This window comes from Haliotis cracherodii, unplaced genomic scaffold, assembly GCF_022045235.1.
Source record: "Haliotis cracherodii isolate W230 unplaced genomic scaffold, xgHalCrac1.p SCAF_4, whole genome shotgun sequence".
NCBI lineage: Eukaryota > Metazoa > Mollusca > Gastropoda > Lepetellida > Haliotidae > Haliotis > Haliotis cracherodii.
The window spans coordinates 15,769,808-15,913,986 of NW_027266297.1; the positions used below are offsets into that span (position 1 = coordinate 15,769,808).

A 144,179-nucleotide genomic window follows, 5' to 3' on the forward strand; every position below is an offset into this window, starting at 1 on the left:
GGACAGTGTATTTTTTTTCATACAATCCCCGACACCCAATTATTAAATGGTTGGTCCATTACCGACATGACAGCTACAACCACCATGAACATTCCAGTTGTAAGGCCAGTTCTTGTAGTACAAGAAGGAATGACATCACTCATCTTTTAACTGTCAAAACACTTTATTTGTAGATATTTTCATACTAATAAAATGTAAAAAAAATATGTTTTGCTTTCATTTTTCGGATTCTCATTTTATCAAATGGACATGAACAATATCTAAAACAAACCCTTTATGAGTGAGTGAGTGAGTGAGTAAGGCTTAAATTCTCGAAAACTATTTTAAACCATGTACTAAGAATGAAATTCTGCTACCAGATCCACAAACCTTATTTGCATATAAACACTACGATCCCCCCTCTATTTGCATATAAACACTAAGATCCTTATGTATTTGCATATAAACACTTAGATCCCCCCATCTATTTGCATAGTGTACAATCAGATTCCACAATCATATTATTATATTCTGTTGTCTATCTCTCTGGAATAACCATCTGAATGATGCAACACCAGACATTTAGAGGTATCACAGTTTATTCCAGGGAATGTACACATCATGAAAAATACTCCCACAAAAAGTACACAAAATGTATAAAACACACATGTGATCAGTGACAACTCATTTTAAACTCAAAACTAAATGATACAAAAATAACTGTCAGGATTTGCAGATAGTGTCACAAACCCTCAGACAATGGACAGGGTAAATGACCATTACCATGTTTGGCGAGATATTTACACATCACCTTAAACATTTACAGTATTGCATATATCAACACATCAAGTACAAATACTGACAATGAAGACTCAGTGATTGAGTGAGTTACACTCTTTTAGCATTAAGCCATCTATATAACATAACCTGGACATAGTGGGCTTAGCATATGAGGAGAATCAAACCCAGATCTCCCACATGATGAGCCACAACCTTAACCACTTACCCCCACCCAACTTTGCAACTTATGAGATGAGACCCTTGCCGAAGTGAGGTCATGAAAGGAAGCCAGCAGAGAGGACAATTTAAGTACAGGCATGATTAGCAAGATATTAACAATGTCTCTGTAGGCATTCAAGTTTAGTTTATCTCCACCAGTGCACCACAATACCCTGCTAGTCAATGATTGAGTAGTCTTTAAAACTTACAGGAAGTCGCCTTTTCTGAACCTCAAGATACATTTGTGATTGTGAGTATTCCTCAGGTAATAACAAGCTTCTTGACACTGAGCGACAGTTATATACACTCATATATACCAAGACGTATTCAGAGTAATGACCATTTCATAAAAAAACAAACAGGCCATTTCAAGAGTTACCCATTCAAGGAAATCACGTATCTCTTGGTGGTTCTGTGTAAGTTCAAGCTGCATGTCCCCTTTAACCATGTGACAAAAGTGGAGTACCTATGTTAAATAATCTATAAATCTTTGACATGAAAAATGGTGTTGTAAATACTGCATAACTGCAGTAAAAAACATCCTAAGTGAAGGAAATCTTACTCTAATTGTGATTTTACGAGAGCTTCACAAAAGTTGCTTCATTGTCGGCCAAACAAATACCCTCCACCAATCCAATGGTATTGCCGTACTGGAAGATGTCGGGGCAGATTCAAGGCTGATATATTCACCCCCCTCCTCCTCATTAAGCCAGAGCCCGCCCCCATTGCCTTGCCAGCTGTTTAGAGAAGGCAGAAGTTCTGTCAGACTTTCTGGGGAACTGGGAAAAGAACTTGGACTTGGTTTCTGGGCGGTACTTCTGGTGGAACTTGGCTGCTAGATCCACAGAACTTCCTGGAATGAATATCATGCAGATGTATGAGTGAGTGATTTGTGTTTGCCACGGAATGCATTATTACTGTTACATCATGGCAGCAATCTACTCTGGACCAGACAAACCCTTCTTCATCACCTGACTATGGGGGTTGGATGACAGACAAGGAATCAGGTGACACACTGCAAGTAGCTACTTGGTTGGCTTGTACAATCGCTGAGAGAATTTCGGAGACAAGCATGAGAGGACTGAGACCTATTCTGCCCGAGATGTACACGATCACGAGTGGATTATATTAGATCAGGTGTGATTGGACTTAGAAGATCACAAGTGCACTACAAGACAATGTAAATGGACAGCAAGATCACACAGGTAGACTGTACAAGATCGTGTGAGCTGCCTGTACCAAAACACATGAGTAGAACGTACAAAATAGAACGCATAAGATCACTTGAGAAGAACGTATCACATTAGTAGAATGTACAAGATCACGAGTTGCCTGTACGAAATCAGGTGAGCTGTCTGTACAACATGAGGTGAATGTGCTGTGTACACAACATGGGGTGAATGTGCTGCGTATACAACATGGGGTGAATGTGCTGTGTATACAACATGGGGTGAATGTGCTGTGTATACAACATGGAGTGAATGTGCTGTGTATACAACATGAGGTGAATGTGCTGCGTATACAACATGAGGTGAATGTGCTGCATATACAACATCAGGTGAATGGGCTGCAACTACCACATGGGGGTGAATGTGCTGCATATACAACATGGGGTGAATGTGCTGCATATACAACATGGGGTGAATGTGCTGCGTATACAATTTCAGGTGAATGTGCTGCATAAACAACATGGAGTGAATGTGCTGCATATACAACATGGGGTGAATGTGCTGCATATACAACATGGAGTGAATGTGCTGCATATACAACATGGAGTGAATGTGCTGCATATACAACATGGGGTGAATGTGCTGCGTATACAACATGGAGTGAATGTGCTGCATATACAACATGGAGTGAATGTGCTGCATATACAACATGGAGTGAATGTGCTGCGTATACAACATCAGGTGAATGTCCTGCATCTACAACATGGGGTGAATGTGCTGCGTATACAACATCAGGTGAATGTCCTGCATCTACAACATGGGGTGAATGTGCTGCGTATACAACATGGGGTGAATGTGCTGCATATACAACATGGGGTGAATGTGCTGCCTATTCAACATGGGGTGAATGTGCTGCATATACAACATGGGGTGAATGTGCTGCGTATACAACATGGGGTGAATGTGCTTCATATAAAATATGGGGTGAATGTGCTGCATATACAATATGGGGTGAATGTGCTGCGTATACAACATGGGGTGAATGTGCTGCGTATACAACATGGGGTGAATGTGCTGCGTATACAACATGGGGTGAATGTGCTGCATATACAAACCAGTAGTCGTGGTAGGGAAGGCTGTGTGGTCATTGGAGAATGGAAGCTCCACTGTGCTGAATGTGTCCTGGTCGTACTTCACATTGTTGAATGGTATGCCCTAAAACATTTGAGAAGACATAAGCCCCTGCATGATGCTAAGCGCTTCAGTAGCAACAGATGAGTCCATATCACTTTGCACAGCAGAGTAGCCAAATGACAGGGGCTGTAAGTTAACAGCGGCCTGTAAATAATCAAGTCTAGAGCAGACAGTCCAGTGATTGACATCATGAGCATCTATCTATGCAATTTACGATGACATGCATCGACCAAATCAGTGAGCCTGACCACCCGATCCCGTTAGTCACCTCTTACAGCTTACCCAGATCTTCACAAGTCACATATTTGTTGGAGGCAATCAGCATGCAGGACGAACACACGGTATCCTACTGTTTACTCACCGTTTTAGTGGAGTTGACCAAGCTATCAACAAACAACTGCCATCTTGGTTTGTAGTATCTGCAGGAAGAACATAAAATGGCTATGAACCAGTTCATCATAATCAGGACAAATGTTGCCTTCAAACCAATGATCATGGTATCCTTGTCCTACAAAGGGACACAACTGTGCACAGTATATTGCAGGATACAAAACATCCAGACCTCTCTTAAGTGCTCTAAGATGTTTTTTGTACATGGATATTAGAAAACAAAGCAGGTATGATTAACGTCTGTACCATTAAATTATCTTACATCTGTTCCAAACCAAGACCTTTACAATGAAGAAATGTCCTTGTTCTTGAATACAAATGGAACAAGTGGCATTTAGAAGTGATACACATGAGGAAGAGAATTAATGGATGTCAACTTCTTTATAATGTGGAACACAACGTTTCAGAGTATATACTTACTTCTTCATCCATACGTGATGAAAAAGTAAGTACAGTATACTATGTTTATAACGAACATGATTATAACGAACTGACGGATCTAACGAACTGTTCTTTTGGTCCCAGCCATTTTCCATATATTTTATCCAATAAAGTTGATGGATATAACGAAAATGCTCATAACGAAATAATGGATATGTGGTGCCACGTGTACTCTGTCAATGATAATGTTTACGTTTATAACGAACTGGTAATCCCTGTGCTGAGCTGCACACGTGTCACCAGTCTGCCAAGCGCTGCTGTTCAAAGTGTCAATAAACAACTGAGGCAACTGATTTACTCTTAAGTCGTGACACCTTGTCCTCAAATTACACCTTCAATTAACAATAGTAACAAAGTGATTGAAGTGGATATATTCTGTTCATATACAGTGCACAATTTTGGTTTTTATCAAGTAACCATGGTAACATGATGTCACATGACTTGATAAACGATATATCACGGTCGAAATTCACATAACGACGGATATAACAAACTGAGTTTGTTATAACCCTAGTTTACTGTATATTACTCCATAATATGTTGTGTTCCTCATAATAAAGAAGTTGACATGCATCAATTCTCTTCCTTATACATGGAACAGTTGTAAGTTAATGACATACCTGTTTATCAAGCCAGACCACTGTTTGGCTGCATAGTCCCTGATCTGAAACACGACACAACACAGTGATGACCAGAGCTCCAGATAAGCTTTTGGTGTTGTGGGTATTTTACCCATGCATTTTAAAATCATTGGGTATCAGTAATTCTGTCTGCGTATTCAAATTTCTGTTACCAACTAGTTTTTACACATGTGGGTATTTAAGTTAAATATTTAAAAACACTATTCATCTAGTCCCTGCAAACTGGTGTCGTGTGGGTTCGAGAGCTTTATAGGACTCAAAAATACCACGATACTTCCACAAGAAAGTGTGATGGCAAATGATCATGATGTAACTGTCATCGTGGAGTTTGGCAAGGTTGACGGAATGCCCGTTTTTTTTCAAAATAGGTTGCTGATTTGCTAATCGAATACGCAGGGTTACTTCACAATATTTTGATGATACGCACAAGTTTTATTTTTGTAGCGTATATGTAATGTTCGTTGCGTATTTGATACGCTTGGATTATATTTTACTGTGTATTTCTGCATTTCTGATGCGTATTTTACGCAGTTACGCAGCTTATCTGGAGCTCTGGATGACTTTACCTCTAGCAAAGTAGGTTGATTTGTTGTTTAACGCCGCACTCAGCAATATTCCAGCTATATGACGGCGGTCTGTAAATAATCGAGTCTGGACCAGACAATCCAGTGATTAATATCATGAGCATCGATCCATGCAATAGGGATCGATGACATGCATCAACCAAGTCAGCGAGCCTGATCACCCGATCTCGTTAGTCGCCTTTTACGACAAGCATAGTCACCTTTTACAGTAGACAGAATCATATAGGAATCAACTCCTGGACCTTTGCTAAACACAATGGTCACAATTTAAGTAGACTTGCACAAGTCTCTAAGGCAATATTTATTAGTTTAAATCATAATTTCTAGATTATACTGATAATAAGAACAAGTTGTCTCCATAAAAGACTGGCGTCATTGCACTGTCACATATCTAGACTTGCCTACTATGAGGATAGAGTTACTGCACATCAATTGACTTATCTTTCAGTAATGCCATGGAGCAAGGCTACAATTTAGGTGAAGATTGTAAAGAATGGCAGTGGAAAGTAGGTGGGAGGGAGTGGCTTGACCCCTGAGATTCCAGCACCAGAGTCTGCCTCAAGGGAATGTGTCTCTATGGGCAAGTAACGTGATCAAAATTTTATTCCGTTTACAAGGCTGTAGTTAACATTTTTTGATGGGGGGAGGGGAGCAAATATTGTACAAGTATCACTTGTCCCCAACTTGATTCCAATAAAACTGTTTTCTATAAATAATCGGGGGGGGGCAACTCTCTCCCCCCACCCACCCACCCCCGGCTGGCTACGGTACTGGTTTACCCAGCTATCAGTGGATACTCAGAAAAGTGAGAAATTCCCAGTGTCTAAGAGCCAGCATGAATTATATACTCCTCAGGGAGCTGAGAATACAGTTTGATGCAAACTGATCCCCTTTGACCCTCATGTGGAGTGTTGTACATTACAAGCAGCCTATGGTTATTATTGCTATCATAACAATATCTACATGAATCAATGGGGACGAATGAGTCTGTAGCAAATGGTGGAGGCTCCGCACATTAATAAAATTCAGCATGTGCCACTAATTAACTGTTTTTTTTCAGAAAGACAATGTGACAATAATTATTTGATAGGCATCACTGAGAAGTTGACGGATGACAAAGATGACACAATTTATGTATAACAGCTTCTTAAATTACTGTAAAGGTGACATTTTGGTATAGTTCCTTATTCCGTTGTCAAGCAGTCTTGCTTGACAACAGTTTAAGGATCTATACAGTATTGCTTGACAACGGTATAAGGATCTATACAGTCTTGCTTGACAACGGTATAAGGATCTATACAGTCTTGCTTGACAACGGTATAAGGATCTGTACAGTCTTGCTTGACAACGGTATAAGGATCTATACCGAAACGTCTCTTACAGTAATTAAATTGTGTCTACTTTGACAATAATTAACTGGGTTTTTTTTCAGAAAGACAATGTGGTGTTTCAAATTCTGAAGTAATGTTAATGTACATGCAATTTGTTCCCTGTCTGATCGATCAACAACTGACTTGAATGTTTTAAAAAACAACCAATCAGCAACCTCGTATCACAGAGTGATGGATATTTTAACTATACGTCTGTACCAAAGAGTCACAACTCCGCATCTCACCTGTCCAGTAGGGCCCCACAATGTCACCTGGTTCCGAGAGTTGAGATCATACAAGATTGTATCATTTACATCAAGTGAGAACTGTCGGGCTGCCTCAGTCCACGTGCCCAACAGGAAGTGAACATCGGAGGCAAGAAGTGTGTCAAGGTCACTCAGAAGGTCAACCATCTTCTGGCCTGCCGTTCTAAGAAAAGACAGCTGTCATGTTTTTATGATACACAATTGTTGTTCATACACATGTAACATGTGTTACGGCAATATTGTCCAAATACCTACAGTATATCATTGTGTATATGTTACAGTCAATGTGTAAAATGATTGAAATTTTTAACTTTGGCAATTTACAAAACGCCAAAATATTCCAGCCATTTTACGATTATTTTCCCTGTCAGATTGACTAAAAGTTTTTAACAAGCTTAAAAGAAATTTAAAAAAAACATCACAATAGACTAATAATGCTGGGATTAGTAGCAAAAGAACATTGATTTTTGTTTTCTTTTCACCCTATCATTTTCAGTCACTGGGTTATGAAATAGAGCTTAAAAATGATTGGAATTCGTTATCATATTAACCAATGGAAAAATAATTGTAAAATATTTCGTTGTTTTGTAAATTGCTAAAGAGAAAATTTCAGTCATTCTACACATTGACTAACATGTAGAACAACCCACATATATAGATACCCTGCTGTGAATGTTTCATTTGAACTGTATTTGGTAATGAATATCTTAAAATTCAAAAGATGAGTTTGGACTCTGGAGAATATCAAGTTGAGTTAATGGAGCATTCACTTACTGGAGCTGTGAGGTGTTGGTTGTAATGTAGGCGGCGATGATGTCACGGTAGTACATGGAGGAGAGGATCTGTAGGCTGTTGCGGGTCACGTCCACCAGGTCATACCTGCAGGAGGCAGTAACTCTTGTTACATACGTGTCATATAGTGAGTGAGTGAGTGAGTTGGGTTTAACGCCGCTTTTAACAGTATTCCAGTTATATCGCGGCGTGTCAGCTTAATTCGGGAGGAAAGCCCGAAGTGATGCAGGTCTCAGACGTTTACCACTTCGGTGAAACCGAGCACGGGTATGGTGCTGACAAATGTAGAAACATAATTGTGGCGAACCGGGATTCGAACCCACAATCATAGCTTTCTGGCGTGCCCAAGGAACGCAACTCTGCACAGCGAATTGCGGCACCTTAGACGACTGGGCCACCCGTGCCCCCTACTATAACAGGAGAGACAGTGAGATACAAAGATGACAAAGAAATGTAAAACTCATGATTACAGGTATGATGCTGGCAGACCAAGGATCACAATCAGTGCACATCTGGGATTTAGTCTGATGGCCAGCAGATCCTGCCATGGCCAAGGTGTGCAACTCTGCACAGCTATAAACCATTTAGCATGAAACAAGTGACACAGAGGTCACCATAACCACAACCAACTTTACAAAATTGTGCCAAATAACACTTACTTCAAACAGTGAACTGGAGCAAAATAATTAAGATTTAAATTTATTTTATTTCAATTAAATAAACTGAATGTTTTTCACATAATCATGACTAATTTTGAGTAGTCATCAATAGACAAATCATAACTTCACAATTATTATTGACATTTGATGTTTGTGGAAGACACAGTTGTTAGAAATCTCCTCTAGGAGACGCTAGGACCTACGTGAACAGTGTGTTGTTCCCCAGAGCTGGAGTCGCTGATGCCAGAACCATGTTGTCCCAGGCCTGGTAAAGCTGCTCCGGATCATACCATATCTAATAATCATCATAAGAATGGTAATAATACAGAATAGTACTCGATTAATTTTCAAATGTTTGTTTGACATCCTGCATGTTCTGTACAATAGTCATCATACTATTTTCAATCTATAATCATATAATGTAGAAAAATAATAATAATAATGAAATGAAATCTTTATTAGAATTATTGAAAGTTATATTAAATTTTCTTCATAAGCAGTTACGAAGATAAAAGTCATGTTGATGTTAATTTAAATATAATATATATGGATTAGGACATGCTGTTAAAACGAGAGAGAGAGAGAGAGAGAGAGAGAGAGAGAGAGAGAGAGAGAGAGAGAGAGAGAGAGAGAGAGAGAGAGAGAGAGAGAGAGAGAGAGAGAGAGAGAGAGAGAGACTATTTGGGGAAACAGACCAGGGATTGCAAGAATGAGAGAGAGAGAGAGAAACAGACCAGGGATTGCAAGAATGAGAGAGAGAGAGAGAGAGAGAGAGAGAGAGAGAGAGAGAGAGAGAGAGAGAGAGAGAGAGAGACTATTTGGGGAAACAGACCAGGGATTGCAAGAATGTGACACATGACACAGAGGAACAACAGATATTTTTCACAAGCAGGCAGCCAGGCAGGACAACTATGAGGCAGGCATCTAGACACTGACTGCGCTATGGAAGAGGATTATAAGCCTTTACTTGGGGCAGGCAGCTAGGACACATGGATATGTTGACTCAAAATTCCATGAATGTGGGACCAAAATATTCTTTAGAAAATTCTTTAAATAAATGTTGAAAAGGCTTATAGGGAAGGGGAGGTAAACCACTGACTCATAAAAAAAACCCTGCTTGTTTACATTACCAGAACAAATATTTGAAAATAAAAATATCACAAATTTTGATGTGAATTTTCATAAAATATTAATTCAATCACAGACCAATGGCAAAAACAGGCCTGAAATGTGTGTTTTGTATTGGAATGTATACACAATAAATGAGAACAAATACAAAACAAAAACAAAATTGTCAGATGTGAAGGTAATACACTCTGAATGCCAATCTTAATTCTAAATAGATTAAGTGAGATTAGTCAAATTTTGCAATTTAGTAACCATGGTAACATGAACAAAATGTTTTTTACAAGGATTACAGTTACCTGGTTTCAAGGATAAATATGTACAACAAATTGCACAGGTTAAACAAGTAGTCATAATAATGGTCGTCTGTCTACTCACATACTCCTTCATCAGCAGAGAAGGTCGTTTGGTGTACAGGACACCATTAAAGTCCGTGTGGCCACCGGTCGAGTTGTACACACTGGCCTGTGTGTTAATGCATGTGCAGTAATGGGTCAGTATATCAGGAAGATACAGGGGTTGATTAGGGCTCATTAAAGTCGGACCTTTCACTCTGATATCATACCTGTGTGTGTAGATCTCAGGACACCTCCATAGGATGTCAAGTCAGGTTTTGTTTGTCTATTGTTGTTGTTTAATGCCTGACTCAGCAATATTTCAGCTATATGATGGCGGTCTGTAAATAATTGAGTCTGGACCAGACAATCCAGTGATTGACATCATGAGCATCGATCCACACAATTGGGATACAATGACATGCATCAACCAAGTCAGCGAGCCGGACCACCCGATCCCGTTAGTCGCCTCTTACGGCAAGTATAGTCGCCTGTTCTGACAAGCATGGGTTGCTGAAGACCTATTCTTACCCGGATCTTCACAGGATGTTAAGTCAGGTGAACAATTACTTTATTTATTTACATTCAAAAAACTGTTTTTTTAGATCGTATTCAAGATACAGAAATCAAATATGGTGTAGTGAATGTTTTGCTCCCTGATACAGAGAGCCTCAATGCTGACTGGCTGATCAGAAAGTACACTTGACGTGACCTCCATGGAGGCGTCCTCAGATCTTAACACAGAGAGGTATAGTTGTGGTATTGGAGTAACAGATCTGATCTTAATGAGTCTGAGGTTGGTGACCGTGACCATCGGATGTGTAGCAATACAGAAGTGTGATACTTCATTTTAGACAAAGAGAGATAGATTATACAATACAAACCACGAAAAAATTTCAATATTTCAGAATCTGAAACCACATCTTAATTTGCCACATTTTTTTAAATATTTAGAAAACTTTGCGGAAATATATCCATGCATCATTTGCTTTAAGATAAATCCCTTGTAAATCAATGTATCATGGACAAGAGTTTACTCTGTATCGCTTTACCACCACAAACCTTGCAAGATTATACATCACCCCAACAGTCACAGATTATGAACGTTGCCATGACACTGACTGTTGGGCAAGATAGGGTGGAACCTCGATAAACCAGATGTCTGTGATCTAGTTGCCTAAAATGGTCTGGTTTAATTGCTGTGTTTTGAAACAAAGGAGGCTAGAATGTACAGAGTTTTAGTAAAGGGACCAGTGGACATGAGTACCTGGAGTACCCGCTGTAAGAGCCATACGCTTTGACTTCATACGTTTGTCATCAACTGAGTAACCAAATATTGAAATATTGAAAACAAAAGCCCCAAACGCTTTTGGAAACAATGACTCCTGCTCTTCTGCTATTCAATAACATGAAAGAAAACTTGATTATCATGAAGTAGTGAGTGATTTGTGTTTAACGCAGCTTTTAACAGTATTCCAGTCATATCACGGCGTGTCAGCTTAATGTGGGAGGAAAGCCCGAAGTGATGCAGGTCTGACCTTTACCACTTCCGTGAAACCCACGAGCAAGGGTATGGTGCTGACTAACCTAGAAACATAATGTATGTATGTATAGATCCAATTATTTAAGGTGAACAATGTGAACCATCCATCTCCTCCAGTGATCCGATAACCATCTTTAACCGACGTTGTACAAAGTGTAGAAGAGAAGTAGTGTCCTTGCATGGATCCTGTTAATTTCCCGAGATCTGACCTCTGGTCAACTGCTTGTCACCATGACACAAGGTCATCACGAATAAATGCTTCAAGGATACAAATAACTGTTGAGTAAAATACTATTTGAAATAAAAACTTTCTTTTAAGTCTTAATAAGTGGATATGGGTTTGGTAAAAAAGAAATCTATCTAAAAAAAGTCAAAATTGTTTTTTACGTAATTCTGAATATTGAAATGAGTTTGTGTGCAAACCTCTGAAGCATTGATCCATCATGGCTACTGCTGCCCATACATGCAGGGTTCTATACACGGAAAGCTTGGTAAGGTGAGGTGTGTACGGTTACAAAGGGAGATAATAATAGTAGCAAGAGCAGCACAAACAGAGCAAATATACATGGGGAGACAACCAATGTGACAACAACAAAGGGAGTCAACTGTGCGTCAGGACAAGGATAAGTAATCTTGATACATAGGATCACCACATGCTGTGTAAGGCATCAACAGGAAGCCATCCCACTTTTCCAACAAGGGGGGATAACTCTTCTCTCACAAGGGAAGATTACTCCTTGAATTGTTAGGGGTGGTCTTACTTACATCTGGTGCAAGTTCAGGTACAAGTCTCGGTCGTGTAGTGATTGGGACATTTGTACTATGTTCCCGATGGGTGTCAGAACAGTTGTACACACTCCACTGAGATTAGAAAATGTAAACATGTTGACAGATCAGATTGAAAAAGGTAGCCATTTTAATTTTGATGGCTTTACTGAGCCTTTCAGTCAATGTTCCTTCAGAGACACTCACAGACGCCATATTAGACTAAATGTAAGACTTAGTGGACAGAGGGACAGGAAGACACATCTCGGCTTGATAACACACACATAGGGGTGGCAGCAGCAGATACAGTTAGAAATAAAACTACAACAGAGCACATGCTAGTACCATCAGGGGGACATAACTCACTGGACAATGTGGTCATCTGCACAGTCGAACATTAAACAAGTTTGCAAGAGTTTCAATTATAATGGATGATGCCTAATGTGTGGTGTTAGTTCCCATGACTGGCAACATATATACCTTTTAAACTTTTCAAAATCCATACGTATTCTTGGTAATGGGCGCCAATAATCTTGCTACTGACATCTTTACACAGTGTAACACAACATATGCTGATAAAGTTGACGTCACAGAACATAGGGCTTCACTCACAAAGTGATCATACCAATAGAACTATGGCAACTCCTATACTTTAAATAAACGACAGTTGTACTTTTGAAATCTGTTGTAGAACATGTCTTAGCACAGTCCTATCATAGTCACAACCATTTCAATCAGAGGTGGATATTGGGATTGGAATCAGTGAGTGAGTGAGTATGGTTTTAAGCCGATTTTATCAATATTACAGCAATATCACAGCAGGGGACACCAGAAATAGGCTCCACACATTGTACCCATGCGGGAAATCAAACATGATGAGCAAACGCTTTAACCACTAGGCTACCCCATCGCCCCCTGACCAATCAGAATGAAAAGATATTTCAATGTAGAATTTTGTTTAACACTTGTGTAGTGTGGACCTGTTCTAAGAATCCTAAGAGCCACAATTAAAAACCTCTGTTTAGGGGAACCTGACTGACCCAGCAAATCAGCTTTGAAATCAGAATGTCTGTCTCTCTGTCCCTTAGAACTGAAAAAATTTCCCTAATCTCTTAATGGTCGTTGTAAAAAAAAAAATCCTGGTCTTCCTGCTAAATTTCATACTTCTGGGTCACGCAGATATTATTAATGATGGTCTTGGTCAGTGTTCAAAATAAGCAGCTCCGCAGGGCCGTGGCAAGAGGACCTCGCGTCAGTCCCGTAGTTTCCAAATTTTATGGGTCCTTATGGCCTGAAGTACATTTACATGTCTATTTATCTGTCACCATAAGCTTAAATGAGGGCCTGAAGAGTTTAGTCAGGCCTGCAGCTTATAAAGTCTGTGGGTCCTGATGGCAGTCTGGCAATTTTTTTATATCAAACACAGGGTGCCGTTGTACAAAACAACCTTAGTACTATGACTGTTGTAAGTCTATGTTAGATATGGGAGTTATGACCACCTCAGTGCTAAGATCACTTTGTACAACGGCTCCCTGGTCTTGGTGTAATCATGGTAATTTAAGGACATCTTTAATGTAGGAACTTGCACCTGGCATTTACAAGAGTCACAGTGAATCATTTCCCCCCTCCATGCCGACGCAAACAACTACTGAAACAGTCAATATAATCAAAGTCATACTCTAATGTTGAGTTTCAACCCAGGTCTTCTGACATAGCCATTCTTTCCATGGAACTTTTCAGTTGTATTATAAGCGTAAACACTTTTCTGGGGAAAGATCATAATTATTTCGAAAGCATATGAGGAGTTTTTCTAATACTTCAGGTTTGTCCATTTTTTTCTGTTTTTCTGTCAAATCTGTTATCAGAAATGATACAAAATCTCAAAACAAAACTATTGAATGTCCATTTACATTCTTGAACCTGAACAAATTATTGGGCATATTTTCATTGTACTGAAACATGAGAAGTTTCTTCACTAGAAGTGTTCATAATCAGTAGCATTGAAGAGTAAAATGACTACAAAAAAATAACAATTTTCTTCCCCAAATACCTGTTAATTTTTGGCCAATTGTTCTTTCCTCAATAACAAAGTCAAGTCAAAGTTTATCTATAGGCCTCCGGCCAGATACAAATGGTACCACACTATACATCCGAGCACACGATGCGCGGCTCAACATTTCAGATGACTGAGTGAGTATGGTTTTACGCCGCTTTTAGCAATATTCCAGCAATATCATGGCGGGGGACACCAGAAATGGGCTTCACACATTGTACCCATGTCGGGAATCGAACCCGGGTCTTCGATGTGACGAGGGAACGCTTTAACCACAAGGCTACCCGACCGCCCCACATTTCAGATGAAACAAGACTGGAGACTTGCTCCCCTACCAACAAAGCTGTGGACATAAAAGCTGCAGCAAGTCTACCAAGACATTAGGTGAGGCTTTCATACTTTTAACTAAAATTAAACTACCATTCACATTTCCAAAAATTAGGGTAAATTCCTCCACAACCTGAAGAAGTGAAATGTTCTGGCCTAAATAAAAAACACTTTATTTATTTTTCCTGTTTACAGATTCAACCTCCAGGAGCCCAAAACCACACACAGAAATAATATAATATATCTATAATAAATAGTTTTATTTATTTTATCTGCCTGACCATTTCGATGGATTTGAATAATAAAGAGGTATATCAAATTAAAGTGGGAACTTTGTAAACAGTTATTGATCAACATATTGTTTGTAGTCTCTGGTTACTACCAACCTCTTATACAGGGAACGAAGCACGTTCAAAAGTAAATAAATATACATGTTAATGTAAATAACACTAATCATCATGAATTTTTAACAGTATTAGCATTGTTTTCCCCACAAAACATCCATCTCAAATATGCCAAACAAAATAAATATACAAATAGCTATAAAAAACATGAATGATTTACAATCAACTTTACTGATCTTCATGTGTTAACTTTACTCATGACCAGAGCTCCACATAACTTTTTGAGCAATTGAATTTCTACTCGAAGGTTTCTATTTCAATTTGGTTATTACATTTTTTATTGGGTAACCAATATATTTTCACTCATCTATTCATCACTCATTTTGGTTTTTCCCAAAATGAGTAAGCATTTTGAGACTTAAAAAAAATATGAAACAATGTTTTAGATGTATATAACGGTTCTAAATAGAGGCATGACTCTGAAAGTAAATTAGCTTGTAATTGTGTCTCGGAAATTAGCTCCGGTGTATTCATTCTGAAAAAAATTCATTGGGTATTTACACAATTGAGTTTTTCATTCTTTACGCAAGTTACCGTATTCTACGTAATAAGCGCCCACGGCGACATTTGCTAATATTTTGGCTCGTGAACAATCCCAATTAGCTCCCTTTCTGATAGATCAAGGTACACAATACTTATTTATTCGCGTATAATACGCACTCGTGTGTTATATGCACCCTTAATTATGGGCAATTAAATTCTGGAAAAATATATCTCTCGTATATAAACATTTCAGGCTGTCAGCATAAACGACAAAATTTATCTTTCAACTCTTTTTTTTTGGACAAAATAATATTCCAATAAGAGCCCCCTATTTCTAATTTTTAGAGCGCCCTGGGCGCTTATTACGTCAAATACGGTAATTGAAAGTAATTGGGTTTTGAATAGTTTGGGGGGATATTTAACACAAATACACTGTTAATCTGTAGCTCTGCTCATGAGTAGGCATAGTTTGGTAATCTCGACCAAAACTGTGATTGTAAGAAACATAAGTTCTCAAATCCTACCTTCAGCAGAGCCCAGGCTACAGAGGTGAACTTGTTTCCTCCATTGTACCTCTGCTTCTGATAGCTGTCGATCCTGGGTCAACACACAAAACAAACCGGTTTTCTGGAGTGTCAAGACATTTCTTACAATTTGAATCATTCTTCTGATACTGCTGCATAAGGATATTTCCTCACTAGAACCGTTTCCAGTATGTTTAAGTGGCATTTAGAAGCTGAAGCAGGATTGACTCTGTGAGCACTCGCTTGATAAAGATACTAGCACCTGTTACAGAAATGTTGCATTCATGATTGATAGAATAGAGACTGAGTGAGTTTAGTTTTATGCCACTTTCAGCAATATTCAGCAATACTGCAGCACTACTGCAGCACTATTAAGGTGGGAACACAGGTTATACCCATGTGGGGAATCACACCCGGGCCTTCGGCATAACGAGCGAACGCTTTAACCACTGGCCGATAGAATAAAGAATGTGCCAGCAGAGTTTCAATTTACAACCAATCAAAAACAACCCACAAACAAAATAATTTTGGAGGGACACTTTGACTGAAGTGGCGCTAGTCGTCTTGGGTTGTCATGTTTTCCACAACAGGGATGACAGAGGTCTTCTTGGAGAGTTTTTGCAATGTATGGCAAGGGGTGAATGGTGACAAAGTCTTCCAACCCCCTCCGTGGTATAGTGATAGAGCGTCCACCCGAAGAGATGAAGGTCTGGGGTTCGATCCCCAGCCGCGTCATACCAAAAGACGTAAAAAGATGGCACTTGATGTTACCCTGTCTGGCGCTCGGCATTAAGGGGCTAAAAAAGCACTGGTCGGCTTGTCTGAGTGGGGTATTCATGTTAAACTGCGGCATGGGATCTCAGTGAGCTAGCACTATAAATCGGCATCAGTCCAGACTATTACAAGCAGCCACACACACACACACGTGCATGCACGTCGCTATATAAATGCAATACCTTTTGTACCGTGTGAATGGCATGACACTGGTGCTACGGTCTTGTATTGTATATATGTACAGGTAATATGAGTTTGTGTGAATACGTTTGATTAATTATGTATAATCTTCTGGATTAACTTCTGGAGGAAATAAAGAATCTCTCTCTCTCTCTCTGGGCACAATGACATATTATCAGCAAGGTCACACAATGTCACCTGTCAACAGTTCAGACTGTTCTTACAACAAGCAAAACCTACTGGAGATCCTCTTCTACACAGTTTGTTTGTTTGTTTGTTTGTTTGTTTAACGCCACATTCAGCAATATTCCAGCTATATGACTGCGGTCTGTAAATAATCAAGTCTGGACCAGACAATCCATTGATTGACATCATGAGCATCGACCCACGCAATTGGGATATGATGACATGAATCAACCAAGTCAGCGAGCCTGACCACCCGATCCCATTATTGGCCTCTTATGGCAAGCATGGGTTGCTGAAGACCTATTCTACCCCGGATCTTCACGGGTCTCTTTTGCACAGAATCACAGGTCAATGTATGTATGACACTAGAGGCAGAAATGAAATGTTGAAATTCCAGCAAGTTGGAACCCACCAATCAAGCAGGTCAACCGGTCCAGGTCTCCACGCCTGTTCATTCATGAACTCGTACATGACCTCGTTTTGGTTGATGCCCTCTGGGGTGAGACCTGTGCCCACCATGGTGGTGTTCGGGAAAGAGCGGCCCGCGGATGGACCCTGCAAATAAACGTATTTACTGTCATATGGCCCTGGTTGCTTTACGGACTGTAATGAACATTTTACTATTTAATACCTGCTATTATCATTGAAGCTTTAGACTAAAGCCTACGTTAAAAATAAGGACAATTTTTCGGCAATGCTGGGATTCAAAACCATGATGTGGAGATGCTAGCAACTAGGGGAAGTAACTCACAGGGGAAAGTGGCTTATACCACTGGCCAGCCTGTTTCCCCTTTGAGAATTATACATTCATGCATCTACTGCTAATTTGTCATGTTTTCAATAGGATCAAAACATATTTCACCCTGAAAAAAAAAAAAATGATTAAACTTATATAAACAAAATTAGCCCTAAAAAATAAAACAACTGGTTCTCAAGCAGGTAGTCACTTTTCACAAGAAGAATCATCTGAAGGACAAATTAAAGACCACCATTGGAGAAATATTTTTGATAAAGTAAGCATTGACTGAGAATTTGTAACACGCCCTAGACAATGTACTATAGGCCTTTGGCCTCATAAGTACGATGAATAAAGATTGATTGATTGATTGACTGAGATAGCATATGTCTCATTTCGTGCTTTATGTCAACCAAACACCGGTGGTGTCCAGTAGATGGCGCTGTACTGACCACGTTGACCTTGTCCAGGGCTCCATACAGCTCCATGGTGCCCCCGAAGTTGTGCAGCATGCACCAGATGAATGGCTGGCCGTAGTAGGACTCGGTGCGGGCGTAGATGGGGTATAACTCCGATATGAGATCAAGGATGATCATCTTGCCCTACAAAGAAACATGGCGAGTGTAAATTTGTTCTTGGTCTTTGAGAAGAAATCCTGCACTAACAACTGTGATGTGTATGAACCAATAGTCAGGAACTGCCACATCGGGATAGCTTAATCATGTTAAGTCAGTACATCGGGCTTGACAAGAGTTGGACAAATGACAGCAACATTTGATGCATTATGGCTTTCAAATAGAATCTATTTAGACAGTGCAGGACTAGCTCAAAGTCCAGTTCTTCAGTGAATTTTAGCTCACTGGTAAAAGAGCTCATGTTGGTATCGCAAGGCGATACTTTTTTAAATCGGGGCAACCGGTTTCGAAGACATATGTCAACATATTCAAGAAGACTTTTGAAAATGTATATGACTCTTGGCTGAGACAGATGAGTGGAGTGAGCAAGTTTCGTTAAATCCCACTAAAAGAAAGTCACTTATGTGTGTGAGCTAACATTGGAAGGAGGTTGGAGACATGTACTATGTAAGTGAAACCCAAACAGATCACTGATCATAATCAGGTGAGGTGGGTGAAATGGGGTTTATGGTCACATTCAAGTTTATTACACGCATGTAACAACATGCATGCATATGTCTGTGTGGCGGCTTGAACCAGTCAGGACTTCTCCCAGTTATTTAGTGCTAGCCGACTCACATGCCGTAGTTTAACATGAATACCCTTATCAGACACATACTGGCTTGATTTAGCCCCTTAATGCCGAGTGCCAGGCAGGGTAACAACAGGACAGGGGTTTGAACCATCAACATTCATCTTCCCATGATGCTGGCAAATCTAAATGAATGCATATGAGTTAGACTGCATGGCCGCCTGTGCCCCGAGGCTGATCTGAACATTTCTGAACATTCATCCATTAACAGCACAGAGCGATGACTCCAGTCTGGTCTGGGGTATATTGGTGAGGTGAGGTGAGGTGAAATTGGGTTTAACGTCGCGTCCAAGATTATTGCATTTATATAGCGACGTGCATGCACGTTTGTGTGTGTGGCTGCTTGTCCTAGTCTGGTTTATGATGCCGATTTATAGTGCTAGCCCAGTGAGATACCATGCCGCAGTTTAACATTAATACCCCACTCAGACAGTCCTTGTTTTGGCCCCTTAATGCCGAGCGCCAGACAGGGTAACAACAAGTTCCATCTTTTAACGTCTTTTGGTATGAAGCGCCCGGGGATTGAACCCCGGACCTTCCGCTCTCCGGGTGGATGCTCTACCACTAGACCACGGAAACGGTCCTCTATATATTGGAAGCCTGTAAATATCTGAGGCTTGAAAGGTGATCAATCTTGTTATGGTTTGTTGACGAAATTTTGACTAGTTCTTACAATGTCAGAGGTAAAAAAATAAATCCCGACTGTACACACATATCTCATATCAAAGGGCTGTAATCTACCTTCAATGCTTCAAACTTCAAACTTTGCAGTAAACACTTCCTATGTATTTCACATTCAAAAGAATCCTCTTTCTACCTGTGGTACTCCGGTGAGGAGGGCCTTGATCTGGGGAGGCTTCCAGAACCCCTGTTCCATGAACAGCCAGCCCTGCATCAGCCTGAAACACACAGTCCTGGCTGCAGGCTTCAAGTAAACAAACAGTGCTGGCTACAGGCTTCAAGTAAACAAACAGTCCTGGCTACATACTTTTAGTAAACACACAGTCCTGGCTACAGGCTTCAAGTAAACACACAGTGCTGGCTACAGGCTTCAAGTAAACAAACAGTGCTGGCTACAGGCTTCAAGTAAACACACAGTCCTGGCTACATGCTTCAAGTAAACACACAGTCCTGGCTACATGCTTCAAGTAAACACACAGTCCTGGCTACATGCTTCCAGTAAACACACAGTCCTGGCTACATGCTTCAAGTAAACACACAGTCCTGGCTACATGCTTCCAGTAAACACACAGTCCTGGCTACATGCTTCAGGTAAACACACTCAGTGCTGGCTACAGGCTTCAAGTAAACACACAGTCCTGGGTACATGCTTCAAGTTAACAAACAGTGCTGGCTACATGCTTCAAGTAAACACACAGTCCTGGCTACATGCTTCAGGTAAACACACACAGTCCTGGCTACATGCTTCAGGTAAACACACTCAGTGCTGGCTACATGCTTCAGGTAAACACAGTGCTGGCTACAGGCTTCAAGTAAACACACAGTCCTGGCTACATGCTTCAAGTAAACACTCAGTCCTGGCTACATGCTTCAAGTAAACAAACAGTGCTGGCTACAGGCTTCAAGTAAACACACAGTCCTGGCTACATGCTTCAAGTAAACACACAGTCCTGGCTACAGGCTTCAAGTAAAAACTCAGTCCTGGCTACAGGCTTCAAGTAAACAAACAGTGCTGGCTACAGGCTTCATGTAAACACTCAGTCCTGGCTATTGGCTTCAAGTAAACACACAGTGCTGGCTACAGGCTTCAAGTAAACACACAGTCCTAGCTAAAGGCTTCAAGTAAACACACAGTCCTGGCTACAGGTTTCAAGCAAACACACAGTCCTGGCTACAGGCTACAGGTAAACACACAGTCCTGGCTACATGCTTCAAGTAAACACACAGTCCTGGCTACATGCTTTAAGTAAGTAATTACAAGTCACTCACAATGAACAAGAACTGTCATGGGACAGACATAGTCCTACTGAAAAATCGGGGCTTATTATTGCCATGTCAGGATACTTCTTCCGTGAATGTAAATAATCATATTCTGCTGTTTCCATATAAGACACTGAAGTTGATATGAGACAAAAGAATACAATCTTAAAACTAATTGGGCCTAGTCACTGAACCAGCCAATCAAAACATATTTGGATATTATGTTGCGTCTTTCAGGCTCAGTGATATTTATTTTTGCGTCACAAAGGAATTTGTGTAAAAGTCACCATAGTCGGGTACTGAAATGAACTCTGTATTCTGGCATATATATACATATATCTGCATTTCTAATTTTTAATGATATATTATTTATCATAACTATACTGATGGCAAAAAGAAAAGCAATCTAGAAATACTGCACCAATGTGTCAAATGTCCTGTACAGTAAACACACCACACCAACAAAATAAAGAACAATGTTAGAATATGCTGTCGTCAAAACAACGTTGACTAAATTCTTGACATCTTCAACAGACATTGATGATTTAATCTCTTTCAGCTGGGCAAGAACTGAACATGTTTCAAAACAAAGACACAACATTTGGTTTGCCAACCCGAGAATTATTAGATGTCCAGTTATCACTACCAGTTATCGAATTTCCATTTTTATGTAAGCCTTCATGGCTGAGAGGGTTAGGTCTCTGACTGTGCTGGTGATTAGGTGTACCTAACTGAGAAAGTGTATTCCAAAACATAATATATGTTAAACTCAACACAACAATTTCTTTCAATGAGTGAGCGGGTGACCCCGCTTTGAACATTATTTCGGCTACATCATGGCGTGTCAGCTTGAACCTTGGTTAAACATTTGGGTTTGAGCCCACCATCATAGGTTCCTGGCACACCTAAGGGACACAACTCTGCACAGAGAATAGTGGCATCTTAGAGAACAGGACACCATTATATTTGGTGACTGTCTGAAGGTAATGCCAGTGTAGGAACAGCGATACCCTCTCACCAGATAGCCTGTGTGTCACCTGCCAACAGCCCATTGTAGACTCCTTTAGCGGCTGCAGCCAAGTATGCTGGATCACTGAGGAAAGAAGGTTACGTTTAGGAGATAAACTACATGTTTTTCAAATTTGTGAGTGGTATGAGCATATAATACCAGAAAAAATTCATCATAAAATACATAAACACTTGGGCATCGAATACAAAATAACACCAGCAAACCTGAAAACACATAATGTTTATCAACATTGTAAAATACAAAGTAAAACCCATGGCGTGGGTATGGTGCTGACAACACAAGAATTATAACCAGGGTAAATCTGGCCTCTGAAAACGCCACTTTTAACAGTATTCCAGTTATATCACCGCGTGTCAGCTTAATGTGGTAGGAAAGCCCAAAGTGATGCTGGTCTTAGACGTTTACCACTTTGGTAAAACCCAAAAGCACTGACAAACCTAGAAACATAACCGGCAAATGTTAACCTGGCAAACCGGGATTCGAACCCACAATCATAGGTTTCTGGCGTAACCAAGGGACACAACTCTGCACAGCGAATCGCGGCACCTTAGAAAACTGAGCCATCCGTGGCCCCGATGGCTGGAATACCTAAGACTAGGTTAGTGGGTGAAATAGGGGTAATGTCGCTTTCAAGATTAATGCACATATCAAGGGGGAGTGTATAACTGTACCATTTCCATTCCCTATCTTAGCCATCCCTTGGAAAGACAATAATGAAGGCCTTCTGGACATACTTACTTTGATCGTGGGGTCATTTCATTGAAGGTGTCAGCATTGTAGATGTGGTCAACACCAAATTCATATTCCATCTGAGAAAAAAGTAGGTTTATTCATCACGGTCATCTGCTCTAAACTTTATCATGATAAAATTTGTCCTAAATTTGGGAAAGGCCAACTGCAACTACCAGGATGCAATGAATACATCCAAGTAACTCTGACCATACAGTTTCAACTTTGTATTCATTTAATCATGTTAAAAAGGCTGAGAAGTGGAGCTTTTTGTTCCTTGGTCATATACCAAGTGGAAAAAGCAACTTATTAACCAATTGCATCAGATCTGATGGTCTGAGGACATCCCAGTATGGGTCACATCAGAACTACCTTTCCCGAACTTTGACCGACCAATGGAATGACTAACAAAAAGTCAACAATAGTCAATCAGAAGGCAGCTAAATCGAAACTGGCGACTACGTTTCGAAACATATTTTGACATTTACCCGATTAAAAAAAATTAAAAACTGAACAAAAGAACATCTGGAATGGCTAATAGATGGTCTTGATTGTATGAATACAGACATAAAGCCCATAACTGTCGTTCGGAATACCCTGTGTGTGTTTTTCGAGGTTGCACGATTAAAAATCACAATCTAACTGTCACTTTCATGATCTGATAAGTAATGCTCTGATTGGTCAGATGAAAGGTCGACCTAACATGACCCATAATGGGATGGTCTCACATCTTTGTTAAGCAGTAACAAGAACAAAGATCTGATTTTAATGAGATTGCTAATAAACACATTTTGGATCAGGGCTGATTCTTCCTAAGACCTCTCAAAATATAAGTTTGATTACACAAACTCGGACATTTTACTGCTTCTTATTCTATACAAGATAGGCTCTTTAAAAAAACCATAACATTTTGTGGTCTTGCCTAAACAAACATGTCTTGCTAAAGGTATATTAATCCATATGAATGTGAAATTTAAATATATTAAGTTAAATATGAAACTAAATATAATAAGAGTTGATAGAAACAGGTACATACTGCTTTGATGAAGCTGCCACCTATCTTTGAAAACAACGGGTCACTGAAATCCAGCAGATAGGTTCTGAAAATCATATAGAGAAATATGAATTTATTTGTTTGTTTGTTTGTTGTTTAACACCATACATAATATTACAGCTATAAGACGGTGGTCTGTAATTAATCTATTTTTGATCAGAAAATCCAGTGATTGACATCATGAGCATAGTCTTGCGTGTACGATTTGTGATATGATGACATGTTTCAACCAAGTTTGTGAGCCTGACCACCCGATCACCCCTTACAACAAGCATGGGTTGCTGAAGGCCAACTTTAACCTGGATAAATATGACATAAACATATCTAAGAAATATGAGAGTGAGTGAGTGAGTCTGGTTTAATGCTGGTTCAAAAGTATATCAGTTACTGGTTATATCATCTTTTGTTTGCTTGTTTGTTGTCTAAAGCTGCACTCAGCAATATTCAAGCTATATAATGGTTCTCTGTAAATAATCAAGTCTGGACCAGACAATCCAGTGATTGACATCATGAGCATCGATCCACGCAATTGGGATACGATGACATGCATCAACCAAGTCAGTGAGCCTGACCATTTGATCCCATTGGTCATCTCTTACAACGCATAGTTGCCATTTACGGCACGCATGGGTTGCTGAAGACCTATTCTACACCGGACCTTCACGGGTCCAAGGTATATCACAGCATGACAGCTTAATGTAGGAAGAAAGCCTGAAGGGATGCAGGTTTTAGTGAAACATTTATTACCATGATGAAACCAACATTTATGGGTATGATGTTGACAAACCTTGATACATAAGCAAAAAGCAGGGCAACTGAGGGATTCAAAACCTTGATCATAGGATTCTGGCATGCCTAAGGGACACAACTCTGCACAACCTATTTATCATATCAGGTTCTTCTTTCCATAAATATTCAAGCAATCAGGAGCTCTGATGCATCCTGCCCTGAAATCAAACCACTCTGCTACCCAGAGTTCCTTGTAGCCGGCCCAGTACCTTTGCTACAGATCATTCAACACATTACATATGTTTAACATCTGTTTTGTTTTTCAAGAGTCTACACATTTAGATGAACATAATTATGTTATGAAATAGTTAACTGTCATTGGGAAAATATCCTAAGACATGAAAAACTATTCCATTTGCATACTTATCTAGCTATGTTTACATTGGTTGTACGGGATTAAAGCTTTGTGGAGAACTAGTGATACAGTCACTTTCATGTATAAAGGTATATTGTTCTGCCCCTCACTGTCGCAGTTGTAACAGCATCTTTATATAATTATGTAAAACAATATCCAAAAGGCAAAATCTTCCATAAATGTTTGTTTATAAAACAAGTGAAAAGTCTGGTCATGTGATATGCAAATTAGTCTCTGGCAGTGGTGTAATGTTGCCGGAGTCTGGAATCAACCCAAAGTATTCAGCCAATCAGGAGCTCTAACCCATTACTGCCCTTGTGTCAACCCGAAGTATTCAGCCAATCAGGAGCTCTAACCCATTACTGCCCTTGTGTCAAGCCAAAGTATTCAGCCAATCAGGAGCTCTAACCCATTCTGCCCTGGAGTCACCCTAAGTATTCAGCCAATCGGGAGCTCTGGACCTGGAGTCATTGTGGGTATCACCATCAGTACAACTGCCACCAGCACATACCAACATTTTATTACTTACTCTGAATAGTTTTGATGGAAGTTGGACCATCCACCAAGTCTCGTGACATTAGCTTGGGGGAACACCCTGAAAATATGTCACACTGAACTGAAGACATCCTCACTTTTCAATAAATCAGAGTAAAGTAGAACAAAAAGAAAGTAAGTCATGACTAAAATACTGTAATATACTCAGCCACAAACTGAGCATGTTCTTGTAAATTCTATTGTGACATTTTGAGGCTCATTACTTTCTAATTCTTTGAAGAATTAAAAGTTTATTCGAAAAGATGTGGATGACCCTGCCTGAGGCAAGATGGGCTGACTTTGAAACAATTGTTGTTTTTAAAATGAAAATATCAACACACTCAATTTTTCAATTCCAAATTCTGACTTCTTTGATAGGCATTTAGGAGTTGGAGTACTAAGTAAGGATAAGAAATTTATGGATGAACAACTTCTTTATTACAATTAAGAGCGATGTTTTGGTGCAGGTTCTAACACCTTGCTTGATAACGGTGTTAGAACCTACACCGAAACGTCGCTTTAATTGTAATCAAGAAGTTGTTCATCCATAAATTCTTATCCTTACTTAAATGTCTGACTATTCCCTTCCCCCATCAGAGATGTACAGTAGTTTGGAGTACATATTCATAATTGTTATTAGTTTTCATTTAAATTTCAGCATCACAGTTGTGCTCTGCTGCGAGCAATAAAACATGGTACATCCCCCCAACTCCAAAATGCTCAAAAATATTCAAACAGATAAATAACAATTAATCAAAATATATATAAATACTTATTCTTTTACTGAAGCCAAATTTCAATGTAACAACTAAAACACCAATGTCAGTCACATTTTACAATGGTTGCAGGGAGAGCGACACTCCAGCTGCTTCATGACTATACTTACTTGAGGGGACCCACCCACCTCATTATCATGAAAATGGCTGCCATAATTATGTGAGAGTAACCATCTACCTCATAAAAGCTGCCACATTAAAACTACACAATGGCTGAATCAATTATCACCTGGTACTGAGTGAGGGCTTATACCGCTATCAGTATGTTAACTACATCGTGTCATGTCAGCTAAATACTGGAGGAAAGTCCAGTGTGAAGCAAGTCATACACATTATCACTTTGGTGAAACTCGTGACAGACCATGGATCAAGCTTATGGCAAATTTAACTATCGACACTCCTGCCAAGATCACTGTATCCTTGTATCAAAGCACCTTGATGGTAAACATGAAAAGATTTGAAAAATATTTATGTTGACGCAAAGTTGACGGTACACATGCCTAGTAAATCCTGCATTTGACCGAAATCTGCACGGCAGTTTACGAACCTGACGTCGATTCTACTGATCTTGATTGGACTAAGCAAAGACTTGTTAGTCCAGCCAAAATGTAACTCCAGAATTCCAGCCAAGTTCAGCAAAGGTCGAAACTGTGGACTTTTATTGTCAGTTAACTCCCTTGCCTCGGGAAGATGGATCTGAACATGACTGAACATTCATACATGACAAACCAAGGATTCTTTGAGCAAATCTACTATGCTGAGCAGAGTTGGGACACCAACGCCACCTACCTTGTAATGGCAGCAGGAACATGCCCTGCAAACCCAGGCAGGACTGGAGTGATACCAAGCGACCTCATCCTGGTCACTATCTGGTGTTGGAGTATCAGCTGAGCATCCATCCAGGTTTGGGGCAATGGGCCTCCCCAACCATGTATATTACCCATTCTAGCCCTAGGAAATATAGAGTTTAACCACTTTCATTGTGACTTGAAGGTAGACAATTCCTATAAGGCACAAAATTAGATTTAGGGTTTCTTTTTTCAACAATGTGGTGGATTTACCTTTCATTACATCAATTCTTAAAATATTGTGCAAGAAGAGCGCTGAAGTGGTATTTGTCTGCTAAATACATTTTTTTAGCATCTAGAGAAGAAGTATTTTGTCTACACATTATGTTCAAAAAGAATTTTCTGTGAGCAAAAACTATTTTTATCACAAAGTCATCCACAATCACTGGTGCACTCAAGCTTATAGAAAAAGTTGTGTATAGTTATGTAATACAACTCCGAACGAGGACAATGTTTTTACCCTATAGCGTCATTGATAATGAGAGGAATCATTCAGGCCAGTTCTTGACTATCTTAGCACTGCGACATCTTTTGATATACTGAAAGGAATCTATTCCTAGAATAATCTGATATGACAACATACAGCTGACGACCAGGTTAGGAGTGCCCTTTCTCTTAATGTTCATCATTTCACAGTGGAGATATTAAAAGTCTATTGGGGAATTATTTTTCCAACATTTAAACTGCAAAGTTACCTTTTAAACATTAGTTCCAGCTGGATAAAATGAGCATTCTGAAGACATCACTTCTAAGAAAACCATACACAGATTTATCATATTACTTACAGGTGTGCTTTTGATGAATAGCCACTTATTAAGTACAGTGTATGAACTATGATTAAAAACATGATGCTAAAGTTCTGACTAGTCTAATCTTGTCTTACCATGCTAGAAAGGCTGCTCCACCAAAGTGTGACTCAAGGTCTTTATCAGTGAAGCCCATAGCCATGTACACCTGAAACAACAAGAGATGCATTCACTGAAACAGTACAAGAACCATTCACTTAAACAAAATCAGAATGAGAAGCTAGTAGATGTCCTGCAAGGCCAACCAGTCTACCTACCCTCTGGAAGATGGCCTCCTGTCCTGTGAAGGCCAATGGCAGGTCGATGCCCTGCAAGGCCATCCAGTCTACTTACCCTCTGGGAGATGGCCTCCTGTCCTGTGAATGCCAAGGGCAGGTTGATGCCCTGCAAGGCCATCCAGTCTACTTACCCTCTAGAAGATGGCCTCCTGTCCTGTAAAGGTCATTGGTAAGTTGATGCCCTACAAGGCCATCCAGTCTACTTACCCTCTGGAAGATGGCCTCCTGTCCTGTGAAGGCCAAGGGCAGGTTGATGCCCTGCAAGGCCATCCAGTCTACTTACCCTCTAAAAGATGGCCTCCTGTCCTGTGAAGGCCAAGGGCAGGTTGATGCCCTGCAAGGCCATCCAGTCTACTTACCCTCTGGAAGATGGCCTCCTGTCCTGTGAAGGCCAAGGGCAGGTTGATGCCCTGCATGGCCATCCAGTCTATCTCTCTCTCCCATCTGGCCCAATCCCACCAGGCAAAGGAGTAGCTGACAGTGCAGACGTTTTGGTAGTACCGAAACCTGTATTTGAAGCAGGATGTCAGACATACAGATGTCTCCTCAATCCCTGGAGGATTGGATGTTTTTAACTCTCCATGAATACTCGGACCTTGCAACGGCCACAGAATAGCCCATCAAAAATGATCTATGAAACTACAAAATCAATGCAGCTCATGCTTGTTTGGTTCAAGGTCTCTGAGCGAAAGTCTCTTTCATCAGAACATGGAGAGAGTGATTGATTGAAGTTTAATCCAATATTACAGCTAAGGCAAAATGTAAGTTATTAACCCTGGATCAGACTAAATTTAGGGTTTAGAACAATGTTGAAAGCAGGATCAATAATGTCAGGATGTACAACTGAAGCAAAACAGCTTTCTGCATAACTCAGCTTATAATAGGGGCGTAGGGTAGCCTAGAGGTTAAAGTGTTTGCTCATCGTGCCGAAGACCTAGGTTCAATTCCCCACATGGGAACAATGTGTGAAGCCCATTTCAGGTCCCCCAATGTGATGTTGCTAAAATCGGCGTAATACCATACTCACACAGCTCATAACAGTCCATATATTAACATTACAAGCTGAGAAAACTGTTATAAACGAGTTCAGGCTAGCAGTGTAGAGAATCAAACCAGTGCCATATAAATGATCAGCGATACATGAACCACAAGTAACCCAAATTACCACTGTTACTAGGAAAATACACAGATGTGCTCATCCTTAAAATCAAGAATGTTCAACCAAATTAAACTTTAACGCTGATCCTGAATGAATAGTTTCATAAATACTATTGATAGCTTTCATGGCACTCGAAACCGTGTGTGGCTTTGTTGCTATTGAAATGACGTCAATTTTTTTTAAAATTAACTACTGGTCAGAACTAGATATATTAATTATTTCTTATCCAATGGACCCTTTGTTCTCACCTAAAGACACTGAACAATGACAACTGTTTTGAAGGGTATATTTTAATATTTTTTTAGCACAAACCACAAGTTTTGAGAGAAAACAAAAAAATGAAGGAAAAATAGGTGGTAATTAATGTTGAAAGTTCTATTCTTGCTACTCACTGATCATTTGATGTGACCACTTTTCCAGGAGATGCAATAACTGGCAGTACTGTTGGCAGGGCGACCTGTTGTCCTGCCCAGGTGAACTGCCCCCCACAGTAGTACTTGAGGTAGTAGTAGAAGCCCATGGCGGCCGCCACACCACTGGTCCCCGTGATGGACAGCTTGGCGCCACTCGACACCAACTGTAAGAATTCAAGCTTAACATACAAGGAACCATCTGATTATGACAGAGGCTAGTTTACTACAACAATTTATAACATGTATACTTAACAGAAAATGTTAGGGATCCTGAATATTTTTTGGGATATTTTTCTGTAGTAACGACTGACCACACAATTTAATAAGTGAGTGAGTGATTGATTCTCTACCCGGATCTTCACGGGTTCTGGGTATGACGACATGCAATCAACCAAGTCACCAGGCCTGATCACTCAATCCTTTTAGTCACCTCTATGAGGAGTCCAGGTTGGTTGAGTCTAGTTCTAGTGAGTGAGCGAGTTGGGTTTAACGCCGCTTTTAACAGTATTCCAGTTATATCATGGCTTGTCAGCTTAGTATGGGAGGAAAGCCTGAAGTGATGCAGGTTTCAGACGTTTACCACTTCGGTGAAACCCACGCGCACGGGTATGGTGCTGACAAACCTAGAGAGTTAATCAGGGCGAACCGGGATTCGAACGCACAATCATAGGTTTCTGGCGTGTCCAAGGGACGCAACTCTGCACAATGAATCGTGGCGCCTTAGACTACTAGGACACCCGTGCCACCCAAATTAACATGAATACCCCACTCAGACACAGACTCCAAGCTGACCATGCAGTCCTTTAATAAGAATATCTCCCAGAATATTCATGATCCTTACTTTTCTTGTTCAGTATATATCTGAGAATAATACACAAAAGACATACATCATTACCCACATTTGTCAACCTCCTTAAAGAAAACATTAAATTTTCAATTGTAATAAAAGCAAGTTATCTGGAATAACATCAGACAAATGAGGTCTTCTGGTATGCTGGAGTTACCTACCTTGAATGTGTCCCTGTTCTTGGGTCCAATACTGGGGTCCACCGAGACCAGGAAATCCGAGGCCCTGACCCCGATGACCCGCTTGATGAGGTCGGCTGCAGCCGTTGACTGGACATCAGATGGCGTCTTGCTCCGTATATGATTCAGGGTAGAGAACTCTGAAGAACATTGAACAACTTTGTTTCACAGGAAAAAATTGGTCTTGATAAATACCGATAAAGTGAGTGAAAGAGTGAGTGTGATTATAAGCCGCTGTTAACAATTTCACGGCGGGGGACACCAGAAATGGGCTTCACATATTGTACCCATGTGGGGGATCGAACCCTGCCTTCGGCATGATGAGCACATTCTTTAACCTCTAGGCTACCCCACTGCCCCATATACTGCTGTAAATCAATGCAGGTGACACAACTTGATATAACTGAATACTGATGAATGCAGGTATTGGAGGTTTAAAGTGTTTTATAATATTTTATGATGCACAAGGCCATATTGTGATACGTATCACAATATGTTGTATAATTCTAAATTTTGAATTCAGCCGCAATTTGAAACACTAGGATATGAATTGAAGTTCATAAATGGAACAAAACAAGATGCTGGTACAATATGATAATTACTCATTCAATAAATATGCATGGATGTACACTCCGGGATATTGGGCAAGTGAAAAAATTAAACGCATGATAAAAATTGCTATTTAAAATCATCCAGTTTACTGAGCATTAAAAATCATATTCTGATACATATCGTGGAAAGAATGAACCTCAGTTTACTGATTTACTGGTAATACTGCACACCCTTATTAAAAACCACTCCAAATTCACAATTTAGTATGGAGGCATATGGGAAAAAAATTCACTGTGTTAACAGTTTTCATATAATAATATTTAATAGTAATTAACCTTTTAAAATATTTTACCAATGTATCGAATGAAACGTTGTCTATATACATGGCATGAACACATGGAGACAATGCCCTGCCAAAATGATGACACAACACTAGCAAGTAGAATAAGATTGGTGATATTTACCTCTCCCACAAGAAAGCTGAACACAGATGACACCCAAAATCAGGACCTGCAACAAAGGAGCACAAATATTAACTGATGATATTTAAAGAACATTATTATCAACAACTGGTTTGCCTGGTCCAAACGCAAATATTTACCAGCTGCCATGATTGCATTTGAATAATCTGAGCTAAGTCATTCTTATCCAGATGTCTGTTCAGAGACACTGTTGACCCAGTGGTGAATAACTTGTTTGTTTGTTTGTTAACACTCCAATATTCTAACTGTATGACCACAGTCTATAAATAAGTCTTATCAGACCAGTAACTGATATTATGAGCAACGTCCCAAGACATCTGGGTATGATGTTTGTTTGTTAACGACGCACTTAGCAATATTCCAGCAATATGATGGAGGTCTGTAAATAATCGAGTCTGGAACAGACAATTCAGTGATTAACATCATGAGCATCGATCCACAAAACTGGGATATGATGACATGCAACAACCAAGACAGCGAGGTTGACCACCCGATTTCGTTAGTCACCTCATATGACAAGCTTAGTCGCCTTTTACGGCATGCATGGGTTGCTGAAGACCTATTCTACACCGGATCTTCAGGGTTCAGGGCATGACGACATGCAATCAACCAAGTCACCAGGCCTGATCACTCAATCCACTTAGTCACCTCTATGAGGAGTCCAGGTTGGTTGAGTCCAGTTCTAGTGAGTGAGTTGGGTTAAATGCCACTTTTAACAGTGTGTCACTGTCAGCTTAATGTGGGAGGAAAGCCCGAAGTAATGCAGGGCTCAGATGTTTACCACCTTGGTGAAACCCATGAGCACGGGTATGGTGCTGACAAACCCAGAAACATAATCAGGGCGAACCAGGATTCGACCCACAATCATAGGTTTCTGGCTCGCCCAAGGGAAGCAACTCTGCACAACGAATCGTGGCGCCTTAGACGACTGGGCCACCCGTAGCCCCCTGAGCCTAGTCCTAACCAGGCATGTCCACTGGATCTACAGCTTAAGGTTTCAATCGTAAGGTTGACCTTCAGAGGCAGTTATATTGCATTTCATCTGATGTGCAAATTTGGGTTTAGAGCTTAATCTAGATAAAAAAAATAATAATTATATTCAGGAATGGTAGGGTAATCTCTCATACAGAAGAATGTATGTGGGAAAACTATTAAGTCTGTCACTTATTATGAGGCCGGGGTAGAATAGGTCTTCAGCAACCCATGCTTGCCGTAAAAGGCGACCATGCTTGTCGCGACTAACAGAATCGGGTGTCAGACTCGCTGACTTGGTTGATGCATGTCATCGTATACCAATTGCGTGGATCGATGCTCAATGTTTTCAATCACTGGATTGTCTGGTCCAGACTCGATTATTTACTGGAATAACTGGAATACATGGAATATTGATGAGTTAAACAACAAATAAACAAACAAAACAAAACTTATTATGAATATCTTAAGGCAATGTTTTCTTCTGTGTTAAACATGTTAAAGTTGTCTAAGGCTTGACGAAAATTGCTCTACAAGCAGGAAAGGCTGTTATACCCATTTGTCATATGTTCAAATAATACAAACATTTATCATTTAGGACAGCGTGTTAACAGGATGAAACACAGGAAACAGGATAGCCTCGATCACGGTAGATTCATGGTTTGAGTCTTTTGATGTTACTTTGATGCTTTTACATTCCTCCTGCGTACCATCATCTCAAAGACCCCAATCTGTCATAATCCTTTTGTTTATACTACTGGCTTTGCCTGTTAAGATGTTTCCCTTATACCACCCCTTTTGTGTACATCTTCATGTACTCAGCTGTATTAACATACCTCATACCTGCAGATATGCATTTTAACCATTTTAACCATTGATAACAGGTAGTGTTTGAACCTAGACTGAAGTGTCACTCCTAATTGTAATAAAGAAGTTGTTATCCATATATTTTATCCTTACTTATCAGTACTTTACTATTATCGTTCACGATAACTCCTTATTACTAAGCTATTGAATTGAAATATGATAAAAAACAATTCAATTATTGTCTGTGCTTTTCTATTATCGTTCACGATAACTGCCACTTCACCTATTTAATATCAGATTACAACTGACATGGGAGTGAAGTTCCTGGCTTATCTACTCCTGATAATATATATATTAGATCTAATGCAAATCCTGTTTATAATCTTGAAGTTTAACAATCCAAACAAAGCGTATTAGTGGTGCTACGTACGTACGTATATATCGTGTTTAATGTGCATAAGGCAATCAGAACTGTCTGTTATGATCTTTATATGTATCGATCCTATCACGAGTTCTATAATCAGAAGGACAAAATCCTGAAATCAGCTGATCAGAGAGGTCGCTCTTCGCTTCGACTGGTAAATATGGCTACTGGTATTTGAGCAAATGGTTTGCATTTCAACATCCTTCAAAGTACCCTGTTGACATGCATCGAGCAAAACAAAACTGCAAACTCCTTTGTATCATCATTATTTAACTGACCTTCAAAGCTGTCATGTTTCTAGCTCTATGACATCGCCCGTTGGACTAAAATAAGGCACAATTCCACTGAGAGTGACAATGTTTTGGAGGTCGATCGCCGGTGCAAGATCACGTGAACGTAGTCATGTGATTTACAGTTCGGTCAAAGTTCAAACCGGATCGACTTCGGGTAATACCAGCTGTTGCCGCAAACATATATGATCATCTTGTGATTCAGTCGATTTGCAATTCTACCATGACTTAAGAAAATACTTGATTCTCATTGGTTAATTAAAGTCAATCAGAGGTATATAATCACACTATACAGGTCTCTGTTCGGTTTCAAATTAAATTTAGAGCTAGTATAATTCCATTCTACTACCTCTAATTTCAAAACACAGTAAGTTTATCACCTATCAAAGGGGAAGAGTCAAACTGGATGAAATACATCCATTTATCAGGCATTTTCATAAAAAAAACACTAAGGAAACAGGTTAAGGGCCATTAATACGGTATCTTGTAGTAAGTTTGAGTTTATTTCAATGTCCACATCTGTATGATAACCCGTCTTACATAACGATGGTTGGGTAGCCTAGTCTTTAAAGGGTTGCTTCCTCACGGCAATGGCCCCGGTCTGAATACTCACATGGTTGAAATGTGAAAATAAATTCTTAGAGTCATCCGCCCCGACGAGCTGGGATAGATATTAATCCTAAAAGCTGCGTAAAATCCAACACGCTCACTGAACAGAACTGTCTTTAGACACGTGGTTCGTGATACTCACCAGCAGTATATCGACATGGCGTAGTCCGTTACAACATCGCAATTTCAAAAGAAGACTGATTGGCTATAATTGTCTCCAGGAGGCAAAACGTTGTAGCTGCTGTATTACAAGTTGTGAAGTCTTCTGTTTTTCCTTATTAGGAGTCACAAGAAGAGAATGGATACTCAAAGTCCAAGAATACTCTACACAAGACACATACTGCACGGTACTGTACAATCCTGGTGTTTTTCGATCACATTTTTTTCTGGCGAGGCGCCATGTTTATTTTCTCACCGATCAACTCTTCATCAACAAGAGGCAGGTATTTTCAATAACAGTCGGCACTTTGAGTGTAGTATGATTTTGTTTGTTTGTTGTTTTACGCCACACTTGACAATTTTCCAGTTATATAAAGGCGGTCTGTAAATAATCGAGCCTGAACCTGACAATCCAGTGACTGACACCATGAGCATCGATCCATGCAACTGACATGCATCAACCCGGTCTGATCACCCAATCCCGTTAGTCGCCTCTCATACCACAAGCAAAGTTGCCTCTTACAACAATCAGAGCTCTAGATAAGCTTTTGGTGTTGTGTGTATTTTACCCATGCATTTTAAAATCATTGGGTATCAGTAATTCTATCTGGGTATTCAAATTTCTGTTACCCACTAGTTTTTACACATGTGGCTATTTAAGTTAAATATTTAAAAACACTATTCATCTAGTCCCTGCAAACTGGTGTGGTGTGGGTTCGAGAGCTTTATAGGACTAAAAAATACCACGATACTTCCACAAGAAAGTGTGATGGCAAATGATCGTGATGTAACTGTTGTCGCGGTGTTTGGCAAGGTTGGCGGAATGCCCGTTTATAATTTCAAAATAAGTTGCTGATTTGCTAATCATATACGCAGGGTTACTTCACAATATTTTGATGATACGCACAAGTTATATTTTTGTAGCTTATCTGTAATGTTCTTTGCGTATTTGATACGCTTGGATTTTAATATACTGCGTATTTCTGAATTTCAGATGGGTATTTTACGCAAATACGCAGCTTATCTGGAGCTCTGCAACAACCATTGCTTGCTGAAGACCTATTCAAACCCGGATCTTCACGGGTCGTTTAGCACGAAGGAAATGCCCAACGCCATATCAGTCCAGCTCTTCGCGACGAAAGACTGAGCTTATCATTTTGACGCGTTGAACAGTATTTCAAACATTTCAGTATCCTTATTGCGGGATGAAATTCCGTTTTAACACATGTAGATGTTTATTACTTTGGATGGACACACCATGGTCGTGGTGCTGACAAACCTGGAATCACAATCGGGTCCAATGTGGATTCGGCCGCGGATCCTGTCGGTATCTGGGATAAAATACACAAACTTGCTATTTGTTTAATAAAGAATGTTTATTCTCACGGTGGCATCGAAATATGACACATACTGATATCATATCGTCTTCCACTCCTCTAATAGAGAGCTCGACCGAAGCGTTTGGCATATTCGTAGGAGAATCCTTCCACGGCATCCGACGACTGGACGTTGGGGAACTGCGAGAAGAACTTGGACTTGGTTTCTGGTCGGTATTTGGAATGAAACTCGATCGCCGCTGCAATAGCATTACCTATAGAAAGACGAAAATGGTATATAGCTTTAGTGATCAAAATATTTTTATATTGTAAATATTTGAGACACTATCACATGCGAATTCAACCTCGGACCGATTTGCAAAGGCTGTATAGTAGACAGGTGCGCACCTTTCCCACTAATCATGTTGATGTATATATATATACATATAACCAAATCATTTGGCGACAGGTTTGCAACACAAATAACAGATAGTTGACATTTTTTTTGGCTAACAAACGAAAACCGCTTCCCGAATAATGTGCTAGCATATCTGCAGTTTGAGTCACCCATACATTGGGCTGATTGGTTAGATCGTATCGTTCTATTTTACACAATTCAATACGTACCAGGAAAAAAGGCTAAAATCTTTGATACTATGTATTTGTGTGGATATTGTGAAGCAGTGACGTATTGGTTCACAGGCTTGATCCAGTTGGTGTGTTACAACAATCCAGGATGTTTGCAATCAATACTTCAATACTGTAGTCTCCAATCAAATATATAATTAAGTGTTCGCACAGCCGAAGTGGGTGAGTGAGTGAGTATGGTTTTACGCCGCTTTTAGCAATATTCCAGCAATATCACGGCGGGGGACACCAGAAATGGGCTTCACACATTGTACCCATGTGCGGAATCGAACTCGGGTCTTCTGCGTGACGAGCGAACGCTTTAACCACTAGGCTACCCGACCGCCCCCACAGCCGAAGTGACACGCATGTGGGCCTGCATCCTTATATCTGCAGTCTCTCACGGTTAGTAAGGGAATGAATGTTGTTTTACAAAGCAGTTAGCAATCTTCCTGCTATATTACTGGGGCCTGTACTTAATCGAGTTTGGACCAGGCAAGCCAGAGGTTGAAGGCACGAGAAACGACCAATGCCATCGCTGCACTATGACATACGATCCTTGGGGTCACACTGTCAGCATCCGATCTTCATTAGGTTCTGGATTCCCTATGAGCCTCTTATAGTTTCGGTCATCACACATAACGCGTTCCATATCATGTACGGTGATAACTCATAATCCCAATTCAACAGTGTTCCCCAATAATTCATTATATTATGGATGACCAACCATGTCTCATCTAAACGCATAGGGGTGGTAGGGTAGCCTAGTAGTTAAAGCTTTCGCTCATCATGCCGACGACCGGGTGCGATTCCCCACATTGGTACACCGTGTGAAGCCCACTTGTGGTGTCAACCGACATGGTATTGCCGGAATATTGCTAAAGCGGCATAAAACCATACTCAATCACTCGACCTCCTCCAGCATGAGGTGCAGAGAGCGCATTCAATCGCGGCGCTCTAGTCACGGTTTCTCTGATGGACGATAATCCTACCTTCGGGTTCATTAGGGAAGTCAGTCTGGTCGTAGGAGAATGGTATTTCCACCGTGTTCAACACTTCCTGGCCATACACACCACTGTTGAACGCTGTTTTCTGAAAGATATTTTATTCACTATTTCCTGATTCAAAACGCAATTATGTATCATAGAAATATAGGAAATACCAGTAATGTCAATGATAAGGGAAGTTCAAGCGATACGATATGACATTTTCTATAACGATACGTAATGATGTATCGACACGATTGGTTGAACAGTTACACTTTAATCTAAACAGAGGGACGGATGGAACCAAAACAAAAACAAACCACAGGTGGACATAGATCGATGTGACGCGACGATACTGCCAACCATTTAGCCATGGCTTTTGCGACTTCTCGCGGCCGCCCTATCACAGCGGAGTTCAGCAGTCATTGGACGTCCGGTCCACATCGTTATCGCATCTTACCACACATACTGTGTACTGGGGTCTAACTCATGCCTGAATACCACACATATTGTGTGTGTACTGGGGTCTAACTCATGCCTGAATACCACACATACTGTGTACTGGGGTCTAACTCATGCCTGAATACCACACATACTGTGTACTGGGGTCTAACTCATGCCTGAATACCACACATACTGTGTACGTGGGTCTAACTCATGCCTGAATACCACACAGTTTAGGAGTATGTAGGATAAGATATAATGACTATAAGACATTGTTCTCCATTATCCAGGTATCAGGTCTCCATTCTATTAGGATATATTCCCAGGTCCAACTCGGCGCTCAAGCTTCGTTTTATGTTCTATTCGAATGGCACCACGCTAAATATCGACGTTCAATCAAATTACATCGTTCTTTCATGAATGGAGCAAACAGCATACTTCCAGTGAGTGAGTGAGTGAGTTGGGTTAAACGTCGCTTTGAACATTATTCCAGTTATATCACGGCGTGTCAGCTTAATGTGGGAGGAAAGACTGGGTCACCCATGCCCCCTTTTACCTAGGACACATACGATGGTGTCCGGTATGTGGTCAGTGATATGCTTTCACTCTGTTACGACATTGGTGCTACATATTCATTATTATAGTGAGTGAGTTGGGTTTAACGCCGCTTTTAACATTATTCCAGTTATATCACGACGTGTCAGCTTAATGTGGGAGGAAAGCCTGAAGTGATGCAGGTCTTAGACGTTTACCACTTCGGTGAAACGCACGAGCACGGGTATAGTGCTGACAAACCTAGGAACATAATCGGGGCAAACCGGGATTTGAACCCACGATCATAGGTTTCTGGCGTGCCCAAGGGACGCAACTCTGCACAGCGAATCGCGGCGCCTTAGACGACTGGGCCACCCGTGCCCCCTCATGCTTCCAGTACTCCACTCACATTTGTGTAGATCGGAGTGCGTGAGTGAGTTGGGTTTAACATGCTTTGAATAGTTTTCCAGTTACATCACAGGTAGTCTGCTTAATGTGGGAGGAAAGCCAGATGATGCAGGTCTCAGACGTTTATCACTTTGGTGTAACCCAATAGCAGGTGTCTGGGGCTGACAACGCTCGGAATGATAGTCGGGCGAATCAGGATTCGAAAATACGACCATAGGCTTCTGTAATTCCAAAGGGGCGCAACTCTGCACCGCGAATTGCAACGTCTTAGACGATTGGCCACCCTGCCGTCTCGAAACATTGCCCAGTAGAGGCATTTTGATTGGTTGTTGACCTCAAGATCATGAGCAAGAAAATTAAATGCGTGATGTTAATAACACAAGAGATGGTGTTGATGATGTTATCTATGGTGGTGAACGGATCCAGGGTACATATCATAACGGAATGGATATACAATACCCTGGATAAGCGAGGATGACAAAGTACTGTCACACTTACCGTTTGAGTACAGTTGATTAAAGTGTTTATAAACAGTTGCCACCTTGGTTTGTAGTATCTGAAACCACATTACCAAGCATTATCAAAGTCTTCACATTTCGCAAAAACTGTTAATATACCTGATATCCATTTCAAGTAAAACAACTGAACGGATAACATCGTGCATTATTTCTCACCTATTTATCAGCCCAGACCACATTTTACAGGCATAATCCATTATCTGAAAAAGATCAAAATATAATCGATTAGGATGCATGCATCATTAATTATTTGTCATGAAGATTATATTTTCTTGTAAAATTTAACATTTCATCCCTCAATATACACCCTTCTTTAGACACCAAGAGTGAGTGAGTATGGTTTTACGCCGCTTGTAGCAATATTCCATCCATATAACGGCCGGAGACACAGGAAAATGGGCTTCACACATTGTACCCCTGTGGGGATCGAACCCCGGTCTTCTGACGAACCAACGCTTTAACCACTAGGGTAGCCACCGCCCCTTTGACACCAAGAGATTGCATAGCAGTAACTGCCGTCGAAACAAGTAACAAGCGGATCCTGGCACGTGTTGGGAACGGAAGTATCCATCGGGTTGCGTTTCCTTAAACTATTGGGCCACCCTTCCACGAAGGATTGGGGAGAGAATTGCCTAGTGGAGCGTCTGCTTCAAAAAAGGAAGGTCGGTGGTTCTATCTCTAGGCTGCTTCAGGACTTTAAGACGTTAAAAATAGTACTTATTGTCACTCTGGCGCTCCGCATTAAGGGAATAAAACAATCGGAGTCAGTATACTGTGTCTAAGCGTAGTTGGGGGCACGGGTGGCCCTGTCGTCTAAGGCGCAGCGATTCGCTGTGCAGAGCTGCGTCCCTTGGGCACGTCAGAAACCTATGATTGTCCCGGTTCGCCCCGATTATGTTTCTAGGTTTGTCAGCACCATACCCATGCTCGTGGATTTCACCGAAGTGGTAAAGGTCTGAGACCTGCATCACTTCGGGCTTTCCTCCCACATTAAGCTGACACGCCGTGATGTAACTGGAATATTGCTAAAAGTGGCGTTAAACCCAATTCACTCACTCACTCTAAGCGTGCTATCCATGTCCAACTGTGGCGTGGTATCTCAGTTCAAAAAATAAATTTCTTAGTAGACAGAATACTTTATACAAACACAGACTATAAAACAGATACAAGCCTGGACTGTTCAATAATCTTGAACGCCGATAAACCCCATTTCACCTCACCTCACCTCTACGACATGGCGTTTTCATTTCAGAGTCATTCGGGGTACTAATACACGCACCTGCCCTGTTGGTCCCCACAGAGTCACCTGGTTCCGCGAGTTGAAGTCATACAACGCCTTCTCCCAGGCTGAAGAGAAGTGTCTGGCCGCGTCACCGGTCCACGCGCCCAACAGGAAGTGAACGTCAGTAGCAAGTAGTGTGTCAAGGTCACTCAGAAGGTCGATCATCTTGGCGCCAGCAGTTCTGGGAATATTCACACATACATGTTATATATTTATTCTGTGTCTATAACAACCGAAACTTATTTGAAATATAATTCTATATATCACAATTATTGCTCAACAACATATACATGTGCCTGAAGCACTCCTTAGTCAAGTGGGCTCTTGACAAGCTTCAAGACTTGGCATCTTATCCCTGGGGGGAATACTTAAATCTATGAGTGAGTGGACGCTGTCTCACGCACCAGTCACCTTGACCGAGTTAGGACCAGCTGGGATCCTGTATGGAAATTAGATATTTATCTGTAAAACCAGATTATCTTTGTCATTAAAACAATGAGCCTAAATATTCTTTTTCAGATCACGGAATCCAGAATACCAAATGGCCGGTCCCAAAGTAAAACAGGCATTAGTGTTGTTCAAATGAGTGACTTAGTCTAACGCCACGTTGTAGAGTAGTTCAGTTGTATAACGGCTACCAGCTTGATGTGGGAGACGCGCCCTATCTCTGTGATTGGTACAATAGTCTAGCAACGAACGGAAGCAACGAAAGGAAATTATGCTTCGCAACAAATCTTGCTATCAACTATCGATGAAGAAACATGCTTGAACATATCTATATAGATACTCCATACAGCCTTGTCCTACCTAAGACTGGCTGTGTCACTCTTGTTATAGGCTGCGATGACATCAGCGTAGTATTTGATAGCGAGCACCTGCAGGCTGTTCCTCGACACATCAATCAGGTCGTACCTGAAAAACGTCCTTGTCTTCATACATGGTTGCTATATATGGTAGAGAAATTTTTCAGCTGTATGACGGCGGCCTGTAAATCATCCAGCCTGGACCAGACAATCCAGTGACCATGAGCAACGTACCCCGGCGTCGGGGTACGCTGGCACCCTATCAACCAAGTCCCCAGCCTGACGTCCCGATCCTTTAAGTCGCCTTTTACGACCGGTATAGGTTGGTGGGTGCCCATAATAACCCAGAATTCCCATGGTGTTCCTATGAAAGTAAACCTGAGGTCATTTTAGTGATGAACGTATTCACTTCGGTTGTATAGTCAGAACCAGTATCAAGGATTAGAACTAGCAGATTTGCATCGGGAATATACGAGGCCGACAACCGCCTTTTGGTACGCGGATGCGGGGGTCTATTTGGAAGGTATTCGGGACTCAGCAGTGTGTTACACGGGACGCAAAGGAAATCGTATTTGGTACGCAGATTCAACATTCTTATAAAATAACGGTGTACGTAACAAATTCCTTTATATATTATATGTTTTCGATACTTTTTCAGTAATTTAACTTCAAATCGCACCCTTGTAATACTATGACCAAGGAACGTGTTTAATAGGGTTTCGTCTGTTTTCGGCATATTATTGACTCATTCGTGACCAACTCGTGCCATCCGGGGACAAGACGCTTGGGATACACTTTGACATCTTAACACGGGAGCGGCTTCAAACAAGAACGATAACTCTTATTCTACTCGCGTCTTACAGTAAAATGTAGGCCCTGTTGTAAAAGTATTGAACCTCTCTGATATAAATACAGATTGTATCATTCTATAAAAAAAATACATTTGGTCAGCAACTACACTCCTTCATTTTTCAGCTGTCATTGCTGAATCCGCCCTTTCATAGACAGCGTTAAACACTAGTATACACATTGTATGTGTTCATTACACTTCCTTCATGAAGGGATGTCACATTCATCATGTATAGAAATATATTCTAAATACATACAAACAACATAGTATGTCAATTTTAATGTTTAAATTGGGGTTCCCAAGTAGCCCTTGCTTGTCGTTATAGCTGGGCAAGTTCGATGAATTGGTTTCTTAACATGGGGGAAATGGACAAAGGTTTACAAATATGTTATCAAGTTATTTTCACATATTAAATATTGGAAATTGTGAAATAAGGGAATATTATAAATTCGCCGACAATGGTCCAGTATTTATACCTGTCAAGGGTAAAATTTATAACGCGCACTGTACATAATCCAGGACCAGTATATCTTATTGTGCTGGTTAAGCAAACACATCTAAGGCCTTGATACCTGTATCTGTATCTACAGCAGCTTATCATCCACCCTTATCAAATCACACTTATCACGTCTACAAACGGTGGCATACAAGCTGGTCACCTATTCTTCTCCTATTGAACCTCACTCATAGACACCGTTATCATCAATGTCCTCGTCAAACTAATATGTAATTTTGTCAAGATAGCCGCAACTTAAGTCCGAAATAACAACTTTATCACCATTTAATCAGAAAATAAGATTATTTATCGTAGCTAGAAAAAGGCACAGATACGGACGAGATAGTCACACATCACTGTGGCTGACTACTAAACTCACTGCTTATTCTCTCAGTCTATCAGTTATTTGTTTGCAGATCTAGAACCAGATAATCACCCAAATATTTAATAGCAAGTAAATCTTTTTTATATTTATTTTACAAAGCACTTATCCTAATTTTGACCCTTAGAACACATCCACACTAATCCACCCATTGCTTTCAGACTTCTGATCTGAAGAAAACCATTGTTGGCACTCTCCTATATGAGGAAATCACCAGATAACTGTCCGTAGCGTTATGCAGTGATAAGTCAACATCAAAATCCCATTTACCTATCAGTGATAATTTAAGTCTCCAGTTGTCCATCGCTTTCAATTATAAGCACTAATTTGCTGTTAAGTGTTGGGTTCCATGCGTTCATTGCTAATCACCTGTCAGCGCCAATTATCTGTTGGCTCCCTTTATAAGTTTCCACTTTTGTTTGTTATCTTATTACTTTTGTTGTTCTTACAAGCAGGTACATACATACACACACACACACACACACACACACACACACACACACACACACACACACACACACACACACATATATATATATATATATATATATGTTCTCTGCCTCATAGCATTCATTTACTCGATGAAGGAGTAAGATTATACTCCGAAACTTTGTGCTCCTCATAATAAAGAAGTTGACATCCATAAACTCTCATCCTAATGTGTATCACTTCTAAATGCTTTTCAAAGACTTAATATCAAAATCGTTTATAGGGAGCAGCGCAGGTATACCGCAGCTAGGACAGGAACACGTTGCAGTGAAACGTGTTACTCCGGAAATCTCGCCATTCGGACCATCGTCTCCGGAACAGGGGACATTATTCCGTACGCATGAATTGTTCAAAGATCAAACAGATAACTTACGTGGCGACGTTACCATGTTACCATATATGGTAATGAAAATTTAAATATAAACAATTAGGAATTGGCGTCAATATTGTTGTGTTTATGGATGTACACTGAGTAGGTGTGCGAAGTGTTGACATCGGGTTTTACAATAACTCGATAAATGCAAAAAAACCATATTAGAGTCATGGTTCCACGGATCTCATCCAGGCCATTCGTGACCATTTCGATTCGGTTACGGAAAGGGGCGATTGGTGACGAATGCCATGTGCTTCGCGAAGTCATCCTGGCTCTTATTGCGGCAGCAAGCCATGCTTGCTGTAAAAGGCGACTGTGCTTGTCGTTAGAGGCGATAACGGGATCGGATGGTCAGGCTCGCTGACTTAGTTGATGTATGTCATCGTATCCCAATTGTGTGGATCGATGTTCATGATGTCAGTCACCGGATTGTCTGGCCCAGACTCGATTATTTACAGACCGCCGTCATATAGCTGAAACATTGTTGAGTGCGGCGTTAAACAAAAACCGAACACATCTTACTGACACGAATAGACGGAGCCCAGTGTAAATGTGGTGCACACTCACACAAACAGTGGTTGTCCACGGAGAGCCGTCGTTGTAAATTGGGCGGCCACCATTTTGTCCCACGCCTGGTACAGCATCTCGGGGTCGTAGCCCACCTGCACGGCGTCAACAATGAAGACATCATACGACTCAACTTTTGATAGGGATAATCAGATATATTTAGATATACACTTGACATGAGAATCCTTTTTTTGTGTATCATGAAAGGATATAAATATCTCTGTGAAAAATGGAGTAGAATGTATACACCACATCGTGCAATATCACGGTTATAACCTGATGGAACAAAACGGTTTGAATCAGGAAAACGACTGTTTGATAGTGTGACCCCTTTGACCTACTGAATAAGGCTGGTCATATCACAGGTTAGATTAGAGGCTTGAGGATCGATATTAAAGACACCATGCTCCGTTACATACTGAAACGTGTTACTCATCTCTCTGACACAACTGGTGTTCGTGACACAGAGTGGACAGTGTTGGAGACACGTTCAGTTTTGGTGTGGACGCTGTGACTGTTTAGGTCTTTCTTTAGAGTCATTTATCGTACATGTTGCCGTCACATAATCACGTGATCAGCAATGACGATGGGTCAATTGACTAAACTGCGAGCAAAAGAATGTCTAAACGTTATCAAGACGTTATTTGGCTGAAACACTGCAAAATGAAGGTCCAAACACAGCTATGATACCCGTATCAAATACACCATCATCGAATAATGTGGGTACGTACCAGAACATCTTTTTTGACCCCTGGTTTAGAAAACCCAGTTATTGTTCAATAGATAACCTGTATATATACCTGATAAATCGATTGTGAGAACATAATAATGTGACTCATCCTTTTAAAGAAACACATTCTGCAACCCCTCCCCATCACCTCCTAAAAAGTCCACCCTTACAAGAACAAACATTTCAGATTAAATGGGTTCAAGGTTGCACTTCTAAAGTGTGCTCTCACCGACTCGTGGCTGCCTATCGACGGGCGATGGATGATGGTGACCCCCGTTGACCCCGATTTGTAGACGCTTTGCTGGAGATGAACAGAAAACTCTTGATAAGGAATAATTGTATAATTCCATGCTTCAGAGTAATAATTTGTTCATATATTTAGTGTCACCCTCGTTATTATGCTTGAATATTGCTGAAACCAGCTTAAAACCATGGTTACTTATTCGCATGTCCATAGTTTGCTGAAGGTGGCTTAGTAGCGAGAAGCTACTTTTACATGTATAGATGTAGTGATTTCCAAACTCATCAAAGTCAGATCTCAGTTCTCGCTTAGCGGTAGCGAGGAACTAAGGTCTGATGTTGATGAGATTGAGTGATTTCTGGGTACGTAGGTTAGGTGAGGAGAAATGGGGTTCAACGTGACGTCCAAGTGTGTGTGTGTGTGTGCGTGCGCGCGCGCGCGCGAGTGAGTTGTGCTTAACGCCGCTTTTAACAGTATTCCAGTTATATTCCACTTCGGTGAAACCCACCGGCACGGGTATGGTGCTGACAAATCTAAAAACATAATCGGGGCGAACCGGGATTCGAACCCACAATCATAGGTTTCTGGCATGCCCAAGGGACGCAACTCTGCTCAGCGCCTGAGACGACTGGGCCACCCGTGCCCCCCAGTTTAACATGAATCTGCACTCAGACAGTATACTGACTCCAAGCCGACCATGCAGTCCTTGTTTTAGCCCATTAATGCCGAGCGTCAGGAAGGGTAATAACACTGTGCGTGCCTAGCCAATCTATCCACCAGCTACCTCACCAGTTACGTCAGGTAAATAATGCCAGGGAACATATTTTGTACTGGATTCCTCTGGGGGTATTCTCACACGACACCTACCCTGAGATAATCCCAGGCGGCGGAAGTGCTGGGGTTGCCGCCCCCGTATCGCTGTGCTTGATACTGATCTATCCTGAAAAACATGTCAGAAACGAAAATAGCATTACGTTGTCGACCTCACAAGTTCGTTTGTTTGTTGTTCAACGCTGCACTCCGCAATATTCCAGCTATATGACGTCTGTAGGTAATCGAGTGTGGACCAGACAATCCTGTGGTTGACATGGGCATCGATCTAAGTAATTGAATTACGATGACATGCATCAACCAAGTCAGCGAGCCTGAACACCCGATCCCGTTCGTCGCCTCTTACGACATGAAAATGTTGCTGAAAACCAATTCCAACCCAAATTATCGCTGGATTCACTGTAGTTACGTGAGAAAGGAATTGTGCAAATGTCCATGGAGTTAGCCTGGTTCCATTGGTTGAGTGCGCTTGCGCTACAAGGGAACCAGGCGGCTATGGATTTGGCTTCAGACATGGCGAACAACGCATGACAAGGGCGGTTCCAGCATTTTTAAAAGGGGGGAGTCCGAAATATCAATATCCTCTCTCAGTGATGCTGGATTGTCTACTACATAGTATATTTGGTTCTCAAAAAAAAAGGGGGGGTGGGGGGTGGAAGGGGGTCGGCCTATGCATGACACTCATGACGCTACGAACACCTCACCACTCCGTTGTGTTAACAGGTCCGGGTCTCCACGCCTGTTCATTCATGAACTCGTACATGATCTCGTTCTGGTTGATGCCCTCCGGGGTGAGACCCGTACCCACCATGGAGCTGTTCGGGAAGTTACGTCCCTTGAACGGACCCTGCAACACAACAGAGCAGGCTGAGATGCTGGCGGTCTCGCAGGTGAGCAGATGACCCTTGATTTTTACTGATTGCTCGTGGTGAGGGGAGTTGATTACATTAACTGTGTAAAGTGTGGAACTATTAACTGCGTGCTTGTAAAACAGTGAATTTTCATGAATAATACAGTTACAAAATAAAGCTATTACACGCAGCAATATTCCAGCTATATGACGGCGGTCTGTAAATAATCGAGTCTGGACCAGATTATCCAGGGATTGACATCATGAGCATCGATCCAAGCAATTGGGATACGATGACATGCATCAACCAAGTCAGCAAGCCTGACGACCCGATCCCGTTAGTCGCCTCTTCGACAAGCATAGTCGCTTTGTACGGCAAGCATGGTCTGCATTTCAGATGGGTATTTTACGCAAATACGCAGCTTATCTGGAGCTCTGCAACAACCATTGCTTGCTGAAGACCTATTCTATCCCGGATCTTCACGGGAGCGCCTCTTACGACAAGCATGGGTTGCTGGAGACCTATTCTACCCCGGATCTTCACTGGTCCATTTTTCAAAGATTTATTTGTGCCGTTCACTTTTGGTACCTACCATGCAGGTCTAATCGTGTTATATTAAAACAGGCACCTTAGGCTTACCTCATTGACCTTGTCCAGTTCGCCGTACATTTCGTTAAGTCCGCCAAAGTTATGCAGCATGCACCAGATGAATGGTTGCCCGTAGTAGGACTCCGTTCGGGAGAAGATCGGAGACTGCTCGGAGTACAGGTCCAGTATGATCATCTTGCCCTGTTGATTGATTGGTTGATTGATTGGTTGATTGATTGGTTGATTGATTGGAAGGGTTGATGGTTGGTTGTTGCTTTTCTTTTTAAGTGAGTGGGGGAGACCGAAAACCCAAACCACACAGGACGGCCATTGTGACCACACAATTCAAATTCGTATCGCCTCATATTACAAACGTAATAATTATTGGAATACATGAGATCACTCTGCTCCGACAGTCCTATGTAATCATAAATAATTATGTATATCATCTTGTATTGTGTTGACGAAACATACATTTATTAAGTAACGATGGCGTAACAATGCCCCGACTCCACCGTAAGGTAAGACATGTAATATTATTAAATGTGAATTACCCGTGGTACTGCAGTAAGAAGGGCCTTGATTTGAGGGTCCTTCCAGAAATTTCCATTCACAAACAGCCAGCCCTGCATCAGCCTGTGGATAAGTGCAAGACCAGTTCCATCTATAAGGCACTCATTAAATTTTCGTTGTGTTCATTGTAATTCCTGCATTCTGATTAGCTGTATTGGCCACGTGTTATTCCATTCATTTTCCAATGAATGTAAAAAATTAAGTCACGCCCACCGAAGCGGACTACTTTTATTACTACGTACAGAATGTCGGGGAATCCCAATATTACATTCTGTTCGGGAGAGTATCGCCATGCACAGGACATTTAGCAAAATTCATGCATATTCATTATCCAATAACCCCTTGAAGCCGAAGGCCGAGAAGGAATGAAACAGCAAACGTGCAGGTTCGCTCTCCTGTTTTTTGTCCACTTTGTGGGGTTCCACAAATTTCAGGTTTCATTTCTAACCCGCATTTTTCCAACTGTGTCTTCCCGTTCTCAGGGAACTATTGTTTAACTCTGGCGGTAACTGATCATGATTTGAAACAGCCGCCATATTTGTTCGGGTTCGCTACAGTCTGACTGTTGCAGTTCTTCTCACCTCTTGCCTTGATTGACAGGTCCTATAAACCTTGTTTTGATCCTACTCTCCATTGATTGGCTACTGACTTTGTGGGCGTGTCAAGTTGGGTGCATTTAATTAACAATGACCTGATTCATGTCACGCCACAGTATGTATTCCTACACCTGGAATGTTTACCAATCTCGTCATTCGTGTATGCTTTGATATGTACAACTGTTTGGTTAAACTATTGTACATGTTTTCCTTGTCAAATTTACTTATAAGGGTTGACTGTGGAGTTTTTTCGGTTCAATGAGGTATGAATCGAAAAACGGATATGCAAAGTTTTGTGAAGTGTATTAAGACGGTCGTAGAGACCCAATCAAAGTGTTGATGGTGTACAAACACCTTCAGTACTGGCAGATCTTCAGTGCTTTATGTATCATGTTTCATCGAACATCAATATATTACGTGTGATGTAAATATACAGCAACACATAACACACGCCTCACTTTCCTCCCTTGATATCACGCTGGACATGAATAGGTCGTATTTGCACAAAACCATCTTAAGGCTACATACGACACATTGGCATCTGAAAATTTGGGTGTTGCATAGAATCACGGTCGCTTTGTGCAAATGCCTTGTGCGTAAGTCGAACAATATGACGTGACGTTACTTGATACGTCAAGCGTTCGATTCGACCGTGTGACGACCAATTTACATCGTTGCCGTCACTAAAGCGCGTCACCAGGCATGATGTGCAGAATTCTGAGATGAGAGGAAACTTTTTAATTGAAACATACAAACGAAACCATATAAAAATGCAGCCTTGTTCCTGGATATGCTGCGCTGGCGCTGCACTGACAGTGTAGCGCCCGCGCAGCAGGGCCAGGGAACCAGACTGAAAAAAACGCTTTTTCCATTTTTATGTATTATGCCAGTGTGAAAGTACTGGGTATATAGATACTATTGCCCTCACCAAATGGCCTGGGAGTCTCCAGCCATCATTGCATTATACACTCCTCGTGCTGCTGATGCCAAGTACGCAGGGTCGCTGAAAACAAATATATACATTATATTCCTATATATGCTACTCAAAGGTTAAGGACCGCCCGTTTCATGGCATGACAGACTAACTATAGTAATGTTATACAGCTAGTTTTAAGTGTAAAAGTTAACAAAATGTACATATAGATTTATATAAGTTGTAAGCATAAAGAAATATAAAGTTAACAGTAAAACCATCAAAACGAAACCTGATGGTCTACCACAGCCGGGACATTGAGGTGACACAAAAACGTATACACATAAAAGTAGCTGTGTGACAGTAGTATGGAAGAATCGGGTTGTCTTTAACTTCTATTGAATGGTATATACATGTACATGGTATTAACACAGCAGGCGCCTATAATCAAAACCTCGATGTCAAACAAGCCCGCGAGACAGCCATAAGCGTTGTCAATGTCTATTCGGCATGCTGGCATACTTACTGTTTTCAGATACATATTTACGAGTGAGTACGGTTTTACGCCTCTTTTAGCAACATGCCAGCAATACACCAGAAATTGGCTTCACACATTGCACCCATGTGGGGAATCGAACCCGGGTCTTCGGCGTGACGAGCGAGCGCTTTAACCACTAGGCTACCCCACTGCCCCAGATACAGATTATGTCTACTATTTGTTCCGTACTGTTTCTCTCAAAATCTGATTGTGTAGGGTTCGATCTCAACAGCAAAGGAAATATGTTCATGTTAACGGATGGCAATTGCATATGGAAATCTTTGACATGAGGTTATACGAGGGGCGTTCAATAAGTTTTGCAACTTCAATATAAGACCAAGTCGCAGAATATCTTTTGCACTTTTATTTTTCAATATAATCTTCATTCACCTCAATACACTTATTCCATTTGTCTTCAAGCTTTTAATACCACTTTTATAGAAATACGCGGATTGGCCCTCTAACCACGCCTCTGTGGCAGCCTTTATGTCCTCGTCATCCTGGAAGCGTCTTCCACGTAGGGCAGATTTCATTTGCCGGAACAGGAAATAGTCACTGGGGGCTAAGTGTGGGCTGTAGGGTGGGTGATTTAACTGTATGGTTCCTTTGTCTCAGATCATAATTTGATACACACTGAATATACAGCTCAGTAAGTTAGGTTAAAATGGACTATCTCAACCTCGTGTGTTTTGATATCAAATAAATTTATATCAACACGAGTCGATAAAACTCCGAGGCTTTACTTATCATTCAAACTTTTCAGTATGTAAACAGTAATAACTAGCGCCTTGACTGTAAAAGTTACTGTAAATCAGTTAACGTCTTTTTGTATAACGCGGCCGGGGATCGAACCACAGACGTTCACACTGCCCCACGAAGGCGGTCTGCAACTGAGCACTCTAATGCACACTTACCTGGACGCGGGAGTCATCTCATTGAAACTATCCGCGTTGTAGATGTGATCAATGCCGAACTCGTCCTCCATCTGTGGACAAACCGCGGGGGAAATAGACTGGTACCATGTATCTGGGTATGCTGCGCTTAACTGTTGGTGTCACTGTCAGGGTAAGCTAAGCCAATAAAGCGCAGCCTGGTTCCCTGAGTATGCTGCGCTTAACTTTCGTTGTCACTGTCAGGGTAGGGCCAGCGCAGCATACCCAGGGAACCAGGCTGCGCTTTATTGGCTTAGCTTACGATCACAGGTTTCTGGCGAGCTCAAGGGACATGCTCTGCGCGGCGAATTGCGGCGCCTTCAAAACTGGGTCACCCATGCCCCCTTTTACCTAGGACACATACGATGGTGTGCGGTATGTGGTCAGTGATATGCTTTTAATCTGTTACGACATTTGTGCTACATAGTCATTATTATAGATAGAAATACCAAGTAGAAATAGAAATGACTACCATGTGCACGGACTGTTCACATTTCGCAAACAACAAAATAGTCCGGTCATGAGATATGCAAAGTAGCCTGTGACAGTGATGAACTTGGATCATCTCTGTGAATGAGTTGCAAATACAGGTAGTCGCTATTATTTATTGCTTAGATCTGGCTTATGATATATTATTAAAAGTCTTTCCATATAAAGTCTTCGATTGGCATTTAGAAGTTGGTAGAACATGAATACAAGACACTTTTTTATGGATAGCAACTTCTTTGTCACGACGTTTCAGAGCTACTTCTTGCTCCTTGGCCAGGCGAATGTTGAGTAAGTGATGTATCTTTGTTGCACAACACAAGCTGTTATCTTTGTGCATTAATCATCAATCCTATGTCATTGGCCTTGTCTTTATATTGTTTTCTTTATATGTTTATACTCAGCCTTCACCTGACGAAGGCGCAGGAAGTAGCTCTGAAACGTCGTGACTAAAAGAAGTTGCTATCCATAAAAAGAGTCATGTATTAATCTTTCCATATATATTTAGCAATCTTAGAATGAGATTCAAGAAGGAAATTAACACAAAATTATGATAACCTCCAATAATATGGCTGAATGTGCATGTTTTCAAAATATCCGAACAGACGGCCCGACATAATAGCCTTTTCTAAACAAGATTGAAACCAATAAAATATGAGTGAAACATACAGCCTTGATGAACTTCGAACCAATTGTAGTAAAAAGGGGGTCATTGAAATCCAGCAGATAGGTTCTGAAAGAAAAGCGCCAAAAAACATTTCCATAATCATTAAAAAGCTCATAGTCCATTGTACAATTCCGAGTATTTTACAAGCATGTGTTTATGATTCTATATCTCATAGTGATGATACCAGGCGAAAATTTGCTAAACCGAAGAGATTGCAGCAGACATCATGTCATGGAAATGTCCTCCCCATGTCTACCATTAAACGTCTTGAAAGCTTTACTGAAACCTTGGATCTTGTCACCCAGGCTCCGGGATCTTATTTTGTCTTATTTGTCTTAAGATTTAGACCTAAGACCAAATTTTGTCTTAAAACGGGGTTCACGAAGCTCATTCTATGAGAATAGTCAGAGTTGGCTGCCGCTTGGGCCACTCCAACATCCTGAGGGTTTCACCGTGAAAAGTTAGTTTTACAGTTTGTTGTTTAACGCCGTAAAAGGCGATTATGCTTGTAAAAGGCGACTAACGGGATCGGGTTGTCACTGACTTGGTTGATGCATGTCATCGTATCCCAGTTGCGTAGATCGATGCTCACGATGTCAATCACTCGATTATTTACAGACCGCCGTCATATAGCTGGAATATTGCTGAGTGCGGCGTTAACGAAGAAACGAACCTCCCCTGCCTTTTTCAGCAAAATAGGGGTGGTACCTAACCATATAGCAATCACATAGCGGATGGGAGACCAAGCATATACGTCAGAAATCTTTCTCATTCTGAGAATTGTTTTTTTAAGTATCGTGTTCCTTATCGGCCCTATTGCCCGACCCGACTCCTCGATTTCAGAAAAATTGTGATTTTGGAAAGGAAATTATTTTGGTGTCACGCCTTGACGTCAATGTTATACAACATTGTGGAAAGGCGATTATTATTATGTTATATTTCTAAAATTGGTGACTTTATAAACAAAACTGCAAATATCTGGGGGAGAGAACCTGCATTCATGCAGACATTTGAAGAAACTTACTCTGAATAATTAGCATTGAAGTTAGCCCAGCTCCCGAGTCGAGTTACATTGGCCTTGGGGAACACCCTGAAAAAGGAACGAGTGTTGCCCTGCTGTAGATAACGTCTCCAAAGAGATGTGTTCGATGAACTTCGTTTTACACAATAACCACGACACTTTGACGTTAATTTTCAGCAAGCCGCGTAAGCGTTATTTAGGGTTAAAACACAAGTGTTTTAATGAGCACCTGGCAGCTAAACAATCACTGTGTGTTGTTCACATTAAAGAACACGTGTGTAAGTACCATGATCCCAACAAACGAACACAAACACACACACACACACACACACACACACACACACACACACACACACACACACACACACACACACACACACACACACACACACATCCAATCAAATTGAGAAGCACGACGTTATAGTCGAGGAGATGTCTTCGTTATGCATTTGAAGACGCCTTATTCAATTTCAGAATAAATTACATGTTATCGAACAGTTATTTTGTTCCGTTAGTATAGAAACAGAAGTAGTACGTAAGTGCTTTCATTAAAAGAATTCTCATTTAAGAACGTATAAATGTTTTGCCAAAAGCCGAGGTTTACCTTGTAATGGCGGCTGGCACATGTCCGGCAAACCCCGGAAGTACTGGAATAATGCCAAGTGACCTCATCCGGTCCAGTATTTTGTGCTGGAGAGCCAACTGTCTGTCCATCCAGTATTCGGGCAGAGGACCGCCCCAGCCACGTATGTTTCCCATTCTTGCCCTATTTTCAGAAAATGAAATGTGATAAACCGATTTGTGGTTGATTTGATAAGGATAATATACCTTGTGAGTGAATCTAGCATACAATTGCTTGAACCAACGTGACCACTTCTTAGGATGAATCAGATCTTCTCAACAAATTAGGGTGTAATCATTGGAAACAAAGATGTGATGTTTCAGCTTCATTGGTCCAGTGGTTACTGAGATGGTGATGGTGATAGTTATTGTGCATGGAAGTGCATTTTGAAAAAAGAAAATTAAGTGAATTGTCAAAAAACACGGGTCTAATCAGGATCATATCAGATATTACAAACAAACCGGAACGTATGTACTTACCCCCACTACTAACTACATATATACCAAATTTAATTTAATTTACATTTTGAACGGAACTGGCTCAGAAAATTAATATCAGAAGTTCAAATTTCCAGTCTGGGCGAAGGTCAAAGTCAAAGTGTAAGATATGGCAAAAAAACACCCAGAACATATATATTGAGCTCTACTTCTACACATGTACCAACTTTCATTCCCCAAATGGCTTAGTAATGACTATACATAAATTTTACAATACGGCTGCCGCGGCCACAATGAATCGGATTCGAACCTCTTCAACAAATTGGGCTTTCATAATTGGTTCCGTGGTTTTTGAGCGGAAGATGTGAACGAGGCACAACCAACAGACAGGCAGCAATATAAGCTCACTTTACGTTCTGCCGGGTAAGCTAAACATGTGGTCGTCGTATTCACAGTCATCGTTCTCGTCTACACCATTCTCGATACCGAGGATAGTCAGCATGTGTCATTATATCTTCTACCAAAGGGATATGAAGTAAATCATTAACCTTGATGAAAGATAAATTCCTACCAAGCTAAGAATGCTGGTCCGCCGAAATGAGCCTCCATATCTTGTATCGTGAAGCCCATTGACAGATAGACCTAAATATCAGAAGGTATTAAAATATATTAATCGTAGATAGAGACGCATTGTACTTCAAAGTCTCTACAACAAAGTAGTTTAAACAATCCAAGTTAATGGCTTACGAAACAACCTCTTGTTTTGTGAAGGCCAATGACAGGTTGATACAATCCAAGGCCATCCGTTTTACCTAACCCTGGGAGAAGGAGTCCTGTCCTGTAAAGGCCAAGGGCAGGTTGATGTCCTGCAAGGCCATCCAGTCTACTTACCCACTGGAAGATGGCCTCCTGTCCTGTAAAGGCCAAGGGCAGGTTGATACCCTGCAAGGCCATCCAGTCTACTTACCCTCTGGAAGATGGCCTCCTGTCCTGTAAAGGCCAAGGGCAGGTTGATGCCCTGCAAGGCCATCCAGTCTACTTACCCTCTGGAAGATGGCCTCCTGTCCCGTGAAGGCCAAGGGCAGGTTGATGCCCTGCAAGGCCATCTAGTCTACTTACCCTCTGGAAGATGGCCTCCTGTCCTGTAAAGGCCAAGGGCAGGTTGATGCCCTGCAAGGCCATCCAGTCTATGTGACGTTCCCACTGGTCCCAATCTGACCAGGCGAAGGAGTAGCTGACGGTGCAGACGTTTTGGTAGTACCGAAACCTGTACATTGATGATGTGAGGTGAGGTGAAATGGGGTTTAACTGAGTAACATGGGGTCGCGTTTAAGCTTACTGTGAGTGAGTGAGTTTGGTTTTACGCCGCTTTTAGCAATATTCCAGCAATATCACCAGAAATGGGCTTCACACATTGTACCCATGTCGGGAATCGAACCCGGGTCTTCGGCGTGACGAGCTAACGCTTTAACCACCGCCCCTAAGCTTACTTTGTGTGCATGTGTGCGTATTGCTTGGAAAGAATATTGGTCTTTTTTATATATATATTTGTATTTCATTTTCCATACCGCTTGAATATCCTTATCTGAAGTAACTGTAATGTACAGTAGATATGCGTCCAGCTCTGAGACATTTCAAGTGGAAAGTCCACCAGGCTTCTTTTTACCTGTCATTGGAGGTAACTGTCACCATGGAAACTTTAGGTAATACTGTTGGCAGGGCGACCTGTTGTCCCGCCCAGGTGAACTGCCCCCCACAGTAGTACTTGAGGTAGTAGTAGAAGCCCATGGCGACCGCCACACCACTGGTCCCTGTGATGGACAGCTTAGATCCCGACTGCACTAGCTGAAACCAGGGGTTCAGACTATTGGTTACTCTGAACACGACTGGCCATTTCTGCTGAAAATAAGCACCCTGAACACGATAGGCCATTTCTGCTGAAAATAGACACTCTGAACACGATCGTGCATTTCTGCTGAAAACACGATCGGCCATTCCGCGATTACGGAAAGGATCGAGATTTGCCGATCGAACCATTGGCGTCACCTTGAGCATTTGAGGTCCTAACGACGAATGCATAAAGTGCATGTGGGTGAATGAGTTTAATGGATGGGTATAATGCCGATTTGTATTACAGTTGTATTACAGCGTGTCAGCTTGATGTGAGAACAAAACCCGAAGTGATGGAGGTTTTTACCACTCTGGTGTAACCCACGAGCACAGGCTTGGTGACCACAGACCAAAGATCTTAATCAGAACCAATGACAGGATCTGCTGCTGTTATTTATTAGTCTTAGTGTTTTAGCTCAAAATCTGTTTTTCTGAGGTAAGAACATTGGGCAACGCAAGAACGTTGGTCGACAACGATTGAAGATCATTTTGGTCTTCATTAAACCAAACTGACAACTGAATTACTGTTGAACGCATCTTCCCGAGGCAAGGATGGTAACTGACTATAAAAGCCCAGTTGTCCAGTTAACGCCCTTGCCTGGGGAAAATGTGTTGAAAGCGTCGTCCAACCAAACTGACTGACTCCCGAGGATGACACCCACTACATGGCGTTGCTGTATAAGACGATGACGACAGTGACATGTAAACGCTACTCACAGTAAAGGTGTCCCTGTCTGCTGGGCCGCTGCTGGGGTCGACATTGATGTCAAAGTCCGAGCGTCTATCCCCCACGACCCTCATGATGAGTTCCGTGGCCGCCCGGGCCTGGACATCCGCCGGCGTGCGACTCCGTAGATGGTCGAGTGAGGAGAACTCTGTGGAACCCAAGGGTAAGGACGCCTCTGAATCACAGTTTAACGCGGGGAGGTGGTGTCAACGTTATGGGATGGTGTATTGACTCACAGCTGGACCACATACAAAATAGTTGGTATACATTTTAATAAGCATAATTTGTATTATTACCGATGTGAGCGTTTGGGATGTTTTTTCTTTGCATATACGCAGATCCAGATCGGGTGGGGTGCAGGGTGCCGTTGCACAAAGGGAACTTAGCGCTAAACTGATCGTAACTCCCATACCTAAACATAGGCGTACAAAGATACGAGGGGCGTTCAATAAGTTTTTCTACTCCAATATAAGACCAAGTCGCAGAATATCTTTTGCACTTATATTTTCAATATTTTCAATATAATCTCCATTATATGCAAAACTTATTGAACGCCCCTCGCTGTAACGCAAAATATAGCAATTTGTTGATTGACAAACGCAAACTGTTTACCGCATTATGTACAGGCCCCTTGGTCATTTAGTGCGCCACAACCCCATCCTTTTCCAGAAAGCTGGATCTGCTTAGGATTGGTTTGATATACCACGATTATATACAGCGTTAAGTTCGCTAAATTATGTTCTATTATTCTACGAGTTGGTAAAATGAAAACTTCCACAGCTCATTCACACATACCGATCGCACCGGTTAGCTGAACCATAGACAGTGCAAGGACCAAAGTCTGTGAAAAGAATGAATGTATAATTTGAATGAAATCGTGTCAGTAAATCACAACAAATACCATATTTCTTACCGAAATGAAATGAGCTTCAGAATATGATGTCAATAGATGAGTCTAATTATTACGACAGACCAGAGGTCTCTTCCTGTGTGACCTACTGAAAGAGATAGGGAGCACGGTTTCAAAGCTGTCTATGACAGGTAATTCGCTGTGCAGAGTTGCGTCCCTTCGGCATGCCGGAACATGTGAACGCGCGTTCGAATCTGAAACGCCCACTGATTCTATTCCAGAGTTTTCGGCACAATGGTTTGTTTGTATGTTGTTTAACGCCATACTCAACAATATTCCAGCAAAATGATTGCGGTCTGTAAATAATCGAGTCTTGACCAGACAACCCAGTGATTGACATCATGAACATCGATCCACGCAATGGGGATACGATAACATGCATCAACCAAGTTATCAAGCCTGACCACAGAGCAGAATATTACCGTACAAGATTCAGATTCAAATCAGTGTTTGTAAGTCAATGTCGAAGCTATCCAACGTACAAGGAATAGCAGTTATTGGGCAGACGTCTGCATGACAAGAATAACGGAGTGCATGAGACGCCACCACCATCAGGGCCGGGACACTAACAATGGACTTCACGCATTGTCCTTATCAGCATATGCAACATTAACTACATATAAATGCTATAAGTGTTCACGGTTTGTATAGATACGTCACACCATATGGTAGGAGCGTAAATGTCTGAATTATATCCAACTTACCTTCAGTGAAGCCATATCTCGAGCCATTTTAAAGCTCAGGAGATTTAAATAATGCTTTCTAAGCAAATCGTAATCCGGTTATGTCTACGTCACGTGACCAGACCTGGTGTTTATGTGTGTTATCAATCTGGGTTATACAGCAGTGAAATGACCCATGGTTCCGTGGATGATTGTCCAATATTCAGCCCTGCTTGGACTATATTTTCCGACTTCAAAATATCGTCAACTCAACGATACGTGAAAGATCCTAATTCGATTAGTTATTAACCTGTTTTGTTTGTTGTTTAATGTCTGGAACAGACAATCCAGTGATTGAGCATCGACCCACGCAATTGGGATACGATGGCATGCATCAACCAAGTGAGCGAGCTTCACCACCCGATCCTATTAGTCGCCTCTTACGACAAGCATTGTCGCCTTTTATGGCAAGCATCGGTTGCTGAAGACCTATTCTACCCCGGATCTTCACGTGTCTCATTAACCCGTATTGAAAACAATTAGAGTATTCCCGATACTGCTCTAGTAGTATTTATTAAAACGTCTGTCAGTGTCAGTGAATTCATTCCGAATTTCTATACATAGTTTGTTTGACATGTTTTACCTTAAGTTAATAACGTGACGAATCGAAGTACATGGTTGTCGAAGGCAGGTGATGATCCCCATTGACAATTATCATATTATACATGTATATAGCGCACTTATCCGGGTGACCCGTGAAGATCCGGGGTAGAATAGGTCTTCACCAACCCATGCTTGCCGTAAAAGGTGACTATGCTTGTCGTAAGAGGCGACTAACAGAATCGGGTGGTCAGACTCGCTGACTTGGTTGATACAAGTCATCGTATCCCATGATGCTCATGATGTCAATCACTGGATTGTCTGGTCCAGACTCGATTATTTACAGACCGCCGTCATATAGCTGGAATATTGCTGATGTGCTCCGTTAAACAACAAACAAACTTTTCCAGGTTTAAGTGCGGTTTATTTGTTACCCAACCAGCGGATCCGAATGTCTTCCAGTTATCATTTTGTCCTCCCTGGGGAGTATACAACCACTATTGCTGATGGGCGCTAGAGGGTTGTTACATCCGCCTCACATAACGGGCATCCACTCCCTGTTAAGTGAACGGAGGCACACTTGAACGGAATCACTTGGCCAGGGCTAACCACAGGTATTGACAAGTGCGTTCCGGGTGTATGAACGTATTCGTGTTTCTTTTGATTGCACAGGATAAACGTACTGTACATGAAGGGGCAGAGATAACACCATAAAGACCTGTCAACATTGTTGGTTCATTGGCTGAATAACAAACCGGTCAGTAGCGGGATTCGATCTCAGGACCTGGTCTTGGATGGGAAGACAAATTCTAATCTATGACCTACTTCATGTTCCAAAAAACGGCTTGCACAGTGCGAAATAAGATAAGACGATGTTCTATGTATAGCATAGGACTGATACGTTGTAACACTTTTGGATCCCTTTATGTACATTTACCATTTAACGGACCCGCCAAATTGTCATGATTTCTTTTTCCTGTCATTATGTTGACATCTTCTGTCACTGGTATCAGTTTTCAGTTCCTAATGTAATTTTGTTTGTTGTTTAACGCCGCACTCAGCAATATTTCAGCTAAATGGCGGCGGTATGTAAATAATCGAGTCTGACAAATGCTGTCATGGAAAATAGACATTTCATTTATGCCAATTTACATTATTTGAACGAAGAATATACCCCGCACTAGGTGACATACTATTCAGCTCAAATACCCCAATCAATTCTTCAAATCTCAACCATCTTATCACACGCAATCAGCGCACGCAAGAACGGTATCGATAACTATTCAACAATATTTTCACAGCTTTTTGTCAATAGCATACACACATTTACACCACAATCAAAGTTTGAAACCGTACAGGCTTCTATAACCCCAATACCACCAGTTTTGTAAATTGGGCCACATATCCAAGGGGGAGTAACTCTTTGTCTTCTCGCGACCAGACAGATCAGTCGGCAAACAATAGCCCTGTTACTAGGGCCCATAATGCATGGGTGCTTTGATATATCCGCTTACTGGGTTATGGAACCTAAAGCCTTCAGTCGAAATCCACCATAAACAGAGCAAAGCGTTAAAACCGATTTGCTGGTAGACAATAGCGAGTATATTTGAGAACAATAGGCAGATTTAGGTGTAGCCTGGTCGCCTGTTGGCCTAACTGCAATCATGATTATTGCGTGTCCGAGGGGTCACTTGAGTTCAGAAAGTGTTGACGTACCTTCATTGGTGTGACGCTGTTTGTGGTCAGGAGATTTAGAGTTTGGAAGAAGGGACACCAATCGTGAAAATAGAGTTCTGTCTATTGGAATCATACTTGAAATGGAACTGCTGTGTTAGTTGTGGTCGTTCGGGATATTTGTACAGTGAAGGTGAAAAATGATTCTTTAACTCACTTCATACTCAGGGTACACCGTCAATGTCTTCCACGGAATAGCGTAAACTGGTTTAAATTTTGATAGTATTTACAACAGAGATTTAATCAAGGATAACGAGCTGTTAACAGACCTCTTTTAGGACAGGTCTTGAAGCCACCATTGCGAAAACGCTTCGTGATCAGGAGAGACCCTAATACGTAAGTCATTAACGTTGTGTTGGCGGACAGGGAACGTGTGGAGACAGATTCAAAATGGCGCGCAGACAGTCTATCATGCAGAATGACCTGATGGGGTTACCTAGTCCCCACCCAGGGGATGACAGGAGGAAGAGCTTGTTCCCCATCCTCTCCAACCACAGACGCAGCAGCGTGGCGGGGGGCGTCGCTGGATTCCTGGCGGCTAAGAGGTTCAAGAAGACTGCGCTAAAGACAGAAGGTTCCCCTAACCAGATCCAGGTCAACTATGAGCCGACCTACAGAATGGACCCCAAGGTCAAGTTCACCGTCGTCACTGTTCACAAGATGTTGAAGGAGATACTGGATGAGAGGTTGGATGGGTTCAAATACAACCCCAAGTTCTGCGTGACTATGACTCAGGTAGGGATGCTAGAATGATATATGATTGTGTACATGCCGCCATAAGTCATCCCTTTCGAAATTGATAAGAGAGAGACCTGTATTCAATTCTGGTGCATTATGTTATCCAGTTCATATGCTGAATCATATTATATGATCGTGCATGTTTTTCGTGGTTGGATTTTTTTCAAAATGTGTTTATTTTTCTATTAACACCTTATTAGAAATTTACATTTCAATATTCACAGACCCGTGAAGATCCGGGGTAGGGTAGGCCTTCGGCGAACCATGCCTGCCGTAAAAGGCGACTATGCTTGTCGTAAAAGGCGACTAACGGGATCGGGTGGTCAGGTTCGCTGACTTTGTTGAATTGCGTGGATCGATGCTCATGATGTCAATCAATGGATTGCCTGTTCCACACTCGATTATTTTACAGACCACATGGTAGTAACAATGCATTCACATAGGGTGCCAAGGTGCAGCATATATTCAATATTTATATTCTGTTTCACAACACTCAGTATTTCTGCACTAGCGGGGTAATTTGTGGAAACCACTTACCCACAGTATATATTACCAATAGGCTTTTGTCTAGATGGTCGTGCATGTTATTTTGCCGCTCCATTAGCGTACTTTTTCGAATTGGAATATTGCTGAGTGCGGCGTTAAACAACAAACAAACTTATTCGAATATCTTAAGACGACAAATTACATAATCAAAATAGCAGGTATATTCGGTGACAAATATGTCTCACGTTGTACCTCAAAATTTGGCTGACAAATCACGTCACGTCAGATTCATATCATCTTCCCGAGGCAAGGGAGTTAACTGACTTTAAAAGTCCAGTTTCCACCCTTGCCGAACTAAGCTTGAATTCCTCGGCTCGATCGTAGCGCCACCAGTGGCTATTACCAGTTATGTCCCTTCTGAGCCTCTCCCATGGACCAATCAGATACCACCTCTCGTGTCACTTGCATTTACTTCAAGCAAAATGGCGGCGCCAAGTCAGGGCGATCTGATCGATAATCAAGATCTATACAGTATATATTGTGATAAAACAGGTCTTACATCGCGAAATGCATCGATTCACGTGAGCACCTTGATTAAACACAGGAAACGATTTGGAAAATATCTGTTGACAACGACTTAGCGGTGCACATGCTTTGCAAATCCTGCAATCGACCGAAATCTGCACGACAGTGCGCGAATTTGATAGGACTATGCATAGACTCGTTAGTCCAGGCAAAATGTAACTCCATAATACCAGCCTAGTTCGGCAAGGATGGAAACTGGACTTTTATAATTGTCAGTTAACTCTCTTGCCTCGGGAAGATGGATTCATATAGGAATGTGTGAGTGTGTGAATGTTTAAAGCGGTATTCAGCAATATTCCAGTCAGCAAATAATCAGCTAGGACTGAGCCAGGAAAAAACTGTTTATGATAACATAAGCAACGATCCACGCCTCAGGCAACATTTACACAAACCCATTAAGGTTTCACAGTGTAAGCACCCACTTCTCAATAGCTAGGTCTCCTAATCAGGATGCAGACAGATAGAACGTCCTAAACAGGGACAACATAGGATTCGAACCCTTGAACTACGTATCCTGTCACGGTGAGGTGAAATGGGGTATAGCGTCGCCTTCTCAATCGTTGGGTGTCATATACTAAGGATGCTGACAGATCAAGAATCCTAATAAGGGACAATTTAGGATTCGTATCCTGTCACGGTGAGGTGAAATGGGTTTAATGTCGCATTCAAGATTATTGCACTTATACACGTGTGTGTGTGTGTGTGTGGCTTCTTGTACTAGTCTCAACTAATGCCGATTGTATAGTGCTAGCCTACTGAGATACCATGTCACATGTTACAGCAACATGAATACCCCACTCAGACACAGAACACTGACTCCAAGCCGACAAGTCCTTGTTTTGGCCCTCTAATGCCGAGCATCAGGCAGGGTAACAACAAATACTATCTTTCAACGTCTTTTGGTATGACGCGGCCGGGGATCGAACCCCCGACCGCCCACTCTCTGGGCACATGCTATATCACCAGACCTTGGAGGGTACAGCCCCGCACAACGCACTGCGCGCCTTATGGCAATGGACCACCCTCTGCTTGGAAAAGGAGAAACCTTCTTATATGATATCTGCTTCTTTTCTTGGTACCTTGTCTAATGTTCCACCATGATACATCTTCTCGAGGCAAGTGAGTTAACTGACTATAAAAGTCCAGTTTCCACCCTTGCCGAACTAGGCTGGTATTATGGAGTTACATTTTGGCTGGACTAACGAGCCTATGCATAGTCCAATCAAAATCGCGCACCGAAATCGAAATCCGGTTCGTAGAGTGTCATGCAGATTCCGGTCGACTGCAGGATTTGCAAAGCATGTGCACCGCTAACTCGTCGTCAACAGATATTTTCTAAATCTTTTCATGTTTTAAATCAAGGTGCTCACGTGACTTGATGCACTTCGCGATGTAACTCGTTTTATCACAATATAGATCTTGATTATCGATCAGATCGTCTTGACTGGGCGCCACCGTTTTGTTTGAAACAAATGCAAGTGATACGAGAGGTTAAATCTGATTGGTCAATAGGAGAGGCATAGAAAGGACATAACTCGCAATAGCCACTGGTGGCGCTATGATCGAGCCCAGGAATTCCAGCCTAGTTCGGCAAGGGTGGAAACTGGACTTTCAAAGTCAGTAAACTGTCTTGCCTCGGTAAGATGCCATGATACGGCTATACCTTCAGTGGGATCAACTACTAGTATCTATAACACATATACGTATCTTCTCCAGGTGCTGACTGACGAAATCAAGGACCGCATGAAACAGATGAGCTGGGACCGATACAAGCTTGTGGTGTTGGTCATCCTGGGGGAGAGGAAAGACCAGGATGTCATGGTCACCAGCAGGTGCGCCTGGGACCCCAAGGTTGACAGCTACGCCTCCTACACTTTCACCAACAAGACCCTGTTCTGTACAGCCTCCGCCTACGGTATCTACACGGAATAGAGTACACATAAACTGCTGATGTCATCTGTTTGTGGGCAGTAGGAGAACTACGACATTCTTCTCTGCCATTATTCATCGCCGAGGATATCACAATACTATGTGTCATCGGGTTGAAGAAAAGAGAACAAATATGTTAATGTGCAAGTGTCTGAGGGCAACTGGACTCGTGTCTGAACATATCTTCGGTACTTTGTGGACAGTAATGACAGTGATATATAACCAGTTAATGGTGTATGCTCGACTGACATTCCCTGGAAGCAATGTACAGCGGCACAAGATACTATATATCTGAGTACATTTCAACATAATACGTATCTGGTACCCTGGGTATGCCCATCCGTATTCTGTATACAATATGGCCATATAAGAGAGGAATAGGTGCGCATGTATGTGATTTGCATTGGGGTGAGGTGGGGATAGGGGTGAGGTGGGGATAGGGGTGTTTTTCAGAACAATCTATTTCTCCCTAGTTGTATCCAACAAACTATTGATTTACTTGGCAAAAGGAATGGCTTTGGGTAATTTCCACAAAATAAACTATTCATGTTTTTTTTACCTTTGCCGACAAAACTATTCATTGGGACATATTTCTGAACAAACTATTCATTTGAATAATCTACACCCCACCCTCTTGAAATCGGATACTCCCGAAGAGCATGTAGCCAGCATGGATATATCTATTATTTGTTTTATGTATTATGTATTATGTATATAGTCTGTAGTATGGTATATGAGTACTGCCAGCTCAGCAAATTTGCAGCCATTCGCAGCTGACAAGAGGAAAATCTGTATTATACTACTCAGAAGTACTATGTTAACTGCTGTGAAATCTTTCATATTACTGTAGTTACTGTCAAGCCATAACAGATCAACTATCGTAATATGAAGACTCGGGTGGTCCTTAATTTAGTTAGTAGTATCCTCATACATAACGCTATACGATAACTCCATTACATGCATTAATACAGACGAGGTATTAAGAGTATCTTTGAAATGTAAACATTCAAATAACGTCAAATAACATGAATTCTAGCCACAACTAGATCGCGTGTGTTGATGCCATGTTACATAAAACATTCAAAGTGTATGTGGTTGTTTACTTGTTGTCTCTATCGGAAGAAGGGTTAATGGGTAAAGTATTATATAGACAAGCTGGAGACAACTTCCCGTGGTAGAATTCGAACCACGGACCTTCTGTTCAAAGGTCGGACGCCTTGTATCCATGACCAAAGAGTGAGTGAGTGAGTGAGTGAGTATGGTTTTACGCCGCTTTTAGCAATATTCCAGCAATATCACGGCGGGGGACACCAGAAATGGGCTTCACACATTGTACCCATGTCGGGAATCGAACCCGGGTCTTCGGCGTGACGAGCGAACGCTTTAACCACTAGGCTACCCGACCGCCCCCATGACCAAAGAGGTTACCCCTGTCAGCAAGCTGACATGGTAAGGGTTTCATCTATGGGGTGACTCCACGACAAAATACGAAATACGCGAAAATACGACAAACCAATCAGAATGCGTGCATGATTTCAGGTTCTTCGTCAAAGAATCCGTCAGAAATATTTTTTGATTTAACATATGTCTTGCACCAAAAGTATACCCAAGACACAGTTAAATATGTTCAATCATATTGTATAATTCCACATCTCCCGACGTGATTTAAATTGCATCTGAAATATATATAATATATGAGGAAATATATGTGAACCATTACGCAACGAGTTGACAATTGTTTTAGGTATGCCCGTTTGCGCTAAGACGGAACCCGGTCGCAAAAATGGACATGAGAGGGGCACGAGTCACTGTGCGGCTTGACCCGGAATAACACGAGTTGGTCACGAATGTCAAAATCAGTGTCTATCTCTTGCTTCAGTTGTATTAATATTTGAAACGGAAGAGTGAGTGAGTTAAAATTTAACGTCGCATCGGCATTATTTCAGCCATATTGCGACTTGAAACGGAAGAGACTTCCCATGGCCATAGTACTGCCATACATTCTCGGTCATCTGTTAGACATTCCAGAATTTAATTTGTTAAGTTTTCAAATTTTGAATAGAGAATTTTGTCAAAATATTTTACAAGCGTAGTCTGGAATGGAAGTCCCAGTTTGAAACTAGTTTCGTAAAGCTCAAGAATGCTGATTTCTGATTGGCCAATGTTCACTTTTTGTTAGACTAAGTCATTTCATTGGTCTATCAAAGTTCGCGGAAGTCGTTCTGACCTGACCCGAAAAGGGATGTCCGCATATCTTTGTTCATCGGTAATGAATACTAAGATCTGGTTTAATTACACTGGCACATCCCTGGCCACTAACTACTGTACTGAGACTTATTTCATCAAATGTTATAACATTCCCGTGATGGTATTCGAACCACGGACCTTCCGAGGTAAGGGAGTTAACCGACTATAAAAGACTTTTATAGACAGTTAAGTCCCTTGGCTCGGGAAGATAACGGTCCGACGCCTTGCACACATGACCAATGAGGTTAACCCCGTCTACAAGGTGACCCATTTCATGTGTTTAGTGAAATTTGATTATCACGTTTCTCTAATCGAGTGAAAGTTTAGAATAGGAGATATTTTCACGAGTGGCCGTCAGGAGATGAGAGAAAACGTATTATTTCACGAAGACACATGAAATATCCTATTTATTGCATACTTTTCGTGTAGTCAATCGGAATTTAATTAATTTCATTACAAAAGTAAAACATTGAAACGTAAATTCTCCCTACCTTACACCCAGTGACGTCTTAAGCATGAGTTCCATGTTTGCAAAATCTTAAAAAATATAAAAACAAAAATAACCATAATAACTGAGGTCACTAAACCTCTTTATCACAGATTTGGATATGATTGTATACGAATAAACTTCCAAAAAAGAAACTGGGATAACAAACGACAAGAAGAGATATTAATATCATAAATTACCATTTGTCATTATTTTGTCTTGATAATGAGGAACTAACGTAAAAATGAAGTCAACAGTTTGTGTACGGGCTAGCCAATTACGTTAAGGAAGGCAGTTTGCGGGGAGGTAACTCTTGTATGACAATAGTTCCGCCGAACTTCCGAAAACTGAAGCATGAAATAAAATTCTGTAAATCTCATAAATCATTTTAGACAATATTACCTGAGACAGAAGGCAAAAACGTATGAAACGCCAAAATCACGACTTCAATCTTCGATTATCCAGAGTACCATATCTCCATTCCATTATGAAAAGGACGATATAACAACAAGCTGGATATATTGTATATATTTATGTAATGGGATAATAAATATGTTTTGGACAGCCACATGCTCATGGCACAAAGTATATAAACTGACGACCGAAAGAAACTCTACCGTAGTTTTAAATCACACTAGTTTAAAAAACACAAAAGATAGATGCGTGAAGTAAATTGTATTGAAAAGGTCAAAATCCCAATGAAATCAACATATAAATTGACAGTCATATTGCATCGATATTGGCAGGACACTTGCCCCAATTGAGGTGGGGTGGCAAGCTTTCAACGTCGGAGAAGACGTCCTTCTGTCAGCCACGTCGCTGTTAACGACGTACAGTCCGGGCCCATCTTAATCTCTGACGACAATAGCTGTCCACCGTAAGGTCTGTGAGCCCTAATTCCTTAAGCCCTGACCCGACTGGCCACTGTCTGGCGACTTATCATATGCCCATAGGTATTTGTCGTTGATGACGTCACTGTCAGGATTCGATTCCATAGATGCCAAGTACGCATGTACCGGTTTTCATTGGGCATAGTTACCCTGGGTCTACCTCTTCTTGACCTGTCTGGTTCCTGTCCGGTCTGTCTGTAACGTTGCATCAGGTTAGTTACAGCAACACGGGGGCAACCATACGTTCTAGCTCGGGTGTCAGTCTTGGCGCTTGTTTGTTTTTATCAGTGAGTGTCTCACATGCAATCGATTCATATACCCTTATCGGTTTCGGCTGCACAAGCGGCACTTGTTTTTCATATTTTTGTTTGTTTGTTTGTTGTTTAACGCCACACACAGCTATATTCCAGCTATATGACGGCGGTCTGTAAATAATAGTCTGCACCAGACAATCCAGTGATTGATATCATGAGTATTGATCCAAGCAATTGGGATACATTGACATGCATCAACCAAGTCAGCGAGCTGTCAGCACCCGATCCCGTTAGTCGTTATTTGAAACTTTCTGCCTTGAGCACTGCTGTGTTCGGACAATGTGTTTTGCATTGATTTAGTTTAAGCTTGTGTTCGTAAATTTTTGAAATTTCATATTTAAAGTGGTAAAGTTTCTTTTGACCGTCAGTTTGTTATTGCGTGATTTAAAGTATGTGATTTTACAGGCGCATCACTACTGTCTGCCTGGGACAGCGCAAGGTACCTCCTAATCCCTGTTGACGGGAAAAGGTTACGTTGAGGGCCGCAATAAGCATATTGGCAGCTTTATAAAAACCTCAAAGAGTCAGTGGATCGTAGCATGGTACTACGGCACGCCATCGGTTAGATCCCACAATGAAACCACAAATTGGCCATAGTCCTTCCAAATAGGTTCTTATCTCCCCTTTTGTGTATTATCTCCCTTTATTAGGGCCACTTCAAGCTCCTTCCCAGCGCGTGACACCTTCGTTACACTCTCGGTAGTATAGAGAGCTCCGCGAACGGGCTATCGCTGTGAGGAGCTTGGGGCCACTTCCGGAGATGTTTTATGTTCAAAATGGCCACACACAGTGTTCGCTGGGGAAACCAGGTTTTTGTATTTGCTCCACTGGGACGGCCTCTAGTTCACTGTCAGCCTTACAAATTTTAAGGATGGGTTTAAACTTTGTCCCCAGAGTTTGTAGCTAGTCCTGCTTGAACAAAACAAACATGTCTATTTTGTTTACATTTCCATTTAGTTGCAAAATGTAATTTTGTTTGTTTGTTGTTTAAAGACGCATGTTTGCCGTAGGAGACGACTAACGGGATCTGGTGGTCAGGCTCGCTGTTTGATGCATGTCACCGTATCCCAATTGCGTAGATCGATGCTCATGATATCAATCACTGGATTTTCTGGTCCAGACTCGATTATTTAGAGACCGCCGTCACATAGCTGGAATATTGCTGTGTGTGGCGTTAAACAATAAACAAAAAAACAAATAATCGAGTCTGGACCGGACAACCCAGTGGGTTACAAGATGAGCATCGATCTACACAATTGGTTACCATGACCTGCAATGAATAAAGTCACCTAGCCTGACCACCAGATCAGTTTAGTCGCGTCTTTATACGATAAGCACAGGTTGCTTGGGACTTATACTCTTAGTCTTAAACAGAACCCAAAGGGTCAAACATTTTTTTATTGTTATGTTTCGGTTGCATATATACTGAACCACAAAAGAAACGTCACCACAAGTAACATTGCATGAAAAGTTGTCATTTAAATATCTGAGTAATTTTGTCACAATTTCTGAAAGTTAACATTTAATTTACCTTATTGGGAACAATGAAATTTGATGATAAAAAGTAAAGCAGATGACAATAAAACCCATCGCCCAAACGCATCACGGCACCGGCATGGTAACCCGATGCATGTGAGCTCCGCAAGAAATCAGCGGCACCAAGCCCTTGGACGATTGCAAGCAGGACAAAGCAAGTAGCCAATGCATTTCAAGTCTACGTAAGGACCATATACAGGCTCCAGCAACGGTACCAGACCACCAACACTACTTCCATGTAGTGGAAGACCAAGGGTCACTACCCGACGTCAGGATCGTCAGATTGTGCCACAGAATCTTCAAGATCGCTTTGTTACTGCTGCGTAAACTGCTCGACAGACCATGGGGATACACCAGCGACACATTAGTGCGGACACCGTGCGTCGACGATTGACGAGCAGACTTCTCCACTGTCACAGGCCACACCGAGGACCCATTCTGACACCACGTCATCGCCAGCACAGCAAGCAGTGTGGGCAACACAGCACCAGCATTGGCGCCACCAGCAGTGGAGAAGAGTCTTCCTCTCAGACGAGTGCCGTTACTGTATCTCATCACCAGAGAGAGAGAGAGTTTGGCGACGCCGTGGGGAACGTTATTCGGATGCTTGTGTTGTTGAGAGAGGTGGGGTGGTCCGAGCATCATGGTGTGGGGTTGAATGGTTGTACACAGAGGGTCGGCCCTGTGGTTTTCAAGAATTTCGGTCCAGGGAGAGGCAATGGTGTCACAGCAGCTGGGTACATTGATCAACTCTTGAGACCACACGACATACCTCATTTGGCACGTGGCCGCAACCACGAGTTTCAGCATGATAACGCCCGTGCCCACGCTGCAAGAGCAACAAGAGACTTCTTCCATCAGAATGGCATCAGAACCATGCAGTGACCTGCCCTCAATCCCGATTTAAATCCCATTAAGCACCTGTGCGACGAGATTTAAAGACAGCTGAATGACATCCGACCAAGGCCGACAACTGCAGCTGAACTGCGTCAGACGTTCCTCAGAATGTGGGCTCAAGTGCCTACGGCCTTCATCAACCGCCTCATCCATTCCATGTATCGACGTTGTACGGAGGTCATCAATGCACATGGCGGACACACATGACGTGATGCCATTTTCTCAGAGACTAGGGTTGTGTTTCACTTTAAGAACATTTGACACTTTAATTTCAACCTTGATGATCAGTTTTGCCAAGTTTCATCTTTTTAATATGTCTCAAAGTATGTTCAGTGTTTGGACAAATAAGGTTTCTCATATATCTATTCATGGTGACGTTTCTTTTGCGGTTCAGTATATTTCCATAGATATATTAACATGTACCTCAAAACAACCTACAGATGACATTCACGTCAAACTTTATGGTCCACTGACCATGTTAACACCTTAATCCGTAATCTCAAAAGGATTTATGGACGATTAATTATTCCATAAGGGATTAGCCTGTCCCAAGATATTTATTCCATTGTTGCACTGATTGATTTGGTTGCTTTTAGGTAAGTAGAAATCCAGATGTATACAAGGGCTTAAGGGTGTGTTAATCCCACGCTAACACCTTGGTACAGGGATATTTGACTATGATTGAACAATTCAGGTAGAATACCCTAAGAGAACTGTCGTGTTCGTCTGGAGCTAAAAGTACAGAATATATGAAAGAAGCTGATAATACATAACGCAGGAAGCCTCTTTGAGGAAGAAGACTCTTCAAGTGCCTTGTTTTGCCTCCTTTGCCTCCTTATGTGGAATTTGATAGTAAAAGGCGTTCGTGAATTGAAATCTGTTGAAATAGACTTGTGAAGATTCAGTAAGTGACGTTTACTTCAAATATCTATCTAACCTACTTACAAAGATGAAAGGCAAGGAGCAGAAGAAACCAGATCACGTACCTCCAAAGGTGCCAACCATTCATTTGGATTCACTGGCAGGTAAGGATGACCAACACCCAAGCGACAAATCCCGGTTAACGGTTCTTAGCCAGCAAAGTCATCGTGCAAGCAACGTTGAGTCAGCTGTGGGGTTCCTTTCCAAACGTATGTCTAGACGGTTTGGGCGGAGAATGAGCGAGAGGAAAGACAGTGCCCACGGGATGCCGCATCAGGCTCAACCGGTACCGAAGATGGAACCGACATACCAGCTAGAACCTAAAGGAACGTTCAGCTCGTGCGCAGTCGAGAAACTCGTGAAGCGCGTGCTGCACGATAACCTTGACACGATAAAGTACGATGCACATTCGTGCGGTAACCTGACACGAACCCTTGTGGATGACATCAAAGAACGTGTCAAGTCACTGAAATATGAAAGATACAAGATCGTCTGTACCGTCACCTTGGGAGAAAACAAAGGTCAAGGGGTCATGACAACAAGCAGATGTGCATGGGAACCCAAGTTTGACTCCTATGCCTCGTATACTTTGACAAACAAGAATATTTTTTGTACTGCTTGTGTTTTTGGAGTCTATGTAGACTGAAAAGTCAAATGCAATTCAATGTGTGTTTTGAATGAACTTCCGCCTGGCCTCGATCATGATCTTCAGTCTGTCAACGCCAAACACGTGCTCGCCAAGGTCAACAAAGGTTGAACGTGTACGACCCGCGTCCTTTCTTTCAGTGATATAAATGAATATTGTCAATGGGGCGTTAATTTCAGCTGACTTGATGTCTTCATAAATATGGACATATATTTGTTTTCGTCCTAAATTAAACGTTTTGTTTAAAATGTACTGAATTATTCTTTGTTAAGTATATTATCCATGGTTACATATTGTTACTCTTCGTTCCCTACTTCAGTTTTGATATAATGTGATAAATGTTGTTTGTCCTTGGAATTCAACATGGATGTATTTGCCTTCATGTCGATCAATTTCCAACAAAGGCTTATATGAGCATAAAATATAAAAGTTTTTAACGCATTTCCTTTATCATTTCTAAAATTATTTTCCAGTTTGCGTGTCCGATCTGTTTGCCAAGGGCTTCGCTTGATCTTCAGAAACCTATGCGTGTCATAAGAGGCGACTATGCTGGTCGTAAGAGGCGAGTTTAATGGGATCGAGTGGTCAGGCTCGCATGCCATCGTATCCCCATTGCGTAGGTCGATGCTCATGATGTCAATCATCAGAGTGTCCGGTCCACACTCGATTATTTACTGACTGTCGTCATAGGGTCGGAATATTGCTGAGTACGGCGTTAACAACAAACAGGCATAATCAGACCAATGTGGCTTCACCAGTAACCCAGACATGAATATACTCACAACACCTTCAACCAACCTAACACACAACATGCCACAAATTAATCACACCCATACGAAAACGCAGAGAGCCCTCCCAGCAAAACACACAAAGAAACAACCCATCCGCCATAACACACGAACAGGTACAACCCAACCAACCAGCCTAACACACACAGAATACCCCACACATTAACCACACACACACACACACACACACAGAGAATATCCCACGCATAAACCACACAGACACACACAGAATAACCCACACATTAACTACACACAGAGAAAATACCCCCCCCCCCCCCCCCCCCACACACACACACACACTCACACACAGAATATCCCACACATTAACCACACATACACAGAAACACACACGCACAGAATATCCCACACATTAACCACACAGACGCACACATAGAATATCCCACATATTAACAACACACACACACAGAATATCACACACGCGCGCGCGCGTCTTCAAGACGTTAAACCCACCTCAGTCACCGACTTCGTCTGCCATACAGAACCTGAAACGCATATATCCAATACAGCCCGTGCAAGTCTAGATAACTACAGTACAGTATCTGAAAATGAAGAAAGTCTCTGGGCTCCATTTTATTATATTTTATAAAACATTACATAATTTAAAAACATTTTTTCCTGTAAAATATGTTCATTTCAGAGACTTGATGTTAGTCTATCTCCGACTGTTTCTCAAGCAATTTATGTCCATGACGCGCCCTCACGCATAATTGTATTGAGTTACACCTTCCTAACTGCCTAAACTTAATCTCCGTTAAATTACCTCTACTTATACTACTTTCACAACAATGGAGAGCAAAAAACCAGTTACCTTTGTCAAAGCAAATTAGTGTGTGATTCTCAAGTTAATCTTAGCTTCAGCTATGATAATCCATCAAACGTCCACATTGTAAACTTGACCTCCAAAAGTCATTTTCTCCCCAGAGATAATTTCAACCTTAAAACGACTCCTTCTTATACCATCTTTGTTTTATTTAGGTCAAACGTTTTGAATTTCTCTTCCTACAATAGTTTCCAAATCAGTTGTGTCCAAAATTCAAATTAAGACATATAAGTTTACTTCTCAATGCCTAAGCATTATAGCACGCAGACGTGGCCCAGGGATGGTTGTTATTGCATTGTGCTAATGCACGGCGCATACGATTAACCCACCTATTGTGTCCTGTCTCACGGAGCAGTTGGGATTTTCCTTCGGGGGGTCTCCCGAATCAAATAAATACCAGGAACAATACAATACCACTGTTTACATACAGCATTCTGTCATGTAAACCAGTGAACGTTTGCTATGACACTCAACGCAAACAGTGTTGGCCCTTTAAACAAAAGGGGTCATACACGTATTATTGGCAGGATTCGATTGATACGCATGAAAGTGTTTGAACTAGAAATTGAAAATAAATATTTCACACTAAATCTTCTGTGTTTCATGGAGGTTTTGAGGCCAAAGAAATGATCAGTCAAAAACGTCAATACAATTTCATGGTTGATCGTGTAAAACATGGTGTTTACAGATCGAAATCGAATATCAAGGCACACCCGGGGCATTCAAACGTGTTTATATTTCACAAAGCAGTCACGATGTTGATGTATTATTAATCAATGGAGATTCATACCGTGTATCATGCCGTGATGTTCGTATTAAAATACAAGTACTGACTAGATCTCTTATTGTATGGCCAGGAGCGCTTTTAATACCGACTGAGAAGGCTCATTGTACGCTTGGTTTCCGGATAATCAAAATATTAAAAACCTCTAGTGGCGACGAGCTGTTGTCATTGGGAATGATAAAAGCGACCATGGAGGATTGACATTTAATACAAACGTACCAACATGCATTGTTAAATTGCATATGTAAATATATTTCTTGTGAATATAATGCCTATGTAAACTACCGGCCAAAATAAATTATACACTTGAAAATACGATTTGACCAAACATTTTAGGATGAAAACAGCAGCAGAAACACTGCAAACGTTAGGTCGAAATAAAACTATGATAGCCGTATCAAACAGATTAACATTGAATGACCATGTTTCGATTATTTTATTTTTAACCCATTGACCAGGGGTGTATGATTGATTTTGACGGGCAATTTACATTGTTTATTGCGTGAGTGAGTTTAGGAGTTGGATTTTACGCCGCTCCTAGCAATATTCCAGCAATATCACGGCGGGGGACACCAGTAATGGACTTCATACATTTTACCCATGTGGGGAATCGAACCCGGGTCTTCATCGGGCGAACGGACGCTTTAACCACAAGTGTTTATTGAGATGGAGCAGTCTTATCGTCGTCATTTACTGTGAACTTTGTTAGTGTGGACCCCTTTAATCCGGAAACGCCACCTACCTACGGTTAATGCTGTGAATCATTTACAACCCTAGGGTTGTAATACATGCTAGTATTCAACTTAATGAAGAACTTCCGATATAACGAATTGATCAGTAGCATCCTCGAATCTTCGTCATATCCGAAGTTAAATTAGATGTGCTTGTGCAAAGGTTGCATGGCCCCAAAGGCAGTTGTAGGAAACACGATGTATTATTTTTCTTTTGGAACTGAAATGTAAACTTACAGAAATATGTGCTTGATGCTGCCTGACTTAAGTTTCATGGTGCTTGTGAAGTTTACTATGCCTTGTCAAAGTGCTTCAGGCCAGTGAAGACACGGGTTAGAATTGGCCTTCGGCATGCTTGTCATAAGAGGCGACTATGCTGGTCGTAAGAGGCGACTAACAGGATCGGGTTGTCAGGCTCGCTGACTTGGTTGATGAATGTCATCGCTTCCCATTTGCATAGGTCGATGCTCGCGATGTAACTCAATAAACTGTCTGGTTCAGACTCGATTATTTACAGACCGGGGTCATATAGCTGGAATATCCCTTAGTGCAGCGTAAAACAACAAACAAACAAACAGTTTTATGGGGTAGCTACTTGTATGTTGTGCGAGCGTTCTCTGGTCACGGTCGATTCCCTACCGCGGTACACTATTATTAAGCCCCGCAGTGATATGACGGCGATACTCAAACAGTGACATGAACGTTTGTTAATTCACTTGCTTTGGCTTTGTTGATTTAGTATGTTTTCCAGGGTGAAATGTGTATAAATATTTACATTTCTAGAAATGTTGTTATTCCGTATTAACTCGATATATCTTTTATGCATAGAAATAGAAGATTAGACAGTGGAGTCAAACTACTTAATAGTATATTCAAGTGCCTGGACTGATTGTTTTTATAGTACACTTTTACAATAAATATAACATACTTAGACTATTTAATACCATTCCATATTTAATGTCGAAGGGGGGTATTTCACGATGGGACATAGAGCGTTATCTGGGATGGGCCAGTATTAACTTAAAGACCACTCCAACTCTATTAAAGGGCCTCACACAAAGATAAACTAAGCCAAAGGCAATTGCAGCATACACTTCAGGAGTCTATCAAGTGTGATTCTTTCAATCTTATGTACTTTAATGCCTGAGGTGAAACTTAACAAATAAAATGAGGCCCTGACCTTCCCCAGTCAATTACAGCTGCCATATTTATTGCGATTCGCACCCCTGGTCTACCGTTATATCCCCGTTTTAACGCGGAGTTTCTAGCAAGGATACGCGGTTTACGAACATTATGAGTGCTATATAAATTTCTTTGTATATATAATATTGACGTCGGATGCCGTATCTCCAAGTTAATAAGACAGCATGTTTGTTTGGTGTAGAAGTGTAATATAGAAGTAACCGCCTGTGTTTCAGCGAAAGGCAAGTGTCACCAGATTTCAATGCATTCGAATTATTCCACGACACACGTGTCTATGAATATATGGGCGCATTCAGTCGTACTTCATTGCCGCTATTCAGTGAGACAGTCAGTAGGCAAGAAAGCACATTGCTCGTAGATACTGACTTTCTGTTATTGTATTACCTGTCAAAGCCATCGTATTGATCAAACAACAATGCGAGTCATGTGATCTCGGCCTTTGGGGAGCAGACGACAGTTGTTTCTACGGTAGTCAAGCGAGAAGGACAGTTTCAGACTGTTGAGTTCCGAGACATATGAAATAACGCGTAGGATATTTTAACCAAAATTCGTGATTATGAATCGAAAAGGTTCAAGCGTCGCTTCTCTCGGAGCCCCATCCGAAAACAGAAGGATGTCTATGGCGAAAGGTTTTGGTGCCTCAAACGAAGCTTTAAGAAGGCCAAGCGTCGCCCCGAAACAGAGTGTTAGCAGTGGACCTTCTTTGGTTGGTCTCCTGGCTTCGAAACGTCTGGCCAAGAGACTGACATCGAGGTTCTTCGACAAGAGAAGAGGGCCGTTCGGTTCGCGTCTTTCTTCACAAACCCAGATCCATGTTCAGAAAGAACCAAGTTATCGAATGGAACCGCATAAGAAGTTTTCACCGGAAAGGGTTCGAGGTGTTATCGAAGAAGTTTTGGATGGGAAGCTGGAGCGTTTTAAGTATAACCCGAAGTTTTGTGCCAATATCAGCAAGGTTCTATCGGATGAAATCAAAGACAAAGTGAAACTGTTGGGGTTTGACCGTTATAAGATTATCTGCCAGGTCCATATTGGCGAAAAGAGAGAACAGAGTGTTGTCACCTGTAGCAGGTCCGTCTGGGACGACAACCTCGATAACTACGCCACCTACACCTTTCAGAACAACTACATCTTCTGCACGGGAACTGTGTTTGGTGTATACAGCGAGTGACATGGTCGCTCTGGTTCTTACATCGCCGTCCGTGATTCTGACATCAGTAAGAGAACCCAAAGGATAAACTGAACATTTGGTTTGTAGACATCGGAAAAATGTTCGGTGGGTGTCATTGAATGGAACGTTTAATGAGATATTATCAACTTTCGTCTACTTCGTATGTGTTTCAGAGAGAATTATTGAACATTTCTGTCAATTGGGTCTGATTGGTAAAATAAAATTCATATCATTCGATACATGGAACAGCGGTGAAGAAAATGCATATCTCTTCTAGGGTAGATAATGTTAGATAATGCTGTAACGTGACATGCCATGCTCTTGGTACTTCCGTATTAATAAAGTGTCACGGTGTTATCAAATGGAAGCGAAGTATTAAACCGTTGTGTTCGGGGCAGATCCAGGATTTTGCGAAAGGATATTGGTGAGGATTATGAAGAGGATATGAACAGGATCATTTGTCTGATACCCTGTATATCAAGGATCTGGTTGTTAGGGAGACTTCAACAAGTAGTTACTTGTTCTTTTTACAAATTCGTATACCTTTATGCTGAACAGTGAGCTACTATGGTCAACAATCATCTACAGTGTTGGTGGTGTGCCATGGATAACCCGAACCGTTATTTTGAAGATGTGCCAACGATTGATTCGGAATTGACTGTGATAAATACCCGTCATGGTATTCAATTGTGATGTATTTGACACGTATATCATAGTTGTCTTTTGAACCTTAAGTTTTCAGTGTTTTGGCGACTGTTTCAGCCTAGTAACGTTTTGATAACTTTTGAAATGTTTTTGGTCAAATACAAGTGTATTCTTTCTTTTGTTTAACATGATATGTCCGTTGCTTTAGGGTATTATGGCCAGTATACAGTGTCTTGTGAAGCAGGGTCGCCTGTGAAACTATTTACTCTACATGTTACACGCCAAAATGAATACTATAAAGTACGGTTATAACGAACTCAAAAGGACCACTAATTCTTGTTCGTTATAACCGTAGTTCGTTATAAGCATATATACAGCAGCATGTATACAGCAAATGGCCAGGACTAAAAAATCCGTCAGTTCGTTATAATCGTGTTCGTTATAAACGTAGTTTACTGTAATTAGCTTCGAAAACGTCCTGTTTATTGCCGTTGTGAAACAACTCCAACTTCAACGGCAATAGCGCTGCATTTGACACCTAGATTTATACCTAAAATCAAATTAAATCTTATCACTTAAACATGGGTCGTGGGTATTTAGTGCATAATGATTCAGTTTATTGTCTGTGTTTTAACACTGTATGGAGTTAGATAAATAATCTACCCTTATTAAACGTCAGCGGTGTTTGGAGTACGTGATGAATTATATCTCGCTCCTTCACAGCGTACTGCTCACCAATGATATGTAGCAACTATTATTTGGATACGACAATAAAAGTCTAATTAAAGCTATTAAATTACTTCTTTACAGAAACCGTCAGTGTTGTTTTCTTCATGTTGCCTTTAGTTTGACTTCATTTAGTAATTTATATTCACCCCGGCATTGACACATGTATACCAGTATGACACAAATCACCTTGAATATGGATACACCTTATCCTGCAGTGCTTCATCTATCAAATAATGGCATAAGGGGTGAAGTGAGTAGGGGCAGAATCACACGAGCAGCAACAGGCTACTCGAGTACTCGTACCAAAGCACCTGACATTCGTTGATCTAATTACCGTTTACAAAAAGCACCTGTTTGTTTACGACCGTTGACATAAACTTGAAACCATCTTAAAAAGCAAGCCTCGCAGTGGAATTCCATTTTTGCACACATCATCAAGTACCAGTCAGGATATATGTATAGAAACGTAACCTTATGACGTAAACCTTGATTGGGGAATCAGCAGTGCTTGAAATAGACACTCGATGACTACCTTTAAATATATTTTATTTGCTGTCACGCAGTTATCACTGTAAGGATAATTCTAGGAGAATTGAAACAACGTTTTACAACTAAGTGAGTGGGTGAGTTGGGTTTAACGCCGCTTTTAACAGTATTCCAGTCATATCACGGCGTGTCAGCTTAATGTGGGAGGAAAGCTCGAAGGGTTGCAGGTCTCAGACGTTTATCACTTCAGTGAAACCCACGAGGTATGGTGCTGACAAACCTAGAAACATAATCGGGGCGAACCGGGACTCGAACCCACAATCATAGGTTTCTGGCGTGCCCAGGGGACGCAACTCTGCACAGCGAATGGCGGCGCCTTAGTCGACTGAGGTAATGAACTAGGGGCGATGTAATGATGGTAAAAGCTCAGCACGTCGCCCCGAACGCCCGGGTTCGATTCCCACGATGGGTAGAATGCGGGAAGCCTGTTTCTGGTGTCCACTATGATATTGCTAGAATATTGCTAAAACCGACTTCAACCCAATCTCACGATCTCACTTTATCTATCCGACAAGGGAAAGTATGCTGTTATGTTGATTACATGTATATGTGTAGTTGCGACGTTATTGAATCCCATCCCATCTCAAGGATTAATCATCCCGCGTAACGTAAATGACACGGATCTCCCCTCCTCTTCCCTCAATCACTGTTTATTCGTGATCGTAGATTTCTCGTTTAAAGCGCCATGGATTATTAATTTTAGTGAGTGTGGCGTTATACGTCGATTTGCTGACGCATGTATATTTCCATTGATGTGAACTGTATTATTGAGTTCTGTTTATCTGTGCGTGTGTTTGTACATTGTACACGTATTTTCAATAATACAGTAAACTACGGTTATAACGAACACGCTTATAACGAACTGACGGATATAACGAACTTACTTTTTTGGTCCAGACTATTTGCTGTAGTTATGCTGTATATATCCTTATAACGAACTACGGTTAAAACGAACTATAACTAGTAGTCCTTTGAGTTCGTTATAACCGTACTTTACTGTATAAATAATCAATGTATTGTCATACCCGTGTTAAAGGGGGGCCATGCTCCACAATATGTTGCCTATTTCAGTAATGGTCCTAGACGTTGTCAGTCGTGGCAAGTGTGAAACCCTCGCCTTAATAACGGTGTTTAATTGCTAGGTTGATATGTGCATAGTCAATCTGCGTTACCAGTCAAAACGAATTGTGTTTGAATTGCTGGAATAAAACTTGCCAGGAATGTCAATTGCGCGAGCCAAGTCCCCTTTAAGTTAAAATCACCAGTAGATAGATGTCCAAATCAATACCATGTAATTAATGTTGACTGTTTAGTGTTTACAAAGCTGTTACATTGCTATTTCTGTGATATAAATGTGAGTGGCGTTGATTGTTGTATCCATTGTTGTTGTGTGGTGTTTCTATTGTAGATACAACAATACTCTCTCGTGGAAACGATCCTATATATACATACATTATACAAAGGTTTTGCTTACTGCGTTTGAATAAACATGTATCTATAACACGTTTTATTATTTCTGTGTCTTAACCCCGGGATACTGGCGGAACGGTGTTGTTTACAGCCTTGGTAACGCGCAGTCCAACATTGTTATCTCGGATATCTCGAATGTATCCATGTCTCGAATGTATCCATGTCTCGAATGTATCCATATCTCGAATGTATTCATATCTCCAATTCAGTTGTAGACCCTACTATTCGTGAGTATATTAATTTACTATCGTGAATTTTCAAATATATCGAACCTCGATTTATTTGTATTTTTTTTTTTCTAAATATGTTTACTTATCTTATTTGGAAGTAGGGTATCATCAGAAAACCTTGAACGTTATCTGAGGTCAATCTCCAATCTAGAGAAACTTGTTATGCATATAAACCGCTTATATTCTCTTGAAACGAAATCCAATGAATAATGTATGCTTCACGTCTCTGTAGAAACAGCTTAAGTTTCTATACGTACTGCCGTGGTCGGATGTAGCGCATACAGATTAAATATAATGAAATTCACTTCTAATTACAACAAATACAACATAGTGTGTGTTTTTATACATTTCATGTGGTTTATTTGGAACTTGCAACTAAAACGATTTTGCTCGATACCAATAGTTACACTATATTTATACGTAGATTGTTATAAAATTGTTTTAGTCCACGATCTTGTCTTCGCGGTTGATCGATTTCTAATCACGAAATTTGTCACTAAATAAATAAAAATATTCATGAAAAGTATCGTCATTTCCATTGTAAGAGAAAGTTAGGCATCATTGTTATAAATAGTTATTTTTGTTATCATAGGATTTAAACTTTCAATCAAACTATATTTTCATTCAGCTGTTCATGTCGATTTATTATGTTTTCAATGAACGAAATAAAAAATAGAGTCTTATTACCAACCTGTCGAGCACCATAACATACAATATGAAACCTATTTCATCCAAACTGAGGTTTGGAATATAGCCCGTCTGGCATTATTATCGGAATATTACATTGTGAAATAAAACCTTTCTCTTGTTTGGTTACTATAGTAACTCCTGCCCAGCACAACTTAATTTGTTTTTGTGTGGCCATTTTGCCAATATTAAACAAAAAAACGAACATACTTTTTCAAACTTCAAATGTTTCAGTATATTAAATTAGGATAAAAACATTAAAATCTTGTGTTTATGAAAATGTGTATGTATTAACTTCGTAGTATATATCTGCCATAGTCCCAATATATCGAGGTAGAGAAAATAACATTCAAAGTGGCGGGGCAAAAGTTGCACCGGGTTAATCCTGGTTTTGTGTGAGTATGCACAGATCACAACAGCACGACCCCAGCTTATAATAGTAGGTGTTCGGCTTGTTACCTGTGAACACACCGACACCAAGGAAACAGTGACAGGCGCTATAGAAGCACGAGTTGGAAAGGCGCTTAATTCATTTCTGAGTGACGACCGTCTAATCTGTCTGTGTGCCTGTTGACTCGGATCTGTATTGGGAGGGCCATTTCAAACTACCATCAGTCACTAAACTGTCTCAGTTGACAGTGGTGCGCTATTTGAGGACTGATATTTGGCCCATGGGTATTTGAGAAGGGTTCCCGTTTAATCATACTGGAGCGTTTTATTCACTGCAAGCCGAGCGGTGAGATCAAAGATCGGGTGATCGTGCATGTGTTTGTGTGAAACCGAAATTAATTTCGTTTTTTAAGTCTGAATATATGGTCATCTAAAGCGCCGCAAATCGCTGTGCATAGTAAGTCCCTTAAACGTGCCACACATCTGCTATCGTAGGTTTGAATCCCGCTTCGCACTGATTACTCTAGATTACTACTGATTTTTCTAGATTTTGAAAGCACATCAATTCTTTTAAAGATATCGGTATTTTATTTAAAGATATCAATAATGTTTTAAGGTATCAAAAAAAATTTAAAGATAGCTTAAATTCATTTCTGATATCCATAATACAATTACTGATATCTTAAAATGTTACGGTGATATCAACAAATTAGTTTGTGATATCTCTAAATGTATTTAAGATATCTTCAATTCCATTCACGATATCTTCAATTCCATTCAGGATATCTTTAAAAGAATTGAAGATATCTGTAATTCCGTAATAAATGTGAAAACGGCTTGCTATATGGCCGTCAGCTGGCTTTGCATACCGCCCAGTGCCGTAACTGTGATGACGTCGCGGTTTCAAAAACGTAAACATTGTATCAAAAGTGTTACAACGTCTTTATTTCTTCACACAGTGTAACCAAATTGTATAACATGCAACTCGAGTTGATTGTCTTTCCATCAGTATCTAAAGTCACCAAATCCAAAAGATCTATGCACTGCCTAGCCATTGATAAAAGTGCTGGTATTTTAAGTTTCCTACTTTTCTACATTATCGTAACATGGGAGCACCCCATAGACTGTGGCAAGTAAAGTCAAGTAAGGCCCTTGTTTGAGATCTAAACGTCCCAATAATTCACACCATTGGAAAGTACATATCCTAACGGTGATAGAAATATGACATTTATGTCGAAGTACACATTCATTGAGAATTTTCCGTGATTTTTATATGCCGATATAAAATCCAGGTGAACTTGTCAGTGTTTTTGACGTCAAAGCAATATCGACGGAAGTGGTCGTGATTGGTTCATACGCAGACTGTTAAAGATTATGTTACAAAATTAATGACCGTATGGAATGTATATCTTAAAGAAATCCTGATTACATCCATGTAGGTGTCAGTGTCCGTGCTCTTTTATTAGTGATAAAAACAACTTCGGGGTAATTGACATCGGACATTATCACACAGGACCATATATGGTCCCGTGGCACTATGAGGGTGTGAAAAAGTGAGGGACCATATATGGTCCCGTGGCACTTAGAGGGTTAACACAGCTCACTCACTAATAGAATGTTACCATCATTCTTCAATTCGTGTCAAATATATAGTTCGCAAAGGACGTTGTTCAAGAAACTGATGAGGTATGTATTTAACATTAGTACATTTATGAAAACAATTCGCACTCTCCTTCGAAACTGCTGGTTCTAATATGTCAAACGGTGCATGCTTGAGACTCATAACGGTCAGTCAGTTTGTTCATTGACATTTGGCCCCCTGGATTTTTTTTTATAGAAAACATTTTTCCTTGTGAAAGTTAACTTGAATTAGGAATGAATAATCTTATTTGCCCCCCCCCCCCCCCCATCTCTTGTCAATAAAAAGTTAACTACGTCCTTGAAAACCCATATGCAAATGTTTACAATGCAAATATTATTCCGATATTACATCAATAACAAATTGAATGCATGAATATTTATGCTTAATATTCGTTAAAAAAATATAATCTAAGAAAAATCAATGCAGTTGCATTTCACTGAAAGAGAGGCTCACAATTTCTTCAACAGTTTTTAATATACCCCCAGGTTATGCTTTTACCCACCACGGCGGCGGGATGTCATTGAATCTTGCCGTCTCCAGGGGGCTAAACGTCGTCGCAGTCCTTTAAACATATGAAATGCCATGTGAACCAGTTAATAACGCAAGGATAATTTCGATATTATACAACACAACAATCTTATACGAGTCTCTTTTGACAATATATAAACACTCGTCAATATAACGTTTAAAATCTTAGAACCTGTGATAAAGTTCACTTTTTGAGTAATATATAACGTGGCTGCGGACCCATCAAATACCATGCTACGAGGTTACGTAATGGTGTTACTTTTCTGTCTGACATAACAAACCGGATCCAGATTCAAAAAGAAAAGAAATAACAACCTCAATAGAACAAACTGGTTTAACCTGGAATGTATCAGGCAATGCCAGTAAAATACATTCGCGAATAAGTGAAGGTAAAATCCAGAATCCGTCTCCGTGTTAACTTTGATTCCGCTTTTCACATTTCGGTATTGTGACGTCACGTCATTGTCGTAGAAGTTTCCTTGGCGCGCTATGCAAAACAGGCCGTTCTATTCTTAGTCACTGAATGATGTTAATGATATCGTCTTCATAACATAATGGGGAAGAAAGTACGGAATCGTGAAGCTAGACGAAGCATCCGACAGCGTGCACGGCAGTTGACGGCGAATATTGCTCGCACATTTCTGAGTTGCTTGCCATGTATACGGCGTATTGAGGTAGGTTTACTCCAAAACAAATTGTATGCCAAATGATATCCAATAAAATGCTTACTCTTTGATTATATATTATTTCAAAAACACATAGATGCTACAGTCGTTGAAAATTTGATAAATAATTGCTTTATCGTCAACATTGTCATTAATTTTGTTTTGCCAAAGGAAACATTGGGCAAAGATTGCACGCAATGTATACGGTTAAACCATATGATTGCGTGTTTGTTTTCAGAAAGGTTTATCTAAATGAAGCGTTCGTAATGACACATACTTTGACTTGAGGACAACATATTGTTTTGATTCAATGGGAGGAAGCAATTCAAGAAAACAAGTATTCTAGTTCCTGTTGCCTTACCTCAAACTATTTACGTCATATACAATCATGTATATGTCAACACCATTTCGCGTTTCTCTGTTGCATCAAACAGCATTACTCGACCTCAGTTTACTAGACATATCCCGGCCTCAGTGAACTCATCTTCCGGAGGCAAGGGAGTTAAGTTGACTTTAAAAATCCAGTTAGCACTGAACTTTCAAAGTCAGCTTGACTCCCTTGCCTCGGGAAAATGCAGCTAACTAGACATATCTCGATTACTTGGAGATTTCATTATTTCATTTATGTAGATCTGTCAGAAAGTCGAAGATATGAAGATTGTTATACATGGGTGGATTTCTTCTTTATTTCCGTTAAATTCCCTCATTAAGTAGCAAGGTCATGTTATTGCAAATGGAGAAGAATATTTTTAAAATCTTTCAGTCTTGGAAAACATATTATACAGTTATTGAAATATAAACGCCCTCCGTGTTTTCACTTTAGGGAAAGAACAATGTGTCAGTCTCATGATTGTCGTCGACTTTCCTAATTTGTCACCCGTGAAGGTCCGGGGTAGAATAGGTCTTCAGCAACCCATGCTTGCCGTAAAAGGCGACTCTGCTTGTCGTAAGAGGCGACTAACGGGATTGGGTAGTCAGGCTCGCTGCCTTGGTTGAAGCATGTCATCGATCCCAATTGCATGGACCGATGCTCATGATATCAATCACTGGATTGTCTGGTCCAGACTCGATTATTTACAGACCGCCGTCATATAGCTGGAATATTGATGACTGCGACGTTAAATAACAAACCAACCAACCAACCTAATTTGTGAGCCCTATTTTTTGCAGGACGACGAAGAGGCCCCCTATACGGAGAAATGTCAAGTCGACCAGAAGTGAGTTGAAATGCAATAACACGTTAAGTATCTGTAATTACATGTACATGTCCGTGCTGTGATGTGGGACTTCATCATTCATCCTCGATTATCAGCTGGGAAAGAAATGATCTTGTTCTAATCCGCGACCGTGAACAGAAAAAATATATAGTGTATTAGTTTTGAAACACGAACATTTATCCCGGTTTTGTATTTGCATAAATACCACGGGGTGTTCTCAATGGAAATTCATAACTCGTGACACCAAGGCAATATCTCTACTTCACAGAACTCCCCAACCACCAACAGTGCCAGAAGAAGCAGACCCAAGCCCAACCCATCATGTCCACCACCAATTCCTAAACCTGAAGGAAGTGTTCCACCCCAAACCAAACGACTACACCTGGTCTAGAAGCCACGGGACATGTGCGTGTGGGGGCACTGGGTACCACCCAGTTATCACTTCCTGTTCAGAACTCCAGATTCAGGATAATAAAGATGCCATTCCGGCCCGTTCCAAGTCCGCCACCACACAGGTCAAGGACACCGTCGTGACCTCAGGGGGCTTGCCAGACTGCCGCTATTCCGTGATGGGTAATTTCAACCAGGGAACAGTTGCAGGAATCGTTGGCCCGTAAGTATCACCTAGATATTACTTGTAGTATAGAATATGTAGGGATGAAGCTTTCTTTAAGAAAAATGAATTTTACCTCGCGAAAAGGTGTATAATTATATATATGGACAATCTGAAATCTGTTTGCATTATTTTTATGAAAATAGTTCGGATGAAATTTTGTTGGGTAGAGCCAAGGGCGGATACAAATAGATTTACACGTTTGTATAGATATGTCAAAATATTTTAAATATTCATTTGATAGTTTCCTGTGACTCTTTTCGACATCAACAATCCTACTTTGTGGCCAATCTCATTAAAATCAGATCTTAGTTCTCGCTACCGTTAAAGAAAGATCTGAGGACATAACATTGCGGGTCATGTCAGACCGACCTCTCATCTGACCAATCAGAGCATCCCTTATCAGATCATGAAAGTGACAGTTGGAATGAGATTTTTGATCGTGCAACCTCGAAAAATACCACACAGGGTATTCCGAACGACAGTTGTGGGCTTTATGTCTGTATTCATACAATCTAGACCATCTTTTAGCCATTCCAGATGTTCTTTTGTTCAGTTTTATATTTTTTAATCGAGTATATGTCAAAATATGTTTGGAAGCGTAGTCGCCAGTTTGAAACTCGTGCGTAAAGCTACATTAAGCTGCATTCTGACTGGCTATTGTCGACTTCTTGTTAGTCATTTCATTGGTCGGTCAAAGTTGGCGAAAGGTCGGCCTGACGTGACCCGTAATGAGATATCCTCAGATCTTTGTTTAGCGGTAGCGAGAACTAAGATCTACTTTTAATGAGATTGGCTTTGTGGCGGTCATTCTTTCTGTATGAAACAATTCATCAATCAGAAACTGAGTCAGTCTCTGTTCTTGTCCTAGGCATGTATATCCGCGAGTAAAATCGGTAAGCAACAAATGTCTTCATACAGTTACTGTATTGTTCTCTTCCAGGGCTGAGAATGCAGGCACACAGTGTACAAGCATGGCATATACCGCTGTTGTGGCAAGTGCCGTCACCCCTGTGGGAATGTGGTCCAGCTATACACTAGATAGCATCTTACAGCTCGGGGATCAGCTCCATGATCAAATTCTCACAAACATGGGGAACAACGCACCAGAGAGCAGGTATCTGGCTTTCGATGAACTGCCTCGCAAACCCAGAATTGGCGCTTACAGATGGCCAGTCAAATGCACGTTCGGACCGGAGCGCCAGGGTGTCATATCGGCAAAGGGAGACCACAATACTGAAATAGAAAGACAAATAAAGGAGACCTTCGAAGAAGGATGCACAGGCTGTCTGATGACCTTTGATGGCATGACCTCGGCTGTGTTGCAGAACAAGAACGAAACATATTCAGTCTTTGACAGCCATGGACGGAATATCATGGGAGTTATTGACGGCGAGGGTCAGGCTAGCCTGCTGAGGTTCACCAGCCTAACTGATGTAGCGAAGCACGTTTCAGGCCAGGCAAGAGACGTCAGCCTGTATGGGTTGATGGGCGTCAAAGTCAACCCTAGGGACATGCGCTGAGCAGGATGTCAGCTGTTGTTCCCGGCATCCAGTACTACAATCACGGACGCAGTCCAGTCATACCTGCTCCAGTCCGAGAGCTGCCTTGGCCCTTTTGTCATCAGTCCTAGGGGCACCCTGCCATCTACTGCCATCACACATAATGACCCTTTGATGGATATTGCCACCAGACCTAAGGACCCTTTTCTTTGGTAGGGTCTGTTATCAGACCTAAGGACCCTTTGGCAGCTACTGCCATCAGACCCATGGACCCCTTGGTAGTGTCTATCATCCGACTTATGGGCCCCTGTTATCTACTGCCATCAGACCTAAGGACCCAATGGTAGCGTCCTCCATCAGACCTAGATGCTTCTTTGTCATCTACTGCTCTTGGTACATCCTGTCATCCATAATATTTGATTCAATTGTCTCCCATGAAACCTACCGCCATGATCCTTAGCTCCATTTTCAAATGGATATCCATACCACGTTGTATTTACAAGCATTTGGTGCAATAATGGTGTTTATGCCATTGTCATCCATGTTTTATACTCAACTGTCTGGAACATGTCGCACCATTGTCCTAAGGCTTATAATTTTTATTTAGTGCTACTAAAGCCATCATCAACAATGGTTTGTTGGCACATTCAACTGTGATGTTATTATAGCCAAACTGTCTCTGTACAATACATGTCATCTGAATACCAATATACGCATTGGAATGTTTTAGTCTTTAAATCTTTATGCGTATTGTGTTCGTACAGTCATAATGATGTTGTAGGTACCATTATGACAAAGTATGACTTCGTACAATGGTATTAGAGCCATGACATGTTGGTACCATTATTAGCCTTACTCTGATTTAGTCATAAGTCTTGTGTTCGTACAATCATAATGATGTTGTAGGTACCATTATGACACAGGATGACTTCGTACAATGATATTAAAGCCACGGATGCGTTGGTAACATCATAAGCTATGATTTCTTGGTACAATAATATGCCATGGTGTCTTGTACCATTGTAAGTCACATTTTGGTATCATTATTTGGCAAGATGTATTTAGATGTTTTATTTTGCAACATAACAGCTGCACTTGCAATGGTAGCTAGGTTCGTTTGTGTTTATTTGTTTATTCGCACACTTGAATATGTATTGCTTTGTTTTTATACACAATCTCTTATAAAAATATTTAATACGTTTTACATAAAGTTAATTCATTTTTCCTTCATTAGAATATATGTATTTATACCAAAAAACTAATATCGTTCGTATTATTTTGTAAGATATGTCATATACCTTCTAAATATTTTATTCTTACTACTATATATAATGTATCTGTTGTTTAATAAATACTATATATAATGTATCTGATGTTTAATAAATACACTATAATATATCCTTTTGCGAATTTCGAGTGTATTTTTTTAATTTACATAAAATGCATTTCGGCTAGTACACCTACAGTTTCGCCGTGAGACCTCCAGTGTGTTACCGGACGCCCTGTTTGTGTAAAGGGGACATACCTATTCGTATTCCTGGGGACAGCAGTTACTGACACGGACACATACTCTTCCCATTTAAAAATAAATTGACCGCCTCCGCGGTGCAATGGATGGAGTGTCTGCCCGGAGAATGGAAGGGTCGCTCACATGTTCGACTTACCTCCCTTACACTTCCAGTGGCGGGTGTTGGCCCTGACCAGAGAATGGTCTCTGCCCTGACTATTAACAATGACGGGTGGCTGAGAACTGGTCTCGGTGTGAAACGGGCACTGGTAGAAGGTCGTTGGATCCGGCGTTTATTTGTGCATTTACGGCACCACTGTAAACGTTAGTTCGCTCTTCACACAAGAAGACCCGGGTTCGATTCCCGACATGAGTACAATGTGTTGAGCCCAGTTCGAGTGTCCCCCGCCTTGATATTGCTGGAATATTGCTAAAAGCGGCGTAAAATCATTCTCAACCAACATATCTACATACATACATGCATATACACATAAACGCATGCATGCACGCACGCTCTGATGAACGAATACAGCATAGTGTTTAACTAATAAAGTACTAGTTTCCTAGAACATGTTTAAATACAAGAATGCAACTATGGCCAATGTAAACAAAAATATATTCACGTCACGTTGTTAATGAAATAAAGTGTAATATGCATATCATGGAGGGAGTCATTAAAGTTATTGTGAAATATAATAGTGTACCATTATCAGCTGCTGATGTTAACGAGTGGCCACCAATGTAGCCTGGAATATGTAGTGTGTCTACCTGCACGTAGCCTTTTACTTGTATGCACATTCATGTTTGATTATTCATTTCAATTTGGAAAAAACATTAATTAAAAACTGGCATCATCCTAATTTCAGTAGTCAACAAACAGAGACATCGGGCCGTGGAGAGGAGCTCGAGGATACGCTTAAATAACATCATAAACTGTACCAAAACTTTCCGAAAATATACATAGAGAATCTCACCCGAGCGTCTTTTGATATCAAATATATCAATACGAGTTGATAAAAGTGGAAAAACTCCGGGGCTTGCCGAGCAATAATGTTTTCATAAATTATACAAACCTTCAATTTTCTTATTTCCTAAACTATGAGAACCTTCAAGTTCCGCGTTACACATTCATAGCGCTGTTATTTTATTTGATAAAAAAATGGATGAACTAAATATGTGAATATATTCATGCATTTATATAGAGAATTAACTTAAATTGAAATTTAAAGCCTCGCGCGTGTGGGCTTCTATAGCATTATAGATAGTTTAGAAAATCTTTAAAGTCTTGGAAATGGGCGGTTTAAAATTTTTAATCACAGCTGTACACACACATTTTTTTTATTGACTCCGTAGCATACATGGGTCAATAAAGAAGCACATTTTGTGTGCAACTACGTATTCCTGTGCTTTAATAGAAATTAAAAGGAAAAAATGCCCCATGCAAAAATGGCTCAGACAATTTGGAGAAATAGGCCCCAAATGTTAGTGGAAATTTCTGCAAATTTTGTTTGGGAGAAAATGACCCCCAATATGGCATTTTTCTCTAAAATGCCATTCTTGCATAGGGCAATTTTCTCCAGCGCCCGAAATGAAACTTTGATGGGCTACAGAGTCGAGTACAGTAGCGGACCCTCTCACACAAGGACTTTTATTTCAACATTTATGTAATTAACTCATTTGAATTGCACTGTGACATGTAATGAAAAAAATATACAATTGAACAGATAACAATAAAGGTAACAGGTTTTTAATGACAGTGAGCGCTGAACCCTGGAAGCGTAATGTACACAGGGGCAGGTAACTCTAAATTACGGTCACTCGACCGGTGTGGGCTGTTACTATCAACATGGTGTTTGAGGTGGGCATGTTTAGATGTGTTTTGTGCAACTGATAGGTTATGCTTTGTCCGAATAATTTGTTTTGCCGTCTTTGAAAAGGTTTATTGTATATTCAAGAGAATGATTAAAACTGCAGTCCGTTTTGTGATTAGCTTTTTCGGGTTTTTGCTTCATAACTCAAGGTGCAAAGTTCATCATTATCACAAGATACATTGCATACTGGCGCTATGTGTATTGGTGTGAAAGCCCAGTCGCTGATAAATGTAGATATTGGACAATGACATGCCGGTGAATTCTTAAAGGAGATATTTTTATATGGTCACGTTCTCACGCTGACCATATGTATTTATTTATTTACGTGACTTCAACCTTTGAATAATGGTTGTTCTTTTGTGAATTGTCCTAACAGTAAACAGCTTTTGTCACTTATTACTTTATGAGGTAGTTCATATGTCATGAAGTGAGCCATGTCCAATACTCTTGTGAGGATCTGCTAGTGGTTCTGATCCGATATTAATCACAGCTAGATTCTAGGCCTGTCAGCACCTTGGTCATAGAATGTTTTTTGTTTAACGCCGCACTCAGCAATATTCCAGCTAATGACGGCGGTCAGTAAATAATCAAGTATGGACCATGTCAAGTTATTGACAAAATGAGCATCGATTTACTTGGTTGGGATACGATGGAAATTATCAACCAAGTCAGCGAGCCTGATCACCCGGTCCCAATAGTCGCCTCTTGCGGTAAACATGGGTTACAACCTGCATCTGTGCATGACACTGAGTCTTCCCTCCACATCAAACATTATGTTCTTGGTGTCTTGTTACGTGTCTACCAAAGAACACCAGGAGAGAGCTACCAAACTGTGGAATATGTAGTTATGTACATATATAGCCACACAAATTACAAAGACACAACCCACCCTAAAGTTTGCATCGTAATGATAAGAACCTGGAACATTTTCTGTGGACCCAAACACAGTTAATCATGCAGATGGAACCAGATGTTGAAACCTGCGTTATTTACTGTATTTGGCTCCATTGAAAATGTTAAACCAATTTCCAACAGTAGATCTATATAACAGCAGGATATCAGTCATGCACTTTGTATGTTCATGGCTATCGTTTGGGATTAAAAGGTTTTCATTTTCAAATTATTTTTTTCAGGTCCAGGTTACCGACGCTAAGTCGTCAAAGGTCTTAGCAACCATTGCAACAGTAAGTGGAAGCGTTGTAGTGAGCCATAGCCTAGCCAGGATGTGCTGGGTTAAATTCCTGATTTGTGCCAATCTCATTAAAATCAGAACTTAGTTTTCGCTACTGCTAACCAAAGATCTGAGGACATCCCATTACAGGTCACGTCACAACGACCTTTTGCGAACATTGACCGACCAATGAAATGACTGACAAGAAATCGACATTTGCCAATCAGAAGGCAGCTATCTCGAGCTTTACGGCACTAGTTTCAAACTGGCGACTACGCTTCGAAACATATTTTGATGTATTCTTGATAAAAAAAAATAAAACTGACCAAAACAACATTCTGGAATGGCTTATAGATGGCCTAGATTGTATGGATATAATCATAAAACCTGTAACTGTCGTTCGGAATACCCTGTGTTAAATATTTCGAGGTTGCATGATTAGAAAACACATTCCGAATGTCACTTTCAGGATCTGGTAAGCAACGCTCTGATTGGTTGGATGAAAGGTCGTGCTGACGTGACCCGTAATGGGATGTCCTCAGATCTTTGTTTAGCGGTAGCGAGATCTAAGATCTGATTTTAATGAGATTGGATTTGTCCCGATTGTTATCCATGGTTTGTCAGCACCATGCCCATACTAGTTGGTTTCACCAAAGTGGTCAAAATCCACATGTAATACCTGTGTCACTCAACCCCCTCTGTGGTCTAGTGGACATGGTTGCTAGAGCCTGCTGTGTCTGAGTGGAGTGCCCATGTTAAACTGCAGCACAGCGTCTCAGTGGGCTGGCACTATAAACTCGGCATAAATCCAGCAACCAGTTTGACTTTGACTCTGTTCATAGTGGTGTGTTTGTCCGGACCATATCTCTAAAACTTATAGGTACTCTTTCTTGAAACTATGCACACACAACGACCGATGCCTTTTGCTATTTAGAGATTATATTTATTCTGTTTCCATGGCAACAAGTTTCATTTTGACTCTTCAAAGTGTTGTGTTTGTCTGGCTAAAAGTAATAGATATTCCAGGTTGTCAACTTGTGCCTTTTGCGATTTAGGGATTTTTTAGAATTTATTTTCTTTCTTTTTTCTGTTCTGAATCCCAATTCCATGGTATAGTTTTAATAGCTCAATAACTGCTCTTGTATATGGACTAACAGATATATAGAAATTCTCTCATCAAGTTGGACTTTAAGTAACAGTCATATGATTTATATCAAATTTATGGGGCCAGGGTGATTTGTCATCTTCTTCTCTTGTTACACTTTGATATTCAAAGCAAAGAGTTTAGTTTGGATATTTTATCATGATGAAACATTAGTGATGGTTTCTGTTTTACAGCTATCTCCGAGTTCTGCCATTTCTGATGTCAAGAAAGCCTTCCAAAGAATTAGTAAGTACAGACCATGAGGAGAATTTAATTCACCAGCTATAGATTAATATAAGGTCTAGTCGCATTACAAGGGATATAAGTGGTTTTATGTGTCCAGTATTAGGTTTTATACCATGAGCCAGAGGAATGTATAAAACCACATGTACCCCTCCTGATACTGCCATAACAAATTAATCTTACCATCATGTTTTAATCTGCCATTGTAAGAGTATTAAAAGAATTCAAATTTAATAGAAAACAGCTGTTTGATTGAGCTGAGGTTAACTTGTGCTATGTCTATGATGTCACATGACTTCATTGACTCAGAGCGGTCGGGTAGCCTAGTGGTTAAAGCGTTAGCTCGTCACACCGAAGACCCGGGTTCAATTCCCGACATGGGTACAATGTGTGAAGCCCATTTCTGATGTCCCCCGCTGATGATGTTGCTGGAATATTGCTAAAAGCGGCGTTAAACCATACTCACTTCACTTCACTTCATTGACTCAAAAAGCGTGTATCTCTTTGCTTCGAAGCGGGGTATTATTGTCCCGGTCAGAAATAACATGCAGCCTGTTTCTTCATGGCAGGGTATAAAGGATTTATTATTCCCACTGAGATACATATTATTTTATCAAGATCATGTGAACCTTTCAGATCTCATCACTCTGACATGGAGGTATGATAATACCTTATAAAAAAACTAAGTAATTAGATGAAAGTGTTTTATTTATCAGGTTTCTTTGGTCACAGTATACATGGTACAGTAACAATATATAATTCTGTGTTTACTTTCAACAGAATCAAAGTATTACCCTGACAGGCAGTCCTTTCGCACCGAACCAAGTGAGTAAAGCATTAAAATTTGTTCATAAAATAATCAAGAATGTTGATCTTTAGAAGTATATTTTTGTAGACACTTTGTACACATGTTTACCATGTTTCTTGTTGTGGGGGACCGCCTCCGTGGTTTAGTGGTAGAGCGTCCGCCCGGAGAGCGGAATATCCGGGGTTCAATCCCCCTCCGTGTCATACAAAAAGACGTTAAAAGATGGTACTTGTTGTTACCCTGTCTGGCGCTCGGCATTAAGAGTCTAAAACAAGGACTGGTCGGTTCGGAGTCAGTATACTGTGTCTGAGTGGGATACTCATGTTAAACTGCGGCATCTCAGTGAGCTAGCACTATAAATCGGCATCAGTCCGGAATAGTACAAGCAGCCACACAAACACACGCACGTACATGCATGTCGCTATATAAATGCAATAATAAACCCCATTTCACCTCACCTTGGGAAATGGGAAATGAAAGTATTAAAATTAAATAAACAAGGCTTTCATTTCTTGTATTACTTATGTCATATGTTTGATAGTTAAGTGAACATGACATTTGCTATCGTGTGTAAACATAGTATGGCTATGTTTTAAGTGGAACTGTTTTCATTTCAGGGGGCAAGTCATTAAAAGATGACCAAACTTTGGAGAGTCTTGGCATGAAAAGCAGTGGGGAACTATTCTTCAAGGATCTAGGGCCCCAAGTAGGCTGGACTACAGTAAGTGCATGACTGCAAGACAAAACACTGGATTACATTGGGAGGTGGCTTATTTGGCAGAAGTCAGGGGAAGCCAGTTTCCTGGGCACAGGTTGTGTTTGTTTACCTTTTTCTTCCAGCAAGAATATTCTTTGTTTAACGTTCCTTTGTTTATCCAGAGGGAAATGAATGTCTTGTGGCATTGTTTTGTTTTTTCAGGAAAATATTGTTCCCCATTTTGTCCAATGGAGATTATTTCATTTTTTAAACCCAAGTCCTGAAAACTAAATCACTTGGAACTAATCTTAATCTTCTTTTGTATATGTAGAGGTGTCAGGAAAGAATAGGTTTCTAGAACCTTGTTCTTCAATGGGAATTGGATGGTCACAATGACTTCTCTTGGGTGGTGTCAGGAAAGAATAGGTTCCTTGTTGTTCAATGGGAATTAGATGGTCACAATGACTTCTCCTTGTGGGGGTGCAGTACTTGGTTGGGCAATCAGGACTTTAGAAAAACAGGATCGGGTTATCACAATGTGTGATCATGGTGATGTGGCTGATTTTGTGTCACCGGGTTCTGCCATTACTGAAGCAATCAATACCTGCTTTGCCTGGCCAAACTTGATAATTTACAGGTTGTTGTGATACAGGTGATATACTGTAAATCTGGAAATGAATGCGTCTCCAAATTAATAAGACTGCTGACCCCTTGCCAAATATGCGACTCAAAATCAACATGATCAATGGTCATTTTTCGCATTTCATTCACACTCGCGTTAATTTCAGTATTGCTGTCAGCAGTTTGATTCAGCATTCACTCATGTCACTATTTCCTGTAGGTATTTCTGACTGAGTACGCTGGCCCGCTAGCTATCTACCTCGGGTTCTACACACGGCCCGCCATCATCTACGGAGCTGAGGCTGCGCTACAACCAAGAGCATTTGTTGTAGAGTAAGTAGCTGCAGCACTCTTCATGCTTACATCTGTGGTGAACCTAAATACAAAATGCTCATCGTAACAGACATCTAACGGGATCAGGTGATCAGGCTCGCTGACTTGGTTGATGCATATCATCATATTCCAGTTGCATAGATTGATGTTCATGATGTCAATCACTGGATTGTCTGGTCCAGACTCGATGATTTACAGACCGCAGTCATATAACTAGAATATTAGTGAGTGCTATGTTGAACAACAAACAGACAAGCAGTTATTGCAGTATGTATTTTGTAGTTATGGAGACATTTGTCTGAACAACAAGATGCAATGTTTTATATATACTACTCAAAACAAGTTAGGGGACACCATTAATTAGAAGGCTGCTGTCATATAGCTGGAATATTGCTGAGTGGCGTTAAAGAACAAACAAACAACTAACATTTGCTGAGGGCCACGCCTTTGCAGTCCCTACCAGCCATGACAGATCAACTGTAGTCATATGAAAAGCTCAGGTGTTCTTTAACGTCTTTGGGTAGTATATGTCACTTCTTACATGTCTTAGTATTGTAACCACCTCCATGGTCTGGGGATAGAGTCTCTCCAGAGATGGAAAGGTCCGGGGTTTGATCCCCGGCTGCGTCATACCTTAAGACGTTAATAGACGTTAATAGACGTTAATAAACGCCATTTCACCTCACCTTTTAGTATTGTCTTAAACACATAAATGTATTTGAACAGAAGGGAACATGCATGTTGTAGTCTTTGAAAAAAGGGCACTCCCAACGCAGGTATTGGCAAAAAAAAAATTGTTAACACATCACAAACTTAGCTATTCTAGCAACCAGTCACCACACTTCAGTCATCAAAGGGAATGCGACGTTGCTATGTGACTTGGGGAATTCAGTTTGCACATAACATTTACATCACATTCAGCAGTGATTCAGAGAGAGGGTGGATGCTTCAGACATGAAATTAGCCAGTCCACCCTTCCCAAGCTTGTGGATTATGTACTTCCAGTGTTGCTGCAGCTTGTTGGACATTCCACTACGCCAAACGGCTCTTTGAGACGGTCTTCATACACAGGTTCTCTCACGCCACAATGCCCATCTTCAACATCTTCAAGGTCAGTCATGTACATCTTGTTGATATGTGGATACGAAACTTCCCCCTCAAATACGAAACTGCCCTTTAGGCTTTATGAATGACTTTACGGCAGCCATCTTGGTTTGCTTTAGGCTGATAGTTGAGTTACAACACGTGTGAGTGCAGGAGTTGTATAGGGTTGGCTGATGAATATAAGTGTAAATATGAAGAACCCGTGTCTGCCTACTTTAACACATCTTCCCGAGGCAAGGGAGTTAACTGACTATATAAGTTCAGTTTCCACCCTTGACAAACTAGGCTGGAATTTTCGAAGTTATGTTTTGGCTTGACAAACAATTCTATACATAGACCTATTAAAATTCGTAATGAAATCGACATCCGGTTTGGAAACTGTGGTGTAGATTTCATTTGATTGCAGGATTTGCAAAACATATGAACCGTCAAGTCGTCATTGACAGATATTTTCCAAATCCTTTAAAGTTTATAATCAATCTGCTCACGTGATTTGACATGTTTGATGCACTTCGCATGGACATGACTCGTATTAGCCACTTGTGGCGCTACCATCGAACCACAAAGTTCAAGCCTAGTTTGACAAGGGTGGAGACTGGACTTTTTTAGTCAGTTAACTCCCTTGCCTCGGGAAGATGTCATGTATCCCTTCAACTCTCTTTGATACAGATATCAGTCACCAAATATGTGATTCTGGCAATAACAAAAAGCAAGAATATGTTGGTATTTTTTAGTTTCGAAAAGGGTGAATAAATAGAAAATCTAAAAGAAGTCTGCTGAAATTGCTTCAACACAGGAGTTGTTTCTGAGAACCAAGAAAAGGTTTCTTCAAAGCTCTGATATTAGCATTTTCTATTAACTTGTACTCATAGGTAATAAAACGTTCCTTTCAGAACTCCATCTACTATTGGGGCTTTGCTGCATTTGTCGCCTACTTTGTGAACCACCCCCTGTACACCCCCCCAGGTTTGTGGAGAGACCTTGAGATGGCTGAGCAAACGTTGAATGATTTGTCAGACATCTTGAGCCAGCGTCTTCTGTTCTTCGTTTCATGCACATAAAAGATTAAACATCATGAACTTTTTATGAAATAATGAATAGTTAAGTGACTTAACGTAATCGTTGTATTAAACGCCCTGCTCCAGTGTGACTAACTTCTAGACTAGTGTCTATAAGGCTTAAAAAATTAGAAGAATTGGTTCTCAGGCATTGACATTTGAAAATATGGTGCGGGCAGGTGTTCTTTTTTTTCTTCTTTTTTTTCCAGTCATTACCAAATAAATAGTTGTGTACCATCAACCTGGGAGAAAGAACCTTCCCACATAATCAATCAAACAAACTCCTTTTGCCGCCATGACCATAACATGAGATGTAAAGGAAAGTAACTGTGTGTTAAATTGTTTATAAGTGTCAGGATTTTTTAATTTTTGGAAAATGAAAATAAAAACGAATCGTGCGGTAGACTTTATGATGACGCGGGCAGTGCCTGAGAATCAAGACTATTGATTTTTTTTAGCCCAAATAATCATGATAACAGTACCCTAATAAGACCGAAAATTGACATGACAGTCTTGACATTTTCTTGTGCATTAGTTTTTGTACAGAAAACAGCAGTGTAGAAAGGGTATATAATTACCTGCTAGCTATTATGGAAAAAGGTTTAGTTTCATGAAAGATTGAACTAACTTTGTTCACTACTGTTAGATCTCTGAAAACAAATATAACTGGTATGATATGGAAGTGCCCCTTGGCCAATTTTCCAAGAGCTCAGAGTGCTTTAACAGAGTATATGGCAACTCAAATCTGTTTTGGGGTAACCATATACTAGACTGTTTCTAGAATGTGTCATCAGTCAAGAACTAGAGAGTATCACTATATTATACCACTCAACTGAAGTTAAGCACCGATTCTTTCGAATTACTATTCAGGCCCGCTTACTTGGTTGATGCATGTCGTCGATCCCAGTTGCGTGGATCGATGCTCATGATGTCAGTTACTGGATTGTCTGCTCCAGACTCCATTATTTACAGACCCTTGTCATATGGGTGGAATATTGCTGAGTGCGGCGTTAGACAACAAACTCACTCACTCATATTACTATACTAAATCTATCATGGCTTAACTATAGTAATATAAAAGAATCAGGTGTTCTTTAACTTCTTTTGAGTAGTAAGTGTTTAACCACTGTACTGTTAACTTTTCTCAGTGTATGGAGATCTGCAGATCTATGGTGGACTTGCTGCATTTGCTGTAAGTATGAAATACTGAAACGTGTAAGACTGAACACTCTAATGCACTAGTGCACCATATTATCAAACACAACCATGCCATACATAGTTCAATTAGTTATCGGTGACCTGTTTAAAACATGTTCTTACCCTGCCAGGTGCTCGCTCACATGCATGCATGCATAAGTGCAAGAATTTTTAATGTGACGTTAAACCCCCTTTCTCCTCACCTCACCTCACCTCCAGTTCTTAGAGCACATATATTATTGACCATCATGGAAAATTTACTGGTTTAGGTATGACTTGTCCATCTTCCCGAGGCAAGAGAGTTAACTGACTATAAAAGTCCAGTTTCCACCCTTGCCGAACTAGGCTTGTATTATGGAGTTACAGTTTGGTTGGACTAACGAGTCTATGCATAGTCCAATCAAAATCGTGCAACCATATCAAAATCAGGTCGTAAACTGTCGTGCAGATTTCGGTGGATTGCAGGATTTGCAAAGCATGTGCACCGCTATCTCGTTGTAAACAGATATTTTCCAAATCTTTCCATGTTTTTAATCAAGGTGCTCACATGATTTGATGCATTTCACGATGTAAGGCCCATTCTATGACAATAGAGATCTTGATTATCAATAGGACCGTCTTGACAAGGCGCCGCCATTTTGTTTGCAGCAAATGCAAGTGATATGAGAGGTGGAATCTGATTGGTCCATAGGAGAGGCATAGAAGGGACATAACTTGTTATAGCCACTGGTGGCGCTAAGATCAAGCCCAGGTATTCCAGCCTAGTTCGGCAAGGGTGGAAACTGGACTTTTAAAGTCAGTTAACTCTCTTGCCTTTGGAAGATGGACTTTTCACATTTGTAAACTCACACGCTTTCAAATTTTGTTAACACACTTTTTGAAAAGTAACATACAAGTTGGTTTAAATCCTGGCTGAAGTACTGAAGGTAGCAAAATGTTTGCATATTCTGATCTCTAATATGATTAATGTATCAGCAGACAAAAACGCAATTCTGTTATATATGCCTTTAACAGTGCAAAAATACAGAATACCTGTGCTGCATGTGTTTTGAATGTACACCATTGACATGTTTGATATTTCAGTTTGCTGAGCTGGGCAACCTGTCAATCCACCTTGCCCTCCGGAACCTCCGCCCTGCAGGTAGGTATTCATGTCATGATAGTTTACTTACCTTAGCTGTGCCAGGATCAGCTGAGCATAGGTTTGAATCCCACATTCACTCTGATACTGACCTAATTATACTACTCAACATTTGGACCTTTGATGATCCAGGTTAGAATAGGTCTTCAGCAACCCATGCTTGCTTGGCGACTTTGCTTGTCGTAAGAGGCGACTAACAGGATCAGGTGATCAGGCTCACTGACTTGGTTCATGCATGTCAGAGTATTCCAGTTGCGTGGATCGATGCTCATGTTGTCAATCACTGGAATGTCTGGTCCAGACTCGATTATTTACAGACCGCCGTCATATAGCTGGAATATTGCTGAGTGCTGCATTGAACAACAAACAAACATTCTATGAGCAAGACGCTGACAGGCCTAAAATCTAACTGTGATTAATATGGGATCAGAACCACTAGCAGATCCTGTAGTGTCATATGGGTCATCTTTACTGCCATTTGCATGGATCGATTCCTCTAACACTTATAGTCAACCTCTACTTACATTCATCTATCCTGTAAATCTATCAGTGTTAAACAACAAACAACTCAACATTTGCGAAGGACCACACCTTTGACTAAACATGACTATTTTGGTCTGCAGCAAATGTTGAGTAGCATGTAAGTTAATCAGTACCATACACGTTGTATGTGGTAAATGTGTACACCCTGCATCACTCTGGCATTTCCTCTCGCATTAAACTGACATGCTGTGACTCTCGACTTTCCTCTCGCATTAAGCTGACATGCGGTGACTCTGGACTTTCCTCTCGCATTAAGCTGACATGCGGTGACTCTGGACTTTCCTCTCGCTTTAAGCTGACATGCTGTGACTCTCGACTTTCCTCTCGCATAAAGCTGACACGCTGTGACTGTCGACTTTCCTCTCGCATTAAGCTGACATGCTGTGACTCTCGACTTTCCTCTCGCATTAAGCTGACATGCTGTGATTCTCGACTTTCCTCTCGCATTAAGCTGACATGCTGTGACTCTGGACTTTCCTCTCGCATTAAGCTGACATGCTGTGACTCTGGACTTTCCTCTCGAATTAAGCTGACATGCGGTGATTCTCGACTTTCCTCTCGCATTAAGCTGACATGTTGTGACTCTGGACTTTCCTCTCGCATTAAGCTGACATGCTGTGACTCTGGACTTTCCTCTCGTGTTAAGCTGACATGCGGTGATTCTCGACTTTCCTCTCGCATTAAGCTGACATGCTGTGACTCTGGACTTTCCTCTCGCATTAAGCTGACATGCTGTGACTTTGGACTTTCCTCTCGCATTAAGCTGACATGCTGTGACTCTGGACTTTCCTCTCGCATTAGGCTGACATGTGGTGATTCTCGACTTTCCTCTCGCATTAAGCTGACATGTTGTGACTCTCGACTTTCCTCTCACATTAAGCTGACATGCTGTTACTATCGACTTTCCTCTCGCATTAAGCTGACATGCTGTGACTCTCGACTTTCCTCTCGCATTAAGCTGACATGCTGTGACTCTCGACTTTCCTCTCGCATAAAGCTGACATGCTGTGACTGTCGACTATCCTCTCGCATTAAACTGACATGCTGTGACTCTCGACTTTCCTCTCGCATTAAGCTGACATGCGGTGACTCTCGACTTTCCTCTCGTATTAAGCTGACATGCGGTGACTTTGGACTTTCCTGTCGCATTAAGCTGACATGCGGTGACTCTGGACTTTCCTCTCGCTTTAAGCTGACATGCTGTGACTCTCGACTTTCCTCTCGCATAAAGCTGACACGCTGTGACTGTCGACTTTCCTCTCGCATTAAGCTGACATGCTGTGACTCTCGACTTTCCTCTCGCATTAAGCTGACATGCGGTGATTCTCGACTTTCCTCTCGCATTAAGCTGACATGCTGTGACTCTGGACTTTCCTCTCGCATTAAGCTGACATGCTGTGACTCTGGACTTTCCTCTCGAATTAAGCTGACATGCGGTGATTCTCGACTTTCCTCTCGCATTAAGCTGACATGTTGTGACTCTGGACTTTCCTCTCGCATTAAGCTGACATGCTGTGACTCTGGACTTTCCTCTCGTGTTAAGCTGACATGCGGTGATTCTCGACTTTCCTCTCGCATTAAGCTGACATGCTGTGACTCTGGACTTTCCTCTCGCATTAAGCTGACATGCTGTGACTTTGGACTTTCCTCTCGCATTAAGCTGACATGCTGTGACTCTGGACTTTCCTCTCGCATTAGGCTGACATGCGGTGATTCTCGACTTTCCTCTCGCATTAAGCTGACATGTTGTGACTCTCGACTTTCCTCTCACATTAAGCTGACATGCTGTTACTATCGACTTTCCTCTCGCATTAAGCTGACATGCTGTGACTCTCGACTTTCCTCTCGCATTAAGCTGACATGCTGTGACTCTCGACTTTCCTCTCGCATAAAGCTGACATGCTGTGACTGTCGACTATCCTCTCGCATTAAGCTGACATGCTGTGACTGTCGACTTTCCTCTCGCATAAAGCTGACACGCTGTGACTGTCGACTTTCCTCTCGCATAAAGCTGACACGCTGTGACTGTCGACTTTCCTCTCGCATTAAGCTGACATGCTGTGACTCTCGACTTTCCTCTCGCATTAAGCTGACATGCTGTGACTCTGGACTTTCCTCTCGCATTAGGCTGACATGCGGTGACTGTCGACTTTCCTCTCGCATTAAGCTGACATGTTGTGACTCTCGACTTTCCTCTCGCATTAAGCTGACATGTTGTGACTCTCGACTTTCCTCTCGCATTAAGCTGACATGTTGTGACTCTCGACTTTCCTCTCGCATTAGGCTGACACGCTGTGACTGTCAACTTTCCACTCGCATTAAGCTGACATGCTTTGATATGAATGAATACTGCTCAATGTGTCGTAGCTGACTCACTAACGAGTACAGCCACTTTGTGAGGAATAGGAAGGAAAGGTGCATGGTAAGGATTTGAGTATCATACTCAAAAGAATGAAGTGTTGGGCTCCAGTAAGCTCCGACCACGTTAACAAACATGAGCATATTGAGTGAAATGGGAACAAAACAATCTGTGTCTTTAGTCTCAAGTCCAAAGCCTGAAAACAAAAGATGCTGTAGATTTCTGCAGTGTTAATAAAATGCATCCTTACTTGATATACTTGTGACCCATGGTATGAATGTACTTTCTAATTCCAGGGTCCAAAGTGAGAAGAATTCCGTACCCAACGGCCAACCCGTTCACATGGCTGTTTGGGTTTGTGTCTTGTCCCAACTACACATACGAGACGATGGCCTGGGTCGGTTTTACAGTCATGACACAGTGTCTGCCAGGTAGGTTGTACACTCACACTGACAGGTCACATGTCTCCCCTCATGAACTGTGTCTGTCAGGTAGGTCACAGTGACATAACACAGTCAGGTAGGTCACAGTGACATGACACAGTATCTATCAAGTAGGTCAGTATTAGCAAGGATCAGTTGGCTCCGAGCAAGGCTTGTGGATTTCACCAAGTGCAGTAAAATGATTAAGGGGTCCACTCTCCATTACTTGACCTCTTGCCATACAGGGCTCGTTGACGTGTAATAATTAGAAAACAACATGCACGCTACAAGGAATGAAGTATTAACTGTCCCAGGTTAATTACGTGTGTAACATCCAATGGAAATTCACAGGAGACAGCTAATACATAGTTCCTCTTCCTTTGTACGTATTGAACAGTTATATATGTGTGTGAGACTGTCCCAATGTGTGTGAGACTGTCGCAATGTGTGTGAGACTGTCGCAGTGTGTGTGAGACTGTCCCAATGTGTGTGAGACTGTCCCAATGTGTGTGAGACTGTTGCAATGTGTGTGAGACTGTCCCAATGTGTGTGAGACTGTTGCAATGTGTGTGAGACTGTCCCAATGTGTGTGAGACTGTTGCAATGTGTGTGAGACTGTCGCAATGTGTGTGAGACTGTCGCAATGTGTGTGAGACTGTCGCAATGTGTGTGAGACTGTCCCAATGTGTGTGAGACTGTCCCAATGTGTGTGAGACTGTCCAAATGTGTGTCAGACTGTCCCAATTACAAGTGGAGTCATCAACTCATTCTATATCTATTGCTGAACAAAATTATGTTAAGTATTCCATGACACGAACAAGAAATGATGTTCTCTTCAATTATTCGTGACAGTGTGTTGACATATGAAATTCTACTGGCTTATTCAGACAATCAAAACAATGGAACAATCAACTAGCCAATCAGTGTCAAGCATAAATAAGATGCTCTGTGTAGCTTACCGAAGATAATTTTGCCAATACCCATCCCCCTGTGGGTGATGTTCCTGTATGACAGCATGTTGTGATAATACAAATATTGAAATATTATGCAATTTCAGCGGGTCTATTCACCCTGGCTGGGTTCTACCAGATGACTATGTGGGCGTTCGGCAAACATCGAAACTACCGCAAGGATTTCAAGGACTATCCAAGGGGAAGAAAACCAATTCTCCCCTTCCTTTTGTAGATAGTCGGCTCAATTTTCATTGCACATTTATCACAAACATATCTCATCACTAACCAAGCATAAAGGAAGGGTGTTCACTTGTCACTCTTAGTTGGATATCAGTTCAGATTTGTCTGTGCAGTAAATATCCTTGAGCCAACTTGCATTGAATTGCAAAAAAATAGAATTAATCTCCTATGATATTAGATAATATTAGTTATACATCTAAAAGAATGTAAACTTGAATTACTTTTTAATGTCTTGAGAGTGTGATGTTAGAACATCATCTCTTTCTTTGGTTATATGGATCAAAATATGTTAAAGATTTCTAGATGAAATCTCGCCATCCATGTTTGTTCTGTTTTAGATGTGTCATAACCCTGACCGCATTTTTACTTTGTATATCTTGTGTTGTGAAATAAAATCTTGCTCTCATCTGCACAAGTTATTCTGATGTCTGTTGAGTGCTGTGAACCCTATTATGAAGGTGAATTTACAATAGTTATAACGTTTGACCCTGTGGAGATTCCTGATAGGTCACAGGTCAGAGTAGATCCCCAAGCAACCTATGCTCATAATATCAATCACTGGTTTGTCTGATCCCGACTTGATTATGTACAGGGTGCTGTGATATCACAGGAATAGTGTGTTATACAACAACCAATCTTTGTTTGTGGGGCTAAATCAGCAACTAGATGTACATCCTCCCGAGGCAAGAGAGTTAACTGACTTTAAAAGTCCAGTTCCCACCCTTGCCAAACTAAGCTGGAATTACTAGGCTCGATCGTAGCGCCACCAGTGGTTATTACGAGTTATGTCCCTTCTAAGCCTCTCCTATGGACCATTCAAATTCCACCTCTCGTATCACTTGCATTTGCTTCAAACAAAATGGTGGCCCCAACTCAGGACGATCTGATCAAAACGCAAGATCTATGTTGTGATATCACGGGCCTTACACCGCGAAGTGCATCAAATCACGTGATCACCTTGATTAAAAACATGAAAAGATTTGTAAAATATCTGTTGACAACGCGTTGGCGGTACATATGCTTTGGAAATCCTGCAATCACCGAAATCTGAACGACAGTTTACAAACCGGATTTCGATTTCGTTGCGAGATTTTGATTGGACTATGCATAGACTCGTTAGTCCAGCCAAAATGTAACTCCATAATACCAGCCTAGTTCGGCAAGGGTGGAAACTGGACTTTTATAGTCAGTTAACTCACTTGCCTCGGGAAGATGCTAGATGTATGGAAGTTGAAGGATTACCGGATATCACAATAAGGTTCTCGGGAACTGCCCGCATCATCATGAAATCTGCTGCTGTTTTTATTTCTATTTTTTTTGCGATCCAATAAAGCATGCAGTTACTTCCCTTTAATGCGCACTGCTTTACTGTGCATCCCGTGTTATGGTCATGGCGGCAATGGGAGTTTTTTATGCTTCTTTATGTAGGGAGGCCCTTTCCCAGGTTGATGTACACAACTGTTTATTTGGAAAGTTTTAATAATTACTATCCTGGACACAAGGAGGAGTCCATCACTGAGTTACATTTATTGCAGTTTTGACATAAACAAATGTCAACAAATGTTTGGTGCTTGTCGACCGCTGTCTGGCAACATGGATTTGTTGTATTATGTGTGTTATATTACACTGCATACTGTTTGACCCATAGATGTATTACTATAGCTGTTTCTATACTCTGTAGACAAGTCATATATCTTTAACTAGGCAAGAAAGCCAGGGCAGAGCACTGTCGTAAAATAACTGTCTTTTCTTACATAGGATTCAATACTGATTTTGCAGCATAGCTAGAAAAAAATGAAAGACTCTGGTCCAGTGGGTGTTCTTTAGGGTCACATGGAGTACATTATAACTGTACTACAACTATACAATACAACAGTGTTGCTAGAGCTGCAAGTACCTTTTCCCCATGGGGATTCCCAGTTACAATTGATCCTCACAACCTATGCTGGTCGTAACAGGTGACTAAATGGATCGTAAGTTCAGGCTCGGTGACTTGGTTGATGGAGCGTCATTGTACCCTGATTGCGTGGATTGCTGCTCACAATTCAATCACTGGATTGTCTTGTCAAGTCTTGATTATTTACAGGCAGCTGTCATATAGCTGGAATATTATCAAGTGCAGTGTGAGAAAACAAACACACACGTAGATACCTCCAGATTTACACAGCTGCAATTCATGGCCCTTGAGTTGAAAGTGAGTTGGGTTTAACACCGCTTTTAACATTATTCCAGTTATATCACGGCGTGTCAGCTAAATGTTTCGAACCCATAATCTTAGGTTTCTGGCATGCCAAAGGGACACAACTCTTCACAGCGAATCACAGCGCCTTAGACGACAGGGCCATTCAGGATCCCAGTTGAAAATGAACAACAATGTTTGCATAAACGGATTTTGTATCTTTTTTACAAAGATAAAACGACTACATTACTATTCAATGCTTTATTTCACAATGCTGATGTGTAGAATAAAATGTGTATAATTCCTCGATAATACTTCATTCAAAGTGAATGTACATGGATGGAAAAATTCATATGTGTAGAGTAAATTCCTATTTCAATTCAATTTCATAAAAGAAAAGTTTAAAAGTGTTTGGACAAAAACGCTTATGTAAAAATGCCAGCTTGTGACCAAAAATAAATACTTCAATGTGTTTAATACATTTCATGGGACGGAACCAGATAATATGACACCATAGAAGCACAAATATGAATACTATATCACAGCTATTGTTTGTAACTTCATATACAAATACAGACGGACTCCATTAAAATTGCAGGCAACATATTTTTTCAATATTAGACTGACAGATGTGCAATTTGTATCAATTTATCAACACAAACGGCGTCTTCAATTTACGTAATAAATAAAAAATAAGAACAAAACAGAATTAAAAATAATTAAAACCTGTCCAAAATATTTATTTTAACTGACTTCAAATTATATATATATATATATATCCGTTTCTGTTAAGCTATGAAATTTACATTTTATTTGTCACCACACAATAATTACTTTCATTTGAAAAATATGATATTTTAACAAAGATACTTTGGTTGCTATATATTTACAACTGCTAGGAAATGTTAAATTTACAATATCACAGACGGGTCAATCAATATCACACTGCCCCTGTTATCGGTTGTAATTTGGTGCCTGACGGGGGCCGTGATCCCATCTCAATGTCACTCATTTCGTTTCTTAATCGCCTGATCTCAAATCTCTGCATTTCAATAATCTTCAGCTTTTCTTCCAGATCTCTCACCATGAGGGCGCTGGGGTTTTTGGCAGTGATCTGGGCAAGGGTAGCTGTGTCGGCCTTCTTGTTGTTTTTGCTGTGAAGGCCAAGAACTGCCTCAAGGTCATGGATGCTTGTGCGGGCTATCTTCAGCTCTCGCCTCAAGTCGTTTATTTCCTTGATGAGGGACACGTTTTCCTAAAAAGAGAGATCATTTTAGTACGGATTGAATGTTGTATTACGGTGTAATATTTTGTCAACATCATAGTGGTATGTGAATCGCTGGTGATAAACTACAATATTTCACAACTCCAGATGTTAGTTGTGTGAGTGATAATGGTTTTATACTGCTTTTAGCAATATTCCTGCTCTGTCAGGTCCTGGGCCCAGAAATGGGTTTCACACATTGTACTCATGTGGGGAATCGAACCCAGGCCTTTGGTGTGATGAGCGAAGGCTTTAACCACAATGCTACCCAATCACCCCTGATATCTTCCTAAAGCTAGGGAGTTAACTGACTATAAAAGTCCATTGGACTTTTAAAGTCAGTTAACTCTCTTGCCTCGGGAAGATGCCCTGATATTAGTTGATGGATACCATGAGCAACAACCGATGTCATGGTGTAGGACAACACAAAATCAGACAGGTCACACACGTACATGACACCCAATCCAATCTTTTATTTAGTCAGTTCTTGTTACAATCATGGTTTACAACATGGGGACCTATTAGAAAACTTCTTATGTGTACTGGCAAGCAATCGTCTGGATTGCAATTTCTTTAATTACACTTAGGTAGTGGTGCTCTACCCTTGTTAAAGCAAGTTTTTGGTTTTGGTTTTGGTTTTGGTTTGTTGTTTAACGCCGCACTCAGCAATATTCCAGCTATATGAAAGTGGTCTGTAAATAATCGAGTTGAACCAGACAATCCAGTGATTGACATCATGAGCATCAATCTACGCAGTTGGGATACAGTGACATGTGTCAACCAAGTCAGCGAGCCTGACCACCTGATCCCGTTAGTCGCCTCTTACGACAAGCATACTACCCTGGATCTTCACGGGTCTGTTAAAGTAAGTGAGTGAATTTACACAGCTTTGAACAGTTATTCACTTATATCACAATGTGATTTGAAATTTGAAAGAGGGAAACAGTGTAAAATAGATGAAAAACACTAGTGTGGTGCTTAGTTGACAGGGTGAACAGTGCCCCCAAGAGGAAATACAACATGGTGTATATTGATGCAAAAAAGCGTCCGTCCATTTATGTGTGTTTGTACGTACCTGCATGATCCGGACATTATCAGCCTTGTGGATCTCGGAATCCTTCTCCAGCTTCTTCCGGAGCGAGGCAACGGATCTCTCCAGGTGCTCCCGCTGTCTGCTGTACTCTTTCTGAATATCTGCATCCACACTTGCTGACTCCGTCTGCACAAGAGGACAAGCAACATATGGAGACTTTATACTAGACTGACATAAAATAATTTTATTTAAAAATAAATATAATCTACGAAATAAAAAGAATTAAAAAATCCGAATGGAGCACAGAACAATCCTAGAGCTGAGGCAATCTAGACTTGCTAAATCATTCTGGACTTGGGACTCCTTGTATAATTCAATCTCTTGTGTCTGGGAGACAGACTAACTTTATTCTGACCACCAGCTTCATACAATTGTTCCTGAACTCAACAGATGATGCAAGCTGAGAATGCTGGGTTTGTTTGTTGTTTAACGCCGCACTCAGCAATATTCCAGCTATATGACGGCGGTCTGTAAGTAATCGAGTCTGGACCAGACAATCCAGTGATTAATATCATGAGCATCGATCCACGCAATTGGGATCGATGACATGCATGAACCAAGTCAGTGAGTCTGACCACCCGATCCCGTTAGTCACCTCTTACGACAAGCATAGTCGCCTTTTGCGGCAAGCATGGATTGCTGAAGACCTTTTCTACCCCGGATCTTCATGGGCTGAGAATGCTTGGTGATAACATGCATAATTATGATAAACATCACTAATCATAATCAACCAGAAAAATATGCACTGCCTGTATCTGTGAAAAGACCCTGACATGAAGTATACTTCAAGTATATGCACCCAGAAGCTTTTCCTCAATGTCTACCAGAGTGCTTAGTTTCCATATAACTCCATCTCTATTAGGGCTGGGATGTGTAACTCAGGTACTCGTGTCGGGTGGGTATTGAGTAGTACCAAGGTACCCCCCAAATTATAAGGAATCATGGTTAGTCATGAGAGATATTGTTTAAAGACAAAAATTCACTATAACTCCAAGGTTACACTTCATGTCACTAATGTTCGCATTTCTGAATACACATGCATTTCTTCTGATAAAGCTTAAGTCAACTTCAGTGTATGCATGCAAATGTCTAGTGTTATACGAGTGTCTAAATACTTTTTGCCAGGGCTATAATAAAACAATTCCCATTTGGACATTTTGTATGCAACTCTTGGTAGCAGTTACTCAGGTAGTAAATTTGGAGCCGTCCCAGCCCTAACCTCTATGTCAGGTGGTATGGCGTACAAGTACTTACGATGTCCTCCTGGACGTGTTTCTGGTACAGGGCCTTGATGCTCTCCTTCAGCATCTTGGGGTCCTGGATGTAGCCCACACAGTTGTGGAGGTCAGTCTTGAAGCGGCGGACAATGGCCTCAACATCACGCACCTAGGAGGACAACCGCAGCATTAATACATCTCCGCTAAGGACAGGACTGCACAGATTTGTACCAGAACCACAACATGCTATTTACAATTTTTATATGAGAAAAGAGGAAAGTATCCACTGAAATATGTCAATTTTAGCCTTGACAGCTTTTTGATAGTTGTAGTTTGTGTTTAGTTTTCCCAAAACCAAAGTCTTGCCCCCCAGCTCGTCACCTCGACCACTCCACAACACCCAAGGCACTACACCCCCATTTTCCCCTCAGGACACAAGGCACTACACAATTATTCCCTTCCCCCACCCTTAAGGCTCAGCATGTCCTCCCTACTCATACACTGTAAGGCACAACACATCCTGCCTGCCCTCACCCCCAAGGCATCACACATCCTTCCTACACTCACCCCCAAGGCACCACACACCCTTCCTACCCTCTACCCCAAGGCACCACACATCCTTCCTATGCTCACCCCCAAGGCACCACACACCCTTCCTATGCTCACCCCCAAGGCACCACACACCCTTCCTACCCTCTACCCCAAGGCACCACACATCCTTCCTATGCTCACCCCCAAGGCACCACACACCCTTCTTATGCTCACCCCCAAGGCACCACACATCCTTCCTATGCTCACCCCCAAGGCACCACACACCTTCCTATGCTAACCCCCAAGGCACCACACATCCATCCTACGCTCACCCCCAAGGCACCACACATCCTTCCTACGCTCACCCCCAAGGCACCACACATCCTTTCAACCCTCACCCTCAAGGCACCACAAATCCTTCCTACCTTCTGTCTCTCCTGGTGCATCTCTTTGTCTGTGGCCTTCAGCTTCTGTCTCAGCTCGGTGATGTTCAGCTCCAGTTGAGTGTTCTGCTTGTGGAACCTCTCCAGCTCACTCTCCATCTGGGAGAAGACATATTGAACATGTTATCCCAATAATAAAAATAGTCATCCATGAGTATGATCGCTCTATCAAGTTAAGGTCAGGAATCACTCCGATGACATTTTCCTCACTACCCACCTCCTGGATCTGTTCCTTCATGTTCTTGATGTCATTCTCTCGGGGCTCGATCTGCTTCTTCAGCTCCTTGATCTTGTAATCCAGAACAAACTTGAACTTCTCCAACTCTTGGTTCTTCTTCTTCAGGTCATAAATACGCTTCTCCTATAACACACAGAACAGATTCAACTCATGTCCGAGGTTCAATTTCTCCAAATGCTCCTATGTAGTCTCTGCTTACATTAGTTTTTGTGGGTAAATCTTTCAAATTTGTCCCCGCAGACCCATCCATGACCACAGTTTTACATAACAAGAAGAGAGATGGGCACGTAAGACCGTGAGACTGACCTTATCCTGGATGGTGTCGTCTCTCTCCTGGATCTCCTTCTTCAGGCCTTGGATGTCCTTCTCCAGGTTGCGGATGATGTTGTTGAGCTTGTTGGTCTCTGCCTGGAACTTCTTGATCTCCTCCTTGTGGTCGTCGATCTCCTTCTGCAGACTTGTGAACTAAACAGATCACAACAAACAATTATTCAATGGAAACGTTTTGCTTACAGATGAAAATGAGAACCAGAAACCCTGTATTCACAGGTTCAGGTCACGGGGAAGAAATGGTGAAATGACCCATGTAGATACAAACTGTGATTTGAAATTTCGATGATGTCCCTCAACTCAATAATGTGCATTCATACAAAATCAAATCCAGGAGATGTTTCTTTACCTTCTTCTTCATGATGCCTGACTCGCCCTTGAGCTTCATGTTAGCCTCCTTCTCATCTCGGAGCTTCCTCTCATATTTGTTCTTCATGTCCAGGATCTCTCTGTCAGCATCCTCCTCAATCTGCCGTTTGGTCTCCTCGTACTCACGACTTAGCTGGCGAGACTCATCATTGGCCTATGTAATCAAAGAAGGATAATAATTTGAAATCAAGCTTTCATGTATTGTTGATTTATTTCTGAAAATAACCATGAAAATTGTATTGAAAAATTTGCAATCATGACCAGCATCTGAAGATCAGCACATTAATGACAACAGGTGCAACAGTGCCTCTTATCCCCAAACAGAGTGCACTGTCTGCTCGGTGACTGACCTGCTCCAACTTGTTGGTGGCCTCCTGCAGCTTGGTCTCGTAGTACTCGGTGAGTTCCTCCAGAGCATGCTCCTTGCTCTCCTCCATCTCCTGCAGCTGCCGCTCGTAGTCCTCCTGCATCTTCATCATCTTGGCCTGCTGCTCCTGGAACTTCTCATACTCTAGCATCAGCTTCTGGTTGTTGGCAGACTCTGTGGCAACAGAGAGTGTCAGAGTGAGAAGGAAGCAACTGAACGAGTTTGATGCAATTTAACAGACTTAACTAACTCAGGAAACAACTATGAAACCGTTTGGCCAGTGATTTGAAACTGATGAAGTCCTGCACTAACCGAGATCCTGCAACTCCTTGGCATGTTTCTCCATCAGCTCCGACATCTCCTCCTCGTGTTTAGCCTCCTCCTTATCCTTGTCCGTTTTCAAAACCTGCAGGGCAAAATGTCATTTTTAACAACAGCCTCTGATGATATTGCTTAGTAAAGTCCCATATTCCAAAAAAGAAATTGTCGTGAAGGTTGGGTTTAACTGTATATTAACTTTATTTTTTTAAATTATTAATAAAAAATTATTGAGTTCGGAAATGAAAGTCATTGGTACCCCTAGACAAAAAAATTCAAGGTTAATTTTAGTTGTACTGTTTCTCTTGCTCTGAGTGTTCCAGGTTGCATAATTGAAGCATTGGCAGGAATGAGTTGCTGGAGTATAACAGCAAGAAATCTGAAAAGTAGATTCTTTTATCAGCTGTATGGCAGTGCTGGATGAGCTGGCTCTGACTCACTGACCTGGTTCTTGGTCTTGAGCGACTCCATCTCCTGGATGAACTTCTCTGTCAGCTCTTTCATCTTCTCGTTGTAGTTCATGTCCTTCAGGCGGAGCTGATACTCATTCTCCATCTTCAGCTCCTCCACACGTGTCTTCAGCTCACTCATGTTGGAGTTCTGGAAACAAAACCAATGCTCTACAACATGGACTAGCGGAAACTTCCACAGTAAATAGGCAGTCGCAAGTGTGATACGAATATTATATGACTCATTTTGTTTAATGAGCCAAACACTCTTGTTGGTAAGATCTGTATCATTATTTTGGCTAAACGAATGTATCATACTTATTGATACCATATTGTTGCATTTTAAAGGAACTGTTTCTTCTTTCTAATTTCATGATTAACCCCAAGCCACGCCTCTGATGATAGTTTGACACTTGGGATAAACATAACAACAATGATTTTGACATAAAAGCTTCACCTTCTCTTCAAGGTCACTCTTGGTGATGAGAATCTCCTCGGCCCAGCCCACTTCTTTGTCCCTCTTGAGGCCACGCCCTTCTTTGTCCTGGATTTTCCACAGTATGATGGTGGCATCCTCTGATACTGTGATCAGGAACTGGTCATCAAATGTGATCTTCATCTGAAAAAACATTAAAAATTGTGAACAACTACAGCCAAGCTTGCACTCTAGGATCTCGGAACAATAGGTGAAACATACATGTCATTATCATATCTCCATGTCAGAATGTTGAGATCTGATTGATCACATGATCTTGATAAAATACTATGAATCCGGCCTGGGTGGGAAATAAATTTCTGAGCAGGAGAATAAATCCCTTATACCCCGCCATGAAGAAAACAGGCTGCACATGCATTTCTGAGAGGGAGAGTAAATCCCTTATACCTGCTTCTAAGTAAAAGTCTGCACGCTTTTTCTGAGTCAATAAAATTCATGTGACACGGCACAAGTTAACGTCAGCTCAATGCAACAGCTGTTTTCTATCAGTTTTTAATTTGTTTTAACTCTTTAACAATTGCAGTTCATGGTAAAAATCCTAACGCGGGACAAATAAAACCCATGTACCCAGAGTGATACTGCTACAACTTATAATATGAACTCTTTGACTATATTTAATTACGATGTCAATAATATCCCAGAATACTCTGTCCACTGTGTGAAGAATACAAAGTATGAAAGACTTGCAAAACCACAAGTGTACTCTACAACTTTAACCACTGTCTGTAGCCTGAATCTATTAAACATTCCTTCTGTGAAGTAAGCACACTTGACAATAGGCCATATATTAACACCAAAATGTACTGAAATGATACAAAAAACAGGTCATCTGGGATAGCAAGACTTTAAATGTTTTGTCACAGTCTAGTAGTGGGAACAGACATCAAAGATGAATGATCGAAGTTAGCGCAAAATTCTGTGGTTTCTGAGATCGGCTTCAGAAATTTTACCCTTTGAGATCTGAGTTTTGCAATATTTAATAATAAACTCTAGTTGGATTCTGCTGTCAAACTCAGGTGTGCCTACCTTCGTGATGGAAGCGCTATGACCCTGGTGCTCCTGCCACTCCCCTGGGATGGTGAGGGGGAACTTCATCGACCACAACGTCCCCCGCTGGGTGCCGGTGAACAGCATCCGCCCGGAGTGAGACAGGGCGACATTCGTCATGGTCATTTCACCAGATGGGACTTCACGCAGAATCTGATCAGAAATAACTTACATTGATTAAACATAACAAAAACTGTATGCAACATACAAAATCAAAACCAAGAAACAAACTCCTCTGGTAGAAACCTTGTGACATTGAATAAACATGATAATGAACCTTGTCTGGGGGATGAAACAGAGTTGAAATGAGTGATCAATGACGATCATGACTCGGCTCATGTCATTTGTAGTCTTAGCAAATTTGATTTTAAATAATTCAAAACCTGTTATTTGTATGTAAACTCAACTTTTACGAAGCGTATCACTCTACCAGTTAATGATTCCCCTATAACACCGCGACAATGTCTTGGTTTCACACAGGGCACTGATTACAACAGGTAAACACAAACTGGACCTGGGCCCTCTTGTACAAAGCGATCTTAGCGCTAAGATGATCGTAATGCCCATACTTTAACATAGGCTTACGATAGTCTTAGCGCTAAGATCGTTTTGTGCAAGTGGGCCCTGGGTCTCTTTCCTCAAAGCCACTGAATGCTTAGATGACTGTATCTCCAATACTTTAACTATGACATATGACAGTTGTAGCGCTAAAATTGCTTTGTGGTATAGTCCAGATGGTGTAGCTTGTCCCCCTCAACTGCTACCCTCGATATCACAAATACCACATGTATGTTTCTTGGATACTAAACTTTCCTGGGGGACAGTGCAATCATCCACTGGGACAGTTACATACATGTCTGAGTAATTACATAGACTGATTGAACTACCTGTGAAGATTCAGGTTAGAATAGGTCTTCAGCAACCTATACTTGCTGTAAAAGGACTATGCTTGGCATAAGAGGCGACTAACGGGATCGGGAGGTCAGGTTCGCTGACCTGGTTGATGCATGTCATCATATCCCATTTGTATAGATTGATGTTCATGATGTCAATCACTTGATTGTCTAGTCCAACTCGATTATTTACAGACCGACGTCAAATAGATGGAATATTGCTGAGTGTGGCGTTAAACAACAAACAAACAAACATCAAATAGAAAAGCAGTTATTGCAGTATGTATTTTGTAGTTATGGGGACATTTGTCTGAACAACAAGATGCAATGTTTTATATATACTACTCAAAACAACAAACAAACACTGATTTAACATGTCAAATGTCAGAACATCTCTTCGCAAAATATACTCACAGAAGAATCAGCTATCTCTTTGAGGCTTTTGTCCGATCCTACAGCGAATGTGGTCTTGCCATCATTGTTGACAGCTACGCCTGTGTAACTGCACGACTTGAGAACACTTTCTGCCAGACGCTTTCCGGTATAAGGATCCCACTCGTACACAGCGCCATCCATGCCACACGAGACGATCTTGGCATCATCAAAACTCCACACGACGGACCGCACTTTGCCGTTGTGACCCTTCAGGTTGGAGACGTTCTCGAACGTCGTGGTGGAGTAAATCTGAATGACGTTGCCATGGACAGCAGCAAACAAGTGGCCACCATTGCTGAATGCACACTGAAGAAAAAGTAGTTCCATAGGCATGATAAATGACACAGACATAAAAACACAGTTATATTCAAATAGACAGGAGATACTAAACAAATCCAGTTTAGAGACAGGTGTTTTTGTCAACAGACAATATCAGCATGATGAGGTTATATGAAGCCTTTATTATCCTGAGGGATGCTGAGTCCTGGGCCCACTTGCACAAAGCGATCTTAGGTCTACGACTATTGTAAGCATATGTATGGGAATTGTGATTATCTTAGCCTAAGATCGCTTTGTTCAAGTGGGCCCTGGATGTGTTAAACATGAAATGACGAAGGATATTCTTTATTGCATTTATTCAGAATGTAAAGTTTCGAGTATGAGAACACCAGTTTACGAAGATCCAGACAAACTAGGCCCAGGCTAACAAGATGCTGACTAAACCCTATTAACTCATCCGAGTTTGTACAATTTCAGGTTCATTAAGTGCATCAATTGTGGTTACATCATATTGAAAAATATCCGAGAACTTCCATCCACCACACCCAAATTTAATCTAGCATCTTTTGAGACCCACCTCTCTGCATCCTCTAACAGTGAACTCCTTGAACGTCCTGATGTCATCGATGAGAAGATTCATCAGCCGCAGCTTGTCACTGAAGCCAACCAGGATGTACAGACCAGACGGGTGCAGCGCGATGCTGTACGCCTCCTCCGCAAACTCCTTGTACAGCTCCAGGTTACTACAAACAAGTGGGCAAGAATGATGATTCAAAAATCGGTGAAACACAAATCTTCATCTTCCCAGATTATCATCTACCTGAAGCATTCTTGAAAAGTACAAAATATGAAGAAGTTTTCAACATCTTTACATTTTTCATTTTTTGATGATGAAGTATCAAAACCTGTCCATTTTAAACTGCTTAAATGGTCCTGATAGTACCTGGTACGTTTCCTTTGTAAAAACAATACAAATCTATTGAATCAAATATCTTTCTCTCATAAAATGTAAAAACAGCTATGGCATAGATGAAGCAGGTTCATAAAACAATCAGTTACCACTGACCATGTCTCGTAGTTCCAGATACGGACGGATCTGTCGAGGGAGGAGGTGGCGATGAGGGGTTTCCTGATACAGACGTCCAGGCCCATGATTTGGCTGTTGTGGAAGCTCTGGGCCAACACCTCAAATGTTGCCTGGTCTCCCTGGATACAAAACCAGTGTGTCAACCAAGTTTCATCAAAATATGTTTGCGCAAAACAGAAGGAGTGTGTATTTCATGTCATTAAATTGCACACATGAATTTTTGATTACTCAGTAAAATTTTGTTGTCTCAGAGTCATGGGGATCATATAACACCCTCCGAGTTCCACGTAATAGGAAACAAGTGAGTCCCATTGTATGACTATTAACTATAGTGTTGCTAAGGATTTTGTTGAAATCATATGCCATCTAGAACGAAATACAGTCAAGTCTCCTTAACCCAACACGCATTAATCCGACAATTTGCATTATCTGACACTAATGATGGGAACTAATTAAATCGGTGCTATTTAGACCCGCTCATCTGACAATCTCGCACTCTGACTCTGACATATCTAATTTGCAGAAATCACTCAACCAGTCTTGTTAATCCGACATGATGATCAGCATACTTTAGGTCATGTGCTCGAGTGTACACAGCCCCATGTTTTGATGTGAGACGAGTTGGCTAGCAGCTGCATATACAATGGCTGCAGAGATAAACTTACTTACTAATAAACAATTAATCCCATTATAGGTCATGTCATAATTACCTTTCGCAAACTTTGACCGAGTAATGAAATAACTAACAGGAAGTCAATATTAGCCAATAAGAAAGCAGCTTTCTTGCGCTTTGAGCACTAATTTCAAACAGGCGACTTCTATTCCAGACTAAGCTTTCAAAAGTATTTTGGATCAGCCTGTAACTAGTTCGGAATACCCTGTGTTAAGCTTTTAGCGTTTGCATGATTAGAGAACATATTCCGCTAACAATATAATATAAAAATATCTATATTTCCTTTTCAATTATTTTATTACAACGATCAGTTATCATTAGTTGTGTAGTTGTCCAAATTTCAATCACAAACGTTGATACTATTTTTTATGTTTATCTGACATAATCATATGCAAAGACCCCGCTGGATTAACAGGACTTGACTGTATCAACCTAATGAAGTTTGAGTTAAGAATGATTACTATACTTCATAGTAATTAGTCTTGTAAATATTGAAATCAGTATTAGTGTATTAGACTTGGTTTACAATTCATGTAAGTACTACTGATATTTAGTCTGATAAAGTAGATAATGCAAAATGGTGTCAATGTGGATTACTGGGCATCACAATTTCACATACCGTATTCGACGTAATAAGCGCCCCGCTCTAATTAGCGCCCACAGCGATATTTGCTAATATACTGGGTAGTGAACAATCCCAATTAGCACCCCTTCTGATTGATAAAAGTACACAGGGCTATTTATTCGTGCATAAAACGTTTGTTATATGCACCCTTAATTATGGGCAATTAAATTCTGGAAAAATATATCTGTCGTTTATAAACATTTCAGCAAAAACCAAGAAATTTACGCTCTTTGAACTCGTTGTTTTTCACCAAAAAAAAAGTCTAATAAGAGCCCCCTAATTCTAATTTTGAGAGCGCCCTGGGCGCTTATTATATGGTACTTCATTTTAATGTAAAGTAAATGTACACAGTACTTGAGTAAAGGTAAACAAAAAGGTTTGTGAGAAAAGTGAGCTACCTTGCCAAGATCAGCACTGGACAGGGTGAGGTAATACAACTGGCTGAGATCTGTGCTGGCCACAAGTGTCTCCTCGGACGGACTGACGGTCAGACATTTGATGACCTGTTGCTGGGACTTTGTGGGGTCAGAGCTGTTAGGGTCAGCTGGGATCTGAAAAATTACCACAATAACAGTGACAGCAATAAAAGATATTGACAATACGTCTGTTTACCGAGCAGCCATTACTGTCGTGCGTTTGGATAAATAACGGTTTGAAATGATTGTAAGAAAACTCACTCTACAACAACACTCAGAAAATAGAGAGGAAGGGATTATAGATGAAAAAAACATTGATACCTTGATGTCCCTAGCCTTCTTGAAGAAATCTTTGTCGTCGGTTTTCTCGAAAAGATGAACCATGCCCGGTCCACAAGCACACGCGTAGCCCTTGGAGTAGGCTACGATAGCCGAGATCTGAGGAGGACCACTTGGCTGGCTGCCATCATCTAGACTATCTTTCCTGTAATTAGCGAATGATGTGATTGGTCACAACAAAGAACACATGCATTTAACTACTAAATGTCAGATTTGAAGTAGATTTAGTTTACGTTTTATTTTGAATTTCAACGCATGGTACAAATGTAATATCAAATGCAATTACATTACGCTAGTTACGTCACATATCAAGTTGTCAGAACAGTGTGTTGACAATATGATGATGTCTGACTAAAATATGTGTAATACATAGAATAACCCACTTCCTTGTAAAAATAATGATTATCTGTCGAGGGTGAATTAATTTGGTACAAATAGCTGGTGATAATTCTTGATTAGCATGATAAAAACCATTGAGTGAGTGAGTATGGTTTGACGCCACTTTTAGCAATATCACAGCAGGGGACACCAGAAATGGGCTTCACACATTGTACCCATTTGGGGAATCGAACCTGGGCCTTCTGCGTGATGAGTGAACGCTTTAACCACTAGGCTACTCCACCGCCCCTGACACTGAAACATGCAGAATGATGTGGATTTGAACTCCTTACTTTTCCTCCTTGAGAGCTCCAGCGTTGAACTCATTCTTCAGCTCTCCTGCCTCAAACAGCAGCAGTCTGCCGGTGTCGGTGCCGACCACCACCCTCTCCTCTGACACCCAGGCATGACACAGGAAGTTCTGTGGCTCCATCTTCTGGAAGGGGAATGGCTTGAGGTTGCCCTCGCTGTAGCGGAAGTGACGGAAGATTCCATTGCCAATGACACAGAGCTGCGTGTTGTCTTGAGGGTTGAAACTCACCTGATCAAGGATGAAATTGTTTTGGTTATACCATACTTTAACATGTTTGCATACATTGATTCTTTCTTTACATTGTGTATGTTCGGTATGTTTACAAATAAACCCTGCATTTAGTTATGCATATCCAATTCTTTAACAACACAAATCACACAAAATTTTACCCAAACCTGTAGTAGTGGGACGATAGACCAATGCATCGCAATTTTTTAATTCTCGAAACAAGTATCGATCACAAATGCACACTAAGTAACAATTTGATTCTTACCTTAAATGTATATTTTAATAAATGCTACACCAAACACTAATTACTATTGAAAATGAGTAGTGAAAACGTAAATATTTTCATCCATTGCGCCATACTTAATCATTAGTGTCCCAGATATTTGGCCATCATGTCTATGAAAGTATCATGATGCGTATAGGATCGTGATACGTGTCGGATCGCCCAGTTGGTGTATCGTCCCAGCCCTACTAGCTCATGCTTTCAATAGTTCTTGTGGTAGATCCAGCTTAAAGAAGTACATACTACAGCCTAGCCTTATCAAGTAAAATAGGCACGACACAGTATATATTTCTTGAACGGTAGAACATTAAGAAGATTACTTATTAAGAACATCCATTATACCCATACCAGAATTCATGTTTTATCAACAACAAAATTGTTTGTTTCATTAATATCATGTCATATATTATATTCAAAATTACTATAAAATAAGAAGCATACCATGAGACTGATAATAATATTTTATGATAACTTATGCACAAATAATTTTAGATACCAAGTTACCTGTGACATGTATATAGATATGATGGAAGAAAACACTCTCTTAGATGAAAAAAGTAAATGGTCTACTCTCACCTGGTAAACATCCGCTGTATTTTGTGGATTGGATGTTTTAGCTGTGGCCATCACTTTAGATTTCTCCCATGTCCAGTACAACAGAGTCCAGTCGGGCTTGCCACCTTGAGCCACCAGGTACTTGGAATCAGGGGAGAATGCCAAACTGACATACTCCCCTGACTGGACATCTGGTGATGTCAGAACCTTTTTCTTCCTCAAGGAATGGAGATCATATATTGTGATGGTCGGCTTCTCTCCCTTTTCCGCAATAGCGACATACCTTCTGTTTGGGCTGACAGCCAGTGCTGTCATTCCCTCAGACTTGTCTGTTCCCGGGATAAACTTCTGTACCTTCTGATCTGTGTTGTACAGGATGCAGTTGGCTCCAGAGGGATACACAATAGTCTGTTCATCGTGGTAGCAAATGTTTCCTGTCACTCCTGGCTTGAGGCCAAAGATGTGCCTGGCCTGGGCGATGGCTATCGACATTTTGGATGTTTATTGTTTTTTTCAAAGCTGTAACAAAACAACATCATATGCTGTACTCACATGAATAATTTATATATATTGAAAAAAATTGCAACAAGAACATGTAGATCGTATGTATCACAAGTTGTATATAAATTTCGTAATTGAGAACATATGTTGACAAAGTATAAAATAACCACAAATTATGAATGAATTTTGTATGTTTTGCCTGTTTCATGAAGACCATGGAAGCCTATTAGAGCTGGGACAGGTAACTCTGCTAACTTGGGTGTGACCTGAGTAGGACCCGGGTACCCACAGTACCCATGGTTAGTCATGTGATATAATTCTCAATGACAATAACAATAACACTCCATGGTTTCAGTACAAGTCACTAATAGTTTATGCCAGGATCCAGTAAAAACAATTCCCAATCGGATATATTGTATCCACTCTTGAGATCTACAGCGGCCACACGGGGAGGCTCGGGTAATTGGGGGTTGGGTACCCGGAAAGTAAAGTTGACCTGATCTCTGCCCTAAAGCAGGAAGAATATTTAAACGGTTGTTTTTATTGTAGGTTGGGAGGGCAACCAAATTACATGCAAATTAATATTACATCTAAATATTCATCAAAAGGAAGGCGCTCGTGCACACCCCTTACCAAAATGGTGGAAGGTATTCCCTATACTGCAATCTAGCCTTTTACAAAAATATCCCAAATATGCAATGGAATATAAGTGATCGATAGATATCATTAATTATACACGCACACCCACTATAGCATGTAAACCGTAAATTCAGAAACCAGTTTCTTGTGAGTGTCTCGGGTCTCAAGTCTAGACAAGGTTCAACTACATGCTATGGAAACTAATTACAATGTATTTCACGTCTTACAAACAAATGATACACAAAAGGAAACATTTGAACAGAAAATATAAGTCCAATAAAAAATATTGGTATATTATGAAAAGGAAATATGACATCTCAAACTGAAGAAAACCTTTGACAATACCTGAATACCTTATTGAAACGAACACATATCAAAATGAATAACTGCATCAACAGACTGTTTCAATGATGACAGCATTCACTGTGAGAAGAATTCTATTCTATGTGTGTTATTTTCTTAAATCCAACACCTACCGCTATGGTTATCTTGTTAAAATCCCAAAACAACCGACTGCAGTTGAAGAACTGCATCAACAATCGTTGACATCCGTTGCCATGAGTAACTGCGCAGTGCTTTGTGACGCACCGGAAATGTAAGATTAAAATCCGGACATGAGGGAGTAATAATTGTATAGACTAGAAAGAATTTTGTTTCATTTTGCAAAGAAACAAAACAATGATATCATTGTCTAAGTTAACATAGCATTGTCATATATATAATTCATCTGTGCTGTAATATATCATTAAAGTATGTCTACATTCGTATAAGCGTTTCTTGGTAACATTGCTTTCAAGGATTACTCAGATGTCTTTTACTTCCGGGTTGTGACGTGCGTGAATACAGCAGACGATTAAGAAAGGTTGTTACAAGTTGAAATGATCCTTTAGACCGCACAATATGGTCATTGTATGAGATTGAAATTGGGTTAATATGTGCTAAAGAGTCAGGGTTACTTGGTACATATGTTTCAGTTTCCAACTTTCTTACCCAAGGCCGTCCGAAAACCTTTGATCCGACGATTCTTATATAGAACAGGGGTCAGTATAGGGCGTGATTAGCGTACGGTGTACATTAAGTTAAATCTACAGGCATGTTATCCGTAGATATGTCCAAAATATGATGTCAGAAATACAAAAAACCCAAATGCCCCTTCGTCAAGATAACCTGGACATCACAAGGGTACATTCAACTCTACCTGTGTATCCAAACACAATTTGATCATTTAATTAGCAGTAATGTTTAGGTCACTTAACTGGCTTACTTTTCAAGTTTTATGACCAGGTTCAGTATATCAATAAACAGACAGACAATGTCCTGATTAACACTGCCTTAATTACACAGACACAATGTCGCAATGACTACACCTAACCTGAAATTGGTACTAGAGCATGTACCCTATATTTGCTTTCTTCTATTTATTATTATTATATATATTATCTATTATAAAAATATTTCAGTTTTTGAAAGATTTGTATTTTTAGTTCAACATGTTATCTTTGTTCATTGAGACATGCCATAATGGTAATGTGACAAATTTGTGTGAAACCCCATGCATGCTTGCATGCTCGTAGAAACCCTGTTAATTGCAGAAAGCTTGATGTGTTGTGGTTTCACACATTTTCTGGTTGTGCTTATCCATTGTGTCAATAACATCTCCATTCAAAACAAACAAACAAACAAACGAAAAAGCCAGTCCAACCAGAATGTTTCAACCTTGTGGTTCTTTAAATTCTAATTTGGAATTAAACTTAACATGCAACAGTGGATTTTGTTGGTGTATTGTATGTTTGACAAATTACAAATTATTTGAGGATTGTTATCAACAGAAATTTCTAACAAGATCACAATAAAAATATACATGTATGTATTGTGTGTCTTCATTTCAGAATCAGTGCCTGATCTGGCCAAGTGAAAATGTCAACCTATGTTTCACCTGCCATCCGATGTGCATTAACCCAGTCTGTACTGAGGTCATGGTGTAAGTCAAGACGCCACGTGGTGGTGTGTGGCTCATTGACCTCACACCATGGCACCAGGAACAGGTCAACAGCAGCAGAAGAAGCAAAACCATTCCATCGGTACCTGGATGCAAGTGATGCTGCAACTGAAGACATACTGGCCAGGGATATGATCATCCATGAGGACTTCCTGTCTGCAGAGGAGGAGAAATCTCTCCTTGATGAAGTAGAACCCTATATGAAACGTCTTCGATATGAACATGATCACTGGGATGATGTGAGTACCTGATTAGGACACAAAAGGCAGGTGTACCAGTGAAAACTGACAAACTGCAATCTGTCATATGTCTGCAATACACAAGGAATCAGCAACATAAAACAATGAGAACATAACCTAAAACTAAGAAACTGCATCATAAATCTGAGAGCACACAGCTGAAACAGCAGCGATAAAACAGCAGACCACAATCTTCCAAACAAGCAGGAAGTTGACCGTCATGTCGCAAAGAATGAGTAAATTTACATCTTACAGCACTAATACAGAATATTCTAGACGTGTATTATTATATTAGTGCTGTAAGATGTAAGTTTACATTATTTGTTTATTTTATTGCAGTCTGTTTTGTTGCCAGTACCCCCGAGCAGATTCCGTGTTAAAATTATTATAAGGGTAACGCCATTTTTCAGGGCATTATTGTCTGCAGAAGCCTGAGGTCTTCAATTAACTGCCCGACGAAGGAGTGCAGTTGAAAAGACCGAGGGCTTCTGCAAATGATAATGCCCTGAAAAATAGCGTTACCGTTATCATAGCTAAAATGGATGGAATTTGTTATCAAATAAAAAGAAACAACAATATCGGTTTTGTAACAATTACTGCAATCAACACGAATGTCACTGACCCACTTTTACAAATATGGAAACGTCATAGAATAAACCAGATGACGTCACTATTGAACATGACGTCACCTACCTCTATCCTATGACGTCACCTAACAATGGGCGTGATAATAGCCCGTCGTCAAGCAATATTAGGGCATTATCAAGTTACAGTGGCCCGCTCATTTTTGATAACATGCGGGTGGTTTGATGATAACTCTATCCATTTTAGCTATAATCTCCAACGACCTTTGCTTGTCATCATACACGGTGACTTAATGCTGTTATTGACTGCAATATATTGAGTCCTAGTGCATGGAAATGGGTAGTGGATGAAACAATGTACACTGTGTCCCATGGGATGCTTTAATGTGCCTTCTATGCATTTCAGGCAATACATGGTTACCGTGAGACTGAACGACGCAAGTGGAATGAGAGGAACATGACGATCCTACAGCGAGTGAAAGACTTAGCTTTCCCACCGGGTACCCCTCAACTGGCCTACATTCATATCCTGGACATCTCCAAAGAAGGCTACATAAAGCCACATGTAGATGCTGTTAGGGTAAGTAAGAATGAGGCAGAGCTCCAGATAAGCTGCGTATCTGCGTGAAATACGCATCAGAAATGCAGAAATACGCAGTAAAATATAATCCAAGCGTATCAAATACGCAATGAACATTACAGATACGCTACAAAAATAAAACTTGTGCGTATCATCAAAATATTGTGAAGTAACCCTGCGTATTCGATTAGCAAATCAGCAACTTATTTTGAATTATAAACGGGCATTCCGTCAACCTTGCCAAACTCCACGATGACAGTTATATCATGATCATTTGCCATCACACTTTCTTGTGGAAGTATCGTGGTATTTTTGAGTCCTATAAAGCTCTCGAACCCACACGACACCAGTTTGCAGGGACTAGATGAATAGTGTTTTTAAATATTTAACTTAAATACCCACATCTGTAAAAACTAGTGGGTAACAGAAATTTGAATACGCAGATTGAATTACTGATACCCAATGATTTTAAAATGCATGGGTAAAATACCCACAACACCAAAAGCTTATCTGGAGATCTGATGAGGGCATTTTGAATTAACACCACTTTGATCATTAACCAGTTCCTCGCTATACCATTAAATCTCTACAATAACCAGATCCTGGAATGACTAAGGGACATAACTCCAGAAAATGAGTCACAGTTTCTTAGACAACTGTGACGCCCATCCCCCTGTTAAAATCTTTTTACATAGCCTGTTGGACGTACTGCCGTACAATCTTAGCCATCCATTAGATATTCCAGAATGTTCTTTTCAAATAGAGCTGTCCAAAATATTTATCAAAGCTTATTCTGGAATGGAAATGCCAGTTTCAATCTCATTAAAATCAGATCTTAGTTCTCGCTATCGCTAAACAAAGATCTACGGACATCCCATTACGGGTCATGTCAGAACGACCTTTCATCCAACCATTCAGACTGTCGCTTATCAGATCATGAAAGTGACATTCGGAATGTGTTTTCTAATCATGCAACCACGCAATATTTAACACTGGGTATTCCGAACAACAGTTACAGGTTTTATGATTATATCCATACAATGTTCTTTTTATCAGTTTTAATTTTTTTAATCGATAATATGTCAAAAATATGTTTCGAAGTGTAGTCACCAGTTTGAAACTAGTGTCGTAAAGCTCGAGAAAGCTGCCTTCTGATTGGCTAATGTCGATTTCTTGTGAGTCCTTTCATTGGTCGGTCAAAATTCGCGAAAGGTCGTTCTGACATGACCCGTAATGAGATGTCCTCAGATCTTTGTTTAGCAGCAGCGAAAACTAAGATCTGATTTTTATAAGATTGTCGCCAATTTGAAACTTGTGCCATAAAGCTCAAGAAAGCTGCTTCCTGATGTAATGTCAACTTCTTGTTAGTCATTTCATTGGTCGGTCATAGTTCACTAAAGGTTGACCTGTTTAGAGTTTAGCCAGCACTTAGATCTGATTTTACTGAGATTGATCTATATTGTCAGTTATAGAAGAAAGATAGTATAAACTTGGGACTTACAAGTAGATTGTACATTGTAGTTTTGCGGCAACACAATAGCCGGCCTGAATCTTCTGTCCTCGGCTGTGATGAAGCTGGTGCATGAGAAGGACAAAGACAGGTTTGCCAGCATCCTCCTCAGACAGAGATCACTCTACATCATGAAGTAAGCCACCTACAATAGATGTACATGTATATTCATGATGGTGATGGACAACAGCTTCAGGTCTATTTGATAACTTAATAAAGATTTCTAAAGAATTTCCTCATTTTGTGGATATGCATATTCTGTGGGCCAAGAAGTGCTGATACCATACCATGTCCTCTCATCATAGTCAGTGTTGGAAAGTAAGCTGGATTAGAACTGTGACATCTATTACTGATCTTAATACTAATTGTAGACCAGTTATAGATTTGACACAGTTGTATTCCAGCTTACCTTCCAACACTGGATGCCGGAAATAATACATTATTTATTTTTTTATCCTCCCATTTTGGGTCATTTTTTTTAAATGGATGGAAGTGAATATAATGAAGTGATATTTGAAAGTGATACAGAGATACAGTATTTTTTTTAGTAAAAAGAGTGTGTCCTCCGATGAAACAATGCTCAATAATCTTCTACTTACGGCAAAATATTATGTGTATAAGTGTAAACTTCTTGAAAAGATCTGTATATTTAAGAACTATGTTAAGGAGCTAGTTTTTCATTAACAAAATATTAACAAACATCAGAAAATGGACCATGTTACGGTAAAGCGAATATCGGAAGCTCTGCCCATGTAGCGTCTACTATGCATGCACATACCAGCCACGTGGTCCTGTAGGGTCTGTTGTAACATCATAGCAGGTTATTCAGTCTGTACCAGGGCACACTTGCACAATACAATCTTAGAGCTACGACTATCATAAGTCTATGTTAGAATATGGGCGTTATGATCGTCATAGCGCTAGGGTCTCTCTGTACAAAAGTACCCAGAGAAACTAGTGGTTGATAGCATGATCCGAGATAACACAGTCAGCCAAGTAGCACATGGTAAGCACCTGATCCTCATTTTGGATAGGAGGGCACGGGTTGCCCAGTCGTCTAAGGCGCTGCAATTCACTGTGCAGAGTTGTGTCCTTGGGCACGCCAGAAACCTATGATTGTGGGTTCGAATCCTGGTTCCCCCACGATTATGTTTCTAGGTTTGTCAGCACCATACCCATGCTCCTGGGTTTCACCGAAGTGGTAAACGTCTGAGACCTGCATCACTTTGGGCTCTCCTCAAACATTAAGCTGACACGCCGCAATACAACTGGAATACTGTTAAAAGCGGCGTTAAGCCCACCTCACTCACTCATTTTGGATTGTTCCTACAATCAGTTACTGTGACATACATGTATTCTGACATGACATCCTCAAACAGCAGTTCAATTCAAGAGAGTGGTTAACCTCACTTTTACTTTGAGGCTTGTTGCTTATTCAGCTATTTTGTATCCAAACACATAAAAACAACATGCTGATGTACATGATGTAGAGCATCCTCCCTTTTCCTAATAGGCTCTTTTTATTGAGGATATATCCACACCACTCGGGGCATGATCAAAGTGCTATTATTACCCCGCTCACTGGATCAGTGTGCACTCAAGTATCATTCTCAGCTCCCTGGGGAGTATACAACCCATGCTGCCTGTTAGGGGCTAGAAGGTTAACAACCATATTGCCATCTCATCCTACCGGGTACCCATTCACTGCTGGGTGAACAGAGGCACATTTCGACCAAAGTCACTTGCCCAAGGAGATGCCATGTTACATGTGATTCAGCGTGGGGCAGGACCGAAGTCCTAGAAACTCTCAGGAGCCAAGATGCCGAAACGCGGCCACCCATCCACGGACTCTCCACAACTGATGTTGCTTAACTTCACTTGATTTGTGACACATGCGCGGTGCACGGGACCATGTGCCACCAAGTCCTGTGTATTACATCACTGTAGTAGCGGGCATCGCTCCGGTTAGGCCAGCAAAACACAGAACAAGCGACTGGGGTGTGAGTTGGCAGCTATTCCTTTATTTGGTTCTAGCTCTGCAAAGATGCATAAAAAATACAATGAAAATATCTACGAGATGAAATAAAACAAACATATCACACAGTATCATCCCACTGATGCATATACTATTATTAGATACAAGGATACAAGACTCATCCAATCTTATATGTTATGCATACTACAATAATATTTACATTATACATTGATCTAACATAACCACTCAGTGCAGTAGTTTCAGTTAAACTTGATAGTACTTGAGATGTTACATACTTACCAACTTAAAAAATTGCTATTGTATAAAAACAATATTCACAAAATATACACATAACTGACCACTGTGTGGCAATGCATATAGGATGGTCAGATCACAGGCATCTTCAGATCAGTTGCCATAATCTACAAGTTTGGGAAAGACTTCCGCCTGTATACCCCCTAAAAAATATATATAATTAAAAGGATTGAACGGCAATTTGAAACAATAAGGCCACATAAGAAACAGGTAACGGCCAATAAAATTAGGATAATGTAAAATAACCTTTTCATCCATATCCATTCAATCTTAAGCTACATACATACTGCATTCACAATGTAATTAGATGATATTTAAGCAATGATTTATGGTTAAAGTTTATTATTGATTTAGTTTAGATTTAACTAAATTATTTAGTGAATTAAGAGAGAATGTATACTAGCTACACAGTAGAATACCTAAGATATGAAGATGCATGTATACTTATTATGAAACACTAGTTTATAATTTAAACTTAGTTACATGTTTATATATTCCCAATCAATCCATTACCTGCTTGTCGGAAGAGGCGACTAACAGGATTGGGTGGTCAGGCTGACTTGGTTGATGCAAGTCATAATATCCCAATTACGTGTATCGATGCTCATGATGTCAATTACTGGATTGTCTGGTGCAGACTCGATTATTTACAGACTGCCGTCATATAGGTCTTTGAAAGGCATTTAGAAGTGATACACACAAGGAAGAGAATTTATTATGAGGAACACAACGTTTCAAAGTATATGCTTCCAACACAACAGGTGAAGGAGTAAGCATATACTCCGAAACATTGTGATCCTCATTATAAAGAAGTTGATATCCTTAAATGCTTGTCCTGCCATCATATAGCTGGGATATTGCAGTTTTAAACAACAAACAGACAATCCAAACAAAGCAATGATGACAGATGGGTCCAGGGTATTTATCATAATAGATATACATGTAATATACTTGAGAATCGAGGATGGTTCTTGTGATAATGAAGTATTGATGAGGGCTGGGACGAGTCCAAATTTACTACCTGTGTACCCGACCTCCTATTATCCGACCCCCTATTACCCGACCCTACCCGGGTACCCACTGCAAGTCTCAAGAGTTGGGAACAAAATGTCTGATTAGTAATTGTTTTGCTGCAGCCCTAGCTAAAACTATTTGGATACATGTATCAAACAATCAGATCATGCGTTCACTGAAGTTGACTGAAGCTTTATCTTTACTCAAACATATACAAGTCAAAAGGAATGTGTGCATTGTCAGAAAGAAATGCGAGCATTAGCGACCTGTAGTGTAACCACTGAGATATAGTGAATTTTTGTCATTAAACAATATATCACATGACTAACCACGGGTCCGGGTAGTCCTGTGGGTACTCGGGTCCTACTCAGGAACCACCCGACCCGGGTACCTGAGTTACCTGTCCCAGCCCTAGTATTGATGTTGTCTGTTCTTCATCATAACGTTCACATCTCTCCACAGAGATTCTGCCAGGTATGACTACACCCACGAAGTTCTCCCAGAATCCCAGTCCAGGTTCCGGGGCCAAGTGATCCCCCGAGACAGGAGGATGTCCATCATCTGCAGGAATGAGCCCTTGCCAGAACACACAAGTGACAGTTGATGAAGAACCGTGTTTTTACTGGCTTGTACTAACTCCTAGATGACCCAAAGTGCTTTCTAGAGTCATGACTATTGTCATGTGAATGAGTGTGTGTTCTGCAATCTGATTGGCTGATATCCTGATTGGATCCAGGAACTCATTGAGACTTTTCACTGTGTCTGAATACTTTTCTAGATTTTAAAAAGGATTATTTTTTCTCAGCTAACGTGTCGTTCAGCTGGTCAAAATGGATACCCGGATACCACATTAATTAGATATAAAGTCTAATAAATATGGATCATAACAACATTGATTTAGTAGTTTTCTTAGACATTCTGACAATGTGGCAGGCTCAGTTGTCAAGGAAACATGGCATCATCCATATGATGTCATAGCAATCCAGAATGGCGGCTCATAACTGGGAGAGTTCACACACGGAGACAGTGCTACAGAGAAATACTGATAAGTTAGTATTATGTTAATTTCCCAACTGGACATGATTGCCGTTGATTTTTTCAGTTGTTTTGTCACAAGGTTGGATTTACATACAAAGAACAGTGTTATCACTATCCCCCGCCATGGGTCACATTTTGTTTGTTCATATAGTAGTGAATGTTTACTGTAAATAAGGAGTTCTTTAAAGCCTTAAGAAGAGATAGGCACTAGGGCCGCTTTATGTCATCAGAAAAAATGATTAAATGTGAAATTAATACACATAAAAGGCCCCTTCTCTGGAAAAAATATCTCAGTCTTGATAAGTATCTCTTAGATGGCTAACTGCAATAGTTTCTGATACTATACACTTTGTAACATAGCATAGATCAAGGGCATAACTGTGTATGCTCAAAATCTAAAAACATTTTGCAAAGGAGTCACTCTGGAAAAATAATAATTTATGTCGTCATCTCGAACTCAGTCTTGACAATTATCTCTTAAATAAGCATGCAAACTTTCATTCATGTAACTTCAGTAGTTTCTGAGAAATCTTGTCCCCATTGCATACAGTGTGTACTAAGTTGAAAAGCATTGAGCAAGGACAGTAACTCTGTAGAAAAATAATTTTCGAACCCATTTAGATCATGACCAGTAATATCAGTGTGTAAATTTGAATTTCTCTAACTTGAATTTTTTTTTGGAAAAAGTTTGTCCCCTTTGAGAAGCGAACGGGCGGACGGACAGAGCCTGTTCCTATATCCCCATCCTGTGACGGGATAACAATATAATGACGAAGCCAATGAGATTGACAAGAGAGAAGCCAATGAAGTAAAAAGGTGTAGTGATTGGGCTGGATGTAATAACAAAGAGCTGACTCCTTATTGTCAGTGTTACCATTGCAGCTCCTAGGATTAAAGTCACTGGATGTGAGCGGTCATCAGAATAATAAAATGTATTACCTGAAACGCAACTGCCATTCAGCACACCTCTTATTCTCCAATTAGATAGTATTTTGTTTCAAATATGCTCTCAAAGATCATGTTTGTGACATACATGTACATGTATATAAGGTTTATATCTACATGGGAATGTACTGTTTTGTAATCATCTGGGATGTTTTTAACTTCAAGGACCTTGGAGTACTTACAATAAGGATTGTTATTGAAATTACAGTGTTCAAGATATTCACCTTGATTAAATGGTTTTAATAAATTATTTTGATATCATATATGATCATGTTTTTGTTTTATTAAGAAATAAATCACATGAGAAAAATATGTAAGGAATGTGGTGGAATAATGTTGAATACATATTTGAGCATCATGTATTCCAATATTGATATATAAAAAAGTACAGGGATAACTTTTCAACTGTTGGAATTTTTGTTGAGTTAAGGATAATTATCAAACAGGAATATATTTCTTTTCTGTATGCCACCTTATACAAGAGGTTACCTATTTGTACACAATACTTTTGAAATGGCTAATTGCTTGGATCGATGCTCATGATGTCTATCACTGGATTGTCTGGTCCAGACTCGATTATTTACAGACCGCTGTCATATAGCTGGAATATTGCTGATTGCGGCGTTAAACAAAAACCAACCAAACATATGAATTGCATGGTACAGTTTACATTTAAATGTTCTAAACAATTTTTTAAATTTTTTAAATGTATCAAAAAAGACATGATACATTGTGTCAGAGATCAGTAATAAAAATGCGACAATTATACTTGTATGAATAAATATAAAATTCATTAGTGAAGATATATAATGAATGATTATACTTCAGCCATTTATGATTCCATTTTGCAAGTTACTGAAGCACATTTAAAAAGTTTATCTTCATCACTTATTTTTTTTTCCAATTCTATATGTAAGTCTAATAATGTTTAATAAATGGTTGAACTTCATCTGCAGCTCTGTATATTTTTATATAAATTGCACAGTTATAGAGAACAAGTCAAATACAAACCATATACAATTCAGATCTAAGATTATCAGTTTTAGAGGCATGTCATTCTCCAAGTTCTTGTAATAGTGTTTGCAACTTTTCACAAGTAAAGAAGATATGTTCTGATCTTTCCGTTTCTTTCTGACAAAGAGTACTATTGTTATCAGCCCCCTTGCCTATCTTTAATAAGAAAGACTTGGGAGTGAATGAGTGAGTCAGCTTAAATGTGGGAGGAAAGCCCGAAGTGGTGCAGGTCTCGGACGTTAAAAATTTACCACTTCTGTGAAACCCACAAGCACGGGTGTGGTGCTGACAAACCTAGAAACATAATCGAGGTGAACTGGGATTCGAACCCACAATCATAGGTTTCTGGTGTGCCCAAGGGACGCAACTCTGCACAGCAAATCGCAGTGCCTTAGACGACTGGGCCACCTGTGCCCCAACTTGGGAGTGATAACTCTGCGTTTTACGATGCCTGTGATATTATTCCAGCAATATGATGTGTGAACATTTAGCCACAAGGCTACCCAACCGCCCCCATTGTGGTAATAAGATATACATTAGTGAGAAGATTCGATGTCACTCAGCTATCCATCATGTAATTGTTCTATGCATTCACTATTAAATGTTGGTGAAACTGACATGTACCCATCTTCACGATGCAAGGGAGTTAACAGACTATGAACGTCCAGTTTCAGCCCTTGCCCAACAAGGCTGAAATTGCGTTGCTTGGTCGTAGCGTCACCAGTGGTTGTGAGGAGTTTTGACCATTCTATGTCCCCCCTACTGACCAATCAGATTCCACCTCTCATATTTATTTGCACTTGCCTCTAACAAAATGGAGGCGCCCAGTCAAGACGATCTGATCGATAATCAAGATCTATATAGTAATAAAACGGGTTTAAAACGCGAAATACATAAAATTACCTGAGCACCGTGATTAAAATATTTAAAAGAATTGGAAAATATCTGTCAGTGCCGAGATGACGGTACGTAATGCTTTGCAAATCCAGCAATCAAATTAAATCTGCACTGCAGTTTACGAACTGGATGTCAATTTTGTTACGCGCTTTTGATTGGACTATGCATAGACTCGTTAGTCCTGCCAAAATATAACTCCGAAATTCCAGCTTAGTTCGGCGAGGGTGAAACTGAACTTAAATCTATAAGGGTAACGCTATTTTTCAGGGCATTATCATTTGCAGAAGCCCGAGGTCTTCCATTAACTGCCTGACGAAGGAGGGCAGTTGAAAAGACAGAGGGCTTCTGCAAATGATAATGCCCTGAAAATAGCGTTACCGTTATTATAGCTAAAATGGATAGAAATTGTAATCAAATAAAAGTAAACAATATCGGTTTTGAAACATTTAGTGCAATCAACACGAATGTCACTGACCCATTACGAATATGGAAACGTCATAGAACAAACCAGATGACGTAACTATTGAACGTGACGTCACCTATCCTATGACGTCACCTAACAACGGGCGTGATAATGGCCCGTCTTCAAGCAATATGAGGGCATTATCAAGTTACACTGGCCCGCTCATTTCTGATAACATGCAGGCGGTTTAATGATGATTCTATCCATTTTAGCTATAAAGTCAGTTTAAAAATTGGTGAACATACTTTTGCCGACTGTATTGTAAGGAAATAAACATGTGAAGAACACTACGTGTACTTTGTGTTTATTCTGCCGATTGAACACTTACATATTCACCACAAAAAACGATTGTTAATAAAACGTGAAAAGAACAGCTAGACAATAGGTTACACTAGATTTCACAACAAGACATGTTTCTGTTGCACAAATGGCAAAATTCAGATTCTTTACGGAAGAACAAAAAACAGATCCAAAACAATTTAAACAAAACAAAAATACTACACTTTGCCACGTGTATTCTAAGAAAGCCCATACATTTAGAAATAGGAAAACGTCTGAACTTGCATGACAATTGTCATAACTCACAGATATTAATTAATATAATGTAGATTATTGTGTTCTGGGTCAGCAACCTCGCCTAGTATATATGTCCTCCCTGTAGTTAAGCATACGGTAATCAGTATGGTATGCCGTCCTTCACATTTAACTATCCCCCATTGTCACGTTGCTAAAATATGAACATCCCTTCTTGTTAACACCTACTGTCCCCATCGGTATTGTGGGTTATAGACGACTTAGTGAATCGGGTGCTTGAGCTCATGCAGTGACTTGGTTGACCGTGAGTTGTACCAAGCTGTGCGGGACTTTGCTTTTAATGTAAAGCGTGGTGCGTCCAACAATTTAATTTTGATTTTTGAGACAAGTTGTGTGTCAACAGAGATCGAGTTTAATAATTTGTCAACCCAATTGGCAAATATTAGAGAAGTAATTTTCGCGTCATTACTTAGATGGATTTCAATCAAATATGATTTGGAGACAATGTCAGATGTTATATGTATTCCTAAAACTTCCGAAAAGGAACTATGCCGTAATCACAATGTTCTAGAAAATCAATAGAATCTTTTTCAGTGACGTGAAAAAATCTATTTCAGTTTCAATGTTGTAGATGAATATAGGTTTTTTTCACTAGATCATCCTCAAATTGATAGTTATAGTACCGAGTGAAAACCCAAGGAGTTAAACAACCGTTTTAATTAACTCGATCACCACGTTGATATTTGGTATGAATTCATTAGCAACATAAAAAACAAACAATTTTCAATAACAAAACTCTTAAAGCATACCTAAAATCCTTACTCTTGTGGCCAAGGGCAGATAACTTCTTGTATTGCAAATTAGCTCCCTTGTTCTGAAGGTCATCACCATCGCCGACATGGCGGACAAACCAGTCGACCCAGTGCCTGAAAAGGCATGGCAAAAAGATTTACGCCTCAAAAGACAAAATTTCTACAAGGGCAGCCAGTATCCGCCATTCGCCATCGAGCCTTTGCCATACGACCGTCAAAGGTTGGGCGGAGATGGCATGTCTCAATCTGATCGTGCGCTCAGGCGTCAGTGGGTGAAAGACCAAGAGCTTTCTCCCCGTGAACCAAGAATAATCGAGGAAATTAAACCGAAGAATGTTTTCAAGAGAATGTATAACGCACCATGGAATACGATCTTCGGTGCTTTGAAGCCAATAATGGTAGGAACTGCACCATTATGACTACGAGTTACACAAACATGTTTTAACTGTTTTGACCTCCACAACTGATCATGCTCAATGTCTAAGATACTGGCTACTTTCGTCAAAGTTTACCTGAGATGCAATCATTACAAGTAAATCAAAATGACATTACCCGTGTTAAGAGGATTGTTCTGTTTTATGTTATTGGTTCCTTCTGTTTAACCATAAAAACTGAAATAGATACACGACCAGGATTGTTTCATAATCGAACATGTTGACAGATGCCTTATCTGGGATCCCTTATATGTCTATTTAAGCATGAGAAATGTCTTAATGAATCCAAATTAATTGGTAGCCTCTCCTGATATGGCTATAGTTAGGATGAATGTCCAGTTAAATGTAAAATAATGAAATGTTTCAATTACCAGCTGATTACATGGTCTCTACATGGTGACCATTGCATGGCAAAAGATGTTTTGATAAATGTTACTTGTTGTTACCCTGAATTGTGCTCAGCAATAAGGGAATAAAACAAGGACTGGTCTGCTCTGAGTCAGTAAATTGCAGCTAGAACTATAAAACCGGCTTAATCAGGACTAGTACAAGCAGCCACACATACACAAACATATGTATTTCACCTCACTCACCTAAACATGTTAAACCTAATCCAGTTCTTTGTGTGAAACATGACTATGCTAACCAGAAGCCTTATGCATTCAGGCCCTCCGATAATGTTGTACACTGATGATCATATTTCTCTCTCGTGTTTTACAGGGTGAATTTCCTGCAACAGTGGCAAGACTGGTTGTTCCTCGGACCTTGATCTTCTACAGCATCATACTGGTTTCTTACTATCAACTGAAGTACCATCCAAATGTAAGACCACAAATCTCTGTAACCATGGTAACCATTGCTGGAATGCAAGTCTCTGTAACCATGGTAACCATCCCCGGACTCTGTTGTGCTTACCCTTGGTCAAGTGTTTACAGTGCTGCTGATGCTACTCCTATTGCAGTATTAACCTTGCAGTCCAGTCATTTAGTAAAGTGCTATGGTCTCTCCAGCAGTGAGGGTGGGACATATTTGCTGGGCAGTCATGTGTAGTAGTTGTCTGAGGTGCATTGTGATACCAGAATAAGTGACAGCAATGATGATAAGACTTTAATGGTTCTCATGCTCTTCAGTTTGAATAGAATCAAAACTTTAATTCAACTTGTTTCAGCTTCGTGGACATTGTAGTGAGTTTTAAATCTGATTTTAATGTTTCAGTATGAATGTACGTTAGCACATCTAGCATATTATTTTCAAATTATTTAACATGTTTAGATAGATAAAGAATTAATGTCAATTTACCTTTCATCTTTTATCATGTTTATGTTTCTGTATTTGTCTTGTTTATTCAGGATTGGACAAGAGTGAATGGTTTCCACATCTACACCAACAAACCTGCAGTCTTTGGTGTAAGTAAACATGTAAACAATACCGCCTCTGTGGTCTAGTGGATAGAGTGTCTGCCTGGGGAGCGGCACGTCGGTGCCTCAGTGTTTGATCCTCAGCTGCATCGTATCAAAAGATGTTAAAAGATGGTACCTGTTGTTACCCTATCTGGCGCTTGGCATGATGGGGGCCAACAAGGACTGGTCAATATACTGAGTTTGAGAGGGTATTCATGTTAAAACAGAGGCTTGGTATCTCAGTGGGCCACCACTATGGAACTGGTATTAGTCCAGACTAGTACAAGCAGAGTACGTGAAGATCCAGGTTGGACTTGGTCTTCAGCGTACCCATGCTTATTGTAAGAGGCACCTATGCTTGTCGTAAGAGGTGACTAACAGAATCGGGTGGTCAGGCTCGCTGACTGGTTTATGCATGTCATCAACCAGTCAGGCTCGCTGACTGGTTGATGCATGTCATCATATGGCAATTACGTAGATTGATGCTCATGATGTCAATCACTGGATTGTCTGTTCCAGACTCAATTATTTACAGACTGCAGTCACATAGCTGACTATTGTTGAGTGCGGCGTTCAACAACAATCAAAACTAATACAAGAAACCACACGCATGCATAATTTTGGACACATCTAAACCCCATTTTACCTTTGATTTTGACATGGTTGAACAACAACAGGTTGGTGTGGTAGGCCAATGGATAGGTTATGGGGACAATCCAAATGCTGTGTTCAGTTACCACATGGATGCTGTGTGTGAAACCATTTCTGGTGTCACTCGTCGTGATACTGCTAAAAGCGGCATAAACCCGCACTAAATGACATGAAAATATGTTTTGTGACAGTGTGAATGTACACAAATTACAATGAAATCAGATGATGCAGCAATTTCAGCATCTCATCACATTGATGACAACTGCTTGAAACCCAACTACTCTCACCTTTAGCTGTTTATAATCAGGGCCGGTGGGGTAACCTAGTGGTTGAAGCGTTTGCTTGTCACGCCGAAAACCCAGGTTTGCTTCCCCACATGGGTACTATGTGTGAAGCCCATTTCAGCTGTCCCTTGCCGTGATTTGAATATTGCTAAAATCGGCATAAAGCCATACTCACTCACTCACTGTTTATGATCATTCTTGAGAATATCATCATCCTTTCCATGTTTGTTGGGTTTTTTTCACAGGACCAACCTCCTCCACCTGAGAAGAACTCCCCTAGTGATTTCTGTGAGCGAGGATTCAAATCCAGGAATGTTCTTTTGGATGGGAAGACAAGTCGTGTTGCATGAAGTATAGATTTAAAAGACTCATGTAGAAATTATTGTGTGTCTGTTAATAGTGTCAGTGTTTAGTGACAGGTTATCATTTGAATTTAACTTCGGGTGATGCCGGAGAATTTCGACCTGATGAAGACTGACCTCACAATACATGACTGTATATACATGGAATAAATGTTGCCACAGGCATCCGATTGTCAAGTTGTGTCTTGCTTTACATTAAAGCTAAAATGGATAAAATTATCATTAAACTGCATGCATGTAATCAGAAATGAGCGGGCCACTGTAACTTGATAATGCCCTCATATTGCTTGACGACGGGCCATTATCACGCCCATTGTTATGTGACATCATAGGAAAGATGACGTCACGTTCAATAGTGACGTCATCTGGTTTGTTCTATGACGATTCCTTATTCGTAAAAGTGGGTCAGTGAAATTCGTGTTCACTGTTGATTGCACTAAATGTTTCAAAACCGATATTGTTGTTTATTTTTATTTGATAACAAATTCTATCCATTTTAGTTACAATAACGGTAACGCTATTTTTCAGGTCATTATCATTTGCAGAAGCCCTCGGTCTTTTCAACAGCCCTCCTTCGTCAGGCAGTTAATGGAAGACCTCGGGCTTCTGCAAATGATAATGCCCTGAAAAATAGCGTTACCCCTATAACACTGTGAAGTTCTAAGGCTTTAATAAAGGGAAAGTTGGCTGTTGGAAAGTTGAAGTAATCCATCTTGTCTTGCAGTCTTGTGGAGAGTCTAAATATGAAACAGATGAGGCAGTTTCACTGATCTCTTTTATCAGTTCAGGTGGGTAAGTCAGTGGAGTTGCTCATTTGTAATTCACCTTGAATCAGTCAAAGTCAAAGTCAAAGACGTTTATTGTATCAAAGGCCATCGGCCCATATACAAGTTCAGATAAATACAGTGGGTGAGAATTTACAGATTGGGAGATACAACAAAAATTATAAAAATATAACATTCATTCAACAATCGGTGATAATCATGAGGACTTTCTAGGGTAAGGTAATTAAAATTCTGAATTTCCGCTCAACATGTCATTTCGTAGTTCCATCCCATGTTTTACAAATAAAGACAGTTTAAACATTACATTGGCATCATTCGATGACAAAATAGAAACAAACGCTATTCTACTCGTCTTAGATAAGAAATATTCTGGTATATATTTAGTACGTAATTCTGCATAATAAGGACATTCAAAGGTAAAATGTATTTCGTCTTCTATAGCAGAGTTACAGAATGGACAAATTCTTTGTATTCTTTCAAGTGATATAGTCCGTCCATAATTAATCATAAGTTTTGACAAGCCAAGTCTGTATTTAATATATACATTTCTTAGGTGACTATTTGTTAAAACTGATAGATATTTTTCTGGCTCTAGTAAAGTCTTAAATGTTCTGTACAAATCATAACGTGAACTGTTTTCCAAGTTGCATTGCCACCCTTGATAGAACATATTTATTGCTATTTTACGAAAATCATTTAGAAATAAATGTTGATCACCAACAGATTGGTTAAGCCATATATACCCATACCCATGTGGCAATAATAGTGTCCTAATATGCGATACCCATGTAACCTTACCGATACTATCTAAATGAAAGAGCATGTTATAAGCTTTTTTCGGAAGCCGATGTTCTGGCATACGGATGATATTAAAACCAATATTTTAAACACTTTATTTGCGAATTAATGTAAAGTGGGTATCTTCCACATTCTCCATATATCATATTATTTGGTGTTGCTATTCCAACGCGAAGAAATCTTTTACATGCCAGTAGGTGAATTCTTTCTAAACATTCATATCTTCGGTAACCCCACACTTCAGATCCA

At 40.7% G+C, this 144,179-nt stretch overlaps 9 protein-coding genes across 12 annotated transcripts; 6 read left to right on the plus strand and 3 right to left on the minus strand.

Annotated features, from left to right (window-relative positions):
- Positions 1 to 560: 560 nt before the first annotated feature.
- LOC139478379 (alpha-N-acetylglucosaminidase-like) lies at positions 561 to 34,540 on the minus strand. 4 transcript variants are annotated; one of them, XM_071260816.1, is made up of 23 exons: positions 34,439 to 34,540; positions 31,940 to 31,985; positions 30,906 to 31,063; positions 29,877 to 30,061; positions 28,685 to 28,832; positions 28,125 to 28,195; positions 27,183 to 27,344; positions 25,613 to 25,678; positions 23,922 to 23,985; positions 22,895 to 22,965; positions 22,145 to 22,219; positions 20,003 to 20,084; positions 18,372 to 18,521; positions 17,596 to 17,738; positions 16,044 to 16,116; positions 12,253 to 12,348; positions 8,688 to 8,779; positions 7,808 to 7,912; positions 7,013 to 7,196; positions 4,793 to 4,836; positions 3,703 to 3,760; positions 3,263 to 3,362; positions 561 to 1,831 (listed from the first exon to the last, which is right to left on the minus strand). In XM_071260816.1, the coding sequence occupies exons 1-23, from the start codon at positions 34,451 to 34,453 to the stop codon at positions 1,683 to 1,685; spliced, it is 2,337 nt and encodes a 778-aa protein (XP_071116917.1). In that variant the 5' UTR covers positions 34,454 to 34,540; the 3' UTR covers positions 561 to 1,682. The 4 variants fall into 4 exon arrangements, with proteins under 4 accessions (XP_071116917.1, XP_071116915.1, XP_071116914.1 ...); XM_071260814.1 differs by lacking the exons at positions 28,685 to 28,832; positions 29,877 to 30,061; positions 30,906 to 31,063; positions 31,940 to 31,985; positions 34,439 to 34,540 and adding exons at positions 9,988 to 10,074; positions 28,533 to 28,597; XM_071260813.1 differs by lacking the exons at positions 28,685 to 28,832; positions 29,877 to 30,061; positions 30,906 to 31,063; positions 31,940 to 31,985; positions 34,439 to 34,540 and adding exons at positions 9,988 to 10,074; positions 28,305 to 28,369.
- A 2,035-nt stretch (positions 34,541 to 36,575) lies between these two features.
- Positions 36,576 to 59,623, minus strand: LOC139478895 (alpha-N-acetylglucosaminidase-like). Its single transcript, XM_071261571.1, has 23 exons — positions 59,551 to 59,623; positions 58,732 to 58,777; positions 57,927 to 58,084; positions 56,986 to 57,164; positions 56,439 to 56,586; positions 55,891 to 55,961; positions 54,865 to 55,026; positions 54,264 to 54,329; positions 53,242 to 53,305; positions 52,069 to 52,139; positions 50,632 to 50,706; positions 49,089 to 49,170; positions 48,586 to 48,735; positions 47,800 to 47,942; positions 47,132 to 47,204; positions 46,253 to 46,324; positions 45,294 to 45,388; positions 42,141 to 42,245; positions 41,331 to 41,514; positions 40,208 to 40,251; positions 40,032 to 40,089; positions 38,154 to 38,253; positions 36,576 to 36,809 (listed from the first exon to the last, which is right to left on the minus strand). Exons 1-23 carry the CDS (start codon positions 59,575 to 59,577, stop codon positions 36,655 to 36,657), a joined length of 2,328 nt encoding a protein of 775 aa, XP_071117672.1. The 5' UTR covers positions 59,578 to 59,623; the 3' UTR covers positions 36,576 to 36,654.
- Positions 59,624 to 62,232: 2,609 nt separating this feature from the next.
- LOC139479970 (dynein light chain Tctex-type 5-like) lies at positions 62,233 to 65,583 on the plus strand. Its single transcript, XM_071262923.1, has 2 exons — positions 62,233 to 62,577; positions 65,368 to 65,583. Exons 1-2 carry the CDS (start codon positions 62,233 to 62,235, stop codon positions 65,581 to 65,583), a joined length of 561 nt encoding a protein of 186 aa, XP_071119024.1.
- Positions 65,584 to 72,900: 7,317 nt separating this feature from the next.
- LOC139480468 (dynein light chain Tctex-type 5-like) lies at positions 72,901 to 73,518 on the plus strand. The gene has a single exon (XM_071263552.1). It carries the CDS (start codon positions 72,901 to 72,903, stop codon positions 73,516 to 73,518), a length of 618 nt encoding a protein of 205 aa, XP_071119653.1.
- A 4,903-nt stretch (positions 73,519 to 78,421) lies between these two features.
- LOC139480372 (dynein light chain Tctex-type protein 2B-like) lies at positions 78,422 to 79,036 on the plus strand. The gene has a single exon (XM_071263437.1). The coding sequence runs from the start codon at positions 78,422 to 78,424 to the stop codon at positions 79,034 to 79,036; it is 615 nt and encodes a 204-aa protein (XP_071119538.1).
- A 14,196-nt stretch (positions 79,037 to 93,232) lies between these two features.
- LOC139479199 (very-long-chain enoyl-CoA reductase-like) lies at positions 93,233 to 107,720 on the plus strand. The gene is made up of 12 exons (XM_071262041.1): positions 93,233 to 93,265; positions 94,412 to 94,462; positions 95,788 to 95,839; positions 96,617 to 96,661; positions 97,262 to 97,365; positions 98,183 to 98,295; positions 99,301 to 99,406; positions 100,293 to 100,365; positions 101,606 to 101,649; positions 102,738 to 102,795; positions 105,994 to 106,128; positions 107,177 to 107,720. Exons 1-12 carry the CDS (start codon positions 93,254 to 93,256, stop codon positions 107,302 to 107,304), a joined length of 921 nt encoding a protein of 306 aa, XP_071118142.1. The 5' UTR covers positions 93,233 to 93,253; the 3' UTR covers positions 107,305 to 107,720.
- Positions 107,721 to 109,755: 2,035 nt separating this feature from the next.
- LOC139479873 (cilia- and flagella-associated protein 57-like) lies at positions 109,756 to 125,855 on the minus strand. The gene is made up of 20 exons (XM_071262775.1): positions 125,774 to 125,855; positions 124,179 to 124,676; positions 123,072 to 123,319; positions 122,383 to 122,545; positions 122,044 to 122,196; positions 120,327 to 120,466; positions 119,838 to 120,003; positions 118,961 to 119,287; positions 117,633 to 117,806; positions 116,568 to 116,729; positions 116,106 to 116,261; positions 115,656 to 115,749; positions 115,327 to 115,517; positions 114,957 to 115,130; positions 114,584 to 114,742; positions 114,257 to 114,400; positions 114,022 to 114,138; positions 113,103 to 113,234; positions 111,831 to 111,974; positions 109,756 to 110,746 (listed from the first exon to the last, which is right to left on the minus strand). Exons 2-20 carry the CDS (start codon positions 124,647 to 124,649, stop codon positions 110,432 to 110,434), a joined length of 3,630 nt encoding a protein of 1,209 aa, XP_071118876.1. The 5' UTR covers positions 124,650 to 124,676; positions 125,774 to 125,855; the 3' UTR covers positions 109,756 to 110,431.
- A 554-nt stretch (positions 125,856 to 126,409) lies between these two features.
- Positions 126,410 to 134,537, plus strand: LOC139479810 (alpha-ketoglutarate-dependent dioxygenase alkB homolog 7, mitochondrial-like). Its single transcript, XM_071262690.1, has 5 exons — positions 126,410 to 126,479; positions 127,187 to 127,535; positions 128,526 to 128,699; positions 130,221 to 130,345; positions 133,976 to 134,537. Exons 2-5 carry the CDS (start codon positions 127,215 to 127,217, stop codon positions 134,115 to 134,117), a joined length of 762 nt encoding a protein of 253 aa, XP_071118791.1. The 5' UTR covers positions 126,410 to 126,479; positions 127,187 to 127,214; the 3' UTR covers positions 134,118 to 134,537.
- A 4,748-nt stretch (positions 134,538 to 139,285) lies between these two features.
- LOC139479693 (uncharacterized) lies at positions 139,286 to 142,526 on the plus strand. Its single transcript, XM_071262537.1, has 4 exons — positions 139,286 to 139,614; positions 140,371 to 140,472; positions 141,000 to 141,056; positions 142,231 to 142,526. The coding sequence occupies exons 1-4, from the start codon at positions 139,303 to 139,305 to the stop codon at positions 142,333 to 142,335; spliced, it is 576 nt and encodes a 191-aa protein (XP_071118638.1). The 5' UTR covers positions 139,286 to 139,302; the 3' UTR covers positions 142,336 to 142,526.
- Positions 142,527 to 144,179: the final 1,653 nt, after the last annotated feature.

Coding starts and splice junctions, on each gene's coding strand:
- LOC139480468 (XM_071263552.1), top strand. CDS start 72,901: ATGAAAGGCAAGGAGCAGAAGAAACCAGATCACGTACCTCCAAAGGTG.
- LOC139479810 (XM_071262690.1), top strand. CDS start 127,215: ATGTCAACCTATGTTTCACCTGCCATCCGATGTGCATTAACCCAGTCT. Junction 127,536..128,525: donor AACATGATCACTGGGATGAT/GTGAGTACCTGA, acceptor TATGCATTTCAG/GCAATACATGGTTACCGTGA. Junction 128,700..130,220: donor CACATGTAGATGCTGTTAGG/GTAAGTAAGAAT, acceptor TGTACATTGTAG/TTTTGCGGCAACACAATAGC.
- LOC139479873 (XM_071262775.1), bottom strand. CDS start 124,649: ATGTCGATAGCCATCGCCCAGGCCAGGCACATCTTTGGCCTCAAGCCA. Junction 115,131..115,326: donor CCACCAACAAGTTGGAGCAG/GTCAGTCACCGA, acceptor TTGATTACATAG/GCCAATGATGAGTCTCGCCA. Junction 114,743..114,956: donor CAGGCATCATGAAGAAGAAG/GTAAAGAAACAT, acceptor TGATCTGTTTAG/TTCACAAGTCTGCAGAAGGA.
- LOC139479970 (XM_071262923.1), top strand. CDS start 62,233: ATGGCGCGCAGACAGTCTATCATGCAGAATGACCTGATGGGGTTACCT. Junction 62,578..65,367: donor TCTGCGTGACTATGACTCAG/GTAGGGATGCTA, acceptor TATCTTCTCCAG/GTGCTGACTGACGAAATCAA.
- LOC139478379 (XM_071260816.1), bottom strand. Junction 28,833..29,876: donor GTGGTCACATCAAATGATCA/GTGAGTAGCAAG, acceptor CTTCAAATACAG/GTTTCGGTACTACCAAAACG. Junction 18,522..20,002: donor TCCTCACCGGAGTACCACAG/GTAGAAAGAGGA, acceptor GTTTCTTTGTAG/GGCAAGATGATCATCCTTGA.
- LOC139479693 (XM_071262537.1), top strand. CDS start 139,303: ATGGCGGACAAACCAGTCGACCCAGTGCCTGAAAAGGCATGGCAAAAA. Junction 140,473..140,999: donor AACTGAAGTACCATCCAAAT/GTAAGACCACAA, acceptor TTGTTTATTCAG/GATTGGACAAGAGTGAATGG. Junction 141,057..142,230: donor ACAAACCTGCAGTCTTTGGT/GTAAGTAAACAT, acceptor TTTTTTTCACAG/GACCAACCTCCTCCACCTGA.
- LOC139480372 (XM_071263437.1), top strand. CDS start 78,422: ATGAATCGAAAAGGTTCAAGCGTCGCTTCTCTCGGAGCCCCATCCGAA.
- LOC139479199 (XM_071262041.1), top strand. Junction 96,662..97,261: donor GTCCTTTCGCACCGAACCAA/GTGAGTAAAGCA, acceptor TTTTCATTTCAG/GGGGCAAGTCATTAAAAGAT. Junction 100,366..101,605: donor CCCCCTGTACACCCCCCCAG/GTTTGTGGAGAG, acceptor AACTTTTCTCAG/TGTATGGAGATCTGCAGATC.
- LOC139478895 (XM_071261571.1), bottom strand. CDS start 59,577: ATGGCTCGAGATATGGCTTCACTGAAG. Junction 55,962..56,438: donor AGGAGGCCATCTTCCAGAGG/GTAAGTAGACTA, acceptor TCTGATATTTAG/GTCTATCTGTCAATGGGCTT. Junction 47,205..47,799: donor CCTGTTAACACAACGGAGTG/GTGAGGTGTTCG, acceptor CATGTTTTTCAG/GATAGATCAGTATCAAGCAC.